This window comes from Boleophthalmus pectinirostris, unplaced genomic scaffold, assembly GCF_026225935.1.
Source record: "Boleophthalmus pectinirostris isolate CB_2022bp ecotype Guang Dong unplaced genomic scaffold, ASM2622593v1 HiC_scaffold_2, whole genome shotgun sequence".
Taxonomy (NCBI): domain Eukaryota; kingdom Metazoa; phylum Chordata; class Actinopteri; order Gobiiformes; family Gobiidae; genus Boleophthalmus; species Boleophthalmus pectinirostris.
In genome coordinates this window covers 22,013,289-22,157,467 of record NW_026571152.1, presented here as the reverse complement: position 1 = coordinate 22,157,467, position 144,179 = coordinate 22,013,289, and the positions used below count along the sequence as shown (strand labels likewise).

Here is a 144,179-nt window from a genome sequence, read left to right as displayed (position 1 = left end):
TGAGCTCCAACCTCACTGTGCTGGCCCTCTACTGTATGAAGTCCAACCTGATTAGCTCGGTCAGTAACATAGTGACTATGAACCTGCACGTGCTTGATGTCCTCATCTGCCTGTGCTGCATCCCACTGACCATTGTGGTGGTGCTGCTGTCTCTGGAGGGGGACACTGCCCTGGTCTGCTGCTTCCATGAGGCCTGTGTCTCCTTTGCTAGTGTTGCCACGGCTGCAAACGTGCTGGCCATTACACTGGACCGCTATGACATCTCAGTGAAACCGGCCAACCGGGTGCTGACTATGGGCCGGGCCCTGGCCTTGCTGGCTGCCATTTGGGTGCTATCTTTTGTTAGTTTCCTTGTTCCATTTATTGAGGTGGGCTTCTTTGCCCAGGGTCACGCTGAACTCAACCAGACGGTGGTGGAGAATGTAGTGCATACAAACCAGTACTACACTGAACTAGGACTCTATTACCACCTATTGGCTCAAATACCCATTTTCTTCTTCACTGCGGTGGTGATGCTCATCACCTATTCTAAGATCCTTCAGGCGCTTAATATCCGCATTGGCACACGCTTCCACAACTCACAGAAGAAGAAGGCGCGCAGGAAAAAGCGGCCCTCCATGACAGCCATGACGCCACAGCAGGAGGCCACAGACGGCTCCCAGAGCAGTGGGAGCCGTAACCCCACTCTGGGCATGCGGACATCGGTGTCTGTCATCATCGCTTTACGGCGCGCTGTGAAGAGGCACAGGGAGCGCAGGGAGCGGCAGAAGAGAGTTTTCAGGATGTCCCTGCTGATCGTGTCCACATTCCTGCTGTGCTGGACGCCCATTACAGTGCTTAACACAGTGATTCTGAGCATGGGGCCCAGTGACCTCATGGTCAAACTCAGACTAGGCTTCCTTGTCATGGCCTATGGGACTACGATCTTTCACCCACTACTGTATGCCTTTACCAGGCAGAAGTTCCAGAAAGTGTTGAAAAGCAAAATGAAGAAGCGCGTGGTATCCATCATTGAAGCAGACCCCACTCCAAACAATGCCATCATACATAACTCCTGGATAGATCCAAAGAGGAACAAAAAGGTGACTTTTGACGACAAAGACGCCAGACAGAAGTGTCTATCTTCTGAGGATGTGGAGTGAACTCATTCTCCCAATGCAGTATTCAGTCAATAAAGCAGCTACATTGACAATATGTCATGAAGAAAAAGGGAACATGTTAATCCAAAGCAGAAATGTAAATATTATGTGCAATAGGATGTATAGAATGAGGTGACGTTGGATAATTTATTACTATTTATTGAGATCAAAGTAGATTTCTTAGATGTACTATATACTGTAATGTAGATACTGCATGGCTTTTGTAACCGTAGCAACACCTAGGACATTGCGTACGTACTACTAGGAAGAGAGAGACAGAATTAGGAGTTGTTGCGTATCTGTATATATGGATATTTATAATACATTTTGTGTTCTCTCACCTAAGCAGCAAAAGGCTTCCTGTCCCCCCTCCCCCAAGTAAACTGTTTGTGATTTTGTAACAGCTGTGAGATTACTCCCATTCATCAATGTGCCCCTTGCTTTGACACCAGTCCCCAGTGACCACCGACCTTATTGCCTAAAGTCCAGCGGGGGATGACCCTCTGATCCCAATGTAACTGTAGATATGAGAGAGCAGACAGGTCAGACATGCAGGGTATAGGCAGGAGTACTGTACGCCATGTTGCTGTTTTATAAGCTTGAGTGCTGTTAACACTCATTTAGGGCTAACCTAAACACTCCACAGACACAACAGCACACATCAGTTTTCATCATTTTGTTTGACATAGGCCAGATGTAATCCAAACCCTCTCTGTTTTACTTTAGCAGTCACTTGTTTGAGCCAAATGGAAAATCTATGGCTGCTGTATTTCTGTTTTGGTTGATGGAAAATGAATTTACAGTGATGCACTGCAATGAGAGCTCTTACTTTAAAACAGTTTATACTTATAACTGAAAAAGTTAAGCTTTGTTTGGCTTTTTTTTTAGTTGATAAACGCTCCCATAGCAAAATGATGAAAACATTGTTTATCAAAGTTGTTTGACTTTAATAATGGTAGTCTAGCAACTATGTTCACACAATACGCAAATCAGTACTGCAATAAACAAGTGCAAACGTCTTAAGCCTAATAAAAGATTCTGTTTACAAGTCTAAACAGCAGATAATGACGTTTTTCTTTTGTGATTGTCTCAATATAATACATGTAGTGCAGTGTTTGTCAAATAAGGTGGGGAAATTACATTTTTCAAGCTCTCCTGCAGAGATATTATAATAAAGCCGACCTTATTTTACTTAATTTGAATATAGATTCCCCAAAACAGAGTAATATATTCATAAAACCATCACAAGATTCAACAGGGGGAAAAAAATTAAACTTTTTTCCTCGGAACGTGCTGGCGTAGAGCTCATCTAGATGGAGATGTATAGTCACATTAGCATATAAAGTCATTTCAGCTTTGGCTGTCAGCTCATTTCTACACTATGCATATACAGGTCAAGCATTACATTCTAGTATTCCTCGTGTAGGACTGCATATGTATGCCTTCACTATTGTCAGTAATGAGCTTACTCCAGAGTGCTGTCTCACAGTGAAGGACTGAAGAGCCCTTTAGATGGTGCGCTGCTACACAGATGAGACTGGGCTGTTCTTGGAGCTCACAGGACTGATATGGGAATATTGATGGAGCTCCTTTATGAGGCGCTGTAAACAGCAGCGTGCATGCTGCGTGCCTCCAGGGAAGAGCAGTGATTGAGAGCAGAGATGGGATCAGAGCCAGCAGCACATGGGTTGACAAGAGCGATGGACAGTGACCTATGAGGAGATGAAACTGTGAGCCAGGGGACATGTCTAATAAACAAACAGATCCAAGCTGCACAAATGCCAGGTGAGGCCGTTCAAAGCTTCATTAGGGTTCTGAACAGAAATCAGTGCTATTGATTGTGCTCTAAAATGAGCACTCAATGAGCTAAACAATTAGCACTAACCAGACTTTGAGGTCACTCTTTAGTTTCCATCAAGAGCTCAAACTAGAGCCAAAAAAACCTTTTAAGCACAGCCAACAGAGGCGCATGCTGGATGTATTGACCCTCTCAGCGACAGATACTCAATCTGCTCAGAGCCGACTTCTGGTGTACAGACTATCAATGCTCACTGAGGTCTGCCAGTAACACATCTCATTCCTGCATGACTTTATGAACAACAATACTTAAACAAAAAAACTATATACATAGAATAGCAGTCAATGAGCTTCTCTGTGGCCGTTTATGGTCTCATTATGTCTCACACATTAGAGAACAATGGCCTAGTTTCTATTGTGGACAAGAGGAAAAAAATCCCCCGGCGTAGAGTGGTGCTTTTCTCATCTGAGACTTGAACAGTGCAACAACAACCTTGTCTTCTCCTTCTGAAATGTCAGAAGTATTAAGAAAAGCCATACTATCAAAGCATACTTACTGTGTCAGTGCAGCACAAAATCAATGAGAGCACATAGTCTTTCCATTTTGTTTTGCTTTGATTTTTAAATTAGATTTGCTATTAACAACATCCTGATTTGCTTAGATCTTGTAATCTTGGTGCATTCATAAAATACTCTCCATTTGAAGCTGAATAGTAGATAATATGGAGGTAGCTGACAAGAGCAGCTGGGGTGCGCACCTCAAGGTCAGCACGTCTGCGTGGTTAGCCGTTAGCGCTGTGGACGTTAGTGGCTGGTCCCTCTAACCTCCAACTTGCACTGATGAGCGGGTCAATAGCAGGGCTTCATTGCGAGCCTTATTACAATCACTTGACCCATCTGTGTCCCCCCTCTCTCCCATCACTGGAGCCGGAGCCTGGGCGATCTCTATCACATCATACATTATAGGGCCCCCGCGCTCAATGGCCGTCCTTCCAATCGCCATGCAGTGTCCGTGGCTCGTCCCCCACTCTCTCACTCTTCTTTCTCCCTCTCTCGCTCTCTCCATCTCCTGCCACAGACACAGAATAAAAGCTGAGAAAATCACATTATTCTGTCTGTTTGGGGCCATTATTACATTAGGTCAGCGAACACTCAACTCTGATTCTGCTTGGGATGAGGAGAAGAAAGTGAATTAGGCTACAGCCAGCAACTCAATGACAAATCGCAACCCGTGATCATTATAAAAAAATCTCAACCAAGGTGTGTTTTCAGCAAGACACTTCATACAAGATTGCAGATTCATGGGTGCGATAAAAAAAATAAAATAATTCAATAGACTTATGAGAGCGAGGGCAAAGGGACACAGAGGTGGTGACTTGTGTTAAAATAGCTTCATTGTGTGTTGTTGAGGAAGTAAGCATCTGGCATCTGTTTTTAAAGGTCCTATATTATGCTAAATTACCTCTTGTGAACTTTAAGTCATTACACATGGTTGAGTAATCCTTTATTTGTAGTCTGTCTACAGCTCGAAAACTCAAAATGCTCTGTTCCATCTTGATCTCATGAAGCGGTCATTTTAAGTTAACAGCTACCTTTTACCCTTTGTTTATTAGAGATTGGCAGGTACAGAGTTGAAATGATGTAATTGATTCTAGTGAAGGCACATGGCATCACAAGGTGGAAATGAGTGTTTTCTGTTTGAGGAAAGAACAAGGCCTAAATATGCAGGGTTTGTGAGTTAAACATGTGTGAATGACACAAAACAAAACTCCAGGTATGTTTGTGATGAGGAAACATTACAACATAGGCCAGAAAATAGCGTAATACTTTAAATCAATGTGTTGTAAATTACTTTTGTGAATTATCAGAGAGAAACAGACATTTAATGGTACTCAAGAGGGCTCCCTGTTCATTATCCACATAGCATCTCTGGACAAATGCTTTAGCAAGAGCAAAATAGGCCAAGCAAAAAAAAAAAAACAACATAAAACATATTGTGTAAAAGCAAGTGCTGTTAGGTAAAGGTGATTTAAAACCTAAAGGGAAAATTCTCTGCGTTGAGTATAGAACTACATTATTAAACAAAAAAGCACTGAATTAGGATATTATGAACAAATACGTTTGTGAAGTAGGTATCACAGTATTTACTACTGAATGGTATATAGACGTTCAATAGTAAATACTGTGATACCTTACCCTTGACAATGGCCTATGCTCTAAAGATATGGCTTCATTTTGTCACTTGGCACAGTTTTGTGAATTGATAAATGTCAGCCTATTACATTGTTTCTTAAGAGGGCACAACTTCTTTGGTAGAGGATTACACTGCCTGGAATGTTTCAGTGTGTGATGTATCTCAGTGGAGACAATCCAGTGGCACAAAACAGATACAGGTAAGATCTGTGGAGAGGTGACCCTACTCACCTCTAATTGAATAACTGCAAAAGAGACATGTTAAAAGCCATACATTCCAGGCAATATGATTTTCCATGGAGAGGCTGGTAGAGACCTCAGAAATGTTGCATAGCGCACCTTTAAAAACTGACATTTGCTCAGTACTCTAGAAGCACTGTGAATTTATCAAAAGCACAATCTTTTGATGAAAAAAAAAAATCACATTAGCCAAGGTTACACACTCATCGGTAGTAGTACAATTTTACACCTAACAAGAAATGCAGTTCATTTGAAGATTTGGCTCCCACAAAAGAATCAAGCGTATTACCCACTAAACCAAAAATGAGCAATAGTGAAAGAGATGTGGTTGCGTGGCAGTTTGCCCAGACTTTGCTTATTGCGTATTTATGTGCACCTGCCCGTCTCCGTGTGGATACAAACAGCATGTGTCTACAGAGCCAAGTGTCAGCCCAATTGTTTTATGGGACAGTATATGAGTGTGTGTGTGTGTGTGTGTGTGTGTGTGTGTGTGTGTGTGCGTGCGTGCGTGTGTAGAGACTGGTGCCCTCTAGCTCTGATTATTCCGCTACACTGAGAGAGCGAGAGGGAAAGGGGGGTATCTGTCTGACAGTGCTCCAGTAGTATGTATTGGATCTAATGAACAACAAACTGAGTAGAATAGTATGTGGTGTCCTGGTCTGGCCTCATGTTAAACACTGATGGTGGTGAGTCACAGTCACAGATGTCCAAGTCCGCCTGGTTTCTAACGGAGAGGATAGGGACTTGAGCCAGAATATACCATCTCATAATACGCCTATAGGGTGAGAACATTAATAGAAATCAAATCAAACACAGAATGGTCACTAGAATCACAAAAGCTGCAGTTTTTAAGGCAATATTATGTCCTTTAAACAACAATATCCCAATGTAGAATTCTTGTGAAATCTGCTGACCAGTTTTGTTTTTGTTTGGTACTTACAAGCATGTTCTAAAATGCATCTAATAATTTAGCAGCTCATATTTCAATTAACATTAACGTTACGGGAATATTTTATGTCCATTGTAAAGTATCCTCTGAATCCTTAAAGGTGCAGAATGTAACTTTTTGGTTGGGAGTCCGTCACCTGTTTGTTTCTACTGATAGGTCATTGCTCTGCCTGGAATGTTCCACAGTGTGACATTAAACAGATCTACCTTAAATGTATTTAATTACAGGTGGGTTAAAAATACCCAAAAAAAACAGGCATTCTGACTGTGATCTGGCCTGTAACTTGGTCTCATTTGGTCTCCATTAAGATAGCAAGATTTAAAACTAAACTGTGAAACAATGCACCTTTAAATGAAATGCTTAAAGTAATATTTTTAACACAAAAATCTGTCTTAACTACAAAACAGAATGAAAATCACATACTAGTACAATATTACAAATTGCAATTACATGGCAATAACCAGTGACCAGAGAACTAGCGAAGAGAGAAAAAACAGACACACAAAAAGAACGGGTCCACAGTAGAATAAACCAACTGCTTTGATTCATATTAAGTAAACAACTGCTAAAGATTAACCTGAGTGGGAGAGTCCAGTCAAATGAATGGATTTTTTATTTTAACAAGTCCCACAGTGACTTCAAACTCACAGTGTTGCCTCCTCTTCTGTTTTCAGTTTAGCACCTCTCAAGTGTGGAGAGTGGAGACTGCAGCAAGATTGCAGTACAAATACAGCATAAAATACAAAAATGTACAGTAGGGAATGGAACATGACACAATTTCCACAGGATGAGACGAGACACGAGACTGGGTCCATGAGACAAGATGAGATTTTAATATAATTTCTAATATAGACATTTCGCAAATCAGTTTCCATTTTTGGTCTCACATTTTTTTAAATTTATTTTATTTCATCATTTTCATTCATATTTAAAGTACAGTACTGATTTTTGGAACTGTAAGAGATGTAACTCACCAACCCATCATGTTATCTTATCCTAAAGTAAACACCCCTCACAAGATAATTTTTTTTCATGTGTGCACAATCTTGTGGCACAAGATCTTGTCCCATCCCTAACGTACAACAGAGTTTAGGGTAGGCTGATGGATTTGCAATAATCCAATACAACATTATTGAGATATTAAGTATTGTCAATATCACCTGCTCGAAGGGCCCATATTTTTCAGATCTATGTTATAATGTTGTTTCCTCATCACAAAAATACCTACAGATGTTTTTTGTTTCATTCACACAAATTTAACACACACATCCTACATATTTAGACTGAGTTATTTTCTTAAACTGAAAACACTCACCCACCATGATATGATAACACCTGGTAAACAGGAAGTGCTCCATTGTGTTTTTAAACTCCATACACCTTGACTAGAATCATATGGATATTTGGATCATTTCGGCCCTGAAATTGACGATGTCCATTGAACGGGGAGCTGTTAACTTGTCCTTAACTATGACATCACAGGGTGGAACAGAGCATTTTGAGACAGACTAATAATAAACACATTCAATACTCAAACATGTGTGAATGAAACAAAGCACAACTCCAAGTATGTTTTTGAGGAGCTTGTGAGCTTTACATGGCGTAAAGCTCACAAGAGTCAGTTTTGTGTAGCATAGGACCCAAATGAATTCCCATTATTTTTACATATCTTTAAATCACATCAGGCACATAAAAAAACAAAAAAACTGAAGACTTAGAACCATCTATATCTCCTCATATGATACTATATATTCTAATGTCTTACGGGTCAGTGCTTATGGCAGTGAGTGTAGTAGTCCTGTGACAGCATGAGCATGAAAAATGAACAAGCCCTCTCAGGTTAGCGCACAGGGCCTGGCTTACAACCACCCCGGCCTGACCATCTGCTTATTGCGGGCATTTCGCTGTAATGACTGTCCCGGCCGGTCCCCCGAGCCGTGACCTCAGTGGCGGATGGCGTCGAGGAGCGGAGCAATCAAAGCGCATTCACTCCTCGTCCGTCATCTCCTCTTCCCTCTCTCCAAAAGCTATCACACTGACTGCAGCTGTAAACATTCCCCTCCCTGACACTCCTGAGACATGCTGTGAAAAGCGCAGGCAGATATCAGGTTCTTTTTTTTCAGAGGAAGTCAAGATGAATGGGCTGAATGCGACGAGGGGCAGAATCCACTAAAGTAACGGGGTTTGAAATTCAGATGTAACTTGGAGACTGAAATAGGAGAGGACCAGCAACAAGGTGACACGTGCTTCTGTGTGCTATTACAAATAAAGGCAACAGATCTATTTATATCCAGCTTCATGGGCAACCCCCTCATCCAAGCTATTTGTTGTCATTGCATTACTCAAAATAAACGCAGATTTGTGCATTTCAGTAATAAAGCTAAAGTCCACTGCAAACAAAGCCATATGCGCATTATTCAAGACTGTAGGAGGAGCCCCCTTCTCAATATCCAACATAGTCATAGTTAAACAATAGATTTTAGATTTTTAGCTTCTGAAGGTGCACTATGTAACTTTTGTCATGGAGGGTCCGCCACCTGCTTGCATCATCATCAACTTGCATTATAGCCAGGAATATTCCTCAGTATGGCATTAAACATATCTAACACCATGGAGACAGACAAGTACAAGCAGCAGTTACAGGTTTTAGATAAGTTTAATGCCCCACTGTACATTTTAGGCAAAGCAGTAACAACTCCATGAATGTGGATGGCTTTCTCCTCAACAGAAAAGTTGAAGGCATGACGGCAAAAGGGGGGGACCTCTCCACCAGAAAGGCTGCATAGTGCACCTTTAACATTGTCATATGTAACAGACTACAAAACAGACACATTAGAGTACTTTGCAATGGGGTACTCATCGTCCTCTAAAAGGTGCCACTATTATATACACTATATACAGTGCAAGTGAGGCGCTTCTAATTGAAAGGAAAGTTGCTTAAGTTATCGTTAGGTCTAATTTAAAATGAGAACCTATCGCCCTCTAGTGGCCTATCTACAAATGATCTCCATTTGCCACAACAATTATCACCTACATTAAAATACCACAGCTTTTCAAAACAGGCCCTGAGCCTTAATTCGCGTTAAATTGTTCAAATGTTTCAGTTGTTTTAACAGAGGCCTATAAATCAATGCAAAACATCACTCATTCGAAAACATGACACCTGGTTTAGCTAGTATTTGCACTAAGGTAAGCGTGTGTTTTAATTTTTGTGGGTTCATATTAAAATTGATTTTTATTTTATCCATGTAATTTTACCATGGGGACTTACCAGAGGAGTCAGATGGCGTTTTATTTCTGGCTGCAGGCGCGCACCGCAGCTGTTCAGCAGCGCGCACTTGTGTGGACTTCCCAACACTACTCTTCTGAACTAGCAGGTAAGCTAACAACTACATGTAGAGTCGCATTTGTAGCCCACGTGATTGCGTTTTATTCTTATTAATGTGTCTGTACTTTGTAGCCTGTATTTTATTTTGCAATCTTGCAGTGGAAGGTTGGATACTATAGGTGCTCTGTCTTGAGTGTTGTTTCTTTCTTGTTGTCTACTTTAAATCAGTTTGTAAGAATCCATCTCCAAGAATCTCTTAATACACACTGTTTACTTTGTTTTAAGGACTGCAATACATTAATAGTATTGTAGTAGGCCAAGTAGCTGTTGTTTTAAACCTACATTAACCTACATCATCTACTTCTGTACTGCAAAGTTAACTGAAACTTCATTTTCTATTCTACAGATACTACATAATTGCAACAACAATATGACTCTACAGTGGACCGCAGTGGCATTTTTTCTCTACGCAGAAATCGTGGTGAACGTCATATTATGCATACCATTCATATCAGCTAAAAGGTAAAACCAAATAAAACACTGTAATATGTATATATTTTCTGTTTCTACCATAAACTAGTCAAAGCAGATTGTGCATTTGTGTTATTTTGTAGTCTATTATATTTCAGAGTTGCTTTTTGTGTATTTTCCTCTTTTTAGGATACTTTTAATTTCACACTAACAACATTTAATATTTGTGCCAAAAAATAACGTCATAATATTTTGATTTAGTTAAATTTTTATGTCCAGGAGATGGCGCCCTCATCTTATCCTTTAGCAGATGCAGTGCTGTTAAATGGTAAGATGAACTGTGAATTAAGGTGCCCTTTTAACCTACTTTCAGGTGGAGGCGGGTGTTCAGCTGGGGAATCTGGAACTGGCTCAGCCCTTATTGGAACAAATGCTTCTTTACTATGATCATGGTCCTTATTGTTCTGTTTCTGGGTAAGTCGCACATAATCTCATCTGCTGCAGTTCAAAAGTGGTGTAACATTTTCCCAAGATTTAAAGGGCCACATTACGCTATTTTCTGATCTATGCTATAATGACGTTTCCTCACCAAAACATACCTGGAGTTATGCTGTTTTCATTAACACACAAACTGCATATTTTTATATATATATACAGGAAGTGCTCCACTGTGTTTTTAAACTTTGCACACCTTCACTAGAATCATTTACATAATTTCAGCCCTGGAATTGCCAATATTGACTGAACAAATGGTAAACAATAGCTGTTAAATTAAAAACTACAGCTTCATTAAATTAATTAGACAATAATAAACTTAAACATGTGTGAATGAAACAAAGCATAACTCCAGGTCTGTTTTTGAGGAGATAACAGCATTCTAACATGGCTTAAAGCTCACAAGAATCCATTTTGTGTAATATAGGACCTTTAAGCACATTATTTGTCTTTAGACGCAATCCGTGAAGTGCAGAAATACTCTGGCCCAGATCCTATGCAGGACGCCAAGGTCAATCCCAACGTGTATGACCACATTCATATGAAGCTGTTCCGAGCCCAAAGAAACCTCTACATCTCTGGCTTCTCTATCTTCCTCTGGCTGTTTGTGTTATTGATTTGCCTATATTTATCATTTAGAGTGCTGACACATACTGATTTGTACTTAATCTTATTCTTGTTTCCTCTTTCTGAAATGCATATCCCAGAATAATGCGTCGAGTTGTGACCTTGTTGAACCAAGTTGCGGTCAGTGCAGAGAGCAGTGCTGCCCTCCAAGCTCAAATGGACAATATGGCAAATGCAGTGAAACAGCATGAAGAGGACAACAAGAGGCTTCGACAAGTGAGGAGTGTATTTATGTGTAACAACCCAAATATGTTTAATTTAGGGGTGGGCAGTGGTAGAAGGTAACGAAGTACAAAAGTAAAAGTATAATACTTAAGTACCAACAATTTTTGATATCTGCCCTTTACCTAAGTCAATTTTACAGTGGGTATTTTTTACTTTTACTTCAGCACATTTGAGAATGTGGATCTATACTTTCTACGTGCCTACATTTTAGATCTGGACTGAAAATTAAAAAGTACTTTTCTTTATGCTTTGAGACCTGTTGAAATGGCGGAAACTTTACTTTTTTAGCACATTTATTGTGAGTTAGCATCCCAACAAACCAAATACACAAAAGCTGCTAGAAAAATTAAGAAATCAATTGAATCAATTAAAATCTGCTAAATTTATCTATTTCATCCATTAATTGCTTAAAAAATCTAAAAAATATGATATGATAGATATGAATATTGGTCCAATATTGTAAATTTAGTTTCTGTTTGGTTTCTGTGTACATGTGTCATTCCACACCTTGTCTTCATTTGACAGACCAGTGAGAAAAATTTTAATAGAAGATCAATCAGACTAAAACTAGTCCCAAATTAGTCCCAGTTATATACCTTTAGTTTTTATTCTTACAAAAGTGAAAAGTTAATTTGTGAATTTTACTATAACTAATACACTTTGGTGAGCCTTGCTTGCTATGGATTTTAAAATCTAATATTGATTATCGGTCACAATGGCAGCAAGTCAAATGTCAGGTATTGGAATCTGCTTAAAAAGTCCATCTCTAGTTTTATTTCAGAATCTTATGTGGAATATACTGTTAAAAATCGTATAATATTACTCTGATTCCTATGGTCCCCAGGCACTGCTTGATGAGGAAAAAACGGTGGTCGCCAAAAATCAGCAGCTTAAGTTGGAAATTCAGAAGCTTGAAAGTCAGCTAAAGACTTCTGAGTCAGGTGAGAACTACTTTTGAAGGTTGTTATTGTGAATTTTTGACCGCAATATATCTCTTGTACTTTGGGATTGCAATAGGATACCCTTCAACATATGGTATTCCTCTGGGCAGCCTACAGTCTCCCAGGCATATTATATAGTGCACAAGAAAGCCCTGTTCTCTTGTGTTGCATGCAGCTGTGCACAGGGCCCAGGCGGAGGTGGAGGCCATGAAGAAGCAGGCCAAAGGTCTGGCTCAGGAGTACGACAGACTTCTGAGTGAGCATCATCAGCTCCAGGTAAAAATAAACACAACCGCTGCCCCTGCCTGACAGAAAGGTTGTGATATATTTGTGTTTCCTCCACAGAATCAACCAAGTGCCTCAGACAAAAAGGACCAGTAATTTAGGATTATTTTGTTTTCTTAATTTTATTGTATTATTTTAGCAAGATTTTCAAAATTGTCTATCAGAAGTGTTTAAAATGCGGTGGTGAAATATAATATGATGTTCAATATGGTGTATCACTATAGCATTTTACCATGAATAAATAACTATGTATTTTCCTTGTGTTTAAATTATCCATATTGATTGAAATGCTCATGAATACAAAAACTTTCATGGACCTAAAGAACCCTTCACTCTAACTTGTGATCCTAAATATCTATTTTAAGTGCATATGGCAGTTTTTCATGTTTTTCTTGGTTTTGTGGGTTTGTAACTGGTTACATTTTTATCATAGTTTTATCATCAGTCAAGTGGCAAGGCAAGTTTGCGGGGGAATAAATTTCAAAAATACATAAAGTTTTAAAATTGAATACCTGTACTTATGTCTTTCCAAAAATTTGATCCAAATTACAAGGTCGATTTACATACAACATTTTCTGGCAGTTTATACCTTTATTTAACAAAATAAATATATAATTTATTAGTCTTATCCAACTAGTTTTGGACCCTGTTAGCCTCATGGTTGCTAGGTAACTGTTATAAAATTGTATCTACATGTCATATCTGCTGCCTGTGTCCAGCCAGGAATTAATTATTAATTATTGCAAAGAAATAGAAAAACAAACTAGTGACTTTTAGTAAAATCTTGAAAATAATAATGTAAATTTGTTGTAGTGAAATTAGTAATCTAACCTGTCATATGCACATTAAGGAGAACAAAAAAGGAGAATTATAAATGATTCATGGGATTATTAGAATAAAGAATATAAAAAAGAATAGAATAAGAATTATAAAACTAGACCAGGGATGTACCCTTAAGATTATTGTTCTTCTCCTTCTCTAGTCCCTTTATTTTTCTTGTGTTTTTCCCATTCACACAAATTCACAAGAGTCGAACCATTAAGTAAGAATTTAATCAATGTAAAAACAACCAACTATGTACAAACACATGTCACATGAATCTACAAACACATTACATTCTTGCCGCGGCGCATTTTGAAAAATCTTGGTTGTGAAAATTTGAAACCTCTGTACAAATATATAGCCTGTGCTTGAGCAAAAGTGTGCGTTGTTCCTTTACAGATTTGAGATGTTTTGCGTAGCTGAGAGGAGGTTTTTGTGCAACATTTAGTCACAATCGCGTTTCTCTGTCGGAGTTACAGTTCAAGGCCAAGATAAACTGCTCACACTGGCCGGAGCTGTTCTCGTCTTTCTTAAGAGTCTCCTGTTCTGCGTTCCCATTGGCCAGTGCACTTTTCTCTTCCATTTTAATATGTCTTTTGAGAATGACAAATCCCAAAATGCACAAGAAGAAAGACACAGTCCGTAAGCCCAACGTCAGACCGAGGTACACTATCCTGCAATTTGAAAAGAAGTGTCATCCATTATATACCAAGGATAGCACAGATAATGTATAGGAAATGTGTGTTAACCTGTACGCAGAAGTGTTGTAAATCCGGCATGCTCCTCTCCCTCCGCACGTCTTGTATCCCCATTTGAGACACGTCGAGTCAATGATGGCTCCAAAATAAATAGGAGCAGGTATTCCGGCTGTTTCAGTTTTAAAAGCATACGTTTGTAAAATAATCTATACATCTATACTAAAGATAATTAATCTCCTCAAAGTGCCCTGACACAATCTGCTGATAAAAGCGACTGGAAATGTGGAAATATTTCTACAGCTGAATTTTAATTTCCCCTGGGATCAATGAAGTTCATCTTTTATTTTCTGAGAAAACCTGAATTTGAAAAATATCAAAAAATATACACTTTTTTCATGTATAATCTTATGTGCAATTCAAATTGTTTTTACTTTTCAATATACAACTCTGTGTATCTAAGCCAAACTGCAATCATAAGACTACACTTGCAGGAGAAAACAACAACTCTTTATACTGAAAAGTACTAGAAAAATGCACATTTATGTGCCAAAGGCTGATAATAACCAAATCGTCATCTACCTGCTTCTAAAGCTTTTCCTTTCAGCTGTTGTCCCATATATATCTTTATAATCAAAAAATTTTAAAAAAGTAGACCAATAACAATTATGGTCGACTAAGACAAGGACCTACAGCCCTACCAAGAACAATAAACCTACAGTAACACCAGAAACATCAACAAAATAGATACATTAACCGCTATATTCCACTGTCAATCTTCAAACTCATTATCAAATCCAAGAATTGTACCTTGAAACTTCCCTCAACAACTATAACTCTGCTTATCTTCAAAATACTATCTACATGACACCCATTACTTTTCCTGTATGGCATTAACTAAACATACTTGTACATAACATAACTTAACATGCATAAGTAAAGATGCACAACAATTTAAAACTATTGAAAGCATAAGGTCAGTGTTTTACCCAGTGTTCGAGTGGCCAGTGTGTGGATTCCAAGTGCAAGCGATTTTAGTTCAGGTTTGATGCATCTACAAGAGCAAACAGAAGAAGTATGTGTTAGATATGTTGGATAGATTATGCCTGAACACATGTAACATATAACAGCCATAAAAGGACAACGCAACAGGAACAGCCTTGGTCTAAATCTGGTTCACATTACATAGGAACATTATTATAAATCTTACTGCGTTTTTCTGTATCTCTCTTTGTATGGTTAAGACTTAAATATCCCAGAACTAACAATATACAGTCAGCAATGTAATTTACTGATGCCAACCTGAAAAAGTCTAGCCAGTATTTAACATGTGAGTAAAAGAGTAAATGCAAACCTTAAATTTGGACAATGGAAATTTGTTGTTAAAGGGTCTTCTGCATACTTGTCTTGTTTTTAAACTTATCTATTATTTATAATTTTTTATTGATAAAAAGTACCTTGAAATTGCATTCTTGTTGTTCGTGGGTTTGGCTCTTCACATACCTCATCTGTAACTTGAACTGATATTTATGAGTTTTAGCTTCCTTTTATTGCCACATTCAGAGGACTGTTTCCCATTTTTTTAATGGTTAATCACTACAACAGCGTTTTTTGAAACTCATGGATATAAATATGTTCCTAATGAGACAAGCAGGTGGCAGAAATGTTCCATTGTGTGCCTTTGAACACGACATCTCCTTTTTGATCAATTTGCAAAGAATGTAATAAATGAATAAAAGATTACCAAATGTCAACACTATTTTATTGTAACATAACAACTTGTTAGTCATTTTAATGCTATGAATTAACAGCTCCACTCTGATTTGTTAACATTTTACATAACCTACTTTTCAAATTGTGTTTCAAATTACTCCCACATCCATTTTTAGTTCTTCTTAGCTGTTATGATTTGTTTATTGTTTGAGATTGTTGTCTAACCTGACGAGCAGCATGAATCCTGGCGTCCCCCCGAGAGATATGACAAAAGAGCTCAGCACCGACAAAGCCAGGAAGTACGGAAAAACGTGCTCACAGCTGTCTCCTCGCGGACACTGACCGAGAGAGGCTGTGAGGTTCACCGGGAGGGCATCTGGTACAGCAAGACATCTGCAGTTCTCAAACACCTATAGAAGGAAATAGCGAGAAAACCCTATAAAATATAAGGGGGTTGAGCACAGCAGGACAGAAGAGGCCTGGAGCCGTGTTCTCATTGTTGTTCAACTTAAATGTCATTTGACACAGTATAGGTATTCCATTTATCAATACAACACATCTTTAAGGCACACATTGATAAATACCGTGAAGAGCTTACCTTAATTTAGTTATCAAATACATAATAAAGCATTATGGACATAGCTATTGATAACACATTCAGAGAATCAAGACTTAACTGTAATTTGGTCAATGTCCAATTTAGATTAAAGGGCCTACAGTATATTACTTTATTTTCTGATTTTCTGATCTATGTTATAATGTTTCTTCATCACAAACATACCTAGAGAGTGTTTTGTTTCATTCACACATGTTTAACACACAAACCCTGCATATTCAGACTGTTCCACTTTGTGATATCCACTGTGTTTTAAACTTCTGTTCTACTACACCTTGAATCATTAGACTAGAATCATTTGGAGGATATCAACCCTGGAATTACTAATCTCTACTGATCTAAAGATAAAAGGTAGCTGTTACCTTGAAAATTACTGCTTCATGACATCACAAGGTGGAGCAGAGCATTTTAAGCTTTGGAGAGGCAGACAGACTAATAATAAAGGATTATTCAAACATGTCTGAACAAAACAAAACGTAACTCCGGGTGTGTTTTTGATGAGGTAACATTATAACATGCCTTGAAGCGCACACCATTTTGTGAAATATAGGGCCTTTAAGATTAATTTTTAACTGAATAAGTAAAGTTGTAGGTTACAGTTTTGAACAGTTAAACATCTGCGATTTAATAAATGCCATAGTACAGAACATTCTTGGCAGAGTAATAACATAAAAATAAGCAAGGAGACAACCCTTCACCAAAGTCGTTAGATAGAGCACAATTTAAGGAACTTCTCAAATATATTAATAAACCGGTAATTTAGACTTTGAATTAAATAAATCTTTAAAACGTACTGTGTTTTTGCCCGAGCCTGAGGTGGTGGTGCATCCGGCCAAACATGGAGAAACATAAGTGACTCCATTTCTGCCACAGACCGGGTCCCACTCTCTCCGTGAACATGAGCAGCCCAAGTTACACTCGGAGAAGAGCGAGTGATCCTGGAAGGACACACTTTCTGCACTACACAAAGCAAAATACAAATGCATATATTATTGACTGTCTATATGAAAAATACATCAAAAACAAGCTCCAAGCAGTGCATAAGAAATAAGTGTCAGCTAGCAATACAAAGGGAATTATAAGAAGAAATATGACTGTTGGCATAGATTATTAACGTAAAGAAATTCAGTATATGCTTGTTTGAGCAATGTATATGAGGTACATTATATGACACATTGTGTATTCTGGCACATTTCTACCAGATGGCCATCTTACACTAAATTAGCACGGTTCCTTCTGTTAAACACTCTTTGGTGTACTGGAGAGACTTTTATAATAACAATAATGACATGGATTTATTAGCTTCTCAAAGTTATATAGTAGTCCATAATTTATTAATTCAAGCCATGTTATAATGTTGTTACCTCTTCAAAAACATACCTAGAGTTATGTTTTGTTTCATTCATACATGTTTGAATAATCCAGTATTATTAGGTTGTCTCCATCTCCAAAGCTCAAAATGCTTTGTTCCACCTTGTGCTGTCAGGTAGTGGTGGTTTTCAAGTTAGCAGCTACTTTTTACCTTTTACCTGGATCGGAAATTCCAGAGCTGAAATTATTCAAATTATTCTCGTGAAAGTGTATGGAGTTTAAAAACACAGTGGAGCATTTCCTGATTTACCACATGATATCACAAGGTGGAACAGTGTTTTAACTTTGAGATAAGAACTCAGAGTCTAGAAAGCAAGATTTATGTCTTAAATGTGTGTAGGAACAAAACACAACTCCAGTATGTTTTTTTATGAGGAAACAAGATTCTAACATAGATCAGAAAATAGTGTAATATGGGCCCTTTTAAAATTCCCTTGTCTATATATGTCCCCATGCTTTCCGCTCATAATACTTATACAGACTAAAGGTTTATTTCCTGTCCAATACTTTCCACTCAGTAATAGGTACAATAATAAAGTTCACAACTCTGGGGTCTTAATATAAAGGTTAATTATCTGTGTTGTATTGTCATGTGACATTATTAATAGACTTACCCAGTGTAGGAAACCGTGACACCTGCCACCTTCGCGTTCTCACAGCCCATGGCAAAGAAGAACAGTGACAGGAAGTAGCCCAGCAGGGAGGTCCCAAAGGCAAACTTGGCTGCTCCCATAATGCCCAGCTTACAGTTCCTCATGAGGAGCCCTCCAGAGAACATCCCCAGGGCCACAGCTGGGATGTTGATGATGCCTGCGCCACACGACACAAGATCAGCAATCAATGTATAGACATACATAAAGGGCCCATATTATGTTATTTTCTGATCTGTTATAATGTTTCCTCATTACAAACATATCTGGTGTTGTGTTGTGTTTTATCTCATTCACACATGTTTAACACACAAAGCTGGTATATCAAGGTTAAGAACCAGAAAACTCTATTCCACATTTTGATGTCACGTGGTGTGCTCCACTCTTTACTGAACTAAAGGTAAGAGGTAGCTGTAGCTTCATGACATCACAAAATGGAACAGAGCATTTTGAGCTTTAGAAATATAGACGGACTAATAATAAAAGGTTACTTAAACATGCGTGCGTAAATGAAACAAAACACAACTATGGATATACCTTTGAGGAAGTAACAACATTACTGACTTAAATTTCAGACATTACTGACTTAAAAAAAAGAGTCAATTTTGCTTCATATAGTGCCCAATTTTTTCCCCATTTACCAAAATTTGTCTTTCCCCAGTAATGATATAATGTATAAGCAGCTCTTCTATATCTGCTGTGTACTGTCTGTGAGTAATTATAAAGTGTTTAATTGTTTGAATCAGGAAGTACACGTTAACATGCTGCTAGTTGTTTTCAGCTTCACCGTCACAGCAAAATTCCACTCTAAACTTTGCAAGTTGTGAAAAGAGCTTATAAAGTACATTATAAAGTGGTGTGGTGAATAATTAAGATGGTTGAAATGAACAAGGTAGGTATGGAATAGCTTGGACCACTGCAAACCTTTTAAAATGAATTAGTTCTGGTATAGCGCTTTTAATCGGAATGGATAGAAACATACTTTCTAACTCAATCCAAAACCTATTAACAGTAGTTTCCAATAAATACTTATAACAACAACATATAAAACCTTGCATTGCTCCCTCTCCTTGTCCAGTCTTGTTGAAATGTGAAAGACGTCTAAACTAGTTCATCCTGTCTTCTGAGTTTGGCTGGTCCTTGCTCAGTGCCAAATACATTTAATTGCCTTGGGTGTACCAACTACTGTTTGTGTCCGCACAGATGTTATGGTTTTGCCAGTAATGTTCGTTGGTATGACATAAACCTTCTCTCTTTCCATAGAGACAAACATGTGATGCTATGAGTCAGATTTATACAAAGGCAAACCCACACCCAGAATGCACGTTTTTCAAGGGCTTTTTCAGTAATCAACACATCTGTAATTTACAACTTGCAAGATAGATGAGTTTAATGTTATACTTTGGTATATTCCAGGCAAAGCAATAAAATCTCAATGGAGGCAAGCAAGTTGATGACCCTTCATTAGAAAGGTTACATGGTGCACCTTTAAGCAATATAATAATAATAAAAATGTATAACTTTTCAGTAAGCCCATTCTGTTCACCTTCACTAAAACCTCAATCAAATTTGGCCCACACTTAAGTTTTCTCTAATGACCAAAAGGTGTTTTTTCATATTATGTGTCGTCAATTTAAATTGTGTGACTTGGAGCTGAAAGCATTCATCAAACACCTGAAACACAGCCTATGTTCTGCATCTTTAAACAGGGAGAGCTCACTCACGGAGCCTACTCACCCATGAGGAAATTGGCCTTGGATGCCGACAGACCGTAGTGCTGCTCGATGTATTTGGGCTTGTACGTGACCATTCCAATCAGAGAATTGAATTGGATTATGGTCACACCGAGATAAAGGATGTAGATGGGGTTTCCAAGCAGACTTTTTAAAGTGGGGATGAAATCTGTGGAAATACATGGAGCATATGGAGGATTTCATTAGGTCAATATAAACCTTTTATTTGATTTATTTATTTATTTTTGTGTAATATTTCTCTGTGTATACAAGACTAAATTTATACATTGAAAAATGTGTATCACTGCACAAATGTTACCAGTAACCACCAACGTTATTCGTTATGTTCTTCTTTTTTTTTTATGGAATAAAGTACAATAAGTTTTGCCCCAGTACAGACATATTGTATAAACAGCTCTTAAGGTCTTGTCTGCATCTAGTGAGAAAGCATTTTAATCCATGAACCAGACCGTAATATTGGTGTGCTGTTAGCCTGCTAGTTGTTCTCTCTAGCTGTGAAAAGCACTTATAAACTCATTGAAATGAATAATTAGGAAGCTAGGAATAGGTCACAAAAGTGAGAAATGACTTTGATCCTCTACAAACCATTTTAAAAGAAAGTTCAGATTTTTATGTTTTTACAGACAGTAAAAATATGGTACAGTGCCTTTAAATCAACAATTTTGTGAAGCCCTTTGAGGCAGACTTCAATTTTGGGCTATACAAAAAATAAATTGAATGGGACTGAATATTTCTCTATACAATAACATCCAATAAATAATTAAATTGCAACACTGAATGAATCTAGATCAAGACTTGGGCTCACACCAGAACCAAACCAGGACACGTGTGATTGCTTGAATTACCTTTGGCCATCTGGTGCAGGTCGGCCGGCTCCTCCTGTTTGAACTTGTGTTGCATCCGCGGGGAGTCCTTGATGAAGCGCGCCTGCTCTGGACTGCTGCTCGAGTCCAGTTTCTCCAGAGGGATGGGCAGGGACTTGGGTAAGAACCAGAAGGGTACAGCGGACATGAGGGTAACCACACCGGTAATGATGTACCCGAGCCACCATGCCCCAACCCAGCGGGCATCTCCAGGGGTAATAGTCACCGTTTCTATGGAAAAAGATTAAAATAATACTCTCACATTCATGTTTTAGCAAGTCCAAACACTCTGATACTATTGCTATTTATTTGTGTTTTCTTACCCATGTCAACATTACCAACATCCACATAAATTTTGGCACATAATGAACCAAGAAGGTATCCAAACACAGGGCCAATCACAGCTATGGTTTGGACACAACCTGTACAGAAAAGATAACCTGATATTACTCATAACTTTGACACATTTTAACCCAGACATGTCAAACTCAGGCCCAGGGGCCAAATTTGGCCCACAATATAATTATATTTGGCACGCGAGATTTTATTATTTTTATTTAAACATTATTTATTTTAAATTTTGTTATTATTTTATATTACTCTTGTTCTGGATTCAATGTTTAAACAAAACTATTATTAAACATTTATTTTATTAAGAAAAGGTTTAACATTAAATATCTCAAAAGAAGAGAGAAGAGATGTTGTTGAAATTTTTCAATAAATATTTAGTTTGGCCCACGACTTAGTCCCAGTTTTTAATTTTGGCCCTCTGTGAATTTGAGTTTGACACCCCTGTTTTAACCAATACAATGTGCTTAGTGTTGTTTTTAATGTTTTGTGTGCAATTCTAATGTTTTTTTTGCAGAGGTCCACCAGTTGCTTGTCTCGATGTGGATGGTAATGTCTTGCCTGTATGGCATTAAAATGATCTACTCCTCCCCTCGGCGAATTCGCATCGTGTCTATCTCCTCGGAGATAAGCACGTAAAGCCCCAAGCCAAGAAACAGGTCAGCTGTATGGAGAGATAGCCCTGCTCTCATATTAAGTACATGTGAAGTAATTTGTTTTTTTTTTTTTCAATAAAACACCTGTAATTGAATAAAAGCAACATAATTTACTGGCACAGCATTAACATCTCCATGGAGACAAGTAGGTAACAGATCCACCACCAAAATCTTACATCTGCAAATACTGAAAACAAAATAAAGCAAAGAGGATGTGTATACCAATATAGAAAGCAGCATTCTCAGACCGAGCGTAGTCATCTATGTAAGATATTCCTAAAGGCTGAACCGGGGTCTCTCCAATTCCACGAAGGACATTTCCCAAAAACACATAGATCCACATGGACACACTGGATTCACGCTCACAACCTGCAAAATACAAGTGTTAAACTGAAAATGTCTAATGAAAGAATATCGTGTTCCCAGAAGGGCTAATTTTTGCATGCTCACCTGTCATGGCCGACTCAGGTGGGCCAGGAGAACATGGGGTTAGTACATTGGATGAATTCAGGGAGGGTCTGACTGCGGTGTGGATCTTGTAGCTGTGTACACAATGGAAAGAGTGTAGGCATTGTGTAGATTTAGATATGTTAAGGTGAAATACAACCAGCCACACACACAAGGAGAGACACTGCAGGTGAACAGGGAAAAATTTTAAAATCAATTTGTAGTTTACTGACAGATACATCAGAAATATGAATACAGCCAGGGTGCTTGACTCATTTTGTTGATACCTTAGATAGGAAAAAAATACCTATAATATTTGAATTAGGGGTGTCAAATTATCGCGTTAATTACGATTAATTAATTACAGTCATATTTAGCGCGTTATGTTTTTTAATCGCGTTAATCTCATTTTTAATCTCTAACTTTAGTGTTTCTGTATGTGAGTTTCTTTATTATAAAACCTGTTTTTATGTGTTGTTGGGACAACAACACACACACACACACAAACACATTTATAAATTTTTTTTATTTCGGTAATTCCACTCATTGCCGGAAAGCCACACAAAACGCGCGCAGTAAGAGCGATGTAAACGTCATGTTAACGTTGGCGGCGTCAGGCACAATGGACGAGGTCGAAGAGCCAGTAGAACAGAGGCAGCAGCGCACAGGTAAAAACACATTCGTGTCTTGGAAATTATTCTCCCGACGTGAAATATAAAAGAAAATAACAAATATAATATCGCCTGAAAACAACCTGCACATGAGGGGACACGCACACAAACACACACAAACACACACAACACAAACACACACAAACACAAACACACACCTTCATCATCGTCATTAACCTGAGAACGCGCGGACCATGTTTCCTTCCGTAGACACTGCGCGGACACCGACGTGCTCCCGTGAGCCGCGTGTGGATCGTGTTTTCTCGCGTACGCGGCGTAAACCGCGCTTCCTCCTGTGCGCCTCTAATCCAGAACTAACACCAAGACTAAAACCAGGACTAAACCAGGACTAAACCAGAACTAAAACCAGAACTAAAACCAGGTCTAAACCAGGTCTAAACCAGGACTAAACCAGGACTAAACCAGAACTAAAACCAGGTCTAAACCAGGTCTAAACCAGGACTAAACCAGGACTAAACCAGAACTAAAACCAGAACTAAAACCAGGTCTAAACCAGGACTAAACCAGGACTAAACCAGGACTAAACCAGGTCTAAACCAGGTCTAAACCAGGACTAACACCAGGACTAACACCAGGACTAAAACCAGGTCTAAACCAGGACTAAACCAGAACTAACACCAGGACTAAAACCAGGATTAATCCATTCCAGGACTAAACTAGGACTAAAGTAGGTCTAAACCAGGTCTAAACCAGGACTAAAACCAGTGATCTCATATATAAAGCATTTCTCTATCAATAATATTTTTAATATGGACTTTTTATTGTCTTTAAGTAGACAAAAGTTATTATGTTCAGATTTCCTCGTCTTTGCTACTTTACAACAAACAGTTTCTTATTCATGGAGACTTGGGCTCAACAGCCAAATTGGAGAGATTTGTTAAACAATAAATGACTTTATAAAGTCACTTTTTAAAATCTATATTAGTCTTTTGATCTGCCACAATAATGTAATAATGAATTTAAATGAAAATACCTCAAATTGAAGGCTTTTCTCAGCAATTTTTAGGTGAGATTAAAATGAGATTAATTAGATTAATTAATTACAGATCATAATTAATTAATCTCTCAATTTTTTTAATCGCATGACAGCACTAATATATATATAATAATGCATCTGCTGTGTACCAACCTGCCAATTAAAAAATGAGGCATAGCAATCAGGAAGGTCCCAAAGGACATGAGGACACAGCCCAGCGCAATGATCTTGGGTCGGTGCAGTTTGGCCCCGAAATAGCTCACAAAGGCGATCACCAATAGATTTCCTGTAAACAGGGCATGTTTTTAAAGAGGGTACATTATGAAAAATAGATTTTTCCTGAGCTTTCTACCATGTCTAAATTGTCAAAATCTACTTTTTTTTTTTGCGCACCCTGGACGATTAGTATTCAGAGAAGGGACAGCTAGTCTTTCAAATAGCGGAAGATCTTTACATTTTCATTCAACATATCCCATTCTATTATTTAAGAAAATGTAAACTTTCTTCAGTTACATTTGTATAGCTATTCTAATTTAAACTATCAACATTAGATTACATGAGATTTGCTAGTAAGAATGTCAGGAGTAAACTTGTTTCATAATAATTCTTAATTTCACGATTTTGCTATTTTTCTAAATCTTGATTATTAAAAACAAAAATTAATCAAATACATTTGATTAATTGCCCAATAGCTGTAAATTCTGTTCAATGCTGAGCTCACATTTTTATGTCACCCATGTTTCCACATGACAATTCTCCATACACAAAAATATAATACAATACAAATATAATACAAAACCGTACATAGCAGCTTAACAAACCTGATGCAATGTGCAGTAGTTTCATTAGCGGGATGCACACTGATTGTGTTGTGATAACAATGAATGTGTCAAAGCATATCATATTTAAAATGTATTTTCACAATGCCAACTACAACTCTACTCATTTGCTTTTATTTTATGTCTCTGAGGTAGACCTTGAATTCCTCTTCTTGTTGCTGTACTGTATAGGCATTATATTAGCTGTGGTATTGGAATGCAGATATTGTTTGGAGCAAGTTTTTTGCCTTATTGTTTTCTACAGTAATAATATTTTTTTTTACTAGCACACTGCACCTCTTCTCTCTGCTCATTAGATGACACATTCTCTGTATTCAATTACTCTGAGACATTGGAGACAGTAATAAAGACTTGCCAATTTCGAAACTTCCATCAATGATGCCGATCAGATAACTTGGGATGTCAAAGCGGCGCTCCAGCTGTGTGATGGTGCTCTTCATGTAGCTGCCTGACAACGCTTTGGCAAAATAGGCAAAAGACAGGGCAGCCAGAAACATCTGCAAGCACAGGGAGAGCCAGCACTTTAATGACTGGGATTAAAGGTGCTGTAGGCTGTGTTTGGACAACTAGCATGTGTACAATAAAACGCTTCAGAATTAGATGCAGATTGTACACAATGTACTTGTTTTGACTTCAGGAGCTGCTTATGCTGCATATATCTGAACTGGGGCAATACTTGATTTATGGTAATGTCACATTTTTATATAGCGCTTTTCCACCTTCAAGGCCCTCAAAGTGCTTTACAACAAGGAACCACTCACCCATTCACACACACATTCATATACCAGTGTAAGCAGACACTAGGGGTGAGGTACGTTAAGTGTCTTGCCCAAGGACACAATGACAGCATTCATCTGTGGGAGTTGGAATCACACCGCCAACCTGTCGGTCAGTGGATCTGTGGATTTTATTTTACTCTTAGAAGTCACTAATTACACATTTACTGGTTTTAGCAAAAGTAAAACTTAATTTTGCATGCAACCAAAAAAGTAAATATGAGAACAGTTCCCTTTCACCAGTGTGCATATGGTTGAGGTCTCTGTTTGAAACCCGTGTAGAGTACAGCAGCACTATAGAGGTCTTATATTGAGCGTGTCTTTTTTCTGTAGTCACCTATGGACATGATGGTTACTAACAAAGACAGGATTAGAGGCGACCTCTCAGTCAGACCCATGCACACACAGACCTGACGGAGCAGTGACAGGAGCAGTAATTGGATACACAGATGTGAAAAGAGGAAGCTCACCACCCTCCAAACTGTAATGTGTCATTACTATTGTGACTGACAGTTCACACATCTGTGTCTGTGCTAGAATCATACAAACATTAAGAACAGCTATAATCAAGTCAATCAGGTGCCATTCACTACAGAGAAATCATCTTAAGAGTGTTTCTTACCCACTTTAAGTGAATAAATGATAGCGACAGCAGAGTTTTGTGACTACTGTATGCTCAAAGGTGCATATATTGTCAAAGTGGTTGTAGATGAAGAGATCTTTTGCATATTTTTTGAGAAAAAAAATTGTAGTTTACTTTCATTATTTTTTCTGCCTGTGTTATCAGTGAAGCTAAAGAGTAACCTTGCACAACAAGATACTGCAGATATTTGTGAGTTCACAAACTCACTACGATCCATATAAAAGGACTCCCACTGTAAGGTTATTCAGGCGGACCAATCACAGAGCGGCACAGAGGTTCATGTGGAAGCCAAAAGCCAAGCGCCCAGATGAACCAAAACACACAATGAAGCTGACAGATGTACTTCAGCCTATTTTAGCAGAAATAAATGTGCAAGGTAAGCACTTTGTGCATTTGTGGACATGGAAGATGTCTGTACTTTTTTCTCAAGTGAATGTAACAAACGTTTTATGACACTTCGACCAATCAGATTCAAATAATCGTCACAATGTTCCACGTTTTCTGAATTAAATTCTTTCAACGAGAGTTCACAGTGGTACACATATCAGCCTGGCGTAAGCCGGGTTAAAAGTTGCGTGGTCTGGAAAAGAAACTGATGTTCTAGTTTTTCAGATAAACTGCTTCCATTCACAAATTGAATACAGTATGTTCCAACAGAGTAGCTAAAGACACATTGTTCTCCCGTTACTGTGCCTTTCTAAGAGCTTTGTACACCAGTGATTGTTAGCTAATGTACAGGTACACAATGTGTCAGCTGATAAGAATGAAGTGCTAGCAGCAGCCTGTGGAGATCAACTTGTATCTGCTCAGCTCAAACCTGTATCCGCACTGGCATATAAATGAGAAACAGGTTCACGCCACAAATGCAGCTATGGCAACCATCTGGGTGGTCTAAGATGGGTTAATACATGAGTTTGCATAAGCCTGAGCTTTGCATTAATGTTAGGAAAGTTTGGCTATTCATAAAACAGAATATTTCCATCTACAATTGAGGCTATAGAGCAGAGGCCAAGTGATCGTCTTTTTGAAAAAGGTAAATGTGTAACTTTTGTACTATTGTCTTGAAGAATTTCTCATGAAATGGTTAGTGTTTAGTGTCATTAAACAGATTTGAGCTGGATGGGGTTTTGGAGGTTTTCCTTGTTGTTCCCTGGGACAGTTATTCATTTGCTTGTTTCCTGTGAATGTTGGTTTATCTGTTTCCTGCCAATGCCTGTTTCAATATTTAACAGTTTCGGTTAAATCAACAGTTTTGTGAAGGCCTGCAAGGTGAGAGCTGCTATGATTTCAGGCTATACAGAAATCAACTGAATTGAAAATATGCAAGACCAATTCTATAGCCTATTCAAGTCCTCTACAAATGTGGTTTTGAATTGATATTGTACAGTGTGTTCTCTGCTCAGTGACCCCTTGTTACGGGTGTGGTCTCCAAATACTGTATCTGCAAAATCTATTCAATATTTTGAATTAGTTTAATGGAAACAATATTTAAGTCTATACATGTTTTGTTTATATTATGTATTTATTTTTTTAAGTAGTCCAACATCCCTGTTCCCTGTTCTTCACAGCACGTGCCCTGGTTTAGTGCACAACACAGCACTAATCCCAGCTAAAGCAGCATGATTAGAACACCTATGACCAACACATGTGCACATGGACACAACTGGGTCTTACTTAGAAAAACAAACCGATACTGTAAGTGTTTCAGTAAGACGCTGGATTACCAAGCACCAGACATGAAGTACACAAAACAATAGCATAAATGGCTTTCTCTATAAAGTTGCCCAAGTATTTTGCTAATCAGCTTTAGGAATAATTGTCCATTACTTCTTAATCTAATTCAGACCATGACCTTTTACAAAACCTCAGACTTTGCCAAAGACCATTTTATAAGACTGCTGTACACTCACTGACCAGGTGATTATGTAGGATACACTTCACTACATAATGAAATGCTGTTATCTTTTAGTTTAGCCATCCATAAAAAAAAAATAATAATAATCTGACAATTGACAAAGTTTGCACCCATGACATTTTGGGACATTACATTAACATACATTCAGTGAGAATTCAGGTCAGAGAGAGTTGTTTTAGGATTAAACCAACTGAATTTCAGCATTGAAACGGACAACCCAAATGAGAGACTCATGTGAGGCTCATTCTGCTTTCTGATTGGATAACTGAGTTAAGAACAAAAACATCAACCTATAACATAAACATCAAGTCCAATGTTGAATGAATCAGCACCACAATTGTTATCAATAAAAGCTAAGTCTGATTTGAACATATTTATCTCATATCTGGGGACACAGATAGGTCATGTTTATGAAATTCTAAACAACATGATGTATTTAACCAGGGTCACGATTTGCCTAAATGTAACCTGAATTTTAACTAATCTGAAATGTAAACTGTGTGAATGATTTAATAATAAAGAATTTATGTCATGTGGACCTTATTTCATTTTCAATAATGTGGGTGTGTATCAGTTCACAGTGCGATAAATACCCGTCCACACACACGAAATCTAAATTGCACTTTGAATAATGATGACCTGCACCTTCGGTCACAGCTGCTACTGAAGAGGCTCCAACTTCCCCCAGTTACTTTTGAATTCACTTTAACAATGTGTGTGTGCATGAGTGTGTGAGTGTGCGTGCGTGTGTGTGTGTGTAATTGTGTGTAATTGTGTGTGTGTGTTTTGGCTTTTGAACTGTCTGAGGAGGGCAGTCTGTTTACACTACGGCACTGTCTGTCCATGAAAGTGCATACAGTGATATATTGACCATCACATGTACAGCCTCAGTGCTCTGCTGCTCACTTTCATGTGATTTGTTTCACTTCAGGCCAGTCAGGTGACTTTGAACTGACAGATATGTGGATCCTGTGGCTGTCTCTGTGTGAAGACTGTCTGTCTATTCACTGTATATCTGAAAGTGAAAGGTACTGTATCATATATTATTTAGGCTTTTGTTCTGGCTTTGTACACTCCAACAACTGTTTTACAGAACCTTTAAATAATGTAGGGAACACAGGTAACTAGTGGACTTTAGAGGTGCTATGTCATTTTTCTGATGGAGGGTACTCCACCTGCTTGTTTCCACAGAGATGCAATTATTGCTTTGACTCTTATGTTCAACAGAATGGCATTCAACAAATTTATCAAGTACAATGGTTTCCAACATGTATCATCCGTATCACCTGCTTGTCTGGAGATAAATACATTTAATGCTATACTATAGAACATTCCAGGCAAAGCAGTAACATCTTAATGGAGACAACCAGTTTACAAATGCCCCACTGGAAAAGTTATGAACACCTCATATTATTCAGGTTATTCAAAACATGACAACAAACATACAGGACCTTTAACCTTTTAATCTTCAACCTGAGGAGACCCATCACAAGGACGTAATTTGCTTTTAAAATGATGGATGTAACGGGGCTGGTCAAAGGAAATCTACTGAAACATAGGGAGAATATGCAAACTCCACACATAAAGGCACCACTCAACTTGGGAGTCGAACCCACCACCAGGCCAACTTCCATGTAGTTTAAAATGTAGTACTTGCATAGTAAACATGGCATGTGTTAGGTGCTGTTGTAATTGGTGTAGTACCTTGAGGTTAGGGTGGCAGGAGCACTTCTCAGCTGAGGAGTGGAGGGGGTTGTCCAGCATCCAGTTGTTTGCTGTGGCTTTGTCTATAGGCTTCATGATTGATTTTTTTCTTTCTCTAGATTAAACTGTAAGTTGTATTCTTCCCTGTTGAAGATATTAAAACAGAAACATATTATTGATTCTAGTACATACATGGTACGTACATGTACTGTATATACAATATTATCCCTCCCCAGACTGAACAGCTCTTGATTCTCAATGGTACATGAGTCTCTTGCTCTGTTGCTTCCATAGTCTTTTATTGCAATGCTTTGTTAAAAAAAAAAAAGACTTTTTCCTTTTCAAGTAAAAGGTTTCTCTTTGTCTAAAGCACTTCTTATATTACAAACCTTTGTGCATTACAAGTGTGTTAAACCTATTTGACTTATTTTCTTTGTTCAAAATGTTAAATTGTATTCCAAATGGCATTGTGCTAATCTGGGGTATTTTATGTGTATTTCTGTGAAATGTGTATATTAAGGAGCTACATTCAGGAACACTAACAAGCCAGTCCACTTCCCATTTCAGTGGGCAGATAACAGATGTTAAGTGACCATGCACAATGTAAAGCTAAACAACAGTGAGCAGAAGTGACAGCCAGAGCTAATAGAGGCAGTATGAGTGCCAAATGGACAATAATCACTTATATTGCTTGACAGAGGCACACTGCTGTCTTTTCCAGGTGAATATTTTAAAAATGCGGGTTTAAAACATTCAAATTACATTGTGTGTGATTGAGGCGTTCTTAAACTTGATGTGGTGTGTACTTTATATGTGTGAGTTTTCTGTGTCTACAGTACATGATGTGACATAGACAGAGTGGTGCTGAAATCAGGGCAGAGCCCACACAAAGTCAGACTCCAAAAGCTGAGACGAGACAGCTCCCCAGACGGTCCTCGGGCTTTGAACTGCAGCGTAGACTGAGAACATGACAACAGTCCAACTCCTCTAACTGTAACATGCATCAACACCAGCAGGCTGTGAACAGTCCGTCAGTGTAAACAAGTGCAGCTCCCATTTAAATTAGTAAATATATCAAATACATTTTGCATGCAACCGAGTTGAATGCAATACATGTAAGATTTATGAGGAGAAACTTTGGCAGAGTAGTTAGCGTTCTGGCCTCGCAGCTTCAGCAAGATCTTCCCATAGACCTGTGACTGATTGTTATCCTTGTTCTACCGAGGGTGTGCCCTGCCTACGGCCCATAGTAACTGACAGTCCCCGTTATGAGCCGGATGCATGAGAATGCATTATTTCACTTTATAGTTGTCCCTTCTCTCTTTCAAAATACAGGCATCCTTATAAGTTTACACACGGATATGTTATTGTCTGACATCCTGACTGCTATAGATGGCTGAGATTTGCAGCACACTGAATATTTACAAAAAAAACCCCAAAACAAAACAAAATATAAACATTCTGTATCAATCTAAAACTAAACCCGCCCACTACACTTGAATACGAGCTCCACATCACTTCTCTCAAGTTCTTTCTTGTATGGTTGGTGTGAAGAACACTGTGTTATCCTGGAGAAGGTAACCGCTGACAGTGCGACGACCAGACTCCAGTCAAAACAAACCCAAATCTGGAGCACGCTCTAGTCACACAACGTGCTCTGCGACTTTCGATGCCACGTGCTCTTTGATTCAGGTCCATTCATCATCATTATTCCTTGTGTAAACTCATTTGTCTGCATCAAAACTCTACACTTCCTAATAATCTACATCATTTACGCCTCTTTAGTTGCACCGTGCGACAAATGAAAACGTATCTGCACTTACTGTAGCCTACCTTGTCCAGAATCCTGTTTGGTTTTGTTCCGAGGTGTTTCTAACTTCTTTTGGGAGACACAAAGACTTCTTGTCGCGTCTGGGTCGGTCGCTGTGTGCAGTGCATCCTCGCGCTCTGTGCGTGCCGTTGTGTGCAGGAGTAGAGGAGTTATGTAGTGGGGGTGCTGCAGGGTGGGTACGGGAGCAGGCAGCTGCGGCGTGCGCTCCCAGCGTGCGCTCTGACGTGAAGCTGTCCACACTGTACAGGCTCACAGCAGGACAGAGCCTGCGCTCTCATGCATTTGAAACAAGACGATCGTGGAAAACAATACGCTCTGTTAAGAGTACCACTCATTTAACGTATCTAGTTGCACACAAATTCTACAAAAGTCCCGGAACAACGTGTTCTACAATGAGGCGTACAGCTAAGAACATAATAAAGAATCGCACCCAGAGCGCAGTCTAACCCAAAACACGTAAAATGATACTTGACGCATCATAAACGGCTTGCTTACTACAACCAAGCTATTTCTTTTATGTACTATAATGAACTATATCTTAGTTCATTAAATAGAATAAACAGTAATGGAAAACTCAAATGCATTTAAAAACGCCACCTTAACAATGAATCAAACAAAGTGTATCGCAGGAAAACAGGTGTAAAGATGAATTAAAAAGTGGACTGGGATATTGCGCATGTAAAGTGATTGATAATACATTGATACTAGGCTTATAATATTAGGCTATTATGTTTTTAGCATAACACCACCATGGTTTGCTAATTTGTTTTTAATAGTGACTCAATTTTTCATTTGTGTAGGCTACTATAATTCTACTTTGTAGGCTTATTACTAGGCTACAGAAAAAGAGGCCGACTAAAAAGTGCCCATGCAGAGCTGTTTGGCTTAGGCCTGCCATAATGTACAGTAACCAATGCTTTGGGCAAATCTAATGAAATGTCAGCAGATAAGGTCATAATTGTGTGCCGTGTGTCGTTCAGGTGGCCACGGTGTATTTCTCATGTTTCTCTGTTGCCATGGGGACGACAGGGAAGCCTATATATACAGCAAGTCTCCTCTCTCCACATGTTAGCATAGACCCTGCAGGATCAGTCTCACGTGAGCAGCTCGGGTGGCTCCACTTTTAGAGGACTCAAGTTTGTTTGACACCTCCGTGATTTAAGAACATGCTAAGTCCACAGACCAGGCTGCGGCCATCTGCACTCTCACATCCAGTGCACTGACAACTTGAAACGTTCTTCTGAAAGACAAACGACACTTTGACGTGCACAGTTCACTGCAGGTCAAGATCAAACCACTAGAGGCGCAGGTCTGGAAGTGCTGTCCTGTCATCATTCTTGACTCTCTCAGATCCTTAAAGGTGCACTGTGTAACCTTTAGAGGGTCTCCCACCTGCTTGTTTCCTGGACATGTTTTTTGCGTTGCATTTATTAAATTACAGGGAATTTTATTGCAGTACCTTGAAAAAGATGCATTCTAATTTGGCCTGATGGCATCACCTGCTTGTCTTCATGGAGATATAGTACATATGTATAATGACATACTGTTGAATATTCAAGGCAAAGTAACAACATCTCAGTGGAGACAAGTGACAGACTCTTCTTTGGAAAAAAATGACATGATGCAATCTTATTCACAGCTAACAACCAATCTCTTCACTTCTACTGGCAATGTAAAAGAAAAGACAAGATTTTGGCACAAATAAAAAGAATGGAGACAACAGTACAACAGAAGTTATGTTTTGTAATTCAATGTATTCACATTACAACATCCACATAGTTAAGTTTGTGACAACTTCTACTGATCTGCAGATATATTCACTGTTATCATACATAATACCAATAGGCACTTCCAGTAAGTCTGGCAATATTGAAGCTACAGTATTGTGTCTAAATTACAAAATGGTAAAAATAAATAATGTATATTTCAAAGAGTTTTTGACGTTTTAACATTTCTTTACTGTACAGCATGTACAAAATGAACCTGCAAGAATCAATGCCGTTGGTTTCACAAATATTTGAACTTCATGTTGGAGCTTTTTCACGTGGTATAAGTGCAAAGTACGTAAGTGAAAAGATATAAGACAGCAATTCATTATTTAGGTGTCAGCTATAAAAATATTTCACTTTTTGTTTTCATAAAGCTTGTTTGGTTCCCATGATTACAGTTATGTTATAGGTGTGTGTGCACATGTATGGCTAATCAAATCAAGCCATAGATAAAATGTCACTATCAAAACACATAGTGCTGGGGTGAGAGTCGGGGTACATGGTCCATTGTCCTTCTGTCTGTCTGAGGAAAATCTCACATGAAAGAGGAAGCACTGACAAGAAAAAGCACACATTTAACATTAGCAAAGATTTCCCTGTTGTATTAAAGGCCCTGTAACCGATTTTCCCATGTATATGAGCAAACTTTGTCTTGCCGCGGCACACATTTATTGTCTACACAGCTCTTGAGGTCAAAATATGTCTGCTGTGTGCTGCCTGCATCTAATTGGAAAGAGTTTTATTGTTCGATAATCTGGAAGTGAGCGGTAAGCTTGCCAATTGTTGTTAGCTTTAGTGTCACAGGAAAACTCCACTCTAGCTTCTGAAAGTTGTGAAAAACACTTATGAACTCATTATGGCGGATAATTGGGACAGTCTGAATTCATAAGGTCATCGAGGGTTAAGTTTTGGACCACTGCAAACAGTTTAAAATGAACTATTTTTGTTTTTCACATTTTTAAGACAGTAAAAATCAGATACGGCATCTTTAATTCTCCCATTTGTTTAAAAACCAAGGAAAGAGCAGAGCAGAGTCACATTTAGGGAGCAATTTAAGATTAAACACGCACTATGTAACTTTTCTGATACATCATCTGCTTGTCTTCATGGTGATTTTTTATTTTTTATTTTTATTTTTCGCCCAGCCTGAAATACTTCACAGAATGGCATTACATGATCTCATGTTTACACCAGACCAAATTCTAGGTCAGAGCTGTGGAGAGGCAAGCTCGCTCACAGTTAGAATGCTTGGTTTCAAGATCATCTGTAATTAAAAAATATATATATATTAATATATGCAAGATTGATAAGGTCAATGCCATACTGTGGAATATTTCAGGCAAAATATCTCAATCGCAATGAGCAGGTGACGGATCACATAGTGCACCTTTAATACTGTTTATGTTCCCCAGTATTTTATTTAATTTTTTGTTTATTTTATATCAACTATCAGAAATTGGTGAAAGTGTGTGGAAGTGTAGATTTCAATACACACAAACAGAACTATACATTTTAGTTACTATTATTTCACCATTATTTAATTCGGTTTTCCTCGTCTTTCCATGTTTTTGCTTTCTTTTTGACTATCAACATGTTTTTGCTCACCTTGATTTTTTATTTTGTTTTTATATCTCTTATTTATCATTGAAATTCTTGACATATTGAAGTTGGCGTGCTCTGCCTGGCTACTCTTTCAATTCAATCCACTTTCCACTATTCTTCTATACAGTGTTACAGGATTGTGCAACAACATCCTTGAGCTGCAATAGCGGATACAGAGCAACGAAATGAAATGTCAGTCTACTGTGTATATGCCTTTAGAAAGCATTTTTACTGTAATGTTCTTGAAATATATGGAAATGTTTAAGGAGTGGCCATTTTGAAATCCCTATGACAATCACTATTATTGCTTTAAAGGTTAATTGATACATAAAACCAAAGTGGAGACATGACGTTCTTGTGATGCAAACCGTAGCTTGACAGATGTTGTTATAAAGATCGGTATAGGATTAGCCAACTCAATCAATTAGTGTTAGCTGCTGTGTGCTAAGTGGATTGCAGCATGAGCTACTCATGCGTATAGAAAGAACAGAGATCAATGCCTTTGTTATACAGTACTTTTGTTAACTGAAAGCCACATAAAACATAACATAATTTAGTACATTACTTGAAACATGGCTTCTCTGAGATTAGAAGAATGTATAAAGTTTCCATATTATTCTATTTTCAAATCTTTTTTTCTGTTATAACGTTGTTTCCTCATCAAAAACATACATGGAGTTGTGTTTTGTTTCATTCGCACGTTTAACACAGAAATTCTGCACATTTACACAGAGTTCTTCTCTCAAACAGAAAACACTCCATTTCCACTTTGTGATGTCATGGTGTAATACAGGAAGTGCTCCACTGTGTTTGGATGATTTCAGCCCTGGTGTGCTGCCACTACTCCATAGTGTCAGTATAATTTCATTTCATTTACATTAAGTTAATCACATTACACATAATTGAATTCCTTAATTTAGATTTATATTCTAATTTGAGTGCACACATTTTAGTTAATATAAGTCTGATTTACATACACTTTTTTTTTTCTTTTTTGAGAACCGGATGGAGGACCCTCGGGAGAGACCATCATAACTCATCAAGGGGGAGGGGGAGCCCTATTTAGTTAGTTTTATTAAGTTAGTTTGTTTAGTTTGCTTTAAGGTCACATTATTATCACTTATTATTTTCTGTATTATAATTATTTGCCTTCTTGTTACTTTGATTAAGTTAGTAGTTTAGTTAATTATTTAGTGTGATTCCTCCCTCTTTAAACACCCCTGTTCCTTTGTCTGGTTGGGTTAGTTTTGTTCTATTCAGTTTGATTTAAGTTACCTCAGTTGGGCCTGGATTTTTTGTTATTAGTTACGTAATTTGAGCCTTTGTTGAATTATATATATTTTTTTACTTTATTAAATTTAAACTTATTTTTATACCTTGTCTTTGCCTTTCTGTTTGGTCCACTACACCTGGAATATCCCATCTTTATTGAACGGGAAAAGGAGCTGTTAACCTAAAAACCACCACTACATGACATCACAAAGTGGGACAGAACATTTTGAGCTTTGGAGATATACACAGACTAATAATAAAGGATGTGTGAATGAAACAAAACAACTCCAGATATGTTTTTGAGAAAGAAGCAACATTATAACCTGTCTTAAAGTTCACAAGAGTCAACTATGTGTAATATAAGACCTTTAAGTCGTATCTACCAATCGTATTCAATGACTACCATACGAGATTATAACTCTGAATCAAAAATGATGAAAAGACTTGTCAATGGAAAGGACAGGAAGTGTATAGTAGTAACTGTTGCCATACGACTTGTGCTGCCCGAAGAAGGCAGCGTGTGTGCACAATGACATCTGAGTGGGTCAGAGTACCAGATTAGCTGGAGATGAGTCATTGCTTCACTGCTTCATACTTCTATATTACACAAAATTGGTTCTTGTGAGATTTAAGCCATGTCATATATAATGCTGTTACCTCCTCAAAAACATACCTGGAGTTGTGTTTTGTCTCATTGTGTTTTGCTTCACATGTTTGAGTAACGCTGCATTATTAGGCTGGCTAAATCTCTAAAGCTCAAAATGCTCTGTGCCACCTTGTGATGTCATGAAGTGGTAGTTTTCAAGTTCAAGTTTTACCCAAATGATTCTAGTGAAGGTGTGTGAAGTTTAAAAACACAGTGGAGCACTTCTTGTATTACCATATGATATCACAAGGTAGAGCAAAGTGTTTTCTGTTTGAGAGAAAAAATTCAGTGTAAATATGTAGGATTTGTGTGGAAGAAACAAAACAAAACTTCAGATATATTTTGATGAGGAAACAACATTATAAAATAGCTGAGAAAATAGCATAATATAGACCCTTTAATATTTTACAATGGGCGATGCAAAAGAGTGTAGATAGTGGACCGAATACCTATTTCAACTTGCTAACCTCAAAGGAAACTTTTTTTTTTTACTGCTCTTTAGTAACAAACTATTGCACATATATATCTTTGTTAATATTGATCTTAAATGACTCACTGGCTGCTGTTACATGCACACTCAAAATTACATTGTTAACAGATTTTTGGAGCTGAAAGATTATTAAAATGAAATGTAAACAGCAAAACCACCTGATTTCTTTCTGACAATGGTCCCTCTGAAAACTCACATCAAAGTGTGTGGTTTGCATGTCCTTTAAGTCATTTTAAAGGTCTCCAAATCAGATATTAATCAGATTTTAGTGAGCTTGTAATTGCAGTCAACGATAGAAACTAGATTAGTGACTAACTGAGTCTGGCCCCATCTCTTTTTAGTGACATTTTAAAATTAAGGTGTTTTTACTTTTGGAACAATGCACAGTTTTGAAATTCAAGTGACCCCGGGACTATATTATTACACAAGGAAGTAGAGAGTTGTTGGCAGGGATTGGCCATAGGTGATACGTGCCAACTTCTGAGCCTCAAATGCAGGACAATACAGGATTATGTGCATACGCAAAACACAACTCCATTGTAACTTGGTTAAAAGCTCATTAAATTGGTCTTACACAATATATTAACTGAGAGCAAGATAAATAAACACAATCTATAAGTGTGCTCCAAGTGTTATTCAACTGAAATTACATAAATTAGCTCGAGAGGTGCTCGCATATTCTGGATGAGTTACTACGAGTGAAATGATGCTCTCAGTTATGGTTTCTGTTCTTTAAGTTAAGTTTAATTTAAGTTCTTTGTTTAAGTTTCTGGATTAGTAATGGAACACGCTAACCACTGTCCCGCGTACACTTCCCTATGGCCTTAGTGGCGTGACTCCCAATGGAAATAAGAAGCACATATTACACTGATCCCTCATTGTGAGTGTCTCCCTGAGGTGTACCTGCCAGATGACTCAAGTTATATCTACAACAATGCTATAAAAACCAATAAACAAAGGTTAAGTCTGTTTTTAATTTTTTTTTGTTTTTACCATAGCTGTCTTTGTCATAACATGTTGACTATAATTAGAACAATGCAGGTCTAGTTTAATGGATTCCTGAGAATTTTTAAAGTCAATATTTAGGTGCATGTCTGAAACTTCGAAGAAAAGGAAGTTAATATTAGTATTTCTGAAGGACCACAACCTACTAGCTCTGTCTGCAGCTTAGTTTCAATGCATAATTTGGTCTGTATAAGTAATTTAGGATTGACATTGAAAATAAATTTAAAAAAAAGAAGACGACTGCTACCCACTGATCTGTCAAACATCCTCTGTAATGTAAATGTGCAATGGAATGAACCAAGATAAACAACCACATCATCTTTAGGAAAAGCATAGGAAATGAAAATGGAAGGAATGACATTTCTAGCTTAAATAAAATAGAATGACTAATGCTCCCTAGTTGCTCCCTTATCATCCATATATATAAAATAAGTATAGCGTGGTGCACGTGAGACCACAAAACCCGGTGAACTTGAAACACAAGTAAAAGTGTAGCGTGTTCATAATATAGTTGCATTCAGAAAATAATTAGGTATAAATTGGCAGCAAAACTCTGCAGTCCTGTATGTGTCTCCATATTGGATTGAGGTCCTTTGACAGTAGCAAAATAAGTCTTTATCCCAAATGAGTGTATTGCGATCTGGAAAGTTCCTTTAGGGTTTGGTGTTGCCAGAAATGGAATATAATAAAATTTGTCATATCAAAATGTACCACCCTGTTATTGTGAAATAGGCACACTTATCCCAAACATCTACAGTGTTGTGTCTAAGTGATGTGCTGGCAACAACAGGAGTCCCTTTATGAAAAATACTCCGTCTCCCATGATTCTCTGTCTCATTCTTCTACCTCCTCTTGTCTCGACCAGTCAGGTTCATCCTCAGTCACCTCTGGCTCCTCCCCCTCCACCAGCTCCTCCCTGCTGCCCGGTTCCTCGTCCTCTTCATGAATGGCCAGGATGGGTTCTGCTACATTGTTTAGGAGCACAGACTCAGTGCCCTGGCTTTGTTTAGGCGTCTCTTCTGCGATCACCTTCTTCCACATCTCATGGTTCTCCAGCAGGTGCTGTGTGATCTGACAAAACACTTTCCTTCGCTTTTTAGGGACAGCTTTCTCTGTAAGAGACAGACATAAAAGTATTCATTAATAGTTAAAATGTGACACAAAGTGAGGTGTTAGAAAGTAATGTAGGAAAATTAACTTCACTAAACAAAATGTTTTTCAAGTTGTGTGTAGTTATTAACTATACAAAATACAAGATTGTACAGCGATCAGTTTGATCCACTTGTACACATATCTGCAAGTGCACACTAAGTTAAGGCAAGGTATACTTGATTCATCCTTCTGGGGCATCCTGTCAGGAGCAGTGGGAGACTGCAGCTCCTATCTCGGATCTTGAGCTTTTTTGGTCTATTGTGTTTATATTGCACATGTTTTGGGTGTACATATATATGTGTCAAATATTGGCAATATAATTGGTGTAGTCTCTTACGTGATATCTCAGAGCTGGTAGATGTGTCTTCCTCTGCTGTGTCCTCCTCTTCCTCGTCTTCGTTCTCTGGCTCATCCTCCTCAGAGCAGGGCTCCACCCACCGCCCGGGCATGAGGCTGGCAGAGTCGTACGAGTGGCACAGAGGCCCTACGATGTGAGTGATGAAGGACTCCTGCAGTTTGGCCAGCTGTGGTTTGGCTCTGTCCATGAAGGGGCTGATGGGAAGGCCCAGGCTAGATTCCTCGTCACCCTGAGATGCAACACACAAGGTTTTAATACACATCATGTTTGTGAAAGAGGTTAATCCATTTTGTTCATTAAAAAGAGTGCATTATACTTCTGTGGGGTATTAATTATTAACGTATTATATATTTAGGTTGCCATGTTACCTTGTATTATTATTACGTATTCAAATGTTAAATTCATTTCAGTTTTTGATACTCTGAGTCCACCTCCCCTTGCTCCCTGTGCTATGTCACTCCCCCTTCAGATTACCAATACAATCAGGTTGCATTCCGCTAAGAAAATTACTGCACATGGCCTCAGATTTGTGGAGTTGTAGTATTTACTTGTTTTCCTGGTCTAGTATATGTATGAAAAATGGCAGTGCTGGAGCACAGGGCTTGTGAGTCTTGTGTAAGAAGCTCATACAGCTAACTGTAAAGAGGGTTCGATAGTCCCGGGAGAGATCACAAGATTACATCATGCATAGATGACATATAAAAGCACTTCAGGCATGTTTTTGATGAAGGGATTTTATGCCATGGTTGAGAGCTCTAATTGACTTTGCGTAATACCTCCTCTTTAACTAAATATTTTACTTTATTTTATTTCAAATGGTGGTCCTTATGGTACAATGATCTGTACAAGTAAGAACTAAATAAAACGATCTACGTCACATATAACCTGGCAGAAACCATGCTGATATGTGAAGACTCTGGCAATGGGTCAATTTAAAGGTAAAACACGCACATACACAATTCAAAATGAATACAGATATTATTAACTTTGGGGTCAAAGTACATAAGACGGCCAGGCACAGGAGTTCAACTTTATTATTATTTTTTTATATATCATATTTTTATTGGTGTACTTTGCCTGAATAAAGGTGAGTTTTGCTGATCTCAGTGAAGTGTACTCATTAGGACTCAGTAACAGGTGCATCAAAGCCCAGCGCATTAGAAAAGCACATGTCTACTGGGTTATACACACTTTCTTCTTCCTCATGACTACTTTGCTGCTAATCAATGGCCTCACACCTGCAGTGGGCATAAAGTTGCCGGCATCACTTTAAATCCCTCCAGACTAATCACACGGACGGTCCTGAATGTGCTCCTGCCATTGGTTACGGCGTCACACGGACACAGCAGGTCCTGATTAGCTGCTACTATCATATGTTTCTCATCAAAGGGCGCAGAGCCTAAATAAATAATATCAGTTGGACTGGGTCACGGGGTTCGTCCTGTTAACATTTACTGTACTTTTCAGAGGCACATACTGTACGCAGCCCAACGGGGGACCATCATATTTGTGTATTATAAGATTTGAGAGGGAAAATATTGGAAATCTCAGAGACAGCACTCCTGTGTATACAGGGCATATGCTGCGGATGAACAACATAGGGACTGTTACGAGGTTTAATGGTTGCCTTGGAAACTGACCCCCGAGTCATCCCATACACTTTAGAATAGATTAGCTTTCAACAATTCAGATTCAATCTAAAGCCCAAGGAAAGTTGTCCGAATACATCCAGGGAAAGATGTAAAAATATACATTTTCTTCTACCTAATTTACAATGTAATTGGAATATGGAATGAGACTATGCAATAGGTTATTTCAAATTATTAGGTTTATATAGTACATGTGTAGAAAATGTTGTACGTTAAAGGTCCTATGTTACACAAAACTTACTCTTGTGAGGTTTAAGCCATACCTCATCAAAAACACACCTGGAGTTAGGTTTTGCTTCATTCACACATGTTTGACTAAGCCTTTATTATTAGTCTGTCTACATCTCCAAAGCTCAAAATGCTCTTTTCTATCTTGTGATGTCATGAAGTGGTAGTTTTCAAGTTAACTGCTACATTTTACCTTTAGCACAGTAGAGATTGTCAATTCCAGCTCTGAAATTATCCAAATAATTCTAGTGAACCTTCACTGAATATGGAGTTGAAATACACAGTGGAGCACTTCCTGAATTAACATTTGACATCACAATGTGGAAAAGAGTGTTTTCTGCTTGAGAATTCAGCCTAAATATGCAGGATTTGTGTGTTAAACATCTGTGAACCAAACGAAACACAACTCTAGGCATGTTTTGTTTTTTATGGGTACTTTAACAGTCTAAAAAATTGTAGTTGTTTGTTCATTATCAAAATACATGTAGTTTGTTATAATATATTTATATTATAATGCGTTGTAACATTTTCTAACTAACTTTTGAATACATTTTATGAAATACCCTATTCAAAAATCAATCAAACCCACAATCTTCTAGTTGCGTGATGAAAGCACTAATACAAATGCTTTTCAGTGTTTATATTCCTTTTAGACAAGATAAAAAGCTAATACAATTCTACCTCTATACCCTGATGCAAACAAGAACCTTTCACAAAAGCCACTTGGCCTTCAATTGTATATCTTCATTGTATTTTTCACAATGTTGCTCTGAACAATGTATCATCTCTTCAATCTGCACATGCTCAGAGGAGAAGGTCTACGAGCTTGTTTCCAGCTCAAGGTCCTTGGGCTTGTGGTCATTGGCTGTCACTGTAATCATATGCAGCCTCTTATGTACCTGACAGTTGCCTAGGCTCCCTGCTTGCATCACATTGTTACCTGTTTTCCTTTTGTTTTCACACTTTCTTGTTGGATGTTACATTATGATCAGCAGGGGGCAGTGTGGAGGCCTACTGCACATGTAATTAGCAAAGATTAGACACACTTTTACAGCCATTTGATCTAATTGTGCCAGAGGTTACTGGGGTTAGCAGCAGTGTAAGTGTAACTGGGTCACAACAACAATACTATAAACAGCTAAGGATATAGGAGGTCAGATGCTGCCCTGATTCAATAGTAATCACATATCTTGTATATGTTCAGCTGTTGAACGTGATACAATGGCTGAAGTAGGTTTTTGTAGAGATGAGTGCATGGGTGCAGAGATGAAGATATGGAAATCCATGGTAATATTTTTCATGAGAGTCCTTGCAATGTACCTTATTTTTTATAAGATGCTCTGTTAGTGCTAGTTCAAGGTTCAACATTTGTCTCTTTATCTACAGAAAATGTTCTTCAAGATAATCAAACTGCATTGTGGTGATGTGAGGAGAAGTTTGGGCTCTTTTTGAAGTTCTCCTGGATGTTAATTTTGCACAGAGTTATACAGGAGAGACACTGGCCTGGTCTGGTAGGAATTCAGAGTGCTTTTTACAAAATGTCACTTATGGGAGGAAATGAGACATGTGCATTAGCATCCATTTTGGTTTTCTGCAGTTCAAGAGCTTTTAAAGTGCAGTTCTATTCTTCACTTCCTTGTTGCAATTCCTGCCTTATACAAGTGCATGTGTAAGTGCATTAAATAGATCCCATTTCCTTTTCTGTCACTGTTTTGTCACTGTTGGACACAGAGGATTGAGTTGGACACAGAGGATTGAGTGGTCTGTGGACAGCACCTGCTCATAGAACTCATTGACAATGCCCTCGGTCCACTGCAGGTGCAGGTCTTTACACTTGAGAGGCCCGTTGATGTCGGCCAGTTTGATGCACATCTGACACACGAGCAGACGGTCATTCTCATTGGACCAGTCAATCCCAGTGGAGGGGTCATCACCCACCTGAGGAGAGACAGAAAGACACAAAATCACTGTGGAGATAATGAAGTACATGGATCAGATCTCAGAAGCTACGCAGGCCTGGGCCTGGTTAGTACATGGATGAGAGACCACTGAGAATACCAAGTGCACAATGGGGCTCAAGTAGTGGCTCAGTAGCTCTAGTGCATATACTGTCATTGTGCTCTTAGGCAAGACATAGTTTGGAAAGATGTTTTTTATCAAATTTTATATGTGTATATGTTGCAATTATATTTCCTGTCTTGTTTTCTAAAAAGCAGCCATATTCATTGTTTATCCCTGATTGGCTAATTCATCTAATTCACCTAATTCAATACCAAAGATTAACATCTTTAGTATTGAAGTATATACTCTGGGCCCCAGACAGGATGGCTTAGTAGGGTTTGTCTAGCAGAGGAGCTGCTATTGCTCAAAAGTTACCAGTTGTCAGGCTTGTTAAGAAATAAATGCATTCATTATTTTATTAGTTATTGCTATCTTTTGTAATCTTTACCAAGTTAATTGATAGCACTCAAATCTGACATTATAGCATACAATAATATTATACATATTTCAATACAGTCACTTTCTCTTAATGTGCTTGGGGTCAGATAAATACACTGTAGATAAAAGACGTTTTACCTGGAAGTGCAGTCAGAACATGTGATAATGCTTCTAGGAAACTGGAGCAGTTTAGAGAACTGAGAGTCTTCTCTTGTATAGTTTGGCTGTCAACATTCTTCTGCTCTATTGCTCACAGGAGAACTATGTCTGTAGAGAACTTTGTGCATAGCTGAGCCTGGCAGATACTTTGTTCTCTGTATTTCGCAGTCTATACCTTTCACTAATCTCTTGCATATTTCATGACATTTCTCCCTCTTTTAAAATCAGTGATGTGAAATGAATTTATTCATTAATGTATATTATTATTATATTGCTATTTTAATTAGTTGCACTTTTCCCAGTGTGCCTTACACCAGGCAAAGAACAAGAGTTACTTGTTAGACAAACAAGAGTTGAAAACCAGTGAACCACTGAAAGCAAGTATAGCCTTTTTAAATGGTTTGAATGTAAATTTCTACTTACCACTTAGCAAAAAACAAAACAAAACAAAAAAAACATTTATGCACACATAGCTCTTTACCTTGGCATTGAACTCAGCAAGGAAGTCAAAGTGTTTCTTCAGGTCAGTGGCAAGGATGGCCTCAATAACCAAGAAGCGAAAGCGTTTGAACTCCACATGGTCCAGATTGACCAGGAAGTTGAACTCAGGCCGTGACAGGAACAGGTTCCAGGCTGAGGCGGCATGGTGGTTCTCCAGCACTGAGCGGTCATTATAGAGGACTGCCTAAAAAGACACACTTGAGCATTAGTCACCAGATACTATATATATATATATATATATATATATATATATATATATATATATATATATATATATATATATATATATATATATATATATATATATATAATACTTGAGTAATATTTAGTTTAGCCAAGCATGTTCCTCCTTCCTAAGTTTAATTGAAGGTGGCTTTCAATTTCTTAAATAAGCATATGATAAATAAAATCGTGCCTTCAAAAGACAAGCAGTCCCTGCTCTGACATACATGACAATCATCCAGCATATGCAAAGATATGCATAGCTTTTATTTTTTGGCCATATCACCCAGCCCTAATCTGGATGTCCTTAGGTTCCTATGCACATGCATGTCATGTGGGGTATACAGTTGACTATGGAGAGTCTGTGTGTGGATCATGAGCACACATCACACACAGGTCCTTATCTTACCAGTAATGCTCCCCCCTCCCTTTGATGGTCAAACATGTTGCCTGGTGTTAACAGCTGCAGTGTAACTACCTGAGGAGCACTGGTGGCCACCAGGAAAGCGTTGGTCCTCCCGGGGTGGTCGTAGTCGTGCATGGCGGCTGCCACATACAGAGCCATGAGCTCCAGAGCGGGGATGAGGCCGGACAGGCAGCCGTAACCGTCCTCTGACACAGTGTAGGTCTTAGACACCAGGAAGCCCATGTGACTGTGCGTTATCCCACTGTCAGAGTCTGCCCAAGGGCACAAGTCCAGAGGGTACAGGGTCAAGAGCTGTGTTACTCTTAGCTCAAGTGATCCTTTCAATAAACACAGTGGGTTTATAGCAACAGATTTTACTTCTACAAATATTGCTTTAAAGTAATGATCATTACACTCTTGTTTCCCTGTCAAGCAACATCCATTATGTGATAAGGTGTGAGATGTAAGTGTTTTGTTGTAGTGACAAAACTGCCTTATGCAGGTTATCACACGATGCTGCAAACTAACATAACTCTACTAGTATACATATAACATAATGCAAATATTATTTTTTGTCTTTATTTTCCAACATTTCTCCATAACAAAGGTTTACGAGACAAGAAACAAGAAATGTTTTATCTCGAATTGCAGCACTGACAGCTGCTTTCTCATAGACAGACACATGTCAACATACCTACCAGACAAGGGGTAAAATTTTACTTCTATACTCCAGCCTCTATATTTCAGTGTGTTACTACATTTTACATGAGAAATATTATTTTGAAGTATCAATAGTCTTGAGTACACATTTCTTCTCAGGCACCCTACTTTTTCTCCCCAAACCAAGTCTAAACACAAAAGACATCAATCCCCTTATATGTAGATCAAAGGGAGTAACGCACACAGACGAGGTTATGGAAATATGAAGGTCTAATCTGTCTGCAATTTCATGCTTTTCTACACTTCAAATGGTGAATGTTACCACCAAAGCCAAGGCCCAGATAAGAAGACACAGAGTAGGATAAGAACTTATACTTGAAGGCTACAATAACACAATTCTGGCCTACTTACACTGAAACACTCATAAAAGTCCCTGTTATTTTAGTTATCTGCAAATTAAGGTCAGATTATGTATACAATAGCACCCTCATGTGGACAACTGTGTATATTACCTGAGTCACTGGCTGATCCGTGGTCATTGAGGAGGCTGGGCAGACCAGGCACAGGCTGAGTGGTGAGGTACCAGACTGCATGAAGCACATCTGTGGCGTGCACCCTATTATGGTCTGAAAAAAAAAAAAAAAAAAAAAGACACCAGTATGTTAGAGTTCCGTTCATAACCACCGGGGGGCAGTGCAGGCTTCTATGTTTAAGTCTTCAGATCCATGATTCTTCCACAAGTTAGCCCAAATGTTACATATTTTGATTTAACCATACCTATCCATGGAAGCAGAATGATGAACATTTAGGACTGTTGCCATAGCAATTTAAATTATATCATTTGGATGATAAGAGGTCCTCAAAAGGAAACCCATGAATATGAGAAAAAAAAAAATACATATATATACGGTACATGTGGAATATCATCCAGATAGGCCTATAGGTATAACAACTATCAGGAAAAGTCTCAAAAGCTAAATTTAAAGGTAAATTATAAAACAGGTTTGCTTTTTGCCATGGTAATAACAGCATTAAAATTATTTATCTCTATACACAGGCAAATAATGCAAGAAGGCCAAGTTACATGTCTGATCTGTGGAGACCCAAGCCCTCTTATGGTAACAATAAACTTGTAATTGAATAAAAGAAGAACAGAATAATAGAATATAAGAAAGATTAATAAACCAGGCCTAAACCAGGTCTACACAAGTAGAACCCATTCCAAAACCTTTTGAGAACTAAAACCATGATTAAAGCATCAACATTTTCCCTGACTTGAAATTGCTGCCCTCTAGTGTTAAGTCTGAGTATTGCAAATGTGAGAGACCAATAGAAGGAGCTTACACGGTATGTCCCTGTACCCGTTCTCAAGGGCGTGGAAGTAGTTCATGAATTCTTTAACAGGGATCTTGAAAGTCTCGAACAGGCCCGTGTCTTCAAAGAGTCGGTACGAAACCTACAGCACAACAATCTTATGTTATTGATTTTTTATTTTTATTTTTTTGAAGGTTACCACGTTCTACATTTTATATACACTCAGAAGTCATCAAATATATGAAGCAAGATAAATAGAAATATGTAGCAAAGAAAAAAAGTAAAATAATTCTATTTAATTTTTTCTCTTATCAAAATCCTCAAAGCAGCCACCCCTTTGCTTTGTTAACAGTTTTGCAAACCCTTGGCCTTCTCTCAATAATTTTCTTGATGAATTCTCATGAAATGGTTTTCACTTCACAACTGTGCCTTGTCAAAAGCAGTGTGTGTGTGTGTGTTTTGTTTGTTTGTTTTGTTTTAAATCTATCTAAAATATAAAACAAGTTTGGAGTTTGTACTCATTCATAGTTTTGGTGCATTCAGAGAGAATCTACAATGGAAATAATCATGGAAATAAAGAAGAAACTGCTACTGTATAATATATACACCATATCAATGTCAATTCAGTGTGCTTCTCTAGTTCAAATTATTATGACAATTATGACGATTTGCAGCTACTTTAAAACAGAACCTCATTCTTTGTTCTGGGTGTGTTTTCATACCTGACTGAGAATCCTTCCACATTTCCCACTTGTTTGCTCCATCAGATCAAAAATGGGAAAGTTCCAATTATTTAGCTGGCTCATCATTGGCTCCAGACCCTCCATCAGCAAGGGTTCAGGGGCCAGAATGGGTTTGTCCTGTACACATATAGAAGCACCGAGTGAAATAGAGTTCAGATATTTCAGTTTAACCGTACACACAGTGGTAGACAGGCTGACCTCCGGAGGTATTAGCGGGTGCAGGATGACGTTTTGAGAGGTGCTCTTGCCCTCCTCGGCGTCCTCCTCTGTGGGTGCTACATCACTGCTGTCACTGTGGTTGGCCTCATGGATGCTCTCGTAGTCTGATGACGCAACCACTGGGTCCTCTCCTGCATGGGCACAGAAAGACAGCAGTAAACACTCACTGCAAGCCTAGCAACATAATATTTCTTTGGATGTCAAGTTTTCAAATGTTTTTTTTTTTTTTTTTTACCAGATTTTGTCAATAAACTGAAGTAATGTCCTTCCATTCACAGTAGCTTTGAATTATAAATCAGATCATCATTATTATTAAATCAGAAGTTGGATCCAGACATTTACTACTATGTGAGTAGCAGTTTCTCCAGATACTTTTATACTCTTACTTGAGTATTTTATTGCACCGCTAATTTGTATTTGTACTTGAGTAATATATATGAGCTACATTTAAGATATTTAATGTACAATTTTCAGCTACCCTACCCATGTAATCGATCTAATGAGGCTGTCATTGTGAAATTCAGGATGTAAAATATGTGCCACATCACAAATACATTTTCTTATTAAATTATGTTTCTCTCTCAAAGGTGTTTCAGGTAAAAACTTCCCTCCTTATGGTTGCATTTTTTAAACTTAGCAGTCTGGATGCCTTCAGAATTGAGACTCCCCCATATTGTAGCTACTTATGTCCAGTGTACATGTCATATGTCCCGGCAGGAGCTGGGGACATACCTGGTCGAGGTATCCTGTCTCCTTTGTCCAATGAACCTTCTCCATGACTCAGTTTAATGTATGGCCTCCCACAGCTGCAAACAGAGTGAATACAGTTTAGAATAAAAAATAAAAAATATCTACAACAGTGTTTATTTTTTCAAGTAAAATGTTTTTGCCATTGTTTTTGATGACTAAATAAAAAAAATAAAATAAAATAATAAAAAAAAATTATGACTAAAGCCAACAATAACAGATATAACATAGATTGTGTAGTTACATAGATTTTTGTTGCCTTTGGTCAGTTTTAGACACATGTTTTTAAGTGTAATAAAAACATCCAAAATAATTTAAAAACTTGCTTTTATTTTAGTCTATGTTTGATTAAAAAAAATAAAAAAAATTGACATGGTGTGGCTTTAAAATAAAGTTATGAATTAATTCTTTGACTAAATCTTGACCAAAACTAATAATCATTGTAGAGCAAAACTAAATTAACTACAAATATTCTTTGGAAAATAATATTACATGGGGAATTTGGTTTGCCAACTAAAAAATAAACAAAGAGGAATAAAAAACTTTTGAGGCACAAAAGCCTATGAGCCAAATAGAATATGGATCAGTGACTATGAGAATTTGAAGAGCTTGTGACTTTGATGTGTTGTGAGTTGGCAGAAGTTATTAAAAAGTCAAATCCTAATGGGATTCCTGCAGCTCGGTCTCCGTAGCAACAAAAAGACTTGTTAATGACCCTAATAGATGAACACATCAACATAAAACACAACATCAACTGAAATGTCTTAGTTGGTCTGTCATCTCAGATTTATGATGCACACAAAAAGCAGTTTCTCTAGTCAGATTATAACACTATGCATTTTTTTAGGCTATATTATGCTATATAGACTAATCAAGCTGAATTATGCAATAGTAAATATGTATGCATGTAATAACATTTTCGTATATTGCTAAAAAAATAAAATAAACTTTAACCCCTTGATGCCAACTGTCACAAATCTTTTGGATCAAGATATAAGCCAAGATAGCAGCTGCATTCTCTCAATGCTGGTTCGTGCATATGCAGGACCTTCCAGGAACCTCTGGCAAGCACTTGTTTCTAGTTGTCACAAATTTGCAACATACCCAATTTTTATTTTATTTTATTTTATTTTTTTTGCTGTTGTCAAATTAATGATCTCTGCTTAATTTACCATCTACTTAAAGGCAAAAACACAAACAAAACATTTTTTATATACATCTATATAAATTCAGGTGTTAAGGGGTTAAAGATGCACTTTGTAACTTTCTTGGTAGGGGGTACGACACTTTCTTGTCTCCATGGAGATCTTATTGCTTTATTTAGGATGTATTAGAATTATTAGAATGGCATTAAAATGACCTATCTTCATCTCTCTTGCATATATTCAATTCGATTATGTGTGTTTTTTTGTTTTTTGTTTTTTTAAAGAGAGGTAGGTTATTCCTACTGTGGAACATTCCAGGCAAATAACACTCTCCATCTCCATGGAGACAGACACATTGACACCTTTAAGAATGTTCTAAATCAACTTTTTAAAAATCCTTATTACATTTACGCCTCATTAGTAACTTTTAAACACCTCACTAAAAGTCGGTCATTGATGTGGTTTAGCAGAATAACATGATGATTTGAGAACAGCCCTGTTTGGTTCATCAATATCTTTGGGACCGTGTATAGCTTCCTCTCTCTGCGCTACACCACCATGCTTCCTTATATGACTGGAGGTGTTTCCAATTAAAATGCCTCCACTTAAATGTAGTTGGAGCAGCCGGAGCACAGGAAATGCCTGGAGTGCGCACGGTGGTGTCAGAGGGGGTACAAAGGGCTGTTGTGTGTCTATCAGCTTCTGTGTGATACATGGAGTGAACAGACCAAAGCCCGACCCACAGCACACTAACTCTAACGTTCCGCACTCAGCCTTAACAAAGAGCTGGTGTTTTCACAGCCAGCACTGACCACGCTGCCTCTAATGTGGAGCAGGTGTGGAATATCCAGCGGTTTGATGGTCGGGCCAATGAACACTTTGTACAGTATTGCTGAGGATTAAAAGGTAGCAGAGAGAAGCGACCACTCTTTTTGTGTAAGTCTTTTAAGGTGCTGATTCTGTATCTGATTTTTACAGTCTTAAAAACATGAAAAACTGAACTTTATTGCTCACACATTATGAGCATCCTAATTATTCAAGGTGCTGAGTTTATAAGTGCGTATCATAACTTTCAGAGGCCAGAGTGGAATTAGGTCCAGCCCACCAACATTACTTTGTGGTTCTTGTACAATTAAACACTTGGCAGTTTTATTTTGACCGTATACTGTTTAAAGAAGTGGACAAAGGAAGTGTGATGTCCTCTACAGCTTTCAGGGGCAAATTTGGAAGTTTCTACACTTTTCAATAACACTAGTCCTTGCTCCATATTAGGAAATGGGATTTATTACTGGACAAGGTGGCGAAATAAAGAAACTAGGATCATGTGAAGCGGGTTAATATCAACATTTTAAGACCAAAAAGATGAGGCTCACTGTAGCAGTTAACAGAGATGAGGATTTGCAAGTCGTGACTTGGACTCGAGTCAGACTTGAGTCACTATTTTTAGGACTTGAGACTTGACATGATAAAATGGACTAAGACGTGGGACTTGACTTGGACTTGAGGCCTGTGATTTGAGAAGACTTGAGAAGAACTTTTAAATCTGAATTCTTTCTATTTTGACTGAAATGATTTACTTTAAGATCTTGTCAAGAAATTTAAAAACAAAAAAAATGCATTTCTACAACTCTTAAATACTCACATGTAAATATACTATGACTTTATAAATACAATTAATCTTAAAAGTCATAAATTGCAAAAATCTAAGCTATATTTGGTACTTTGGTTTAAAGACTTGAAATGACTTGGACTTGACTTGGACTTATGGGCCAGTAACTCGAGACTTGACATGGACTTGGCTATATTTGACTTGGGACTTGAGGTCAAAGACTTGAGACTTCTTTGGGACTTGCAAAATGACTTGGTCCCACCTCTGGCAGTTACAGAGAGAGGTGTGACAATTTTTCAATGTAAAGTCAAGTGGACACAGAATTGAAGGAGCTCGCTGGCAGCTCAGCTATGTCCATTATACAGTCTTATGATTTTGACCCTAAGAGCTGCATTTTACAATATCTTTATTGGGACAAGATTTGCACAACTACATTGAAAATTTGAAGAAAACACAGTATTTTCTTTGTGGTAATAGACAGCAATAATGATCTGAAACAACTAAAAATAGAAATTGTCCCATTGACTTTCTGTTATGTACTACTGCTCTGCTCTTCATAGCGGCAAATTATGTAGCAATCTTGTGTATTTTAGCTCAAGTAATACTTGTCATTGTCTACTTACTGACTTTTCAACATAAGCAATGATATTTGAGGTAACTGTATTTTTACTCAAGTACATGTTTGGAAGACCCACATCTGAACAGGGTCTAGTGTTATTGAAAAGTGTAGAAACTGGCACACACTATGAGTCTAGCTGTTTTGCCAACGCAGCAGAATTCGCAGGCTGACTGACATTGAACCGTCAGAGCAGAATGTAAATAAGATCGTCTCATTTTCACTTCAGGAATCTGTCCATCATCTGCACAGGCATTCCAGTCTTACAGCATGAAAAACGTTACAGTAATAAGCACTGCACTTACGGCAATTTAAATGTCTAAAATGGCTTAGCCCATAATACAAGGATCAATGTACCACCCAGCGTGTTTTTGTCTGCGTTTTACAATGTTAGTAATGGAAGCCAGAGGTCAATCGTGGCTCATACTGTAACACTGCAGATGTTTTGATAGATGTAAAGCAGCCAGAGCAGCGCTGGACTACTCAAATAACAGTCTATGGAAGGAGTGTTTTGGCTCCGCTCATGTAAGTAAGCTTTTCCAGGTATGTACTGGATCAATGCCCATGACCACTAGCATTAGCCTGTTCCACTAACTGTGTAACATAGTGAACATCGAATTCTGCGTGTATGGAGTTTTGCTTTTTGAGTTTTGACTTGGACTTTTATTATGTTAAAAGGTCAAATATATAGTTGAAATTTTAAATTGATTACCCAACATCATGTTTCTCTTGACTATTAGATCAACTTCTTAATGAAATAATTAAAGGTTCAGTATCCAACTTTACTGATTCTCCATGGAAATGTCAGTGTGTTGCCTGGAATGTTCCACAATATAGCATTAAATTTATCTATCTCCATGAAGACAAGCCTTTGATGCTGCAAAAGTTGAGGTTACATGTAAAGCAATAACATCTCCATGGGGACAAGCAGGAGGATGACCTTTGACCAGAAAAGTTACATGGTGCACCTTTAAGAAATTATATAATGTAAGGTAGCAGAGTGGTTATTATTCTGTCTCTTAGCAAAGACATTTCAGTTTAGTTTTTATTTGGTACTTGTTCAAAGTGTATCCTGAAAAAACTATGAAAACATATCTTGAAGGGTAATAAGACATATTCGGCCCCATATCTTACTTAATATTACAAATGTGACATCTAGCTGCCGCCTTGTCTGAGACTTTGCTGTAATTCAGTCCATTTCTTTACTTAAGCTCTCAACTAGATGATAGATCACCTTTTGGTTCAAAGCCCAAGAGAACAGCAGTCGACCAAGTTTCGATAAACATAGACCCCATTATTTTAACTTCAAGGAATCCACCTACGCCAAGACGTGAAGACTTGAAGATACAAACATACTTTACATGTTAAAACTCTAATGCTAGGCCAGTTTGATAAGTGTGTGTTGTTCTTTCCTGACTGCGAGCTGACATGATGGAAAAACAGAGTGGAATCAAGAAGCCTAATGTCCTAATTAAGATTTTACTGATTTGATGGAGCAGCGCAGAGGAGACAATTGAAGCCATGTGTTGTTGTTTTTTCTACCGCTTTTTAATGCTTTCCTATTGAATTGAACTCTGCTGCACTGTACAAGTCTTACATATGAGCAAAAGGTTCCAAAAGGTTCATCAGTGAACTGTTAACATCTCTCTAAAGATGTAATGGATATTCCTTATATACAAAGCCACCGCTGTGATGATATTCCATTATCTGTCTTTTTATTGCTAAAAAATATCTCAAAACGATTTTTATCTGTGAAAAATCCTATATATATACAATTTCCTTCTTTAATTTAATTCTTGCTTTGAGCAGGCTTTCCTCTGATTCTGATATGACATCACGTTCCAATTTTACTTTCTGATGTGAAATCACAATATGATTGTGATATATAATATGAATATAGAGAATATGATTCTGATATGGTATCACGTTCTGATATGATCATGTTTTGATATGACACATTACAATATGACATCACATTCTGATTCATGAGAATTATTTGTCATTCAACTATAACTGAGTGAAAAGGTTATTTATCATTAACATGTGCACTAGTGACAAACCCAAACAGTACAAACCTATCACATTTTGTTTATAACATATTGTGCATCACAATATATTATTAGACTCCCAGCCAATATTTTATATACACTACACACTGTAAATAAGTGTGCTGCACAGTAATAATAAACATTATTACCGGGGTAGCAGCTTTAGGCCAATATGAAATCACAATACGAAGTAGTATTCTAATATGAAATCACATTCCGATTCGATAACACATTTTGATACGACGTCACATTCTGAAATGAGATCACATTCCAGTTCACACAATTATATGACATTCAACTATAACTAAATGAAAATGTCTTAACATTTATCAATGATGTGTGCATGTTTTATTTGCCACATTATGCATCACAGGTCATTATTAGATCCCTGGCCAATATTTTATATACAGCGCACACTGGCTGCGCAGTAACAATAAACAATGTTACAGCAGTAGCAGTTTGAAATATGAAATCATAATATGAGATAACATTCTGATATGAAATCACACTCTGATTAGTTATCACATTCTGATATGATCATATTCCAGTTTAACATCACACTGATATGATATGACGTCATGATGACATCAAACTCTGATATGGCCATTCATAAAAATGATCCACCATTCAACCACAACTGAATGAAAATTTCCTAACATTTAGTAACACGCACACGGATGACAGAATATACAAACAGTACAACCCTATCACGTTTTATTTGCCACATGTGCATCACAAGTAGTTATTAGATCCTGGCCAATATTTTATATACACTGCACACTGTAAACAATCAGATTTATGGTAATTTGAAGAATTGAACAGTAATAATAAACAATGTAATGTTAGCTGCTTTAAACCAAGGAAGTTCCTGAGTGAAACTAAAGTAGGCACAAGGAAAACATGCAAACTCATCACATTCCGATAGTATATCACATTCTGATATGATAACAAGGAGAACATGCAAACTCTGCACAGAACCCTGGACCTTCTTGTTGTAGCCACAAGTCTTAAACACTGCAACATGGATTACATGTTTTATTATTTTAGTTTTACAAGTTAGTATAAGGCATAAACTCAGAACTGGAAGGCTATTAGTCTGTAGAGAGTTGTTACCAAAATATTCTACAAAACCAATGAGAGTATCCCCTGTGATCAGCTGTAGCAGTATACTGTACATTAAGTAGTTATAAAAACTGCTTTGAAAATGTTACTCATACTTAGCAAACTCACCCAAACAAGTGAGAGAGCGTGGCCACAGCACAGGCCCCGACCCAGACACCAAACAAACAGGCCTATTCACTACTGTAAACAACATGGCAGCTGTGAATGAAGTCATACTGCACAGCTTGTTACTATAAGATCTATGTTTAATTACAAAGTTAACTAACTTAAACAGAACCACTACACTAGTCACTATTTAAAATATATTTAGTGGCTTTAAACCATAACAACCAAGATCTAAACAAAGATTAAATATATTTCTGTACATGCAAGTTTTGTTAGAAAGTTAATTTTGACTTCAGGGTGTAGAATGCAATACCAAATACAGTTTTGTGGGAAAGTCATTTGAAATTTTTTGATATCTAAATTTACCATAGCATTGCAAGCCTAAACAATAAATATTGTGTTTTTCCATCGGTATTTAGTATTAAACTATGACATGACACTATGATTTTTTCTTCACTGTAAACGGTAACGATCTAGAGGTACAGTGCTACGTTCAAAACTGCACAACTGAGAAGCCCTGCCTCTTCCTAATGCCATTTTAACATAGCATTGTTGAAAAATAGCTGAGTGACATTTTTGAAACCTACATGAATGACCCGCAGTATGACATTCTTGCATAATTGCCATGAAGTATAGGGATGTGGGGTTGCTGAAAACAGACTGAGCTAGTACTCACAAGAATTTCAGATTTTCAGTGCTAATACACTTTATTCGTAAATATTTTCTTAGAAGTCATCATGTTTTCGCCTTTATTTGATTAATATGTTTTTTTTTTAAAACTCATTATATAATAGAAATTATCATTTCATCTACTACTAAAACAACAATTAGTTGCAGTCCTAATCCTAATTATATTAGATTCAAAGTTTGAAATTTGATAAATGATTAACTTCATAAACCATATTTTTGAACCATGACATTTTTTTAAATAATTGCAAAAAGTATAGGGATATTATGGACAGGGACAGGAGTTAGGTGAAAATAGACATTTTCTGAGCCCTCAAGCCTCAAACATACAGCAGTAGGATTTACTTAAACATGCTGAATCAACTGAAATACAACTTTGAGTGATGTAATGATGAGGGAATACTGTAAGGTTAAAAGAGGATTTTAGAAATGTTCCCTTTAAATAATTCTTTAGTCTATGTATTTTAGTCCATATTGCAGTAATAATTCTTGCATTGGTCCCATTGTCTACTGGGCAGCTCAATACACAAACACGCCAGTGTATCTTTGCTCAAATGACCATAAATCTGATTGTTTACAGTGTGCAGTGTATATAAAATATTGGCCGCGGGCAGAGTGTGACTCATTAGCCTGCTTGGCCTCTCTCTGTCGGACTGGAGCCACATGTTTTTACTGGAACACTTGGACTGGGTTTGATAATTAGTGTTAGCATCAACACAACACTGACAGCCTGTGTTCTTTCACGCATGGACAGAGCTCATATCTGCACTGTACACAGTCAGTTTAATTAGTTATAACAATATAAACTTCTGCTTCTGTTCTGTATTAGACGGGCATGGAATATTCTTGAAAACATGGCATATTTTTTCATATTTTCATTCTGCACAGTCATATTAGGTCAATTGTCCATATCTCATTGAGTTATTTATTAAACACACATAGTGATAAATGAAGCTTTATACTATAAGACAGTTAGACAAGCTCCTCAAGGTGACGTCAAGGTATTCCCAGAATATTACCTAACTTATGGAACAATCATAAACTAATGATAGTGAGCTGTTCTAGTAAAGTCACTCACACGCAAACTGTGCTTAGATATAAGGCAACAGAAATGTGACAAAAAATTTCTCTGTAGAAATATTGTCGGCTATATATTTTTAAAATATATATATTTTGTTAGGAAGGCAAATGTGTTTATGTAAGCCAGTTTTGAAGTTTACACTGTTTGATATATCAAAGTATTTGTACATTTGAAGCTTTGTTAGATTTGAAAATCTGCACAAAATAATTTTACTTTTTACTCTTGAAGTAAAAATAATAAATAAAAAAATACTTTTGCTTAAGTAGATTTTATCATGTGATACTTTTATTTTTACTTGAGTATTTCTTTGGAGAGGACATCTGAAGTCTGGAAGTCCCTCCTTAGACTACTGCCCTCGTGACCTGGCCCCAGATAAGTGGAAGAAAATGGATGGAGAGTATTTCTTTGCTCTGGTATCTGTACTTTTAATATATCTTTTACTGTGTCAAAATTGAGTGCTTCTTCCACCACTCTAGCATGCTAACAGCGCACCAGCCTTACTTCCTGGTTCATGGATGACAAAAATACCTTATAATTAGACGCAGACAATACACAGTCATCTCATTTTGTAGTTTAGATATGGTTTTACAATATCTGTCTATCTATACTGGGGCAAAACAAATCTTACTGTATTTCATGAATAAAATGTATATGCAGTGTTTTTAAAGGTGCACTGCGTAACTTGTCCAGTGGAGTGTCTGTCATCTGCTTGTCTCCATGGAGATGTGCCTATAATGTTTTCCATGGAGTCTTGCAAGCCAAATTACAGGTTAGACTTGTGTAAAGGCCCCCTCACAGTGAGACTGAATGTATTTTAAGATATTTTGAGCTATAAATAACATCTGTAATTGAATAAATGCAAGACTACTGTGGACAATTTAAACCAAAGCATTAACATCTTACCATGAGACAAACAGGTTGCGGACCCTTTCCAGAAAAGTGACACAGTGCACCTTTAAGCATTCAGTCAGTAGACTAATTTGTTTTTTTTGGAAAGTAGCCCTTAAAACATTACTTACAGTATACAGTAGCAGCTCTGGCAGATTAAAAAAGCAGTTTTTGGGAGAGAGAAAACCAGTATGAAGGAGAAATCAAGTCAGGCTGTTTCAGATCTGGGTTAAACATTTTAGAATCAATTTGTGATGTCTGCCCACTGCTTTATTGCCCTCATATAAAAACATAAAAATTACAATAACTCATTTTCAAGTACACATGAACCAGAAATTGTCAAGCCAAAATTATGGAAATTTCTCAAAAACTATGAACTGTTTTAATAATACCCAAACACAGCATCATAGCAACCCCAAACTAATTGTGTGGAATGCTTGCATGCTTGATCACTGTAAATTACATTCAAATTGTCCACAATATAATCAGGTTATTAAATTAACAGTTGTGTTTATTCTAGATAGAAGACTTCACAGTGATTAAACGGTAAAACAAAGTAAACTTGGGTGTATTTGTAGTACAAGGATGCAATATATTTTGACTTGACATGCACTTCTGTACTTGTCCTTTTGAAGCCAAGACAGCAGCTTTGACCTCACATGACCACAGAGTTTAGTTAAAGGTGCATTATGTAACTTTCCTTTTTGTCCCCTTTTAGATTTTATTGCTTTGCGTAAATCGTTCACATATTATCTTAAATTTTTTTTATTATTGGTGCTTCGAGCGGGATCGCCTCTCCACAGATCTAACCTGTGGCTTGGCCTGGTATTCACCTGCCTGTTTCCATGGCAATAAGTTTGATAAGTTTGCTGCTATATTGTGGAACATTACAGGTAAAGCAATGGAAGCAAGCAAAGTTAATGTACTTGTGTAATTTGTATTATTTTGGACTTTCTAATGTGATTTGCATAAATATAACCCTATAAATAAATAAAAAAATAGCAAAGTTTTAGTACTGCAATTTAATACAGTAGAGCTCATTTGGCTTCAGTAACTTACAGAAAATTAAACAATGGATGACATTTTAATATTTGTATTTGATTAATCTATCTTCAAACTAATTGCAATTTGCAAAGAAACTGCCTCAAAGTTCCGACTATATATACAGCCAGTGTATAATGAAGCTAAAAATACAAAAGCCTACGTTTCCCATAGAGAAGATAGGCATCAGTGGTACTGTAATCCAGTGCTCTCTGCCACGATAATGCTCTGGGAGTGTGTCTTAGTTATTCAGGTTAATGCGTTTACCTCTGGGCAATATTTCCATTCTGGCTCCCATTGTACACACAGACATGCACAGAGTCTTTTCCCCACTTCTACCGCTCGCTTGCTCGCTCTCATGAGAAAAACCTGAGTACTCTGCTGAGAGAGGCCTCGTGAGCTCAGGATGGATGTTTAGAACTTAAGCAGGCATCAGAGGGGGATCTGCTTAGCTCCATTACAGTCAGGACAATAGACAATAGGATCTCGTATATTATCTTAAATTATAATCACAATGCAATGCTCCACAGCAGGACATTAGGGAGGCAGCAATACATTTTCACCCTTCCATTTTGCCAACTACAAAGCCATTTTCAAGCCACTGAGAGAAAGTGCATTGACTAGTTGGTTTGCATAAAGAGAAGGGATGGGTCGATATGGACATTTTGAGCAAATTTCGCTATCCGATATTTGGTCTATTTATCTTCAGAATCTTAACTTTAAGGAAAAATCACAAATTAACTTTTCCAAAAATTATAACAAAATGTATTTATCTGGGATGCTAAATAATGCGTCACATTTGTGTGAACAAAATATACAACCAGATAAAACTCTTTAATTTCCATTTTTACTCATTAGTCTGTTCATCTGCATTGAATATTGCATTGATTTGCACTGATATCGGCCGATACTGATCCATTGATGTGGCTGATACAGAAGCTGGAACTAATATACCATCTATGCCTAATGATATTAACACAATATGCATCTCACGGTACAATATTTATTGTGATATTTTGGATATAATATAAATGTAGATAGGAAACTTTTTTTGCTTTTAAAATACCTTGAAAAGATTTTGGTGTGAATTATTTCTTTCATAATCTCAAGAATTCAAGTAAAAAACATATCTCTTCATATTGTTTGCTGCGAAATGAATCATGGGATGTGTAGTTCCCAATGTTTATAAGCTGTTGCTACTGTAAAACCATGCATTTAAGCAAAGGAACTTGTAATTCGATATATTGTGACTGTCCATGATATTGTTGTGAGACTTTTGACCATATGATATCACGATATTTCAGGTATTGTTACTAATGAAGACTGAACATTTTACACAAATCAAACTATTTTATATAATAGTTTAGAGGTGAGACTTTCCTCTAGTTCTCCATTGAAGTGGAAATGCCATCATGATGAAGTGCAGGTTAGTGGCAGTAGCAGTAAAGGTGTGTGAGGAGGAGTAGGGGGAGTACCTGCATGTGAGTGTTTCGTGGTAGGGTTTGATACTAGCGCTGCGGTCCCTCCTGACTGGCCCTGGCTCGATGGTGGGCAGGCCTGTGGCTGAGGTGGTGGTGGTCCATGTGGACGAGATCCTCCTCAAGAGCCCCGGGTGCAGACTCCTCCTCAGACGCTGTTCAGCAAGACATGGAAGCAGATGTTTAATCAGGGCATATTATGTAAAATGTAACTTTTTAAATTTAAATTTAATCTTATAACGTGTTCCCTCATCATTAGGTCACTCAAAGTTGTATTTAGATTGACTAATGCATGTTTGAGGAATCCTGTATTGGCCTGTATCTGGGGCATGAGTGCTCAGAGAATTCCCATTTTTGCCAACTCGGCTCTTGACTGATACTAATTTGTGTTTATTTAAAAAAAATATATATATAAAGTCTCCAGGTCATAGGGTTCAAACATGTTGTCATCATACAAATACAGGAAAATTCACTGCAAATGTGAGAAGCAACTACTGTATGTATGAGGTGTGGAAGTCAATAGTCCCATTTCTTTTACTGTCCTGTTTTGCAGTTTACAAAAATAAAATGTAAAATGTTGACATACAGTAGGTATATAAGTGCTAGAAAAAGCTTTATATGTCTTCTTTAATAACTATGAGTACATCTGTGAGCATGACGGAGTATTGTACAGGGGTGAAGCAACGGTGCAGGGAGAGTGTTTGGATAAAAGTACTCAGCTCTCCACCTCCATGTTTATGGCCAAGTCATGTGTCAAATCCATCACTTAGATGAGACAGTTGTTTGGCTTCACCTGCCCAGAGAGAAAGAGAATGATGCAGGGGATGTCTCTGTCTGCATCTGTCTTGGTTTGATATCTGTTTTTCTCAGCTCTGAATCTTAGGAGTGCAGAGATTAAGCAGAAAGTTCATGACTACTGAAATAACCCTAAATGCATGATGATCATAATTGTATACTGGAGCATACAGACACTAAAACAGGTAAAGACCAAACAAAGACAGAGTCCTTATTACATTAAAGTGTTAAAAGACAGTAACGTTTTAGATTTTTTATTTTATTAATAAATATTCTCTATTTTTAAGCATTAAGTCATCAGATTCCCCACCTTTTTTGATTCATATGTATTTTCAAAATCTCAAATAATCATTCAACGAGTCACTAATAAAAAGTCGATTGCTAAAATAATTGGATGGAACGTATGGAAACTTGCCAACATGGTCACTTTAGGAGTTTTATGTTTTTGTTTTTATGTTTATGTTTAAATTGTTGTATATATGGATGAAACAATGGGATGGGGTGGGGGGTTGCTCTTGTTTTTAATTATTGTATTGTAATTTTTCTGTAGCAGGTGAAGCACTTTGTGCTACATTTCAAATGTATGAAAAGTGCTATACAAATAAAGTTTGATTGATTGATTGATTGGTGTGTTTACATTCATCATGTTTGTCCATTAACATAGTTTGTCCCAATCAAATAAATAAATAAGTCAAAAGCAGGTGTAATGAAATGTGATAAATTATTGATTTAATATTTCACATTTCCTTCGTGAACAACACTTTTCACCGGTTATCTCAACTGCCTCTGAGCAAGCCAGTAATCTTAGTAGTTGAGAAAACTTTCAGCAATTAGTTACCACTAAGAGAAAAATACATCCCAGGTCTTGGTCCAAACTGTTCTTTCCTAATATTAAAATCATGTTCTCCTGAATATCTGAATTTGTTTGGCCAGAGGAGTGTAACTACATGTTGACAGTTGTTGGGACAGTATGGGGCTTGTAAAATATTTGTTGTTGTTTCAGGTCAGATAGGAGTCAGCTCAGGCCTTTTTGACCTTCATACAGGAAGTGGTCTGCTGTGGACGCAGAGCCAAACAACCAAATCTACCAACAAGCTTCTACTCGGTGTAACTCAAATCATCCACAGGATTATGCAATACAGTCAGACATCATTCATAGATTTTAATCTCTGTTCACTCTCCTGATATTGCCTCTAGTCCAGTGGCTTTTAAACCTTTCACATCAAGTACCCTCTGGTTTCATGGATCTATAAGAACACTGTTCTGATTTGAACTGAAAAAACTGTCCCAAAGAGGTTTTAAATCACATTGCTCGTGTTCGGCTGACAGGACACCTACAGCTTTTCCAAAGGTTGGAATTTGTAAGAATTCTTCTCTATTTTTACAATACAAACTTTTTAAATTTATTCTGACAACCTCAAAGAGCCAAAAAGTAAACTTTAGAAGACCTAATCTAGCTGGCTGTAGGTCTACCTCAGCTCTAGCTGTTAGCTCTTAAACTATTACACTTCCAAGCCTCGGTCTAGGAAAATATTTGACTGTTTGAGCACCACCTGATCAACCAGGTTTAAAATGGGAGTATATTAGGTGTAAAATTGGGCTGAACCAGCAATTATCACAGTTCTAGATATAAAGAATTTACCCAAAGGAGGGCATACATGTGGATGCCATTTACTCTAAATGAAGCTAACACTAGCAGAGTACTGCGGAGGAGTCTGTGGACCCTCAGGCAGATTTCACTTACCACAGTGGTACCTGTATCTATGTTTGAGAAACACTACTCAAGACAAATTCTTTGTAATGGTACATCCTCTTAAACAGCAATAACCAGACAAATATTAACAATACTTTTCACATGTTAGGCAGTGAGACAGGCGTAATAGGCCCAGCAGACTGACCACTCCTTGGACAGTTTATTTAAGCTTCTCTTTCAAAGTCCCGACCGTGTACAAATACACCTGTCAGACATGTCATTTACTTAAAGGCCATGGACAGGCTTCTCTCAAATCCACAGAGGACCTTCTCCCAACTGAAGTGTCAGGCTAATTGGATCCATACAGGGACACAGCTCATATTTGTGTTCCTCCTTCAGATAGGGCACCATTTTGAGTGCGTCCCGTCTGCACATACACTCTGGTGGAGCACATCTGTCTTGTTGACACAGCTGCATGGGGCTATGAAAGAGAGGACAGGGCAGCAGGCAGTAGTCGCGTTCTATTTTTCTTCGTTCAGCGTTAGGAAAATACAGGCCTTCTTCAGAGGATGCTAAAAGCTTAGAGAGCAGGAAGCAGTCATTAGCCCAAACATGGCCTAAAAGATTAACATGTGTGTGTAAGCCCATGGAGTATAAATCGTTTGGCTCTGGATAAGTGGACGATACACGGCTCTATCTGTGCTTTCACTGGACCATTCTTGTGAGTTAGCATCCAGTTCTTGGCGTACTGAAGTGATTTGCAGTTATCATATCTCTGCAATGTTCAAATGGCAAAGTTATAGCCAAGTGGTTTTCATTGTTGCCTTACAGAAAACATGTCCATAATGGGAGTTTGCATGTTCTTTTGTTTCCAGACGAGTATTCTTGCATTACATTAAATACATGCTGCCAGTTCATTTAACTATAGAAACTGTGGACAGTATGCAGGCTCATTTGTGAGTGCTGAATTCCACTTTGTATTTTAAAAACAATGGCAATGGATCCATTTTTAGAATTTGAAATATCAGATAACCCAGTAATTAGATTTGATTTTGATTTGTGTTTCCATATACAAAATAATCAAAAGCAAATATTTTTGTCTTTGCTACTTTTTAAAACCTGCTGTGTGAAAAATCTGAGAGAAATAAGATTACTCACTAATCTGATCACTAATCTAATTCTAGAAATCAGATAATGATAAAATCTTTGGTGTGGATGTAAATACGGCCAACGTTATGGACACTAGAAGCTCTTCAAATGGATTCAGTGGTAGAAGCCAACCTAGACTCAACCTTCACCTGTTCCCAATTGGCCTACAAACCTTTCTTAGATAACATTTACCAGTGTTTTTTTTGTTGAAATCCTGAACAATTCTCCTTTCTCTTACAGTATATTATGTTGCATACCTTGTGTATGGAGGTCTTCTCACCCTTCTCGGGCACATCCTCTGAGTCAGAGCAGGTGTAGGCGTCGCTGGGGTTGAGCAGGGGTGCAGGGCGTGGCCGGTGCAGCGGTTGGAAGGTGAGTTGGGTGGTTAGCAAGTTGCTAACAGCTTTCAGAGACGTGCAGGTGTTTGGGGGCAGAGAAGGGTCTGCTAACAGATCTGTGATGAGTCCATGAGCTTCTCCCATCACCGCAATGTCCACCATGACAGTGGTGCCTGATGACTGTAGACAGAGAGAGAAAGAGAAGGAGATAAGTAAGTGACTGCAATCATAATTAGTTAAATGTTTTGCAGCAGTCCAAAGTTATTTTTCACTTTCCTTACACATCCTAGCATTCTAATTATTCACCACATTGAGTTTACAAGCACTTTCATAATTTCAGAGGCCAGAGTATAGTTTTGCTTGTCAAGCTTACAGTATACTTCCTGATTTATTTGCACAAATAATGCCAAGTTACTTTTTTTCATTCACAAAATGATATACTAATACAATCTTTTCCTGGATCATTCAGTTTATTACAAATTACAATCACATCAATGTAGACCTGAACTGAATGAAACCTGTGAAATGTGATAAAACAGAAATTGCAATCTGGCAAATAAATTCTAATATGATTTTTTTTTTTTTTAGCAACACCCAGTACTTCAATGAAAACCCTATTACACATCACAACAACATCTCGTGCCAGACTCCATTCAGGCAGCATGTGGTACTGGGCCTTAATGAATGGGCTCATTAGCAACATGTCTCCGGCAGACTTTGACCTCTGACCTCCTGACCCCTGACCCTCGGACCCACAGCTACCGTGTGTTTAGTGCCGTCTGCTCTGAGGTTTGAAGGAGCGTGTGTGAGAGCGGCTCATGTTTTCGCATAACCTGCTCTTAATCACTGCAGCCCAAAGCTTTTCACACCAGGCACATGTCAATATTTGGCTTTCCAAGTCCCATCTGTAATGAACTGAATGATCAACTTTCTGAATTTATGAGCCCAATGTAACTAAACAAGATCAACAGTAGGATTCAGGACTATAAGACTATATAGGACTATGAGGCCTACAGCTGAAATTAACCAGAACTAAACCAGGTCTAATGCACAACTTAATTGACCAAATCAGGACTCTAGACTCAAGAATCTAATGGCAATAAATGTTGCTGAATGTTGGTCCATGTTGAGCTCCACTCGTTTTAAATGCAGAATAAACTTAAAACATAGTCTTCCTTACATCATACCTTTGGAATAAAATGGACAGTGTATGTAAAATATAAAAACATATTCCTTAATGCAATATGATAAATGGAAACTGGCCATATACATATAAACTAAGCTTAATCTAGACCTCAAGATAGAAGTACCAGGAGCTGTACCATAGTTTGGCAACCACTGCCAGGATAAAAGTACCTGCTAATTTATAACAGGGGTTAGCCTGAGCAGCCAGTCTGTTTATCAAACACACTCACACTGCTCATACTCTGCCCTAAGAATGTTATCTGATTAGTTTTCTCCTCCATCCACGTCTCCCTGACAGCTCTGCCAGCTCGGAGAATGATGCTGTTTACACTGGCCTGTGGTGGCTTTCACTGCTCTCCACACAAGGGACCAGTAAGACCAGCACTTTTGTGTTTCCTGATCAAAGGAAAAATCTGCAGATTAGACTGGGAAATGTACTGAAAAAATAAATAAATAAAATAAATAAATACAATATTTTCCCCTGTAACTGCTGTTATAGAGGGATTATCAGACTATGTTACTTCAGGCTCTACTGTCCGGTTTGGTATCATGTGAGTGGCAGCGGGGCTAGTTGTGTTGATCAGGTATGAGTGGATGTCCGGCTATTGAAGTTTGAGCCATTTCTTCTCATCATTTACGCACTCACCTGCATTTAACACATACGGGTTATTAAGTCGTATCCCACTCACAAATGTTAATTTAGCATCATAACTTATTTTATCACATGTTGATAAACTTTTTTAATGTGCCGACAAAAGTACTAGCTAGAGTTGCAACTTCATGTTAACTACACAACCAGCAGCGCTTTCTGCACTCAGGCTGCGCGGGTATTCACTGTGCTGATGAACAAATAATCCATCTATAGGAGTTGTCAAAAAATCGATTCCCAGATACTAATTGATATAAACATTAGAAATGGGACAAAGTTGAACTCTTTCTGTATTGTTTGAAAATGCTCTTGATGCTCTTTTTTATTATCACTGAGGTATCAAGATTGTTATTGGGTATCAAGACTTTAACATAGTATCAATATCAAGTTCGAAATGTTAGTATTAATACTTTGCAGTGACATCACCCTGGGGCTGTTCTCCATGGAAGTCTATGGTGGAATGTTCAGGAATTACCATGGTGACACAATGCAAACATTAACAAACACTGCCAAAAATGTTTATAAATGAAAACTGAAAAAAAAAAAAAAAAAAACACACACACACACACACACAAAATGGACTTAACCAACACATTTTCAAGAGCTTGCAATCAGCATTCATGATCCTGTTTAGGTGATTTTCAACAAAAAGGTTGAGACAAAAAAATAAATAAATAAACGCTAGCTAGTTTGTGATTGTAATATTGACGGGACTTAACATGAAATCAGCTCACCGGTTGTCCCAACTACATCAGCTCTTTCTAGTCAGATGGAGTCAAATTAAAGGTCAGATTAAAGTCAAACTTGAGTAACAGAGCTACAGACAGAGAAGTGCCTACAGTTAGCTTCACACCCCCCGGGAATGTTGATAAAATAAGCTGCAGGGTATCACTGGCACTACTTGTTAGGCAGCTCTTTGCATAATTGAAATATCAAGTAGATCTCCTGTAGTAAAAATAAAACAAAACAAGTATTTAGTTATATTTTTCAAATTTTGTGGTTGATTACACAGTCCATTCACATCAGACACAGAAATAAGTGGAGTAACTATTTTCTGATAAGTTGCCATGATATCATCTAAATATTGTCAGCGGAATTGATGTATTATTTTTACATTCGCATTTTAGAATACGCACAATTTGGAAAAACAAAAGAACCTATTTTGCGAGACAATCTACCAACCATAACTTTACGCACAGGAGAACAGGTATTGATAAGTATGAAAGATGATCCGCAGTGGGACAGCCTAATCTCTTTAAAAGACTTCCTGATGGAGTCCCCCTCATTTCCTCTACACTGTTGACCTCTTCCTCTTTGTGTTCATGTATGCCTCACTAATGCATGCTGGGATGTAAACACATGCTCTGCAGCTCATTTACAACCTGATGTAGTGGACTGGACAGGCTCAAGCTGAGAGATATGTGGGACATCTGGACAGACTTCAACTCCTTACTCTTGGATGTAATCTTCAGTACACATTATATGATACAGGAAGCAGGTTTGACAATGGAAATAAGTTAAAGGTCTTATATTATACAAAAGTGACTCTTGTGAGCTTTTAGTCATGTTAAAATGGTGTTATCTCCCCACAGTCAGACCTGGAGTTGTGTTTTGTTTCATTCACACATGTTTGAGTAAGCCTTTATTATTAGTCTATCTATGTCTCCAGTTCAAAATGCTGGGTGGAACAAAATGTTTTCAATTTGAAGAACAACTCCAGGCATGTTTTTGATGAGGAAACAAGATTATAACATCAGAAAAGAGCGTAATATGGGTCCCATAGTATCATATTTGTCATAAGTTTGTACAATGTAGGATAGAGTGAATTATGAGTAAACCTAACACGTTGGCACCTATATACTTATACCTACATACACAAATATGACAGAACATGCAAATTCATACAGAAAGGCCAAAAATCTGGGACCTAACCTCTATGTCACAGTACTTGGTTGTGGTAATAATAGTGATAAAACCTGCACTGGATTGTGTGAGCTCTATACAGTCCAGTACCATCTTTGAGGAATCTTTTTTTTTTTTTTTATCATTTTTGGGCCCTAAGTTTCACCACATCAGGTCTATGTCAGGAAATTTTTAAAAGAAAAACTAGAACACACTTCAGTCAAATCAGGCGCTAATTTGTAGCATGTGTTTTTCAAATATTGAAGCCATCCCCTCTCATAAATTCTCTTAAAGTTCTGTACAAATATAGAACTTCTTCCATCTGTGTCTCGATTCTATTTTTCTCCTTTTTTTGACATGAACTGACCACGCGTTTCTCTGATTTCTCTGTTAATCTGTCAATAATGCCCTCTGGAAACAAGGAGACAAGATACAGTGCCAGATTCACATGTATTTGTCAAAGTAGTATTGTCAAAGTGTGTGGTTTTGGCTGGCCTGGCAACAACTAGGACTACTCAAAACCAGGACTAGTCAAAACATTTTTATTACCAACAGATGTGACGAAACAGTACTAACAACTTTCTGCCTATAACTTATACTTCTCAGAAAACTATCATAACGGAGTAAGAAAAATATGTCTCTTCAAATTATGTAGTAATCATGCATTTCAAAAGTGAAGCAATACATTTTCAAGTAGCAGATATGGTGTACTCCAAGACTGCATAGAGACATGTATCCATAAAATGCCCTTTAAAGGAAAAGCTAACCATGTTAAATATTCTTGTCATACATAGTGTATCTCATTGTCCAAAAACAATGGCCATACTTTTTAACCATTTACCTTTTCAGATATTATGATGCACAGTTGGAGGGTGAAGTGTTTTGCTAATGCATTAGAAAAGAACAGAATGAAACCACAGACCTGAGAAGTAGTGAGTGAACCTTATATCATGTATTAAGCCATGTTATAACGCTGTTACCTCCTCAAAAAGATACCTAGATTTTATGTTTAGTTTCATTCACACATTTTTGAGTAATACTGCATTATTAGTCTACATTTCTAAAGCTCAAAATGTGCTGTTCCACCTTGTGATGTTATGAAGTGGTAGTTTTCAAGTCAACAGCTATAACTTTCAACTTTTATTTAATAGCGAAGGGCAATCCCAGGGCTGAATTCGCCAAAATGATTCTAGTGACGGTGTTTTAAAACACTTTTCTGTTTTATGTTTGCAAACAGAAATTTAAATGAAGATGAGTCATGTATTTCAGATAAGATTAAAGCTAAAGAAATGTGCTCTGTAAAATATGTAAAACATTGAACTCTTTCTTTGATTTATAAGGGTTTTTGGTATAGTATCGTATAAACTTTGTGTTGAATAGTGTCCGTGTCCCTATTTGTGGCGGTGGTGATTGTTTAGTTTCAGTAAGGACAGTCCAAAATACCAAACTAAACAATTAAATCCACATGTGAATCCATGAACTGGAATCAGAAATGTTTTATCAAGACACGCCTGGCGATATCTTGTCCAGTTAAGGCCAAACTGATCAAGGCTGTGTCCCAGCAGCACTGAAGAATGGGTCAAATACATCTACCTACTGACGATAAGTTGTTAGTGTACCCTAACCTTAACACCTCAAGCGCACTAGTGTTCCCGAGCGCACTAGTCAGGGGCGTAGCATTCGGCGGCAAAGCGGGGCCCATAACAGTTTGGGGGGCCCATCGTGGCCCACCGCGGCCCACTGTTTTGCCTGTCCCCGTAGATAGTTAGAGTCACTAATTGGGCACCAAGACCTCTTCAAAACCCACTGTAATTATTTGTCATAGTAACACACGCTCATAGTTTTCCTGTCTGACTCCTAGCCACAATAAACAGTTTTTGCGACTGCTAACAAGCTAGCGCACACACTTAGCCGTGCGTGCATGATGTGTTATGACACTTCTCTGAGAATAACAAGAGCTAACGTGATCAATGCTCATAGCGGCCGTGTGAATGCAGCCTGAACACTGAGTCAATAGACATGTCATAGATTAACACAGAGTAGAGTTCATGTAAACGCTGTGTGAGCCAGGCCAAACAAAGAGGCCTTCAGCCGAACACTGAGGAGCTGTTCACACACATATGCCCCCTATATGTGGCTCCGAACAGGTGGATGTGTTATGCACCACTCATTAGAATGTACTTACTTTATACCATGTCACAGTATATACTTAAGACCATTTTTTAATTAGAGTAAATGTATTTTTCTCTTCTAACAGTAAACAAGTTGCATTACAATAAGGAAAAATCCTGCGTGTAAATGTTTTGGTTGAGGTCTTGCACAAAAGTTGTCTGGCAAACCTAGAATGATCTGTGTGTTTTTTATACAGTGATCTCAGGCCCTTTGTCACGTCTCCAGTGAGAACCAAACACAATCGTGTAATCAGTGACGCATGTGAAACAAAAAAGCTCAATGGCCACCTATCATTTACAAAGAAAATACAACTTCTCTCACCTCAGATTAACACGGTTTAGCACTTTGCTCATTGATTTTGCAGAAAGAGGCTATGTTTTTTAGTCCCTTGTGATATTTTTTTTCCTTCCTTGTAAGCAGACATATTTGGTTTGACGGGGATGGACCACGCCGATTGGCCAATCCAACCAGCCAATCAAGCCCATCTGAACTTGGGGAGATTTACATGCGTCTAGACCAGTGCTTCTCAAATAGTGGGGGGGCGCGAGGCTCCGTCAAGGGGGGCGCGTTTGACCTCGGGGAGCATGCTTTTTTATTTTTTTATTTTGATTTTTTTTACTGTCTTAAGGGCCGTTCACACCAAAGCGTCAAAAAACGCCTTGACGCCTCTATTTGGACGCCTTTGCATTTGAGTTTAGACGCCCCCGACGCGCATCTTTGACGCCGTGGACGAACGGGACAAAAATACTTGACGCGCGTCCGTTGCCCTGGAAACAAGAGCCCGGTCCCGCTCTTTTCCCGAAACAATGTCAGACCAGACTGAGAGAGTGTTTTTATGACATAAAACATCAGCGGAGGAGATCGGGTCGACGACTGGGGTGTATATATATTTCTACTCCGCTAATGACACTGGATCAGTCCCGGTCTAGTCCTGGTCTAATCACGGTCTAGTCCCGGTCTAGTCCTGGTCTAATCACGTCTAGTCCCGGTCTGGTCTAGTCCCGGTCTGTCTAATCACGGTCTAGTCCCGGTCTGGTCCCGGTCTAGTCCCGGTCTAGTCCTGGTCTAATCACGGTCTAGTCCCGGTCTAGTCCCGGTCTAGTCCTTGTTAGTCTCTAGTCTCGTCTAGTCTCGGTCTAGTCTCGGTCTAGTCCTGGTTTGGTCCTGGTCCGGTCCTGGTGTATTCCTCGCGATCGGCTCGGTGATTGTGGCGTATATATTTATTCTCCGTTCATGTTTGTGGTTCTCGTTCTGGTTCTCGGGTCTTTCTTCCTGATAATAACGTCGCTGCGTCTCTGGATACTCGTCCCTGATTGGTTGACGCGGCGCGTCTGACGCGAAAAGTTCAGCATTTTCAACTTCTTGACGCTGAAGACGCGCTGCGCTGACGCCAGATTCGCGCCGCGCTGACGCCGAAAACGCGCCGCAAAAACGCAGGACGCTCTAGTCGCGCGTCCACATAGACTTTACATAGAAAGTGGACGCTTTGACGCTTTGGTCTGAACGGGCCTTTAGAATAAAGTGCAATTGCACTTCCACTACATTAGGGGGCAGTGGCGCTCTCATTGGCAGAGTGTGCGCAGGGAGCATTCGCTCGGTGGTGTAGGAGTTTTGTTTGCACTGAGCATGCGCGCTTTGCACACAGCACAGTTTGAGTATGAAGTGTAGACACGAAGTGTAACAGACCCTCAAGTGACACCATGAAAAAATATTTAACAGGGATGAGAAGACAGGCGGAGAGAGACGGAGATAAAGAGACAAACGAAAATCTCCCGAAAGCTAAGACGAGGAAATATGACGAAGCGTATGTAGCGCTTGGCTTCACTGTGACTACGGTGGGAGACGAGGAAAGACCGGTGTGCTTACTGTGTCTAAAAATGTTGGCAGCCGACAGCATGAAGCCCAATAAATTTAGGCGTCACTTAAATACATTACACCCCAATCACTCTGATAAGCGCGAGCTGTTTTATTCGTCCTAGGGGGGGCATGACAGAAAATAATTGAGAAGCACTGGTCTAGACTCACATCTTCATGAAGTATTGAACCAAGCACAAAACATGAATGGACAGTATAAATCAGAGGTAGGGAAATGCAAGTTGTGACTTGGATTCGAGTCAGACTTGAGTCACTATTTTTGGGACTTCAGATTTGACTTGATAAAATGGACTAAGACTTGGGACTCGACTTGGGACTTGACTCAGACTTGAGGCCTGTGACTTGAGAAGACTTGAGAAGCACTTTTAAATCTGAATTCTTTCTATCCTGACTGTAATGATTCACTCTAAGATCTTGTCAAGACTTTTAAAAAGGACAAAATAGCATTTCTACAACTCTTATATACTCTATAAATACTCATATATATATATATACTATGACTTTAGTACAAGTAGGCAAGGCAAGTTCAAGTACAAGTATAATTTATCTTAAAAGTCATAGAAATTCCAGAAATCTACACTATATTTGGTACTTTGATTTAAAAACTTGAAATGACTTGAAGCTCAAAGCAGATGACTTGGACTTGATTTGGACTTATGGGACAGTGACTCGAGACTCGACTTGGACTTGCCTGTCTTGGGACCTGACTCAGACTTGAGGTCAACGGTCATCGACTTGGTTCCACCTCTTGTACAAATATAGATTCCATCTCTGTTAAAGCCACAGCTTAAACTCCACTGCATCGTCTTAGAAAACATAATAGCTGATGATTTATTATTTATTTATTTATTTGATTTATCCTTCAATATGATCTTTTTTTAACAGGCCTATGGAGCAGCCTCTTCATACTATCGTCTGTATGTCATGTCAGTCATGTCCCTCTTTCCTCATGTGGTGCTACTGTGGTTTCTTCATTTTTCCCATAGCTGTTCCCCTGGTCCTGAAAGAGTGTCTGAGGACATGAGGATGTTGTTTTGTGTAGTCTGATGCAATATCTGTTTGCCTGAATCAGTATGTGAACCCCTCTGAGGCAACTGCCATCATGATAATAAATGTTATCTACAAATGTTACAGACGGCTTATTAAAAAGCATTTGAGTTCTATCACGTCTGAAACAGTGAACAGAGTACTTTAAATATTTTTATGTATCAAAAAAGTATGTATGATTTTACTTAGAGTTACATAAGCAGACCGATTCGATATTTTACTTAGAGTTACATAAGCAGAACAGATTGATATTTGGTCGTGTATTTGTTTAAAGTGCATTATGTAACTTTTCTGGTGGAAAACAGAAAACAAATAACACCATATAAAATTACAGTTCAGATCTATGGAGAGGCGAGCCTGCTCACAGAAAGAATGCATAATTTTCTAGGTATTTCTGAGCAATAAAAACACCTGTAATTGAATAAATGTAAGGTAAGTTTAATGCCATATTATGGAAAACTCCAGGCAAATCAATAATATCTGCATGGGGACAAGCAAATAGAGGACAAGCCGCTAGAAAAGTTACACAGTGGACCTTTAATGTTCCGTTACGTGACATTTAGGTCCATAAAATATTACACTTATGCATCTGTCTCTTTAAAGTACCTTTATTAGGCTAAATTGATTCTTGTGAGCTTTAAGCCATGTTATAATTTATTTTCTCAGCCTAAATAAGCACGTATGTTTTTGATGAGGAAGCAACATTATAACATAGATCAGAAAATAGCATAATATGGGCCTTTTAATAATAATAATACAAATTTGGAGTCACAAACTGGTCTAAACAAGATCGCTAAAAACGCTGTTACATCTTGGGGCTTTCTCAAATTGTGCAATGTGGAAAATCTATTTGAAAGAAAACTACCCCAAAAAGTATGAAAACGCCCCAGAGGATTTACTGGAGAGAGAGTTATTTGATAGTCTTCGTAAACACTTTTTGATAATATAAGCAATAGGAGCTACATGTGGCGTGTGTGAGTTGACAGCCAGAAATAAGCTGAGTGAGAAGAATGGAGAGAACACATCCAAAGTGTGCAATATATTTCACTAATTTGACTTGATTGACGCAGCAGGCTTGAAAAATCATTACGCGGTAGTTTTGTGTTTCTGCAGTGAGTTTAAGGAAAGGGGATCAGGGGGAGTGCAGCCAGGGAGCTCAAGTTTATAATTCTACAAAATATGTGTTGACCCCATTTTACTCTGCATTCTTAAAACAAAAGATGCAGGTGGGGGGAGAAAACATTATTTGGTTTGGTTTGTACCTGTTTTCTTCAGATAAGTGGCAGATTGAGGAAGGAAAGTTGAGAAGAAAAGTATACATTTATCTAAAGATACATCTCTTCTATGGAGATGTTATAGCTGTGTTTGGAATCCTGAACAGTATGGCATTAAATTTATCCATCTTGTATTTATTTCATTAGGGTTTTATTACTCAAAAGTACCTTGAAAAACCTGCATTCTTACCAGGGCTGGGTATCATTAAGAAGTTGCCGATACGATACATTCCTCGATACGTAGGCCACGATACGATACATATCTCGATACAGTGCACTTTCGATTCGATATGATATATTTCAAATCGATTCAATACGGTTCAGTAAGAATAATGGTAAAATAATGACCATGATACTAAAAGTCTTGTTAAACCATTTCTTTTGCAAAGTTCATATGAAACACAAACATTTTAATCATCAAAACAGTGAAAATGTCAAATGTGTTGCATAAATTACTTTCTTTTCACTGAACAAGCAACAAAACTGTAGCACTGTAACAAAACAATTTAGTAAAATATAAAATAAAATATACTAAAGAATACTCTTGGCGATATATATCGATAAAGTAGCTCTCAATATCGATATGTATCATCACATTAAACAATACGATATATATGAATATTTTGAAATTTTTGCACACCCCTAATTCTTATTGTGACTGAGTTACCCTCTCCACAGATTTGACCAGTAAATTGGCCTGATGTAACTGCCTGCTTTCTCCAGATTAAAGCCCTACTGTGGAACATTCCAGGCGGTCTTCATAGAAACAAGCAGTTGGCATACCCTACTGAGAAGTTACGCAGTGCACCTGTATACCTCCATCTAACAAACTAAAGGTGTTTTGTTTTGCCTAACCATAACTATTGTGCAATTCAGACAGGTTTGAGCCATTGTTAATAATAACGTTGCTAGGTAACAGTTATGGAGTTACATCTACAGATGTCATATCTGCTCTCCATGTAAAATAAACTTCTTGAAAATAAATTTAAAGCAGCACAGGGCAAAAAAAAAAAAGAAAGAAAAATGCAGTTTAGCATCTAACCAGAAGTGGAATGAAGCAAAAAACTGAAGTATTTTTAGATCTAGATCACTGCAGTAATACTTTAGAGAAATCCCAGATCAGGAATAAAAAAACAAGAATCATTTCAACTGGCATGTCCTGGAAAAAAAAAAGTCCTAGTTTCCGAAAGTGTAATCTCTTTGGCACAGGTAGCAGAACATGGACAGTAAAAGCATCCCTCTAGTGTAAGATGAATATTATGATGCTGTGAAATAAATAAGATCTGACAAAATGATGTAAATGTTAAGCGTGGGTTCACAGTGGACTCCAAACATGAGCTGAACACAGATTGGTCATGAGCGCTGCAGAAGGGGCTCACACTGTGTAAAAATGGCATGTCTATAAATACAACCCAATCTAAATGTCAGATGTCTTCTAAGAAAAGGCTCCGTGGTAAGGTGGTTTATCTCTTCTCACAAATGTATGAATAAAATGTTACATAGACAAGATTACTGAGATAAAGGAACAAAGTTATTTTTTTTAGTCAAGACAATACATTTAAAGCAGCAGCTATACTGTGGAATATTACAGGCAAAGAAAGAACATTTCCATGGCAACAAGCAGGCCCACTCAGAGTGAGGATGCATGTTTATCTATGTTATCTATGTCTATTTCTTGTCTATTTTTGGCTGGAAGTTTACACAGTGGGAGTTAAAGTAAAGTAAAGTAAAGACACCTACTTTTTTTTTTTTTTTTTTTTTGCTTAAATGCAGTACTTTACTACTTTTACTTTGTTACATTCCAGCACTGGCATGGGCCAAACTAAAGTATCCACAGGTCTAGAGGAGATGCCAACATAAGCCCAGGCTTCTTGCATGTCTTGTCAGCCTGGGGATTATTACAGGATTCCACTGACGAATGCACAGCCCAAATGTAAATAAACTAAAGCTGACTGACCACTGGGGTCTAATGGAGGCTTAATCAATCACATATATAGGTCAGGTATTCAGATATTCACTACATAAGGCTACTTGTAGAGAAATTCTTTTAAAAAATTGAAATATTACAGGAATAACTGGTTAAAAATGTTGCTGTTGGAGCTTTTTTTCCAGTGAAGAAAAACCTGCTTCTCTCCATGGAAATGTTATTGCTTTGCCGATAATGTTCCACAGTATAGATTAAACCTGTCTCTTACAAGGGAGACAAGAAGGTTACAGCACTACGCTACATTACAGTCTAGATCTGTGGAGAGTCGCCCCTGTTCACAGAAGGAATTTTTGTATTTTTGAGCAATAGAAACAAACATAATGAATCAATGCTAGATGGATGGTAGATGTTTAATATCATACCATGGAACATTCCAGGGAAACCAAAAACATCTCCACGGATACAAGCAGGTAGCAGATCTTCCACCAGAAAAGTTGCATCTTTAAGTAAAAAAAAAAAAAGGGTATTTCTTCCACCACTGGCCCATGTTAACATTTAGAAGAGCTGCTATCCCTTCTGTAAGCTCAGACACCTCCTCTCCTCCCTACTCTTCTTCTGACAACATTTTTACGAACATGGACACATTAGCTGACCTATTTTCCAAAAGCGCATTTTTCTTCGCTCCCGTCCCATTCCAAAGCTGAGCCCTGGATGTTTTAGCTTAGCGATTGACAGTAAATTTAAGTATGGAAAGAGCTATTTCAATATTTGCATTTGACTTGGAAACACATTGGTTTTGGAGCATTAACGGGCTGGGAGATTAGCAAAGAAAAGGGCAATTGTAAGTAGAGGTTAGACGACAAAAAGTAGGTGAAAAAGAAAAGCTGAGCTCTTGTAAGCTTGTAGATTTTTTAAGCTGCACGGTGTAACATTTTACTGTAATAAGAACAACCTCAAATGCAGTGGTGGAACAAGTATTCAGTTTTGTTACTTAAGTAAAAGTAAAAGTATCACATGAAAAAAAATCTACTTAAGTTCAAGTATTAATTAAAGGACCTGTACTTACAGAGTAAAAAGAATTTTGCAGTGTTCTAATAAAGCTTCAAATATATAGAATTTGGAAAAAGTTTTTTTCCAACACAATTAAATTATATATATATTTTTTGTTTTTATTTGAATATTTTTGTTTGTTCAGACTATGAACATGTCAAAAACACCCCTCTCAGCTCATCTCTCATACAATAATAACAAAAAAAAAAACATTTCAGAAAAGAAGAGAAGAAATTGCGTAACTGGAATGTTAAATTGTTTCTCAACCATAATCCAAATTTCCACTAATCCCAGAGTAAAGTACACCTCTTAGCCTCCTTGATTTCTTACACAGTATCATTTGTGAAGCTGTCAGTGAACCAGCAGCATGTATTTTTATGTATTCTTTCAGAGGAAATCCTTTTGATAGCAGAGTAGTGCACAGTACAAATGAATGGTATTGTTAAGTTTACCAGCATCGATACATCAGCTCCTATACAGACCGCCCCAATCTTCCCACTATAGAACAGTACTCACAACAAATACTCGTAAGTACAGGTAAGTAGAAGTATCACTTGGCAATAGCATCTGAGGTGGTTCAAAAATGTGTGTTTTCACCTAACCTCTAGCCCCTCCCACAGGCTATACTGGCAGCTGGTGTTAGAGTGAATCTCAAAAATGACACACAAACTACCAATTACCTCAAACTGCTATGTCAATATTATGCAGTATTGTCCTGTAAACATGATTTTGAACACCATTTGAACCATAAAAAAGCAACGTGACCTGTCTGTTAAGTGGCAGTTGAATGCAATTTGAAGCCATAAATGCTCAAAATGAGTCTATGATCTAATAGTCTGGACAATCATTTATGGACTTAAAACTGTGCAGGATTTCTACCTGTGATGAAGCAATTCAAGTAAATTTGAAATGGAGTGATTTCTGAGACCAAGACTTCTTAAGAAAGACCGATTGTGCTTGTGTCTATTATATGGTTATAATCTATGAAACTCATAAGATCATTATGATCCCATGGAGAGCTGTAGATCATGCTAGCGTGTAGCAGATTTTTTTTCATTTGTACCAAAATGACTACGTGACACTGCCAAATCCCATTTGAAGAAGGAAGTAAGTAGAGAGCAGTGGGCGTATGCCGGTGGCAGTGAAAACAGGGGTTGATTGGTAATATGGCGTCTTGAAAATAAGCGATTAAAGATTGCTCAAACATGCACAAATCACTGCAGATACAACTTGGGTGAGTAAATGGTATGGGGAAACAACTACAACATGGTTTAAAGATGAAGAAATAAGGTACATTTTTGATGAGGGAACAGCATTATAACATGTTTAAAATCTCCAAATGGTCAATTTTACAAACAGGACTTGACCAGCCTCTTGACCAGCAATCATTTCTTGCACTCTGTCTCTGTTTTGTGTTATGCATACATCTCCTAGTCTGGGGGTTGTTTTGGAGGGAGTAGTTCTTATGTGAACGTGGCTAACCTGTGATCCTCGGGAGCCCCTCTTGTGGTCCCAGTCTGAGCGGGAAAGGATCTGTGGGAAGAGACACACACATGGTCAGACCACTTCCTGTTTCCATTCTACATTCTCTTCCATACACAGTCGGCACTATGAACCTGCATATAGCTTTATGATAGAGGAAGTCCACGCAAATAAAGGATAATCTGAAATGCTTTATTATTCCTATTTTATTATTCAATTTTCTAATCTCTGTTATAATGAAGTTTCCTCATCACAAACACACCTGGAGTTGTGTTTTGTTTCGTTCCGTTCACACATGTTTAACACACACACCCTGCACATTTAGACTGAGTTCTTATCTCAAAAAGCAAACATTGTAATTATGTGATGTCATGTGGTAAAACAGGAAGTGCTCCATTGTTTTTAAACTCCATACAGTTTCACTAGAATAATTGGGATGATTTCAGCAATGGAATAGCCAATCTCTACTGAATTAAAGGGTAAAAAGAGCTGTTAACTTGAAAACTACTACTTCATGACATCACAAGGTGGAACAGAGTATTTTGAGCCTTGGAGATGTAGACAGATTTATAAAGTGTTACTCAAACATGAACGAAACAAAATACAACTCCAGGTGATGAGGTAACAACATTATAAAATGGCTTAAAGCTCATAAGAGTCAATTTTGCATAATATTGGGCATTTTAACAACCCAATGCTGAAATGACTGAAACAATGTGTGAAAATCCCTCTCTCAACTCTGACAAAAAGAGAAATTAAAATGATCTAATCTTTTTAAAATTGTAAATACAGTTGAAAATAAATTCAGTATACTTCATCCTCATAGTTTGGGTTGCTTTACTTTCACTTTTCTTTAGTGGCTGTTGGCCTGGAGGCTGTGAGTTTTAACACTGTCTAATTACTGGCTGAGTGTTCCTCCCACATGCCTTGTAAAACCTTTTTCCTACTTTCCTGGAAGTCAGTGAATGCACCAGGAGTGTTCTGTCACTGTTTCTTGTACGGTACACTACAGCTGAGCCAAGTCAAGCCATAACTCCCCACACTGCCCCAGTCCTGCACAGGGCACATGACATCTCCACAGGGAAGAAGATAAGATAAGAAAGCAATGGATAATTCAGGTGTATTAGCTGTTAAAATAAGCAAATAACTATAAAAGCTATACTATGTAACTTGTTTCCATGGTGATGTTAATGTTTTATTCCATAGTAGAGTAGTATGGGCGGCAGTAGCTCAGTTGGTAGAGCATTCGCCCACTGATCCGAAGGCTGGCGGTTCGATTCCAGCTCTTGACATAAACATCACAGTTTGAGCGGTCAGATCCACTGACCCACAGGTTGGCTGGTGTGATTCCAGCTCCCACAGATGAATGCTGCTGTTGTGTCCTTGGGCAAGACACTTAACCCACCTTGCCCACAGTGTCTGCGTACACTGATGTGTGAATGTGTGTGTTGTAAAGTGCTTTGAGTGCCTTGAAGGTGGAAAAGCGCTATAGAAAAGACCATTTACAGCAAACCAGACCAGGTTACAGGACAGATCTGTGGAGAGGTGAGTCTGCTCATAGGAGGAAGAATGCCTAATTTCAAGGCATTTTTAAGCATGAGCAAGCACATTTGGAAGTTTAATGCGTTCACTCTGTGGAACATTCAAGGTAAAATAATCACAACTCCATGGAGACAAGCAGGTAGTGAACCCTCCACCAGGAAACTGCAATAATGTTCAATTATTATATTTCTTAAACATCTAGCATGACTTAAAGATGTTGTTTCTCAGAATTTACAGTTAGTCTATGTTAAACCAATGAAGACTTTAAGATGCTAAATACTAAACAAAAGTATTCTGAGTGTACTGTAATAAATACATTTACCAGGAAGTACACAGCAGTTACTTTGTAATATTGTTGCTAATGCATCTATGACGAATTTCCAATATAGTTTTTTGACATTTAATCCTGAGCTCTACTTAGTTAATTTGACCTTTTTGAATCGTGACCCAACTTTTTACCAAAAAGAACCACAACTCTATAGCATCCCTCGGTCAGTGGGTCAAAATGAAGCGACTTACTGGAAAGAATTTATCTTTAATCATGTTCAAAACAAACAAAAGGTACAGTTTCACTATTTCAACTTTGTAAAACCACAAACCTTTCAATTTGGACAATAAGGTGATTTTATTCAAGAACACCAGTGTTTATTGAGATGTAAACTGCAAATCAAGATCCTTAACGAGAAGTATGCTCCTGACCAGTTCACTAAAGCTATTGGCAGCAGGGAGCCTTCTAGTGCCAAACCCCATTTTACGTAAGCATCTGATATTCTTTGTATAACAACCTTTGGGAGACTTAAGAGTTCATTTGTACTGTTACAGAAAGATGTACAGATGTACCCCCTTAGAGTTTCAGACTATTTTCCTAAAATGCCTGACTAAGATGACTCTATTCAGACAGAATCTGTTTCACAGACAAATGGCTGGACTTTTTGTGAAGCTGAGGCTCTGGAGTTTTGGCCTCTGCTGTCCTCTAACTGTCTCTGTGCTCTCATTTGAATTGGGAACAAGCTCTACACACAGGAAGGTCAGATTTCAAATTCCACCTAAAATTTCTGGGGTGAATGTAAAAATAAGTATAGCTGGTGCTGGGGATGACCTGAGTGACAGCAGATTGAGCATCTGTTGAATCTTGACAATTCCCATGTCAAAGCTGAAGCAAATCTCACTAACAATTAGATTTAGGGGCTTGTAAATAGAAAAAAAAAGTTTGCATTATTTTTTTTTTTATTTGTGGGTTTGAGGTACAAATAGGTACAGATTCTTCACAGTATAAGTGGGTTACAGATCTCCATTAATGTTTTACATGTCCATGAGATTGAGAGTTCCCTTTTATCAGACACTGGACACACAGAAATTAATTCAGAAAAAGTAAGAGTGCCGCTTCAAGCTATTATAATCCTGTAACCTCTTCCAAAACATACCTGGAGATGTCTTTTGTTCAATTCAGTCTAATAAAAGTTACAGAGATGATTTGATCTGGCTGTTTATGTCACATCAACTTTACTTCATCATTCAGAAATCTGGTCACATACAAAAGGAATATAGGGATCAAATTATGACAAAACTAAAATGTGATATTGTAACATGTTCTACTTCCATCAGCCCCTACATTATCACAATTGAAATCTGTCTTGCAGCACACTCAAATTCCAATGAATAAACATTTTCCAAAACATGCCACACAGGATGATCTCACTGCAGCAGTCTGTGCCCTGAGTGCCCTTGTCATCTGTGTTGTATCCTGGGTTTTGTAGTTCTGAGCGGTGCTTCCTGACAGCCTGCTCATTGATACGCTTCATTCACTTGCACAGGACTGTCACTGTTCTTTCATGCACAAAACTTAGCTTCACTCTGCACTAAAAAAGTTATGGAGATCTGCGTCTTCACTTTGAGATGTAAACATATTGTAAATGATAGTATTTGCTGATTTTTATTGCACTTATGACAAATGACAGGAAGAATACTTGAAATACCTGCATTAAAGGTATACTATGTAACTTTTTTGTTGGGGGTCCATAACCTGCTTGTTCTTATGTATATGACCTGAAACGTTCCACAGTATGGCATTAAAGAGCTTTATCTTATAGGTGTTTCTACTGCTCAAAAATACATAAAAAAATAAAAATAAAAACGTAAAAAAACAGGCATTCTGATTGTGAGTGGGGTTCCCTCTCCACAGATCTGACCTGTAACTTTGTCTGGTTTGATCTTCAGGAAGAAAAAAATGTTTAATGCCATACTGTGAAAAATTCCAGACAAAGTAATAACCAGAAAAGTTAAACAATGCAATGATAATTACTATATCTTTGCACTGCTTCTCCTTACGACCTCTTGTACATAGCTGAGATATATTTATATTACTATATTTCTATATTTTATTTTTACTTATTTGGAACTTATTATTACATTTCTATTGTTGCTCATTGTTATTTGAATATATATTGTGATGTGTGAACTACTATGTCTAAATCATTTCTCTTGTAGAATATTAGAATTATATATGAAGGCTGACACAAAATATATTATGGGGATGAGTATTTATCGTGCGTACAGTTTCTTTGTAAAAGTGTGGAGATTTTTTTATATTTTTGTTGTAATACAGTAAGATTTGATGGTTGATTGGTAGAATAAATAACTTCTGGCTAATTATTGGTTCATCCTGCTATTTTGTAGCAGTGGGATAGAGTTGTTTCAATATTAACATTTATTGTAGTATATCTATGTAGCAATATATCATGCTTCAAAATGATCAAATTAGTGCAAGCAAGCAAGATTTATCACAGTGGAAGCCGCAATTTGAATGAACACAATAAGCAAATCTCAAAGCCTTCAGTTTTAAGTACCATAATTTCCTTCTTCAACAACAAAATATCCTGTCTTATTCTGCATAAACGTGTTCTAAAATTTAATTCTTGCATTCATTTGTCAGTTCTTATATCTTTTTTTTTTTTTTTTTTTTTTTGTAATTCTTCTGCACAAGTGAACTTTCAGCAGAATCCTATTAAATCACAAATCTGATCGCAAATGGAAAGATTGTCAGAAAAATCAAAATGAGATATTCGATAAGTCTTAAGCCCCAAATTGAAGTATTCTGTATTTGAATTTCTTTTGGGATCAATAAAGTATCTAACTACCAATCTATCTATACATTCACATTAAATTGTATTATACTATAGCGTAAAAACATAAAATAGGAGTGAGACATTTTGCAAAGCTTGTCAGAGAAGGAAAACTTGCAAATACACTCACCACATGAGCAGTGATTTGTGTTTTTCTTGCTAATACTAATAGTGTGGTTTCAAGCCTAAATTACATGATCAAATATCGTAATATGTATTTCTTAGACTTAAGTAAAGTAACTGTATGAATACCACCAAATATATCATTTATATAATTATGCCTTATTTGACAGCAGTCTCTTGTTATTTTTGCTACTTATTTTGAATGTATTATTACCATTTGTATTTTTGTTATATTATATGGTGATGTGGGGGCTGCTGTGTCCAAATAATTTCCCTTACGGATCAATAAAGTTTGTCTTAGTCTAAATAAAAGATTGAATATAGCTGTCTACAGTTACTCCATATTAGTACTCTGAATCTGAACACATGTTTTCAGTAGATGTATTTAGTAACTTCCCAACATTGCTGATGACAGCCTCTTGCATTCACAGCATAGGTTTTGGCAACAGCAGCAGGGCAGTGGTGCTAAACATGAGACAGCCGTAGTATAGTGAGGCTCTGCAGGCGCACTTATGTAACCCGGGCTTTCTTTCATCTGCATCTCTCACTCTCCACACAAACCTCTACGCCCCGCTTTGAAACTGTAACGAAAACAAGTCAAAACTGAAGCAGGAAAGGTGCCGATGAAGCCATTTTACATGCCAAAGTTGGGCTTAGAGCTACAGTTTGATTAGATGAAGCTCAAAGGCAAAGCATTTCAAGACACTGAACAATGAGTGTTGAAATATCATTAGACCAGTTCTAAGCTTGTATAAATGACCACGAGCTATGTCAAAAAATATTCAGTAACTATCTTGTTTTATAAAGGGCCCATATTACACTATTTTCTGATCTATGTTACAGTGTAGTTTCCTCATCAAAGACATACCCGGAGTTGTGTTTTGTTTCGTTTACACGTTTAACCCACAAATCCTGCATATCTTTCAGCCCTGGAACTACCCATTTCTACGGAACGAAAGCGTAATAAAGGATTACTCAAACATGTGTGAATAAAACAAACCATAACCCCAGGTATGTTTTTGAGGAGGTAGAAATGTTTGCCTCAAAACCTATTAAACTTAAACCATTATAAGACTTTTTGCATTTCCTTCCTCTGAATATTTATTCCTTTTGATGCATCCAAAAAGCTTATTTAGTTTTTTTCTGCAAATGGAAATCCCACTAAACAACACAATATCCGTACGGTTGTAGATTTTCCAAAGTAAATCGTGTTCATTTTCACCATAGAAGAGACTATACATGGAAAGTAGGCCATCGCTTAATGTATTGTTTGCTTTGATCTTGGATAACGCAGGCTATATGCTACAAGATGTCAGATTCAGGGCATTCAGCATAAGCACTGAAGCCAGCAACTTTAAAAGGCCCATATTAGGCTATTTTCATGATCATAATGTTGTTTATAATGTTGTTTCCTCATCACAAACATACCCAAAGTTGAGTTTTGTTTCTTTCACACATGTTTAACACACAATCCCTGCATATTTAAGCTGAGTTCTTGTTTCAAACAGAAAACGTTTTGTTCCACCATGTGATGTCATATGGTAATACAGGAAGTGCTCCACTGTGTTTTTAAACTCTATACGCCTTCACTAGACTCATTTGTAAGACCCGGGATTGCCAATCTCTATCGAACTGAAGGTAAAGAGTAGGTATTAACTTGAACGCTGTCACTACATCATATCACAAGGTGGAACAAGGAGTATTTTGAGCTTTGGACATGTAGACAGACATAAAAAACAAAGACAAAACACATCTCTGAGTGTGTTTTTGATGAAGTAACAGCATTATAACATGGCTAAAAGCTCACATGAGTCAATCTTGGGTAATATAGAACCTTTGAATAATGTTTTTCTATTGATCTGAGATGTGGTAATAATAACAAAATAAGGACAACATTTTCATTGCAATACAAATATTCTGATTTCAATTTCAAAGCCTGATAAAATACAAATTCTCTCATTTAAAAGACAGTTGAATGCAATGTTTATGTTCCACAAATAGTTCAAAAAAAGTTCAAAAACGTTCTGAAATTTGTCTGATTTTTTGCAGTAACCATACCTGCTCAAATTAATATCTAGTTTTGATTGTAGTTTTAGGATTTATCTGGGTATCTATGGTACTTTTTAACAGCCCAAGTCATAAATATGTCTTGCTGTAAATATACACTGCAGTATATTAACAGCTGGGACAATTGTTATTCATACCACTTCTTCTTAACAAAAAGAATCACTCTCAAATTGCTTCAGAGTGAACTTTTAACCCAGTTCAAATGGCAAAGTCCGTCATGGAGCTACATCAACAACAGAACCATGAATTGTGAGGGAAAGAGGAGGTTATCCAAGCTTGTTAATCCTTTCAAAACCGCATCAATAACCATAAAACTGTAAGAATAATAACAGAAAATGTCATGTTTGAGCATTTACGGCCTTGTTTTGATTCTTCTTAAAAACCCGTGACATCCCGCAAGCTGCCAGTACATTCGCAAGAGGTGTATGAGCTCCCAATTTTTCATGTATTTGTCCTAAAATTATAGCGCAACCTGGTGAGAAACATAACAGCTTGACACATGTACATGATGTCCTATGTTTCAACCCTTGCTACATTCATTACACTGCATATAACTCACAAAGAGCCTAGTATTAGCCTATCATATGTGCTCCATCACTCAGGACAATATGGCTGATTTATAGGTGACTAACGCATATCCTCTGTAGCGGAAAATGTTGTTAAAAACAGACCCGCATCTCTCAATCTCTACTACGAACATGACAAGCTCAACTAAGCATGTGTTGTCTTTGGATTTCAGCGTGAGCCTTTTTAGGTGATTTACGGTAGTTAGCAATCTGAAAAAGTAGTCCATCTGCGTAGAATATCTGAGGCAGTCTTTTGATACGCCTCCAGTGTATGGTAGCTCCCAGTTTGACCTGATGTTCGTACTCCCATTAGAGGACTTCAGTTGCAGAAACAACAAATTACAAGGCTACGAATGAATAATTCTGAGAAGGTTTTGTCCTAGAAAGAAAGTCAAAGCGGATTCCATTATACGTTACATTTTCAAATCAAATTACAAATCGAATACACAGGTTGAGAAATAATAAAATGAATAAAATCACAAACAACTAATTCAGATCGATGTAGCTGTCAGTCTGGATAAGCCTGGATAAATACTGGGAGTGTGTTTTTTCACAAATTTGGACATTACAAGTTCCAGCTCAGTGGATGCTCAGATACATACAATCGGACAAATTCTATTGGCTAAGATGTATGTACAATCCCTCAGTCGTCCAGGCAAAATCCACGGCAAAGGAGAAATTCAATTTGTCAACCGGACAAACGTTTATTTAGGTAAAAAAAAAAAAAAAAAAGCTCCATCCAAGCCACTTCTTCAGTTCTAGTCAGAAGCTGGTGGACACATCCTTATGTCTGCCAGCAGGGAGGAGCTAACTACACTGAAACTACTCTGAAACTAACACCTTACTTGTTTACAGTTTCTGCTATTGGCTAAAAATATAGGACATGTAAACAGATATAGTCAACAACAAAGGAAACAGGAAATGAACCCTAAGGAGTTTCCCCCCACAAAAAAAACATAACTTTTGTGAACTTGAACTGTAGATGTGACCTGTCAAATCTGAGCTCATTTTGACCAAACACCAGGGACTTGATTCTTTTTGCACACACGCAGTCAGCCAACAACAGTGGCCGATTTCCTTTTCATCATAGAGGCATGCTCCAATTCATCTTTTGGCATGTCTCATTGTTCTCTATCACTATCCCGAATTTCATTTGCTTGCGACAAACTTTGCTTGTCCTCACTCTCATCGAGGTCCAATTCTAGGTGGTGTCGTCGAGTCGGGTCACCTCGGGGATTGTTGCGATGCCCGGGCCAGTCGATCTGATACCTGGTTTGGGGACTTTTCGTTGTGATCGTTTGCAAGAAAAAATAATAAGTGTGTAAGAAACCCACAAAGAACAATAGCCAAATATTGTTTAGGTAGTCGATAAGTGAAAGGCACCATACCTGATTTTGTGAAGAAAAAAACTAAACAAAACAAAAACAAAAAACAACAACAACAAAACACAATAGTTCATTGTAAATAATTTGCTGCAGTCCAAAGTTATTCCTAATTACTAGTAATTATTCGCTAACATCAGTTTTCAATGCTAACAACAACTATACTGCTTATACTTGCCCACTTCCTGGTTCACGGAGGATAAAACGCTTTAGAATTAGATGCAGACAACACTCAGCAGCCTTACTTTGACTCTAAGAGCTGCTTTTATAACATATTTGTATACACTACAAAAAACAGTCAGCCCCATTAAAGTAGACTATTATTGTCAAAATACAGTGAAGTTGCGGTACTTTGAAGATCTCAAGGAATTTCAAGTTCAAGTGTCATTCAAAGCATATTTTCTAATCACAGGTTGGAAATCATTAGAAAGCACAAATGCCATTTCGAGAAGTAGCCTACATATGAAAACACGCTATAGGAGACAGACACAGATGTAAAAGCCAAATAGAGCAAGAGCCCACTGCACCCTCCCACAGCCTCAAACCTGAACTCTTACATTTTGTTTTATGTAAATCAACACAACCTTCTCTTTCCAGGAACAACATTTTGGCTACAGCGAAAACCACAAACCTTGCTGTCAACATACAGTATCATATTGGAGAGGTTGGCTTCAGAGTGATCCCTGTGCAGACCATAAGAACACTCTATTGATGTATTGCATTGCACAGGTTATTTTTCCATCTATAAAGAGATAAGCACATACAATATTTCCTCATTGAGCTGCTGTGGAAAAGTCAGTTGTGGTTCACTGGTTTTATGGCAGATGCACAACACTGACCACTGGCCCATAGATCTTACTAAGAGTGTAAAATAGCTGATTAAGGACTTTAAAGAGTACAACACACACTTTGCATTTTTATACATGCTCATTCAAATATATTTTTAAGTAGTTAAAGGTTGTATGGAGGATTTTTTTTTTTTGTTTCAAATGGTCAATGATAGCATTATAGAGATGCAGTAGCCTTGTAATTATGATGACCAAAAAAAAGAGAATAAAAATTCATCAACTCTGGACGTGGTGGGGCCAGCTAAACACTTGCCAATAGATAACGACACTGCCTCGTTATCTGTTAGCTGACAGGCTGTCAATCAATCTCCCTACGTTTCTAGCGTAACTGACCTGCCTGCGCGCCGCCGGTACGTGGTTTACGTACGCCTGTCACGCAGTCCACAGACGCAAGACGCTGTTTACTCCACCAACGCAACAGTTCTTAGCGGCTTTTTTTGACCTATATCTTCCTCGCAGTTAGCACAAAGTTTGTTGCAATGGCAGACAAGAATCCAGGAGCAGTTATCCGCAAAAGAAAGTCAGTTTTTGAGATTGCTGAAAGAAGAAGACAAGGGGAAAAGCAGCGAAGCCAAACTAAGGTGATTCTTGAAGATTCATTCCAGCGATGGCGCAACTGAAGCAGACGCAGGGTCTAAAGACTGACGCACTGGTCGCCAAATTACTCCTGGACAGGTCACTTCTGCTTATTATGAAAACGTACTTTATTTCCAAGAGCTAGTCAAACGTTTTTCAGGACACGAAAGCGATATCCTATGTCTGAAAACGTAATTTTCAAAGCAAAGAAAGAGTCCGCTTGCTGCTGCGTGTTGTGGCTAGTTCATTCGCACAGAATCTCCGCGCAACCTTCTCTGCACCCCTTTCCTGCTCCTCTCCCCGCTGCCCGATCCGCTCTTCCCCCTTCTCCTCACTTCTCTGGGCACGGAATCTCCGCGCACCGCTCCCCTCTCCTCTCTCCTCTCCTCTCTCCCTGCTCCGCTCTTCTCCCTGCTCCTCACTTCTCGTCCGCGCACGAAATATCCGCGCACCCGCTCCCCCCGCTCCTCACTTCTCCGTCTTGCCTAACCAACACTGTAGTTAGTTGTTTACAAGTCATGTGCAGCGCACCGGCTGTAAACAAACCTGTTTCTGGCGTAAAGAGGAGGCGGGAGGAGGCGTTTCTACGTAGGGAGCTGTAGGGGAGGGGGGGTGGTTTCACGCATGCGCAACATTTGAAAAAGGACAAACAGTCGCTGGATTTCTCATTCCTTGGAAAATCCTCTATACAACCTTTAATAGGGGTGAGATGAGACAGAATTTTCACATTAGATGGGGTCCACGAGAATGAGATGAGATTTTGAAATAATTTACAATAATCAGATTTATTTTGGTCACATGACTTTAATATATTGTGTGGTTAAAGTATTTTATGTATTGATATGGTTAGAAAAATGACCAAATTAAGTCATTTTCATATGTTTTTAATAATTGAGTTTTTTGGGTCACCTGACTTTAATATATTGTGTTGTAAGTGTAATTTATTTGTTGTTATAATTGGAAAAAAAAACTATCTCATCGAATTTCCAAAACCAGATTCAGAGTTTGCATGTTTCTCTCCGTGTCTGGGTGGGTTTCCTCTGGGCACTCTGGTTTCAACTCAGAACATGCACAATAAATAAAATCCTCAAGCTGAGGTAGTCCAAGCACAGGTCAAGATCTGGGAATGGGTCCTTGAGGGTGTAAGGCAGAAGCTCACTGCTCTTCACAGGTTCGTTTCAGGATGGGTCAAATGCACAGAATGAATGTATAGCATGTTAAGCACACTCGGTAGAGATTATGGAAACTAAATCTTATCTTCAAACATTCTTAATATCTTCTGTCAGTCTTCGGAAGGTGCAATGAAAGCAGAGTGTACCCATGTAACCCAAGATAAGCACCCTGTGGCCACTTCAGATGGTCGGCCCTCACATGGGCAGGGCTGCAGTGGGTCAGGGCCAGTCCCAGAGCGGCTGTGAGTGAGAGTGTTAAGAGGCACTGTGAGGGTGCCAGGGCCCACGTCTGCCCCGTCCAGAACTGAGGAGCTGTGGAGCGGAGCCAATGCCCAAGAACTTAGCCAGCCTCTGGGGCCCAATGCAAACAGTGTCAGAGTAAACAAACCGACGCAGAATATGGGAAAGACTGAAGGCTTCACCTGAGGAAGTTGCGAGAAATGCCACTACTTTTGTCCTGAGTGCTGTTACTCTCCTCAGACAGTCGAAACACAGGATCTACTGAACCTAGCTGACCAGTGTCTGTTAACATCAGAGACTGAATAATGAAGTGGACTAAGGCAGTGTGGCGTCACCCATAGTGTCTGAATTTAAGAACAAAACAATTAAAATAAAAACACCAGCATCATGTAGAGAGGGTTAATACAAACATTTTAAGACTAAAATGAGGAGCATGACTGCAGAAGTTACAGAGACAGGGGTTACAATTTTTTAGTCAATTGCAAACCGAGTCAATGGAGCCAGAAGCACCCCCATAAACACTTCCTATTTGGAGCGTGGAGGCTGGTGTGTTGGCTCTGTCCATTTATATATACAGTACAGTCTATGGTTAAGATGCATAAATAAATCTTCAGTTGCAGAAGTTATGAACTTCAGTTGCAGACAGAGTTACAGAGAGACAAGAAGGGACACAGCACTTCGATCGATAAAACAAAATGAGCACATTCACATTCATTAACACATATGACAAGGCTAATAATCAATACAAGAATAAAATACACAGAATACTGAATACCTGAATTAAAATGTATCTTGTAACATAGTCTGATTCTGAACGCCATGTATTCCTTTGAATACCGGGCATATTCTGAATGTCACCAAATGAAAAAGTAACTGTACCGGAATACAGGTACTCAAAATTAATATTCTGACCAGGTACTTATATGCAGTTACTTCCCAACACTGTCTATTTTATTCAAAAGTCTGAGTGAATTTGTCATGGAAGAGAGATGTACTTTATAAATGAATGATCCATTGGTAAGAAAAAGTATATTTGACATAAACTATGCATATTAAAAAAAAAACAAAAAAAAAACACACGCAGTGTTAACAGCATCAATGCAGACAACACCTTAACCTCAAACTTGTGTAAACTACTTGAAACTCCCTTGATCCCTTGATTCAGTTTATGGTTTCTCAGTAAGTGCCGCATAGACGTATTTTGTTATGCTGATTCCACACTATACACAGGTTAATGAAGCTACTGTAGGAGGCCAGAGATCAGTGCAGTCCTGACCCTGGGGTTTCTGCAGCACCTCTCCATCCAATTACAACCTCGCTCTCTCTCTTCTGCCAAGTCTGGAGCACGCACACACAAACAGCCCCTGGCCATAATGTTATTTCTTTATATATTCTCCTCTGTAGCGTTACTCGCACCGCTATGCCTTTAGCTTTGGTGGACAAAATGAAAGTAGGTCGCGTTGGACTAAAAAGAGTATTCGTCTGAAAGCTTAGGCACTGACAGCAGCTTAGCCCACAGTACGACACGGTAGCACAAATATTGGGATAAAGGGCTTTGTGATTCACTGTAATCTGGACTTAAACCTGGAGCTGGAGGTGTATCATTATCCCATAAAACTCAGTACTGTTTTAAGAACTGTAAGTCATTTTAAGGACTACTAATTTGGACATTTTTACGACTATTTGGAGTGGCCATTTTAACAATCGGAATTTCCCGTATTGTGACGCAAGTGTGTTAGCTAAAAGAGAATGGAGTGATTTATAATTATCTCATGAAGTCAAACTAAATATATGTAAACATAAACAACAACTAAGAAAGTTGTAATTTCTTAGTTGTAATTACCAAGTCTAATATAGCAAGTTTACCTAGCCATTTTTACAATCATTTTCATCATTCCCATAAGAACCTTCCGGGGCTGCATAATGTCAAAACAAAACAGCAATGTGAGCTGATGCAAATATTAAATTGCAAAGACTGTATTATTTATATTATAATGTTGGAGGAATAATGTAGTACCTGTAATTTAGAGCCCTCTACATACATGTTCTGCAATGCATGAGATTCTTATATTCAGTTATTATTAGTAGTATGATTTCTTCTCTTAAATGTTCTTGAAGTTGGTTACAATACAACAGAACACACATTTGAAACAGGTAACACAATTCTAATCGCAATGGCAATCACAATTAGATTTTTTAAAAATGGAAATATATGTTTCATAGTTGCCATAATAATTAGTAATTCAAAATAAAATCATATTTTCAATGGTAAAAAGTCCTCAAAATGTTGCCTAGAGGTAGCTGAAACCTAGGATGCTGAAGTGATTTTCCCATCACATATTAAAAACAATCATTTTTAATATAGTCATTGCAATTTCTAAGCAGCAAAAGTTTACTTGAGGCAACTATTTTACAATTTTAGTCTTCACATTTTTCTGTATGAGTGTATGGTCATTTTATCTATTTGGGAATCCCATCAGTTAAACTTCTATTACAGAAAGCAGCGGTCAAGGCTTTACTGTGGGAATGTTCCTGAACGCCTCATGCAGGTCCAGTATATTTCCAAGCAGAGCGTCCAGGTGAGTGTGCGTAAAAAGGCCCGCCACAGCTGTCCGCTTCAGGGATGTTATAAATCTATCCTTCAGCCTGCGTCTCCACTGGCTCCTATTCACCAGCGCTTAATGTTTTACAGGTTTTTAGCGTTGGGGGTCAGTCATTGTGGGTCATTTGCGTCATCACTGGTGGGAAGGGAGCCGTAGAGGTGGGCTGCCAAAGCGTGGAGGCCAAAGCGAGGAATGAGGAACTTGTGAGAATGTGTGTGAAGAGAAAAGCACTCTTAAAGCTGTTGTGCACATGGGCCACTTTTTCCAGACGCAAATGTAGAATGAATGAGAACAAATGGGGAAAAGTGATTCTAAACTGTTTATAAAAATGGCCAGCTCTGAAAATATTTGGGTTTCAAATACCAACAGAGTAAAATAAGTAGATTCAGCTATGCAGGGTTTGGAAATGCATGTCTTGCTGTATCAAAATAAGGAATGATCTAATGCGAACCAGTTTCAAACCATGCAGAACTTGATAATTTCTGAACAAATAATTAACAAAGACTAATCAGGGACTAAACCAAGACCAAGGCCTCAAAAACTAAACAAAATAAAACTAGACCACTGGTTCCCCTTGGATGGGTTCGGGGATCTCTGGGGGGGAGGGGCTCAAAAACATTGCAGTTTTTAAAGTTTTACATTAACTTTACAAGCTACTATATTTGTTTATACTTCTTTAAATGCCTATGAAATGCACAGGACTATATTGCTGTAACATATACATTTAAGGAGAAAACATTACATATTCATTTGTTTAGTAAAGTATTATTAGAGGGGTCCTGTGTGATCTTTGCATCAACAAGAAGAATCAAAACAGGACTAAACCAAATACTACAAGACTCAATCACTACATTGCCTCTATTATATGTTTTAAGTAAGGCTGGGGATCATTAAGAAGTTGCTAATACAATACATACCTTGATACCTCCATCCATAAGCCACGATACAATACATATCTCGATACAGTACACTTTCAGTTCGATACGATACATTTCCACTCAATTCGATACAGTTCAAAAGAAATAAAGGCTAAATCATGTCTGTGACACTAAAAGTCTTTGTTAAACCACTTCTTATGCAAAGTTAATATGAAACAAACCCATTTTAATCATCAAAACAGTGAAAATGTCAAATGTGTTGCATAAATGAGTTTCCTTCCTCTAAACAAGCAATAAAACTGTAGTGTGGTAACAAAATAATTTTGTAAAATATACAAAAAAAAAAAAAGTATTTTACAGGCTATTAGGTGCTCTGGATTATAAGACACACTGTCATTAAATGATCTATTTTCGAACGTTTTTCAGAAATAAACCACACCGGACTTTAAACAAAACACAACAGTTGGATGGGTCAGTCGGACTTTGTTTGGCGCGTTCACGGTGACTCTGGGCTTTGATCAATTGTGGAGCGTAGGGAGGATGGATTGTTGCCATGTTTGCAGTGACTCAGTTGTTCAGTTGTGGCTCAGAAAGGCACATTGGACTTGCTTTTTTGGTTCGTTCCTCCGTCCCGTTCCTTGTCCCCGTGGAATGATGAGTGTGGCTGCAGGTGTGTTTCGTTGCGCGGTCGCTGTCTGCTCCGTGTGTGTTTGCCTGTGCTGCAGGTGGTGCGGCTTTGTAGTTTACTGAAGTCGTGCGGGGACACCCGAGTGGATTCGTGTATAGGGTGCTCTGGATTGATGCGCGCGCGGTCATTTTTTGATGGGGTTAGAGGCTTAAGAGCATGCATAATAGCCCAGAAAATACGGTTCTCTAAGAGATATATCGATACAGCAGTCCCTGATATCGATACTGTATCATCACATTAAATAATACAATATAGTGATATTTTGATATTTTTTCACACCCCGTACTTTTCACCATTCAAATGATATAATATTTGATTTTAGATTGTTCATTGCCATGACAGCAGCCCTAAACTCTCATCACTTGGGAGCCCATGGATAAACTGATAAAGAGCCACAGTTTTCCTGTCCTGTACCATCTCTGTTTGGTCCACCGTTCCCCTAGTTTGCACACTTCCTCTTCCTCTCATTTGTGGAGTGTGACTAATGGGATTTATCCTCTTTAGGTTTCCTGGGAGAGACTTAGCTTTATCCTCAGAGGGTGTAAGGGCTGTAGAGGAGATAGAGGGAGAGAGTGGCCTGAAGGAGAGCTCACTGGGACTACTCCAATATTTTGACCTCGAAATCAGAAAGTATGCCACTGACAGAGCACTAATCAAGAGCTAGTTAGATGAATGCAAAATATTCATAGGTCAAATATTAGGGAAAATATAAATCTGAAAGTTGTATGTTTTCTCACATCTCCAACAGTAAAGGTGTTTTGGGATCTAATTGTAATTTTTCTGATGAGTACTGCAATTGTAATTTATGTTTTTATATCATATGATTTCTTTTTAAAGGTCTTACATTACACAGAATTGACTCTTCTGAGATTTAAGCCTTGTTATAATACCGTTACTTCATCACAAACATATTTGGAGTTGTGTTTTGTTTCAATCACACCTAGATACCTGCCTCAAATTACTTACGTATTCCAGCAATATTCTTAGATTGCATTCTAATTTGCACAGCCCTATCTCTGGACACGTTTCTCCTTAGCTGATGAGCCATGACTGACGGACATAATGATGTTGCCAGCTCCTCACTCTCCTTTGGGTGAGAAAGGGGGATGTGGCGAGTCCAACCTGGCAGCCCACCTCCAGTATTCTGCCAAAACCATTAGCGTATAATGGGCCAGTCAGGAGAGCCCAGGGACAAACACAGTGCCCACTTGTTTGTTTGTTTTACAAGGCTCAGCTCCGGACTGAAAAATGCCAGTATATATGCCAGTGTAGCTAAAATTCACTATTGAGGCACTGAGAAGGAGAACAATAGTGAGAGATAAGACTGAAAACACGTTATAATGTGTTGTGAATAAATTATCTGACAGACTTAAAAGAGTTAACAATAGCTGCAAGTGCTATTGGGGACATTAGACTGCAAAAAAATAATATCCATTGTAGATAATTTCATTTTAAAATATCTTGAATCCTAGAATATTTAAAATGATTGACGCTTCTGAATACATGGCTTTAGAATTGTCAAAGTGATAGAAAATCAAACAAATCAATAAAACTATTATCAAAACTAGATACTCATTTGAGTAAGTCATATTCAGAGGACAGACATTAACCTTTCCTGAAAAGCTTTAGTATCAGAACAAGTACAAAACCACATAAAATAATACACGCCCATGGACCACAATGGAACCTACCTGTATGACTGAGGGATTATAAAGGGATTAGATATAAAACCACTTGATAATATAAAAGAAAGTACTATGATTCAATGTTGAAAATGACATTCTATTGTGTTCTTAGTATAATTGTGGTATCAGAACTGGTATTGAGTTTGAAATTTTAGTATTGTGACAACACTGCATTGCTCACTACTTTATTTGTCGTAAACAGGATAAGGAAATTACATTTAGGATTTATTTCATTTTATTTTTATTTTAAACTAAACATCAAACTGTTGGCCTCCTTTTTTGTTTGTGCATTCATAAATCTTTCCTTTTGCAATAACCAGTGTAAGATTTCTGTAGAACTCTAACAATACCAACACATGAGCCACAATCATCATTATCCCCAAGTGCGGCGTGTTCATTTTGAGTCCATTGTTTTGTTATTTAGCTGTTGATTAACTTTGAAAGGCCCTTGTGACGTACATAGACTGGTCCAAATGAGTTACAGCCTCTCGTCGCAGCCAGACTTATGGCTTCATAAAACCTTTTACTGGAGAAGAGTGACACCAGGGCGCCTTTGTCCCACAATTATCGTCCAAATGAATCATTGCAAGGCCACAAACAACTACACTAAACACACTCACGTCTCAGTCCACTGGCAGAGCGCTGTTTTCATCTATAAATCTCATCTTTCATCTTCATCTAGGTCTAGTGGCTCTTTAAGGTAATGCCTCTTGTGTACACTATCTCATCTGACCTCTATTCTACCACACCAGCTCATTCCATAAGTTAAAATGACTTGAGTTCATGGTCATTTTGACTAGGGTAGACTTTCTTATATGACCTAGAATATATTATTTAAACGTGCACTAATATCTAAATGTATCTATTTCACACAAGAGAAGTCAGGCCAAGTTGCAGATCAGATTTGCGGACAGTAAAATTAAATTAATACATGATAGAAAGTTTAATATTGTCATTACAGGCTATGCAATATCTATATGGAGACACACTTGTGGCATGCCCAGATTAGTTTTAGTTCTGGGATAAAGGCAGTGAATGAGTGAAAAGATAATTGTGAATGGAGCATTAGGCCATTGTTTTGTGTGATACAACTGGAAACATAGATTCTACAGACGAATCCTCCAAAAATCAGGTCCCACAGGCTCCTCTGCTCTACTCTGAGGTTTGATAATGTTCACATTAAACACACGCAGGCCGCTGCTCACCAAAACTTGCCTGACCAGTTTGGAGTGAAAAAGCCTTTGCACACACACACACACCACATCAAAATTTTGATCATACTGGGACTAACCTGGAACTCAACCAGGACTACAACAGAACCAAATCAAGTCTTCATCAGGACTAAACTGGGATCAAGCCAGGACCAAAGGTAGTTAATGATGCCTTCAAATTGTGCTTACTTTCATTTCTTAATTTTAAATAATACATCAAAACATTTTTTTAGAACAGACATTAACAAATTGTAAATATTCTGCATGCACAGGGAGTCCAGCTAATACATTGTTTCATCTTTAATTCACAGGCTGACTCAGCACAGCCCTCTTGTGTTTGTGTCTGAGTGCATGTGTGTGTGTGTATGAATGTGTATGTGCATCCGTGTGTGTGTGTCTGTGGTCATTTGACAGCTTAGGCCCCCACCCACTCTCTCCTCTCCCCCCTGCAGCTGCACACAGAGCATTTACAATCCCATCAAGATTCCCACTGGAGTCCAGTCAACAAGCCCTCTCAAGCAAACAGCTCTAAATCACAGGCCTGTATAAATCACTTCAGTACAAGTGTGAACACAGAGTCACCCACTGTACCACCATGTGTACGTGCCCACACTGAGGTTTACAGACTGCAGAGGCGCATGGGGCATTGATGTCTGCTTCCTCAAACTGTAATCGGCAAAAGAAAGGTCTAAAACAAAGAAATATGTCAGTAATCTGGAGTCATACCTTTTCCCCCCTTCTAAGTCTAAGTCTAAGTCTAATATTAGTATCTGTGAGATCAGAGTTTTTACCGGGTTCTGGAAGATACTGAGAATTTAGATTAAAATTTGGACCCAATAATTTTTCTAACCTGTCCCAGTCTCTGTGTGCTCATGTGTGCAGCAAATGGGTGTACATTTGTGAGATATGTTTAAAGGCTCCATATTACACCATTTTTGAACTATGTTATAATGTTTCCTCATCACAAACATACCTGCAGTTGTGTTTTGTTTAATTCATGCACGCTTATCACACAAACCCTGCATGAGTTTTTCTCTCAACCTGAAAACACTTGTTCAGCTTGTAATGTCATGTGGGAATACTGGAAGTGCTCCACAGTGTTTTTAAACTTCATACACCTTCACTAGAATCATTTGGATACTTTCAGCTCTGGACTTGCCAATCTTTACTGACAAAGGTAAAAGGTAGCTATTAACATGAAAACTACTATCTAATGACTATTAAAAGGAGGAACAGAACATTTTAAACTTAACTAAGAATAAAGGGTTAATCAAACATGTGTGAATAAAACAAAACACAACTCCAGATACATTTTTGGGGCATTAACAACATTACAACATGGCTTAAAGCTCACAAGACTCAATTTTGTATAATATGGGCCCACTAAGAAATATAAAGCATTTATACCTGAACTAGAAGATAGCCGGGTCATATCCAGGTGGGCTCTCTATACCATTGTAAGTGGGACAGGACTCAGTGCTAACTCTTATTTGTCCAGGTGCTAGGCTTCCTGTCTCCCACCTGAGGACGCTAAGGTCAGCGCCTTGGGCATGTTTTCTGCCATTAGCTGCTAAAACGCTGGCTTGTTGAAATATTCCCAACGGAGCATGGGTACCCTCCACACGGAAGAGTGTAGCTTGCACAAAGAGTGAAGAGAAACAAAGCGTAGCACAGGGACAGTAATATGGGGACACTAATGGACAATATGACTAATGTCTTAGAATGACAAATACATACGTTAGTCTGCTATCATTCTTTCCCTACAACAACAAACAATAAAGAAACAACAAATGCTGTAAAATATGGCATGATTACAGAAAAAGCAGAACATGTCCAGATCATTTATAATCAACAATTTTCCTTCAGGCAAAAGACGATGTATGAATATATAGAAACATGGACCAAAATGACAGGAGCAATACAATCTAACAATATACTTACAATACATTTTTACTTGTACATATACTTTTAAATATTATGCCTTATTGAAAACCAGTCTCTTCTATGTTTGCTACTTATTTTTTATAATTTATTAATACCAATTATATTTTTGCTCTTTGTTATTATAATATATTCTGATGTGTGAGCTACTGTGTCCACATACAATAATTTCCCTTGTGGATCAATAAAATTTGTCTATGTCTGAGGGCCTGTTTACACGAGAACGCTTGCGGGTAAAAATGACAAAATATTTTATAGGAAGTGCCTTTTGTTCAGACGGTGACAGCATTTTGGGGGCTTAAAAATGCAAAAATCTGAAACCACCCCCCAGAGAGGAAAAGTTGAAGACGCTCTGCCATAGTGTTTCCGTCTACACTGCCCAAGACGCGAAACTCTGTTCAGATCTGCTCATGTCGTGTACGCATTTACATCACATACATCACCACCTAGAGTCACCACCTCACCGCCTGGTATGCATACCCAATTGAATTCCATGCACTATTGCGTCACTGTATGCACGCTCGTCTAAGCACGGAATAAAAAGTGTTCAGACCGTCATCATATAAACGTAGCCTAACACATACATTTGAGGGCTGGTTTAGAAATACTGCAAGATGTTTTGTAATATAACAGAATAAAGCATTTCTCCAAACTAGAATATTTTAAGATAAATTAATTCTAGGTTTGAGCATTACAAGACATATTGCTCTAAAACTTTATGGTTTTCAAATTGCCTAATTAAATTCACAAAGTAGTATTGTTACATAGTTGTAAAATGATTTCAGAGGCTTTGAAAGTACAACAGTTGACCTTAAGCTAGACCAGTTTAACCACAAACCTCCTGCTTAATTTCATTCTGGCAACTTTAAACAAAGCATGCAATCGAGTATAACAATTCCAGTCTCTGAAGATGTGGTGACCATATAAATCTTAACTATTGAGTGTCTGCATGGGGCCTGATGATGATTCATTTGAAACATGTGCAGTGAATTATAATTTCCCCTCAAATTACTATTAGAAAGTACAGTACATTAGATACAGTGTGTAAAGAAATAAAAATACACACACATTAAAAACATGTCAAAAAGTTAAAACTACTGCCAAATACAGAATAGAATTGTTTTAAAACATTTGGTGCACGTTTGTAGATTGTACGAATAATCATGCCAGTGTTGCATATTTGCCCAAGGATCAGGTCCAGTCCTAACCACAAGCTATGAAAACATTGTTCAAACTTTATTCAAACATGGCCTAAGTCCCAGTGAAAATACACACAGAAATTGTTACATTTTCACCCACAACAGAACAAAACAGGAGCACTTTGATCCTGACTTAGTTACACGCCCAAACCACCACTGCCATCTCCAGATACCACTATTGTTTACAGCTCTAAGAGACAGAGGGCAGCCTTTACTCCTATCCACGCACTGTTTTTGTTAATGCTGTCACATCAAGTTTATTTTAAGTTTTGAGCTAACTAACAATGATCAAAACAGCGAACACCAAAGTAAACTTCACAGGCCCTAAAACTAAACCATGAGGGACACCACAAAAAAGGACTGATGTGTACAGTTTTGTGTTACAGCGATTTTGGTAATTTAGAATAATGTTATAGAGCACAGTAAGTTTCCAGTAAAATAATAAAGATTTAACAATGTATAAATGCATGTATTTCACAACACGAACACCTTTAAGCTAATAATAAGAAACAGTAAATCACTACAAACAATGTATTACTTGGAAATTACGATATCTCGATTATAACTGTCCTTAGCTAAACTCTATGTTAAAATGGACTGCCAACTCTCACTCCCTAAAGCGGGCCAACTACTTCTGTCCATCACCACTGTGTGTTTACTGTGCATGAAGCAAGACCCCCGCACCGGCACATAGGTGTCCTACAAGCGCCTGCTCAAAACCGTTACACACATTTAGCGGAGTTTGTACAGCAGAGTTTTGCACTGTAGAAAGTATTTTGAGATTCAGATCAGTCCCTTGTGGCTTTGATCTGTCAGTGGCTCGTTATTTCACGGCTTGCACAATTATTCTTTCAATAATACAAGCTCTCACTGAAATGCGGGACAAATCAAAATCAGCCAAATAGCGTGACGTCCTGCCCAAATCAGGACTTTTGGCAACCGTAATCTTAAAATATGAGCTTCTTTATACATTACATTATAACACTACCAAATTGTCCCATTACGGAGTTGGTCCGTTGCTAGTTTACAACATTATTATCTAGTACCAGTGTCAGCCTTTTACAAAGTCTTGGTGATAAAATAAATAAGTGCAGCTTTGTTTTATAATCTGTTTTGTTAAGCTGCCGTGCTCATGAGCCCCTCTCCTGAAATAGTCTTCCTGTTCCATTTAAAACATACAATCCATAAATAATTACAGTGGTGCTGTCAGGAGAAAGATCCCGGGGAACAAACAACTCACTGCAGCATTAATATGGATGAAGGCTGACTTTTACACCACACTTCAGACTGGCTGCATATATCTGTATATTCTGTCATAGGATCACAATAATGCCATACTGCGTGATACTGCAAGCAGTGAGGACAAGTGTTTCTCCAGTTCAAACTGTGCTACATTATAAAGTCATGTATTATAGATTAAATGCACAGCTAAATGCATAAGCTTTGTAGTTGTATCAAAGATTTGAAACCTTTTCTGTCATGGATCACTGCTGGATGAGTCGAATGGTTTGAACAATTTAGTCTGAACAGGTTTGGAAATCAAGAAATTTCAAGAAGTCTTTTTTTTTATCTGCAGGTATAATTAGGACATAGAATTATTACTCCCCTTTTGGCATTGGATCTGTCACCTGTTGGTCTCCACGTACATGTTATTGCTTTGCCTAGAATGACAGGATGGGACTAAACCTCTCCAAGTCCATGGATACAAGCAGGTGACACTGCCAAGAGACATGTTAGATCTACAGAGAGGTGATCCCACTCGCCGTAAGAATGCATATTTCAAGGTTTTACTGATAGATAAGTTAAAGGCTCATTGTGTAACTTCTCTCCACGGAGATGTTATTACATTATTGCTTTGTCTGGAATGTTTCACAGTATGGCATTAAACTTCATGGAGACCAAACTAGACCAAGTTACACATCAGATCTATGAAGAGGCTACCCCACTCACAGTCTGAATGCCTATTTTACTATGCGTTTTTGAGCTATAAAACCACCTGTAATTGAATAAATGTTGGGTGGAGCTGTTTAATGTCATACTGTGATACATTTCAGACAGTAACATATCCGTAGAAACAAGCAGGTGACGAACCTCCAACCAAAAAGTTTCATAGTGCACCTTTAAATACCAAATTGAGTGATGAATTTGGCACAGTTTTCTTAGAGCGTCACAATTTCAATTTGATCACAATTGTAACACATAATAGCTTAATTTTTCTTTTTGGAGGAAACATTACAAATGATAATCACAATAGATCACATAGACTTACATTAAACAGAACAGCACTGAATCACATAATAACGATCTTTCCCACTCCCCATGTTGATTACCAAGTACATTAGCAAACCACTGTATTGCAAAATAATTGATTGCTTCCACAAAACTCATTGAGCTTTATACAAAACTTCCAATCAGTAACATTTTTTTGATGTATTTGTTCCTTTTTCATTACTCGCGGGACTAAATTGTGGCTTTTAGTTTACATTCTTGAGTTGCAGCCCGCCAGACCTCTCGCACTGTAGAAAGTTAAGACAACAGGAGGCCTTCGAAAGTTCCCAACCAGCCCCCTTTGGCCCACAGCTGAGGAAACAATTTCAGGGACCTTTGTCTTTTTATTAGCTTTGCACGCCACATGCACAAAAAATCGCTTTAACATCTTAAGAACTGGGGCTGGAAGATTAATCGCAATCAAATCAAAATCACAGTTTAAATGGACGCAATTAGCAAATTGCAAGGACTGCTGTTTTTGAAGCACCAGAATTTCCCCCACAAACAAATGGAAACAACATTATAACATAGAACGGAAAATAATAGAATATGAACAGAATATGGGCACTTTAAGCTTTTTGGATGCATAGGAGTTCATAGTCATTTTGAGAGTTTTTGCCAAGCCATCCTTTAAGTGGACAGGTAAAGACAATATAAAAGTATGAATATATTAATTTAATTCCTTAGCAATTACTCCCAAAAAAAAATTTGTTGAAAATAACAAAAAATAACAAATATATTTTTCTACATAAAAAACAAACGCTGTAGTTTAGATCTGTACAAACATGTTCTCAAACGTGATTTCAGTCTTTTTGTCAATTCTTCTGGACAAGTTTAACTCCTTAAAGCCTGAATTCATATTGATGTATATAAAAAAATGTTTTTTGTGTGTTTTTGCCTTTAAGTAGGTGGTAAATTAAGTTGAGATTATTAATTTGACTATAGCAAAAAATAAATAAATGGGTAGGTTACAAATTTGCGACAACTAGAAACAAATGTTTGCCAAAGGTTCCTAGGAAGGTCCTGCATACGCACAAACCAGCATTGGGGGAATGCAGCCACTATTTCGGCTTATATCTCGATCCAGACAGTTTGTTGAATATTTGTGACAGTCGGCGTTAAGGGGTTAAAGTCTGAACTTTGAATAGAATTTTATCATCAAAACATAAATCGCAAATTCTATCACAAGTGTAATACTTTGTCAGCAAAATCTAAATTAGCAATTTTTTTCAAAATCACTCAGCCCTGAAGAACCAAGAACACTGACCCAATCTGACACGGCGGTCATTTGAAGGTCAATGAATAAACAATGAAAATGAATCAGACATTCTCAGAACATTCTATTTAGTGCCAGCTTCTGTAATTGCCATCACTGAACTTTCCGTGGACCATGTAAAAAGCAAATAATAATAACAGTACAACTTTGGATAACAGACAAGCACTGTTTTCATGATCCTGGCTCTGAAAATGCCCGGTTGGAAAACATAATCTACTATAATGGGAAGTTGTTCAATTCATTAGTGCAGGAGAGGAGGGGAGAGGTCGTAAAGGCCTGCAATAAAAGGTAATACGGGCACTGCAGATAAGAGCCCACTGTAACACATGGCCACCCCGAAGTTAAAGACAATGAAAATGATGACTTTTCCATTCGCCGTATGTCTCTATGTGTGCATGTGTGCGTGAGTGTGTGTAAGAGTGTGTATAATGAGAAACAGGCCCAAGGAGTAATTAGTTCTCCCTTGTTAAAGAGATTAGCAGGGCAGCAAAATGTCAGTGGATGTGGAGCAACTGAACAACATTAGGGGAGTTAAGTACTGGGATCTTGGACGATGACATTATCGAACTATAACCTGAACTAAGAGTTTTAAATGGATGTGGCTGTTGTTATTGAATAGTGATTAAATTTAAGAGTGGCTTTAATTTGTGATTCAGCGTTTTTCAGTTTAATACAGTTTATTGCTCAAACACAGACATGCTTTCTAAGGCTGTACATTTTTAGTTGTTCAATAAATTAATTGGTAGCCCGAATTTTTATAAGTTATTATTTTATTAAGATTCAATGGATTTATATGCACGTCACAGCACTCATAGTGTTCAGCTCCAGTCAAACGAAGCTCACGAGGGTAGCAGTTATAGGGGAAAATGTGGAGTTGGGTCCCATATTAGGAGCAGGAATTGATTTAAGGGCAAAGGAGCAAAATAAAAACAGCAGGATCGTGCAGAGCAGGTTAATGCTAATATTTTTAAGACCAAAATGAGTAGCCTGAGAGCAGCAGTTAAAGAGAGAGGCCCTGATTTTTCAATATAAAGTGAACTGGAGCCAGTGTCAGTGAAGCCAGAAGCACACCCATGCTTACCTACTTGGAATACGGTGGCTAGTGGGTTAGCAATGTCCATTTATATATAGAGTCTATGATAGTGTCCACATTTTGGTTGAGGTTCTAGAACAAGAGAATATGATTTTTTTCTTTTCTTAGTGCTCACCCCTATGCAAAATTTTAGTTGCATCTTTAACACAAGCATGCTACTTCAGCTGAAATATAGTCATAAATTACAAATTTCACAGAATTTTGTGAAATCTTAAACTGTTTTATTTTCACTCAGTCTCTGTCAAACCCACATGTTTTTAAATTTGAAATTCTTTATCACAGCCCATTTACTCGTCCAAGTTACCACATCTCTTTGCCAGTATATCTGAATCTAGAAAGCAATTACAGAAAATAATGAGCACAAAAATAACACGTTAAAGTCAATTCAGTGGGGAGGGTTTTACAAAATAAGCGATAATTACATCTGTCAAATCACATCCCAATCACTTACGCACAGAGGCCAACCACTGCTGAGATAGCCACATTGAATACTGATGGAATTTGGAAATCTATATAACCTTTCCATTGTCCTTGAGTCATTGCACGCTGAGTTGGCGCTGCCCGACTGTTGGCAATGTTGGTAGAAGGTTGGCGCCCCGAGCACAGAATGAACGTTATGGTTGGGTAAAGCTGCCAGGGTACAACTCCAGCGATGTGCAACAGTGCTTTTATGTACACTGGAGTTCTGTTAGGGGAAGCCGGTCTCATCATAAGCTGCACTTTTAACACCTGCATCTGCTACAGCTGCTTTTCTGCCAAATGCTATAGGTTCAAATGCATTAAAATGTTAAAGAGCCTATGTCAGATTAGACAAGTGGTGGATGAAGTGCTAAATTTTGTTTTCGTTTGCTAGCGTAGGCCTATATTTAACTAAAAGCATGACACAAAATTGCATAGAATGTAAAAAAATGACCTGCTATATAACATTAAATACAACTTTTTGCACCTGGAATATCCAAAGAGAAAAGTTGATTTAATTTCACCTGGACAGCATCCCTAAAATCAAGTAAAGACAAGTCATGTTTTGTTGTATTTCACTGCACATTTATCTTACAACTTCACTTTATTCTTTATTCATGTTTTTTTTTCTCTCTGTCTCTTTTCCCCCTTTTTAAAAATAAACTCAACACGCTAAATACCATTCAAATATTCATAAGGTGTTTTAACATTTTTGGCGAACCACAGATGACAATACCATCTCTTACTGTGATATCATTTTCTCTCACAGTCACGGAAAAAGTCCATTTGCTGCTTTGGGCCTGAGCTCCGAGCGCAGTGACAGCAGACATAATACAGACCCATTATCTGTGAGAGCCAGTGCACCCAGCCAACTGAACAAGTCCTCCAGACAGACACTCGGACAGACAGGCAGGGCATCTGGAGGGATTCTGCCATTTTTCTCAACCACCTTATTTCATACAGAATAAAAGGAGAGCAGTATATAGGCTAAATGGTAAACGTATAGTGCTTTTCTACCTTCAAGGCACTCAAAGCGCTTTACATCAAAGAATCACTCACCCATTCACACACACATTCATTCAACGGTGTATGCAGACGTTAAGGGCAAGGAGGTTAAGTGTCTTGCCCAAGGACACAATGACAGCATTCATGTGTGGGAGCTGGAATCGCATTGCTAACCTGTGGTTCAATAGATCTGACAGATGCACCAGTGATGTGTATGTCGAGAGCAGGATTTGAACCTTCAGATCAGAAAGATTCAGGCCATTTCTGAAGGCCTGAACTTGAAGCTAGGAGTTTTTATTTATTTATTACAGGGTTTCAGATGATATGATAATATTTGTAACTATTTATTTTTGTTTTAATGCAGTAAGTCTAGTCACAAAAAGAAATTCTCAGATTGAAGAACACTTAGTTTGTTAATTTACCGTTTGGATATTTCATGGCAAAATACAATATTATCGGGGGAAAACTGCTCTTGTCTCCGTCTGGGAGCATGACATCATTATATTCTCTAGAATCTGAAAATCACCAGTAAAAAAACTGTTCCAAGAAGCAGGATTCAAACCATCAATCTTTGGATCAGAGGAAAAATGCTATGCACAAAGCAATATCTAGGTAATTTAAAATGATGTAAATTAAGAATATTTTATTTTAGTTGAGTAGATTCAACTTGACAAATAAAATGTCCAATGGAACAAGTGTGTTTTTTCTTAATTTAAGCAACATTAGATTTAGTTTCTTATTTTGAGTGAAAATTGTATGATAGTATAGTATCATGTAGTATGTGTAGTAGTGTCATGTTTTAAGTACAAAATGTCTTGTTCCACTGGTAGATCATTTCATTTGTCATTTCAAATCCAGTCAAGTTAAAAGTCATTTTAACTTGACTGGATTTTATTTTTTCAGTGATAGCTATTATTGCCCATGGCCTCCCTAAAGCCAGCATTAAAAGGGCCAAAGAAAAGAAACTAAAATTGAATGAATTAAGTAAGGAAGAAGATAACTTTTGAAAATAGGATATTGTTAAAATTAAATAAATAACTAAATAAAGTATTACATTTTGTATTATTGTATTATTATCTTGACAAGCGGATTTAAATGGGAAAAAACAATGAGTAGAAAACTGTTTAATAATGCTGTTTAATGATAAAAGCAGCCCCTACAGAAAGCTCAATCAGTAACCTAAACCTGAAAGCGAGCAAACTTTGTTCAGTGTAGCGGTGGCTAGACTGATTGTACCAGAGCATTGTACGGTAAGACCAGGGGGAAGTGGCTCTTAAAACTCCAGTCATGTCTCCATCCCGAGCTGGAGCACCCCTCAGCACGCATAGGTTAAGATGTAAGGGAAAAAAACGTACTACACCTCCCTGGAGTGGGGATAATGTTACCATGGAAACGCGGCTGACGTCAGAGCAGGCATTTTGTGATTACTCATAGACTGTGCAGAGGAGCGGGCCAATAAAACAAGGGCCATTACTCACAGAGGGGGAGTTGGGCCGGGCTCAGGTTCCCAGCCGCACAAAGGCACAAGGATACACTGTAATACTGTATATGCACAAAAAACACAAGACAGGGCCTAATGGAAGCAAGCTGTGGTGTGAACATTTTTACAGCCCCAGACGCAATAAAATAGTCACTTTTTACTCGAGCTGCTCATTTGGAATATCTGACATGATAACGTTAGCTACGAGGAATGTCTGAATTACTGGAAAGGAAGAAACTGGATACTTTGTACTCAAATGAACAAAAGAAATTTCAAATGAATACAAAGGAGTACATTTTACAGAAAAAATAGCATAGAGAGTAAAGAGCATGGAGAATCATTTAGAATACAGTTTTATGATTTAAGGAAATAGTAACAATATTAGTGGAAGTATGTGTCAAAGTAGCAGTAGTAGGAATACTCTTTGCAAATTAGTTGCAGAAATGGTAAAAGTTACAGCAGTAGTAATAGTAATTAACAAAGTAGTAGAGATATCAGAAGATTTCGGATGTGATGTGATGATTTCATACACCTATTTGGCCTGTATGGGAAGTTTTTACATTAATTACATAGTAGTTATATAGTATTCATTTAATTGATTACACAATATTTACTTCAGGAAAATACCAAAGAAAGGTACACTACACCATTAAAGCTAAACTATGTCACTTTTCTAACTTTTATGTTATTGTTTTGTCTGGAACATTCCACAGTATGGCATTAAACTTATGAATTACCATAGAGACCAGCAGGTGACACCACCAGGTCAAGTTTTAGGTCAGATCTGTGGAGAGGGAGAAAATGCAGTAAGAATGCATGATTTCAAGGCACCTGTAATAAATGCAGGACAGAGCAAAAGCTAAAACATCTCCAAACAGAAAAGTTACATATTGTACCTTTAATTTCACCTGGATAGCATGTTTATTATTTTATAGGTCTATGAGGTGTTAACCAGATTCATCAAATCTTCTTGATAAAGTAGACTACTTTTCCATCTAAAATTTCTGGTATTTCCCTCCTCCCCGATCATAGAAACTTGACCACTCATTGCTCAACAAACAGCAAACCCCAATGAATCTATGCCACAAAAAAGCCACAAGTCAGACCAGACGTGAACGCTCCAAACCCCAAAACATATACCTCATCAAGACAACCACAGAGAGGCTATCAGAACACTCTATCTGCATGTTCTGCATACCACGCCGCCTCGTCCAATCAGAACAGTTCCCATCCAAAACACGGACCTGAGGAGTGTACACAGGCGTACTTCCTCTGGCCCTCTCCCTCACATTCTCCACTGGGAGTTAAAACACTTAGGGCTGATAAGGATCCAGGGCAAACAGTGTGGATAAACAATCGCCGTAGTAATTAGGAGTGACTGACCAATCAGAACGCAGTACCAGCCGACAAATATGTGATACAGACACGATTACAAGTTTCCGAACGCATTCCCACCAGCGCAGTCTAGACCCAGCCCAAAATCACCACGCTGAAGCGGGAAGTGGCAACGTGCAAGGGTCAACGCGCCACATGAGGGGCACAATATTTAAGAAGAAATTAAATATTGTTAATTTATATCATTTCACACAGTGCAGTGTTTTTAATATTTCTGAGCTTGGTTGTAACAGGTAAGACACGAAGATTTCAAAATTCATTATAAAAATTTCAGAAACCTTCTGTAAAAGATCATCAGGAAAGTCAGATGTATAGCCAAAATATGTAAAGTGAGCCAACAAGTACGTCTGCCCTGCCTGATAAAATAGTTTTAGATTATTGTCAGGAAACTGCTCTAAAATTGTTTGCAGTGGTCCAAACTTCTTTATATTGCTAATGCATTCCTAGCATCCTGATTATTCAGTTTAGATTTATAAGCGTCATAGTAATGCTAACAAGAACTAGCATGCTAACAGTCTACCACCCTGGTTCACAGACAATAAAAATGTTTTATATAGAATCTAACAACACAGGTTTCACTTTGACCCTCAGAGCTGCTTTTACAATATGTCTGTCATAATAATAATGCCCTACATTTGTAATATTACATACTAGGGAAATGTGTTACGCCTAAACACACAGCTACAACTTCAGGTTGGCAAAGCTTTCGAGTTACCTGTTAAGCTACATTCGTACCCTCACCTATGGTCATGAGCTTTGGGTAATGACTGACAGGACAAGATCCCAGATACAATCGACCAAAAAAGAGTTTCCTCCTCAGGGTGGCTGGACGCTCCCTTAGAGATAGGTTGAGGAGCTCAGCCATACGGGAGGAACTCAAGAGTAGAGCCACTGCTCCTCCTCGTCAAGAGGATCCAGCTGAGGTGGCTCAGGCATCTGCTCCTGGGTGCCTCCTGTCATGTCCTGGCAAGAAGGCCCCAAGGAAGACCCAGGACATGTTGGAGGGACTCTGTCTCTCGGCTGGCCTGCTTAGACTGCTGCCCCCATGCCCCGGCCCCAGATAAGCAAAAGAAAATGGATGGATGGATCTTGGGGTTGGTGCACAAGCGCTTTCGTGCTATTGTACTTTTACTGTATTGAGACTAGAGTAAGAAAATCACTTTTATCTGTTCTGCAAAATCCATTTAGAGCCTCCTTAGTGTACTCTTGTAATATTTCAGTATGGTGTGACATGGGTCCATTGCTCTCCCACTATTTTAAACTGTCCTCCTTAATGGGCCATGACGCAAGTTCTTTTATTGCATTTGGGACGAGCGCTGCATGTCACATCTCTGCTACAAATGTGACTGCACGCTAGCTAAAACTTGATATACTATAGTGTGCCTCATCGCTAATGAGGTTAGCGCGATACAGTGATCAGAGCTGATGAAATTAGCAGCTAACCAGCGCTAGTCCTCTGTCCCCGTCGCGTGCTTTGTGTGAACATGTTTGTGTACCCATTAGCGGCCATCACGTGAACTATATGTGCTGGAGAGAGAGAGAAAGACGGAGAGAGAGAGGAGGCCTGCTGTCCACCTGGTCCAGTCGACTTAATGAGCCAGGTGCAATGCCCTAAACCTAAAACAGGACCATGCTTCTCGTAAGACCACTGGGGGACGATACCACCCAGAAGCTGAACTGTAAAACCTACGCTAATGACTTTTTACTACATGGGGCTCACAAATGTTTTTCGTAACGGAAGGAAGGTAGTCACAAAAAATCTGGTAGTGGTTTCAAAAATGGATTGAGAAATGATGGACTCAAGCAGCTCTTCTATGGAAAGTGCTCCAAGTTTGCATACCTCAAATTGAGAAAAAAAAAAAAGGTTGTTAGATTTTTCCATGTGATTTACGTTTTTTGGGTTTTTTTCTGTATAAAGTGTTATCTTTAAACCTTCAAAAACATGAATTCTTACCATGTGCAGGCTTGCTTCTCCATAGATCTGACCATTAACTTTGCCCCATTGTGATTACCAAGTTTATTTCCATACTGTGGAATAATCAAAGCATAACCGCAATATCTCCATGGAGACAAGAAGGTGTCAGACTCTTCTTCATAAAAGTTACACGGCGCACCTTTACATTTAAATTGTTTTATTACTGTTCTGTGAAGCATCTTTGAGGGTCCATAAAGTTATTATTTTAAATTTTTTGTTATTATTAGTCATTATTTTTGTGAAAAATGTAATTAAAAGCTACACTATGTCACTTTTCTGGTGGAGATCAGCATGGAGACTGTATTGTTTTGCCTATAATGTTCCAAATTATGGCATTAATCTTATCTCGGGGGTTAAGCAAAAAATTTAATTACATTGTTTGCATTTGTTTCATGAATCTGGTATACAAATGACTTGTCACGATTATTTTAGCGCAGTATTCAACCATGATAAATATATGAAAGGTAGAGTTAATTATGATTTGCTTAACCGACCGCTGAGGAGAAAAGGCCCAAAGGAAAAACTAGTATGTGTGTAACTCATGTGCGTGAAAAGTGTTTGACAAAACCTCAGGGCAATGGAACAGCAAATAAATATGACATAAGAAAGAACAAACAGCCTTTACTTCCTGGTTTAATTTTCATGCATTCTTCTTGCCTTAAAGCACTTCCTCCCCGTGGTCATCAAAACATGTACTTTCTAGTGTGCATGGATTTGCATATATTTAAGTATTAAGTACAATTTGAAACAATGTCATGACGCATTTCCTGCAAAATGTTCAATTCCCCAAAGAAATAGATTATTGCGTAACATTAAGCAATGAGACGTATTCACAGCAAAATTCTGAATAGTCGAAAGGTCCCAACTGGTTTCTTGTTCTTGCGGCCAGTCATTTGGAGCTGACAACACAAATATATTAATGAATCACAGCTGCAGAGTCTGAAAGGGCAGCTTCCTCCTCCAACCAGTGTTTCTCAAAGAAGTAATTTTCAGATTTCACTCCAGCAAGGTGGTCGTTACTCATTGTAAAGTTAAAGGTCCTATATTACACGTAATTGACTACTGTGAGCTTTTAGCCATGTTAGAACATTGTTAAACGATCAAAAACGTACCTGGAGTTCTGTTTTGCTTCATTCACACATGTCTGAGTAATCTTGTGTTATTAGTCTGTCTACATCTCCAAAGCTCAAAATGCTCTGTTACACCTTATGATGTCATGAAGCAGTAGTTTTCAAATTAACAGCTACCTTTCACCTTTTGTTCAGCAAAAAGAGGCAATTCCAGGGCTGCAATTATCCAAACGATGCGAGGTGAAGGTGTATGGAGTATAAAAACACAGTGACAAGGTGGAACAAGGTTTGAGAGAAAATCTCAGCCTAAATTTGCAGGATTATTGTGTTAAACATGTGTGAATGAAACAAAACAAAACTCCAGGTATGTCTTGAAAGAGAAAACATTATAACATAGAACACAGAACTCCTCTGCTAAAGAACTGCGGTCAGTGCAGGTGTGAAAACCATTGAAGTGTTAGGGCAGGTCAAGCAGGTTAGTAGCTGAACGTCAAAGCACATATGTTGACATTTGTGCAACCAGCTCTGAACTGCAGTTATCTCTTCCTGTATGTGCACCTTTCAAATGTGACCCCAGTCTTTAGGTTCCGATCCAGCAGATGACCACCATATGTAAGACGGCCCCACAGGTCTCCAGCATCCACAGCTAATGCACTGCACAGATGCCACTTTCCTGGAACCGATCCTGGAATGTGTCTCAAAATGTGTGTGTATGTGTGTGTTTGTGTGTGCATGTGTGTCACTGCTTTCAACTGTCCATGTGAGCAGATGTTATGGCTACAAGTGTAGAGACAGAGGATGTGCAGGTGTGCTAGGAAGCAAAACGCAGGTATTGGTAAAAGCACCATCTAAAGACACACAATTTTAAAAGAGATTCAATCATTTCTATAAGTCAATGAATTTTAAATCGAGAGATAAACAGTGGTGTGCCAAGCTGGACAATACCTGGAGGACATGAAAGAGTAATGGAGGAGGAGGGGCAAGGTCTGGACATATGAGGAACAGTGTGATTGGTAGGAATGCATCGACCCAGCTTTTTCTGTTCCAATACCAATGTCGACACCTTTGCGTTAGTATGTAAACACAAAAAGCATATGGTTAAATATGACCTAAAAGTGTTTTGTTTACAGGTATTTATCATTTAAAGTGAGACGAGACAGAAAATTACAAGTTCAATAGTATAATGTGTTTTGGGTCAACATCGACCAGTAAAATGTCTTATTACACCAATTTATAAACCAAAATGAGATACTGACTGAAACTATATCTTGGGACCGATATCCAATCCATCTAAAAGGTCGGTATCAGTGTAATATCGGTTGAATCGGTGCAACCCTAGTGATTGGTCTAAAAGGTATGCACTCTTCAAACTCTGCTTCTGCAGCCAGGTTTAAGCAGAAACAAACAAAGAAACAGGGCAGTCCTGCGTGATGTCCCATAGTACTTGAAATTGCAGTGGCCACATTTAGTTTTTGAGTTAGTTTGCACTAATATTACCAAAAATTACTAGGCACAAGGCTAGCAAAACACCATGTGCACAGTTTAGTAGTCAAAAAGTATGTTTAGTGTTTGGTTCCACTTTAAAGCTGTACTATGTAACGTTTTGGTTGGGGGTCCTTCACCTGCCTGTTTCTATGACTATCATTGTTCTACCTTGAATGTTCCACAGTATGACATTAAACAGCTCTACCTTACATTTATTCGATTACAGGTGGTTTTATAGCTCAAAAATATCTAGAAAAACAGGCATTCTGACTGTAATCAAGGCTCCCTCTCCACAGATCTGACCTGTAACTTGAGTTGGTCTAAAGATAGAAAGGCTTAACACCATACTGTGAAACTTTCCAGGCAATGTCTCCATGAAGAAAAGCATTTGATGGACTCTCCAGCAGAAAAGTTACACAATGCACCTTTAACACTGAGGGAAAAAAAATTGAATAATGATTGATGTTTCTGTTTAGGTGTTTGTTGAGTGCAAATAAAATGGCTTTTCCACAGTGATGGCTGTGAAGAAGGAACACAGGGCCAGATCTTGACCTAAATGCAGACCGTAGCTGTCAGAGGTTTCATAGACAGAGTTTGTGTGGTTAGGAGCAGGTCTGGTGTGAGTGTGCGTCGTGATGATGGAAATCTTACACTCACTCAAAACAAGCCGACATGCTAACTTTTCATGTGCCGACCGTGAATTAGTCCAAACATTCAGGCGTCCAGTTTGTAAATAAAAGAGCGCTCACTGACGCTACTGTGTGAGAGTGTGTGAAAGTGTATGAATGTTTGTATTTCCTTCAATAGCCCAGCGCATTCCCCTGTCAATCATCAAACATGTTATGGGGAACATGTAAAAAGCCAATGCTAATGAGAGGTAAATTAAAGGCACTGTACCAGGTTTGTGTTTTTTGTTTTGTTTTTTTCATTTAAAGTGCCCATTTTATGCTATTTTCTGATCTGTTTTAATGTTGTTTCATCATCAAAAACATACCTGGAGTTTTGTTTTGTTCCATTCATACATTGTCAGTACACAAGTGCACACAAGTGTATTTAGGCTGTGTTCTTCTTTCAAACGAAAAACACTCTGTTCATGTGGTAATACAGGAAGTGCTCCACTGTATTTTTAAACTCCATACACTTTCACCTCCTAGAAACATTTAGATGATTTCAGCCCTAGAATTGTCAACAAAAGGTAGGTGTTAACTGGAAAACTAACACTTCATGACATCACAAGGTGGAACAGAGCATTTTAAGTTCTAGAGATGCAGAATTACTCAAACGTGTGTGAACAAAATAAAACGCAACTTCAGGTATGTTTTTGAGGAGGTAACTAGCATTCTAACATGGCTCAAAACTCATAAGAGTCAATTTTGAGTACTAAAGGACCTTTAAAGAAACAGCTATCTATGTTACAAAATGAGATCGGTATTAAGTGTCTGGATATAATTATTCATGTTTTTATTAATCATAGACTCAGGAATAGACTTTAACACTGTAGTAGGCTTGTTCACAGTGCAGTGATGCTGAAATTGTGCATGCCACGTGAAAGCTGTGAAATGTACTTATAAACTCATTTGTATGTAAAGAATGCCTAGGGAAAGTGAGAAATTATTTTGGACTGCTTTAAATACATAACCTGTTTTCCACTATTTGAAAATCGTCAAAATTACAAAGTGGTACAAAGCCTTAAAACTACCAAGTTATACACACAAGAGGAGGTCCCAATAGCCATAATGTATCAATAGCTGAGCCCATTAGACAAAACTTTCTAACCTGTGTTTACACAATTACAGCTTTGGTAATCAACATAAGGAATGGGCATTCATCTCTAATTTTAGTTCTAATTCTAGTTTTATGTTTAGGTGCAATATTGGAAAGAGAGAAACAGTCATTTTGTTCTCTTCGTTTTCCAGAAATTTGGAATATTCCAGTTGAAAAGATATTCAATCCAGCTAACAAAATGCATAATTCATTAAGAAAAGTTACAGATTCTCCACACTAAAATAAACACTGACGGGCCTCTGTTCACTAGATTGAATGAAATGAAATTACCCAAATGCTTGATCTTGTGGCTGTCATTACCTTGCTGATGTACAGGATCACTTACAACACAAACCCTCGTGTCTGGATCAGGTTTGGTGTAAAGCAGATTAGACGAAACAATATCAGCTCCACCAAATGAGGCTGAATTAAACTGGCACCAACAAAGCCACAGTTCAGCACACAGCCACTACACCCTCATAAAAACTGGATTTGAGTTCATGGAGCTTCAGGTTGTGTTCGGTGATCCTTTTATAAGAGGCTGGTCAGGGTGAAGAAGCGTTTTCAATAAACTGCATATCTTGTACCACGTAACTGTACTCTTACATTCACAGCCTGACTAAGTAAGCTAGTGAAGAAGGGCTGTACTTGTGCTCAAATCAGAATTGCAATTTGGCTGCAGCAGTTTTACACATTTTACTTTGCAAAGGGCGATGCACTGATCCAGCTTTTTCAACTCTGATACCGATTCTGACACTATAGCTTTAAGTATCTGCTGATATCAACCAATACCGGTGCAGAGACAGCATTTATTTCCTTAAAACAAAAATATAATAACAGAAAACTGATCCTTTTTTTTTTTATCCTTCAAGTAACTACAGAATAGCTTTGTATGAATAAAAGTTCTGAGACTGTCTGAGCCAACTACAATCAGTAAATAAATAGTAAAAAAAAAAAGTATCCTATACAAATGTATTCTGAAATGCATAGGATTTTAGTTTAACACAAATTTCACTCTTCAAATATTTATGCTTCTGATGTATTTGTGCAGAATTCATATTATAAAAACATGAAACCCAGTCTGCTTTGCAATGCTTATCAGGGAAACCACAACTAGACAAAGTTCACTGTTCCACTGTACAATTAAGTTCAAGTTAATTAAACGGAAAAGAGTTGCAGCAAAGTATTGGAAGGCCATTTACAATTCCATCACAGTTTTCTATGACCTTATTGATAAAACACATAAAAGTAGTAATTGGTGAAGGGACTATTTAGGCTACTATTTGACTTTGCTCGTCCAGGCCATGATTGAATGCCCTTAAACCTGCATGTGAACTTTGTGAGGGATTAACACTGACAGAATACAAAGCCAGTGCAGCAGACAGTGATGTGCCCATTAAAAGCAGTGTCCCGGGCTGCCGTTCCAACAGCCTCACCTCACCTCACTCTGGGCCTTACATAACAGCACACAGGAGCTCCATCAGCACCAGAACAAACGCTCCCATAAAGTGCCTTCTGACGCACTGCCCCCTCTGTGCGGGAGTGACCAGCGCATCACTCCTGACCCACATGAAAAGGGTCCATCGCAACTGCACTGGTTCTTCTGCTGTGACTGATGCAACGGAAAATAAAGGGTGGGTAAAGATAAAGTAATGGCTAGACTTCTTAGAGTAATATTATTTTTAAAAAGAAGTCAAAATGTTGTAATCCAATCCATCATGTTATTGCCTAGAATATTTCACAGTATGGCATTAAACCTTTGTATTTCCTTTAAGAAAATAGACTCTTGCAAACAGTGTTTTGTTTCATTCACACTTGAATAGTCCTTTATTATTAGTCTACATCTACAAATCTCAAAATGCTCTGTTCCACATTGTGATCTCATGCAGTGGTAGTTTTCATGTTAACAGCTACCTTTTACTTTTAGTCCAAAAGAGATCTGCAATTCCAGAGGTGAAATGATCCTAATGATTTTAGTCAAGGTGTATGGAGTTTAAAAACACAGTGAAACACTCCCAGTATTTCCACATGACATCACAAAGTGAGTGTTTTGAGAGAAGAACTCAGCCTAAATATGCAGGAAGTGTGTGTTAAACATGCATTAATTAAACAAAACACAACTCCAGGTAGGTTTGTGATGAGGAAACAACATTATAACATAGATCAGAAAATAGTGTACTACAAACCCTTTAATGTATTCCTAAGTAATAAAAAAAAAAAAACTGTAATTGATCAAATGCAAGATAGATATGTTTGTTGTATATAGTCACTTTCTGCATGGCATACCATCATTGTGTCCTTGAGCAAAACACTTCAGCCTATATTTGCCCATTTGTGTTGCGTGTCTGTGGCGTTATCTAGTTGTTGCAGATCATCAGCTTATGCAGAGAGTGAATTAATAACATAACGTAAATGTGCCTGGAAACGCGTCATACAACTGATCTATAATCATTACGAAGAGTTTTAGGTAGCCACATTATATTATCCATGTATGTGTGTATATGCATAAAGGCTCATCTGTGCAACATCTGCTGGATTGGCCCAAGGCTCCTGGCTCCAGAGAAGTGGGTCACGTTTCCTGATGACGTCAAAAGTCCTTCTGCCTCTGCCGTTTGTGGAGTGGGGCCAAACCCACCACCACAGCACTCCATTCCTCATGCCTACAATGGAAATACTCTGTCCAAACCTAGGAGGATCATGTGAGAGTATTTTTTTTGGCGTAATACTGATACTGGGCACAAAGTAGTAACGCGTCATCTCATAGTGTAAACATTGAAATAATTATCACGGAGCTACAGTAGAAGCCCTGAGTGGAGAACACAAAGCACAGTATATATTGAGAATGTCCAGTCACGTCTGATGGAAGACCACATCGAAAGCCAAATGTAGGGCTGCAAAAAAATATCAAATAGCAATTTTTCTGACAAGCGTTGTGGTTCCAAGTACGATTTATGATTTATGTTTTTTAAAATTAAGACAAATCTCACATTTTAATCATGACCAGAAAATTAACAAAAGCACTGAAATATGAACTGACAAACTAACGCAAAAATCACATTTCAAAACACGTTTGTACCATACACTGTATGTATAAATGGACATAGCTAACCTACTAGGTGCTGTGTTCCAAATAAAAAGTAAGCATGGCCACGATTCTGGTTTCATCGACTCAAGTTCCAATTCACTTTGTACTGAAAAAATGTTGTCCCTCTCTTCATATCCGCTGTGGACCGGCTGGTCATTTTGGTCTTGAAATGTTTGTATTAAACTGCTCTACATGATCCCGATGTTTTATGTTGCTATTTTGTCCGTAAATCAGTTCCTATTCCTAAATTCAACTCACAAGCGCCAGCCTCGGTGAGCTTGATTTGACTGAATGCTATGGGTGACATCACACTCCCTTAATCCACTTCTTTATACAATCATGGTTTGCACAGATCTAAACTAAATGGTTATTTTTATTTTTATGCAGAATAAGAAAAGATATTTTGTTGCTTGTGGAGGAAATTATGGTAGTCCAAACCCTGCAGCCATTGCTATTTGCTAATTGTGCCCATTCAAACTGCAATTTCAATTTGACAGCCCCAGCCAAATACTAGATTGCTGGCCTTTACCCATCTTATTAAACAGTTTTACAAAGACACAATTTAATCATCATCATTTAGCTGATGTAAAAGAATATACAATAATAAGAAATAAAACACAATAAAAGAGTAACACCTCATATGTGAAAAGTCAATATGCCAAAAATCGAAATAGATCCAAAAAGAAATCTATATTTAGTAACCCTCAGTATCTTAACTTGTCTTTTCGAGGAGCTGAGAGTTCACACTTTGCTGTGATTGTTTAAGTCCATCTGTCACTCATGAACAGTGTGACTGAGACTGAACAATAGGAGAAGCAAGTCCAGAAACAGAGAAGCCCTAAACGACAAAATCACTACAGTATCTGATCACTATTGGATTTTTATTCATATTGCCCAGCCCTAAATCAAGACCAGAGGAAGTTTAAACTGATGTGTAGATAATATGAAAGAGGAGGTGTGTGCAGTATGGGGATTACAATGAGCTTTTCCAGCCCTCAGACTCAGATCTGCACCTGGATGAATGCAACCCCAGCAGCAGCTAATGGGAAACATTATAACGATATATGTGTAACCTGAACTAGCCTGCAGACCATGACCATTAAAAACATGACCCGCTCTGTCCCCATCATATGGTTTAAAGTCATTATTCATTAGCAGCCATACATTCCCAGGCCCAGGTTAGTACTTGGATAGGAAACCACTGAGGATGTGACGTGCTGTAGTAGGACATACTGTTGTTGTGTCCATATGCAAGACATTTTACCCATCTTGTTTCCAGTGTCCATGTATGATGGTGTGTGAATGGAATGAGGGAGTTTGTATTATGTGTCTTCATTAAAACACGGGTATTATGCAAAATCACGTTTTTTTGTGTGGTTTTTTTTTAGTTTTCTACCAGATGTTATCCATGCATGTTTCAGTAATTTAGTGATCTCTCCCGGGCCCTATTCAAACCCTCCCACACTTAGCTGCAAGATTCTGTCCAATGCTCAGCCCTTTGTCACCACGCTCCCACACGACAATTCTCCATAAATATACAAAAGCATGATACAAAACTGTAATTGTGTAGTAATTGTGTTGTGATAAACATGATAAAGCATGTTAATACATTGTTTGTGGCAAATATAGCACTTTCAAAACAATAAAAGATAATATGGCGATCTAAATATGTTATGTGTTAGCAGTGAATAGTCCACAGAAGTAAAATACCCCCACCCATTATTATGAATCTTTATTTCTCTCCCAGAAATTCACTTTGAACCTTTAGGCCATCAAAATATGCTTTATTTTTTAGCCTGTAAAGTTGTTGGCCATGTCTTCAGTTACTTCACCTTTCCTAGAGTTAAACCACCTGCATGCCATGTAAAAGCGTATATAAACAAATACGCTAATGCTTACTAAAACATTGAAGGCACATTGGCACAAAGGTTAGCTAGCTTGCCTCATAAGAAAAAAGTCCCTGCATCTCCCAGTCTCACTTTTTAAGATATTTTATGAAAACTATATTCGTTGAAGCACTTCTTTCTAAGTACACTGCAAAAACTTGAATTAACAAAGTTTTATCATGATTTGAGTAAATCTTATTTGACAAGTTAATGATCTACCAATGGAACAAGACTTTTTGTACTTAAAATGTGAAAATACTACACTTAAGATAAGAAAAACAAACAACTCTTAAAATAAGAAACAAAATGTAATGTTGCTTTAATTAAGAAAAACAAAATTTTTTATAATTTCATGTCAAGTTGACTCACTACCCAAAATGTTTTAATTTAAAGCTGCACTGCACAACTTTTCTGTTGTAGGGTCAGTCACCTGCTCATCTCCATGGAGATGTTAATGCCTGGAATGATCCATGGTATGACTTTAAACATTTCCATCAAGCATTTATTAATTATGGGTGTTTTTATTGCTCAAAAATGCAATAATTTTCTTTGTAAATAGGGGCGACTCTCCACAGATCTGAACTGTAATTAATGTAGTGCTATAACCTGCTTGTCTCCCGTGTGATCGGTAGGTTTAATCTACACTATGGAACATTCTAGACAAAGCAATAACATTTCCATGGAGACAGCAGGTGGTGAACCCTCCACTAGAAATGTTACACAGTGCACCTTTAAGTCATTTTAACTTACATAGATATAGCTTTGTGTATGGTTGTTTACTGTAGACTCAAGATGCATGGAGTTTGGAGTAATGAGTTCTCTCACTCACTCACACACACACACACACACACACACACACACACACACACACACACACACACACACACACATACACACATATGCATGGAGGATTGGCTGTTCTTTCTTATTGATTGTGAACCAGGACAAACGGATGTCACCTCCACAAGTCCACGTCAGCCCATAGACTGTTCAGTGTCTCCAGGCAATGCGCAGCATAGGAGCAACAAATCAATGGAGCAGGCCTGTGTGCTCAAGCATGAGGTACAGTGCAGAGAAAACACTGAGACATACAGGGTTCCAGTACGGCTCACAGAATGGGTTACCTAGACTTAGACAAACTTCATCAATCCACAAGGCAAATCATTTGGGCACAGTAACTTGCACATTACAATATAATATAATGACAAAGAGCAAAAATACAAATGGTAAAAATTAATTCAGCCATATACAAGAGGTCTTAAGGAGAAACAATGCAAAGATGAAATAATAAGTGGCATGACATAGGGTTATTACATAAGGGTGAGTTCAGTTGTTGGAGTATGGTATGAATTTACAAACAGCAGTCCTGTATGATATAGATTTGGTTTGGTTCTCTTTTAGTTCAGGTTTAGTTCTGAGTTGAGTCCACATTTTGATGTAGTCTGTGTGCAATTGTGAACATTCTCAAAAGATACTCACTAATTTTGAATCAATTGGTAAATTTTATTGGTTTGAAGGGGTTTTGAAGGTGAAAAAAAATCCACACACACAATCACAATTTTTGATTCCCTTATATTTTTGTCTTATTAAAACAAATCAAAATGGCTTGCAGTATTAATTTCCTGAGCTTAAACAATACACACTTTTTAACACAAAAAAATTGTAAAATGTCACTGTTACTAAACTTATACTGACTGAGGATTGGCTGTGAACCTTTGAATAAAAAGACTAAGCATATCATAAATAATTAGAAATAACTAAATATAACTTAATCTACACTTACTTTTCACAATTTTACAACACAAAGCTGATAATAATACGAAGACTAGTAGAGCTACACAAATGTACCCTAAAATGCACACACTCACACACTTTACATGATTAATTATATTATAAAGAGACAAGTATAAGGGTCGGTAAATGAGTACCATACAATTCAAAGATACTTTTAGATAGATTATTCAATTGCAACAGCAATTCAACTGAAGTAAATATTACATGTAACTTATTACTACCAACCACTTAATTTAAAAATGCTGAGGACAGGCCCCAGCTGCCTTTTCCGACATTTTTCCGAAAGCAAGCACCCTCCTCCAAGCCAAAAAACATGCCACGAAATTCACAGAAATCTAGGAATATCCTCTCCCTCTCTCCCTCTGGCATCTTGTCCTCTCACCTAACAAGTCAAAGTCAACATTAAGTTTGAAAATAAAATCTATTATTTACAGCACTCAGCACATAAACGCGAGGAGAAACAGTCCTTCCCACCCATTTGAACAGTCCAACATAAATAAGTTACCACGCAATAACTTTCACACTGCTGCTCTGCATGTCAAATCAGGCTTTACATGGCGCGAGGCTTATAAATAAAATGATTGTGAAACCAGGCCGCTGACGTCAAGAAATGTCATTTAAATGCATAAAGTTGAGATGTTGCAGCCATGTGTTTTGATGCATGGATAATACTGGTACTGTGTTGTTATTTGTGACTCAAAGGAGCACTGAGTAACATTACCAGTGGAGGGTCTGCTACCTGCTCGTCTCCATGGAAATGTTATTGCTTTGTCTAGAATGTTCCACAATATAGATTAAACCAATCTATCACAAGGGAGACAAGCAGGTTACAGCACGACACTACATTACAAGTCAGATCTGTGGAGAGTCGCGCCTTTTAACAGGAGGTAATTATTGTATTTTTGAGCATTAAAGACCCCTGTAATGAATAAATGTCATACCATGAAACATTCCAGGCAAAGTAATGACATCTCTATAGTTACGTGAAGTAGGTAGCGGACCCTGCACCAGAAAAGTTGCACGGTGCACCTTTAATGTGCATTTGACAGGTTTTTCTAATTACTTGGTTTGGTGAGATAGTACCTGTGGTAAACATTTATCATAGTTTTATAGCAATCAAGTGGCAGTTTGTGGAAAAATACAGGAAGAAGCTATCATCAACATTGAAAATTCCATCCAAAATTCAGTTTATATCTTAAATCATAGCTATTGTGCAATTTAGACCAGTTCTGGCGCTTGTTAAAGGTTATATATTACGCAAAATTGACTCTTGTGAGCTTTAAGACATTTTATAATGCTGTTACCTCCTCAAAAACATAACTGGAGTTGTGTACATTTCCAAAACTCAAAATGCTCTGTTCCACCTTGTAAAGTCATGAAGCTTTTTAAGTTAAGAGCCTTCTGTTCAGTAAAGATTAGCAATTCCAGCACTGAAATTCCTCAAATGATTCTAGTGAAAGTGTTTGGAGTTTAGAAACACAGTGGAGCAATTCCTGTATTACCAAATGGCATCATGAGGTGGAACAAAGCATTTTCTGTTTGAGAGTAGAACTCAACCTAAATATGCAAAGTTTGTGGGTTAAACATGTGAATAAAATAAAATAAAACACAACACAACTCCTGGTATGTTTGTGATGAGGAAACATAACAGAGATTGGGACCTTTAAATATAATTGTTTGCTTTGTTTTAGTGAAATGAATAGTCTAACATGTCATATACACTTTAATTACATCTGACAGCAAGAAAATACAGCTAAATCATAGGACCATAGCATTGCAAGTGGTGAAATGACTCCACTGACAGATGTACAGTTGTTGTTTTTTTTTATTTCAGGGCAAAACATATTTAGCGAGTAAAACATAGCGTTGAATGGGGAACAGCGCAGGCCTTGTTGGCTGTAGCTGGGACAGACAGACCCATGGAGAGGCAGCAGGGCAGTGGGAAGGGATGGGAGGAGAGGGGAGGAGAGGAGAGGAGAGGGGGGTGCACTAGGTAGTTTGTAATAACATAAGTCTTTGCAGCAACAACTGACATAATGTTAGCAACAGCGTAATTCCACTTTGTTTGTTTGATATTAAAATAACATCGCGATACTGAGCTCCTTACCTTGTCATTTGCTAGGTGAAGAAAAATAAAGGAACGAACTTAACCAACACAAAATAGGGTTAAAGTTGCACTATGTAACTGGACTTGTTCTGGCTGGAAGGTTCCACAGTTCAGCATTAGAGATCCTATATTATGCAAAAATTTACTTTATAAGTTTTAAGACATGTTAGATCCATTAGAGCCATGTGGTTACCTCTTCAAAAATATATCTGAAAGGTTGTATGGAGGATTTTGTTTTATTTTCAAGTTGTCAATGAAAGTTTAAAATACCATTACAGAGATGCAGCAGCCTTGTAATTATGATGACCAAAAAAAAAGAATGAAAATCTATCAACTGTGAACGTAGTGAGGCCAGATAAACATCAGCCAATAGAAAACAAGGCTACCTCATTTTCTATTGGCTGTTAGGTTGACAAGCAAACTCCCTAGTGTAACTGACTCGCAGGCGTGCGGGGATTACGTGGTTTATGCAGCGGTTCTTAGAGGCTTTTTCAAACTGTAGCTTCATCACATTTCACACAAAGTTTGCTGCGATGGAGGACGAGAAGCCACGACCAGTTCCCCCGCCAAAGAAAGTCTGTTTTTGAGGTCGCTGAAAGAAGAAGAGAAGGGGAAATAGAGCAAAGCTAAACTGAGGTGATTCTTGGAGATTCCTTCCAGCGATGATGCACCTGAAGCAGACAAAGGGTCTAAAAACTGATGCATCGGCCACTAAATTATTTCTAGACAGGTCACTTCAGCAGTAATTCTGAACGCGCACTGGCTGTAAGCATGCATGATTTCTAGAGTAAGGAGGCGGGAGGAGATGTTTCTACTGAGGGAGCTGTGGAGGAGGAAGGTGGTGTCATGCATGCACAAGGATGGTCGCTGTATTTCTCTTCCCTTAAAAAATCCTCTATACAACCTTGAAGCTCTGTTTTGTTTTGTTTCATTCACATATGTTTGAGTAATCCTGAGCTACCGGTCTCCATACAGCTCTTTTATTACGCTGTGTTCCACCTTGTGATGTCATGCAGTGGTACTTTTCAAGTTAACAGCTCTTTTACCTTTCTATCAGTAGAGTTTGGTGATTCTGAGTCTGAAATCCTCTGAAATGATTCTAGTGAAAGTGTACGGAGTTTAAAAACACAGTGGAAAACTTCAAGTATTACCACATGACATCACAAGGTGGAACAGAAAATGAACTAAACATGGACTAAACCAGAACTACAACATTACAGAAAGTGGTCTCCCCCATATCTGAGCTTGCCATTACATCAGGACTGAACATAGCTCTAAGGCAGGATTTGTGCTGAACTAAAATAACTCTACTGTTCTGGATCAGGAGAGTTAGAGAAGCACTAACAGATATTTGAAGACGCAGCTCCTTTTAACCAAAATAACTCATGAATAAAAATCTGACCATACATGGATCGATTGGACATGCTCTTTTGTGGAAGTTCCAAATGTTCCTGAATGTTAAATGATTCAGAACCAAGGCCTGCACTGCCTCTAATTGAGCTCAGGAATCACAATCAAAACTCTGGTAATGGGAATCATATCTAATACCAACAGCTTCAATATGTGTGAAACCAGAGAGTACATAGAGAAAACAATACAGTCGTCCACTAAGGCACTAGCCATATCTCCTGACTGCGCCTGGACATGAGCTGCTTGATAACTAGAAAAAAAAAAAAAAAGAACAAGTAACTTTAAGAACGCACTATGCAATTTTTCAAGTGAAGGGTCCGCCACCTGTTTGTCTCAATGGAGTCCTAGAATGTTCCACAGTATGGTATTAAAAAGACTATATTATGCTGTTTTCTGATCTATGTTATTTTTTTTTTTCTTAATTAAAAGCATACCTAGAGTTGTGTTTTGTTTCATTCACACACAAGCCCTACATATTTAGGCTGAGTTCTTCTCTCACATACAGGAAGTGCTCCACTATGTTTTTAAACTCCATACATCTTCAATAGAATAAGTTGGATAATTTCAAGCCTGGAATTGCAAATCTCTGCTGAACAAAAGGTAAAAGGTAGCTGTTAACTTGAAAAATACAGTTACATGACATCACAAGGAGCATTTTGAGCTTTAGAGATATAGACAAACTAATAATAAAGGGTTACAGCATTATAGCGAACAGCATTATAATATGACTTAAAACTCACAAGAGTCAATTTTGCATAATACAAGGCCTTTAAACATATCTATCCACAGAGACAAGAAAGTGGCAGCACCAGGCCGAGTTAAGTCAGATCTGTGGAGAAGAATTCATGCTCACAGTAACAATGCATGCTTTTCAAGGTGTTTCTTTTAGCAATAAAAACACCTGTAAATGAATAAATGTGTGACAGATTATGCCCATAGACTGTATATACAAGTGACCATGGGTACTCTCCGGCTCCATTGACTCTGACTCCAGTTCACTTTGTATTAAAAAAGTCGACCCTCACTCCATTAGTGTTGTTGTCTGGCTCATCATTTTGATTTTAAAATGTTCATATTAACCTGTTCTACTTGATCCTGGTGTTTTTATTTCGCTATTTTGCCTGTAAATCAATTCCTGTTTCTAATATGGAACTCGGCTCCCAATTCACCCTATAACTGCTGGCCTTGTGAGCTTCATTTGACTGGAGCTGAACACTATGGGTGATGTCACACACCCTTGTTTATACAGTCTAAAATTGTGCCCTAGCTTTAATGTCCTACTGTGGAACATATCAAAAAGTAAAAAGCAATAACAAGCAGTTGAACAGATCCTCCACCACAAAAATTACACCATCGTTTAAATAGTAAAATAAAAAATATGAACACACAACTTTTTTGGATCTATGACACATAGTTTGTTTTTATAATACCTCGAATGTTCAAAATTAGAGTAAAAGAGACAACAATTTGGGCAACAATTCTCATTCTCCACTCAAGACTGTCATTAAAGTTACTACGCCAATTAACCCAGGTCACTTAGTTGTTTGTCTCAATAACTTTCACACATTCTCCTGTCCTGACTGCAGACATTTACAGCCTGGAGGACCTCTCTCTCCCCCCTCCTGTGCACTTTTAGCTCACCCTCTCAAACATGCACAAATACACATGTCCCGGAGGCCAGTCAGAGTGCCCATTCATGACCTGCACACCTGGTGACAGCCTGGGACCACGCTGCGGGCTGGGGGCTGCCTTTGGAGGGGGTTGGGGGGGATGAGGGAGGGAGAGAGGAGCCATGGCTTTACCTGTAGCTGCATTCCTGTTCATTTAGCAGCATGGCCGACGCAGGAATGTGCCGTCATGTAAGGGAAGTCTGTGTGGAGGCGTGCTCCCGGTGTGATTGAAAAGCCCCTTGAGCAGGATAAATAAAGATGAAAGGCCGACTTGTTGCGTTCGGTTCCTCAAAGTGATGTGCTGCCATTCCACAGAACATGCTTGGGACTATTAAGCTGCCTGTCTGATCAAAAAGTTCATGGTAAAATTTGAGACATTGGGAATTGAAAATTACATTATTTTGGTAGCCAGTTTGGTCATCAAAATCAGATACTAATCAGTAGACACTGAGAAGTACACACTGAGATACTTGAGAATGCTTCAATACTGAAAAAAATCCTTGACTGGGATCTAGAATACACACTTCTTCAATACTTTACGAAAATATGAGTCTAGGCACCGGAGAACCGGCCCTTTTTAAATGGCCATGATTGACAGATGGATTAGCCAATCAGGGACATGTACTGGCTGTTGTATTAGAAAAATAAAGCAAAGAAATACCACAGGGAATTAATCGCCGATTACTGCAGAATTAATGAGCAACGCACAAAACTCTGTTAATCTGAGGAGAAAGAAATTAGATGAGCTCCTTTGTTTCATATGAGTCACTGAAAAAAGACACATCTGATTGTACAATCACATTTGACCAGGCTTGAGACATGACGGAGGGCATGGGGACCAGACTGATCTCAATCTGTATGAAAAATACACAAAGATGTAATTCTGGATTTTCCAGGAAAAAAAAATCTCATAAATAGGGCAAGATATGACTTTTCCTGTAAGACTTTAGAATGGTCTTGAGCTCTGTGAAAACTAGTGAAAGACCACATGGTAATGTTTAAAAATATATATTATTTTGTGTTGAAAATTATATCTATTGCCTAAAATAGGTGTGTTTTAAAAAACTGAGTATCAGGCATCTTCCTTAGTATTGAAAATAAGTTTAAAATTTTAGTATGATAACACTACCACTGACAGCTACTTCAAAAAATTGATAATTTTGAATTTGCTGTTTTGGAAAAATGCAGTGTAATCTCCAGGCAAGGATAACCCCTGAACCCCAACAAAATCATTTGCAGGTCCTTTTTAGTATATTTCCAATGAATCTCTAAAATATATTGTTCTCAGTATTGAGTTAATAAAAATGACATTAAAAAAAAAAAAAAAAAAGTTAAACTGATGCTTTCACAGCTAGTTTCAAAATCTCTCAAAATGTAGTGACGCAATGCCAATTAACCAAAAACAAGAGTCTCTTAAAAATATTTGATTTTGTTGTAAGGGTAAAACTATTTCTGAAACACAGAAAAGCCCTACTGTAGCTCAGATCTACAGTAACGTCATTCACTTGCTCAACAGACAAAAACTGCACAATCAACTTATGTGAAGCCAAGAACATTCTGTCCACCTCCATCACTCAACACCTCTTAACACCCAAATCTGAGACACACCATTTTTCACTTTTCATCATGAGAACATCCCTCCAGTAGAACAGCATGTCTGGAGCGGATGTTAAGGTGTTACTAATTCTTTGTATGTGGGGCCCGGGCAGAGGTTCCAGCTGTGTTCTGTGTGTAACTGCTTTAGAGGCCCCTGGGTTCCACTCTCCTGGTGCAGCTGGCAGTCATCACAGTCCTGACTCAATCACTTACAATCGTCTGTCCATAATTTCCATGGTAATAGTGAAAGGAGCCAGGGAGAAAGTCATTATGCTGGGTTTGGGGAAAAGAGAAAAGAGACGTTACAGTTTTAACTTTACAGGGCCCATATTACACAATATTTTCTGATTTATAATATTGTTCCCTCCTCACAAGCATACCTAGAGTTGTGCTTTGTTTCATTCACACACAAACCCTGCATATTTAGGCTGAGTTCTTCTCTCAAATAGAAAACACTGTTCCACTTTGTGATGTCATGAGATAGTACAGGTAGTGGTATACTGTGTTTCACTAGAATCATTTGGATCATTTCACATCTGTAATTGTTCATCTTTATTGAACTAATGATAAAATGGAGCTGTTCACGTGAAAACCACTGCTTCATAACATCACAAGGTGGAAAAGAGCATTTTGAACAACTCCAGGTGTCTTTGAGGATTTAACAGCATTATAGCAGGGCTAAAAACTAACAATTCTGCATGATATAGGGCCTTTAAACATGGATGCATGGATATTTCTTTTCAAAATACAGTGCTGGTACCTCTGACATAAGACCTGGTTTATCCCAAAAATATGTGGAGTTGGTTGTATATTCTTTCACAGTCTTTTTTTGAGTTTTTTATAACACTGTTTACACTTTAATCCTGTTTACTAGGTCATCTTGCTCTGAGCCTCAGAAATCACTCAGTTTTAATTTTCCCCAAACTGTTACGTCACAGGTAGAAAACTCATCCATAAATCAGCCTCTGCTTGCACAACAGAGCAGCAGACACCTGAGCACTTTAAGGCCCTACTAAAAACTCACTTTTATACTGTGGCGTTTGTCATAAATTAAGTAAGCACCTTTCTTAGTAATACTGACTGTTTCTATTGATTGATGTTGTTTTAACTTTTCATATTTTTACTGAAATGTTTTCATTTATGGTTGTTTTTAAATATGTTCTTGAAATAAAGTCTGACTTGACTTGACTTTATAAATAATAAGTGCTGTCCAATTGTGTCTGTTGCAATATGTGCTTATATTAGTCTAAGCAAAGGAGAGCAGCTGATGCTAAATTAATGCAATGCAATTTAATTATAGGGATGATTTTAAATTCTAAAATGAAATGTCACAGCAAAGATACTCAAGGTCATGTTAAAAGGCCAATAATACAAATAGTGCTTACAACAGATGAGATGATTTATGCTATTAAACAAGTCTCTCAAATAGAGATGTAACAATAACCGAAATATCGTGATATCGTATCATCAAAGTTCTGACAATAATATAGTGGACCATCACAATATATAGAATTATAAGTGTCTTTGCTTAAATTAAGAGTTATGGTGCAGCAATAGCTAAAAAAAAAGACAGAGTGAACTACACAGACCATGATCCTTTGCTCCATTTCAGTGCAGACTACATGAAGAAATAGGCTTTTAAAGAGGAAAAAGTAGCATAATAACAGTTTTGTTTGCCTCCACAAAATATTCCAATAAATATACCATGAGATGTATATCGTGAAAATATCGTACCGAGAGATCTGGATATTGTTACATCCCCAATTGTGAGCCTCCCCACCATATTGTGAGCTTTCCCACGATTTTGCTATAAATATCGTACTGAGAGGTTCATACCATGACAATATCATATCGTGAGACATAAAACATAAACATAAAAATACAGTCACAAGCCAAGTAGTATTAGCCAACAGTTTTTTTTAGTCAGTCACTCTCATCTTTTTATCGAAAATTAAACACTTAAACAGGACCGATCAAATATCTAAACAGGACATTCACAACATATTGATCACAGGCTCCTGAAAATGTGTTTTATTTTTTACTGAGTTTTCAGACTTCTTCAAACTATTTTTGACAGTGTTTGCTAAGGTGTACATTGTGTGTACATGGTAACTACTGAACATCCCACCATAGAGATACAAGCAGAACTCCCCAGCGTGATGTGACCACAATGTATCAGTTAGGATTGTAACAGAAACCTTCTCATACTTCTATAACCTTGATACAACAGCTAATTCAAGTCTCCTTTGAGTGGCTTATAACAGACTGTATTTTGTCCCATAATAATTCTACACAATAGACTGTTTGATGATTTCCTCCTTCACATTACAAACACCACTCCGGTTTGACTTTGTTATGCGTTAGTAAGTGATAGCAGCCTCTAATCTTGACCATAATAGATGACCAGGCTGCACAGTGCATCCATCACGCGGCCAGTTGTGTTTTATCTCTGAAATGTAATTAGGTAATGTGGAAAGAGGCGCGCATGAGTGTCTGAGAGGTGTACTCCTGCCACTTTGTTTATTTTAACTACGTCACCATGTTTCCAGAAGTCTGCCATGGTTTTTCTGAGAAGCACCAAGCAGCACAGGACACAGGCTAGTGAGCTAGTGAGCGGGACTATTGGAGCCTGCTCAGACTATGTAACAGTTTGGGAATGATTGTGTTACTTTGTGAGGTAAAAGTCGTACTGTTAAGATTGAAAATATTAAAGTGTGATTCAAATAGCATAAACAGTAATGTCATCTTAAGTGTGCGCTCCTTTTGCTGTAATAAAGCACAATCTGTGTCTTAAATACATGCATATGCACATTCAAAGGTCTTCAGTCTTTCCAGTGAGTAAAACCTGTGTGTATCTTATAATTTACGGGGCCAGACAGAACCACACGCTTTGACAAAATTCACAAAGGCAAATGAATGTGGAGCCATATTATGTCTCCCCAATTTCAGAGGGCATGATTGACAGGTGGATTAACCAATCAGAGAGATGCACGCTCAGTTTGCATCAAAAACAAACATGCTGCTTAAAAAGGGGGAGAAAAAAACAACAACATAAGGACTGAGACTTTTCTCAAAATCAACAACTGAAGCACCAAACTTATCTCTATCTTTAACCTATCTTTAACTTCTATCTTATCTTTAAAAGTGCTATAAATGAGTGACTGTAGTTGGACTGTCACAAGTTTGGACCATGGTTTTTCACGCTCTATAGTCCGATTCCAGATTCCAATTTCCTTCTGGAAATATAGAAGGGACTGGCTGGAGAGGCAAAAGACAATAGTGTTAAATTTATAAAGCTTTTCTTCTTCTTCTTCTTCTTTTTTTTATTTAAATGTGCACTCAAAACTCTTTACATCAATAAACTACTATACCATTCATTAGATGCCAATGCTAAAGGCAAAGTGTGAGTGTCTTGCCTCAGTACACAACAACATTATGCACTGGTAGAAGCTGAGATTGAACTCAATGAGTCAGGACATCTCAAAAAATATTTTAAAAATGTATTTTGTTAATGAGTGAAATACATACTTCAAATTTATACAGATTTTTCCAAATTTCATAATGTATTTCAATCCAATCTTTGTTTAAATTCAGCCAAAAAGGAAAAAAACTAAATCCATTTATGGTATTCAGGAATTTTTCCCTTGACTACACAGCTTTGTACTCTGTTTATGATATGACAAATAAGCCGTATTTCGGAACATTAAGCTAACAGAGAATTACAAAATCTCCCACAATGCATCAGCCCAAACCACGGTGAGGTTGAAAAGGGGGTAAGAGCAGGCCTGCTGTTGTGCCTGGCTACCAAACAAAACCTCCAATGACCTACTTTCATCCCTACCCCAATTTATCCACACGCTGCACAGCTAACACAGAAACACAGGGGCTGAGCAGAGCATAACGCGGATCGGCCAATTAGATCGCAGCTTACATGTGCTGATATTATGAGGCCTTTCCTAGCGATAAGTGCTCTAACAGATCATATCCGGTGCGCTTGTGTGTTTACAATACAAACAAGGCGAAGAGGAGAGGAGCGTGTAGGTAAAACATTGTCCAAGAGACTGTCAACAGCCTCCCAGACCCAAACGCCTCAATTATAAACCATAGGGGGAAAAATAGAGGAGCAGGAAACAATTACAACAGTAAGTGTAATTGAGTTTAGATGACAGTCCACAGGAAGCCATTAGGATACAGTGAATATCTTTATCATCCACGTTAAGGAAGTGTTTAGGGCTGTACCTGGGCTGTTTGTGTTGAAGTTGTGGTAGAAGACAGAGGCGGGGGCACAGGACAAAATGGGAGGGGCTTTTGAATGAGAAAACTGCATGTCCTGGTTCAAGTGCAAAATCTGAGAAACTGTGTGACCTACTGCATGTGTAGAAGCAATTTAAGTCAGATGCACTTCCTGTAGCAACCTGAACACTATACTGCAGAAGGTAATATGGAGTAATGAAGTCAGTACGTGTGGATGGACTAGAACAGGCTACTCTCTGTTGGGGGGTAAACTTAACTCAGTGATACCTCAATGAAAAAGTATGCTAAAATGGTAAAAAAAAAAAAAAAAAAAAAAAAAACTATTGTGTTGTGATTTGTGATTTATCATTTCATTCAAGTAGCCTGATTCATCATCTCACTTCATGAAAACCACCTGACTGCATTAGGTTTCGTTCGCTCGACAGTAGGCGTGTACTTTTTTATTTAACCAGTCACTGCTATTTGGTCGTGACGTATATAATGCGCCAAATCCCATAGGAAGAAGGGCAATAACGTCTTTCCCTTTCATAAAATTCACCAAACATTCTCTTTGTTCTGGCTTTAAATCCTTGATCTCCGGAATCATTGCAAACACAGAATGTCTGTCTTCGTCTACATCCATCTCGACCGCTTTGTTTACTGTTGTGCTGTACCACAAAAGGGACCAGACAGGCGCTTGAGTCTGATGTTATGGCTTCACAGCTCTTCGCTGATTGGCCGTTGCGTGGTCTACTACTTCAAGAGTTCTTGCAAACAGTCTAGTGTATTCCGATTCCTGACCTAGTCGCTGGAGAGAAATGAAATAGAGTGGAGACACTAGGTTGCGCTAGCCTGGCTATCATTCAAGTACTGACATTTGGGAAAAAAAAGAATATAATATGAACAACTAAACTGATATAGGAATCATAAATACAGGACGTTACTGCTATACTGTAGATTATCCTAGGACACAGTATTGTATGTGTGGCTAAAATGATAAATGCTATTGTGCAGGCTTGTGGACACTCAAATCTCTTCAGACAGTAAAGTGTGAGGGTTAGGATGTCCTGAGACAGAGCAGCAAAACAGACTCACTCAAATTTCCACGCGCTGTGAAAAGTGATCTCTACACATCTTCCTCCTCTTCCTTTTCCTCAGTTAGTCTAACCCCAGTCTCAAAGGCATCTCTCTGAGCACCAAAGATCAGCTGATAATGACTTTCTTTATTGCACCCCGATGAGGCGGACATTGTCGCTAGGGGAGCCGATACACGCCGGCCAAACAATAAAAGGGATGACTGGGAGAATGTGTTGATTTAAAATGGGAACTTTGTCATGTTTTAATTGTATTATTTGAACATTTTAGGGTATCGCTCAGAAGACTAGCTCTCCTAATCTAGAGTCAAAGATTTTCCTCAGACTTTCAATTTTCCCTGACCAAACACTAATAAACAGAGCCTGGATCTGGAGTTTGATCCCACTGCTGCTAACATGTTACCCCAATTTGAAACATGGGGCAAATGCAGAGGACAAATTTACCTATGGGGGCAATAAAGTCCACCTTAAAGGGCCCATATTACATGATTATCTGTTACAATGTTGTTTCCTCATCATAAACATACATGGACTTGTGTTTTGTTTCATTCACACACACGTTTAACACACAAATCTACAACACAAATGTTCTTCCCTCAAATGGAAAAAAACTTTGCTCCACTGTATTTTTAAACTCTATAAACTGTCACTAGTATCATTTGGTTAATTGGTATATTTTTGATGAGGTAAAAACATTCTAACATAGTTCAATTTTGTGTATTATATGACCTTTAACCTCAAGTCCTATCTTATCTAAGAGAATGTAGATAGTATTGTATTATATCAAGTATTGTTGCATCGCTAAATAAATAAGTAGATACAGAGAGAGAGAGGGGGAAAGAGAGAGAGAGAGGAGATAGAGAAATTGTGAAAAGAAGAGGCAGATCTTAAAATAAAAACATCAACATGAAAAGACAAATGATATCTCTTTGCGTTATTTACTTTGTGAGTAAACAGAGTTAAAGTTGGAGGATTCGTGTGAAGAGCTCTTGAGGATGGAGAGAGATAAAGTGAAATGGTAAACCTGCACTACTCCTCTGACACTTGAGATCCGCCCTGACACAGACTGCACTAGGCCTTCAAACTTCACTATTACACATACACACTACCAGGCAAAAGTTTGGGCACACCTTCTCATTCAGAGTTTGTTCTCAGGGTCAAGAAATGCCAAAAGTGCAAAACCAGGGTTCTGTTTTGTTTTTTTGCATTTACTGTATCCTATGTGTCATAGCTTTGATGCCGTTAATGAGAATTTGCAATGCAAATAATGGAAATAAAGAAGAAAAATAACGTGTCCAAACTATTCAGTGGTAGAGTACACATTTCCTGTTTCAGTGTGCAGGGCAGGAGGATAGGTCAGAATTTCATGGTAATATTTGCCTTTTAACTGTCAGATTGCAGATTGTTTGACCTGCTTTGAGGTTAATATCTCTGTAATTGGCCTGTCCACATGAAACAAAAACTGACACGTCTTTCAATATCTTCTCGTCAGCACCATGGAAGTAAGATTACTTTTTTCACCTTTTTAAATGTATTTTATTTTTATTCATTCACAAAAAGAAAATTGTTATTTAAAAAACTTAAAGCCATATGTGGCAAGTTTAAAAAGAATCAACATTTGTGAATTTCCAGTTTGGGGATTTCCTTTAAAAATAGTAAATCGTATATGTAGATGTATATGCATATGCTCCATGATTTTAAAATAAAAACACAATAACACAAAATAACACAATGAAGTATTCAAATAAACAATATTCAACCAGATTTAAGACATTTCCCCACTTGAAATCATTACCTCCATTAACTTAATTTTCCAGTGACCGCTGACCTGGGATATTGTGCGTCACCCCCTGAGGGACATCGGCGCCCCCTGTGTATGAGGTGATGATTGCGTGTGTCACATTCAGCTTGTTTATATTTTACAGTCCACAGACTAGACACAAGACTCAGTTAAGATCAAACATATGTTCCCCATGTGTCTCTACCACAGCCCGCCGGTCAACTCTGCAACTGTGCCACTAAGGATGGGAAAATTTACTTCCTAACAAACACATTTACATGCCCAATTTTCTCCAAAAGCTACTAAATAAGTGGATTAAGGTTGTAATCGTGTCAATGGATTTGTGGTTTAAGTGTCATGGTTATAGCTGTCCTCCTGTGGGTTAGTCTACTTCAGCAACTGTGTAAGCTCAGACCTGGTTTAGTTCTAGTTTAGGCCTGTAATAGTCCTGTTATAGACTTGGTTGAGATTTGGTGGTACTCGGAAATCCATATATATTCTTAGCACGTAATCACATATAAACTGCAATTTGAGCTGGAGCACTATCAAATCTCAAAAGGCTAAAATTATTTATTTAGAAAGTCCTCTGAAAAGAACAAAATATCCTGTCTTTTTACCGATTTTTTTATAAACATGCAATGGAAGGCATAGTATTCTTGAATTAATTTATTATTATATTAGATTTCAGCCTTCTCTCAATTATTAATACGCCTGAAGTAGTTTATAATGTGCACTCTCAAGAGAATCCTACTTTTTAAAAAAATTATTGCAAATCTAATATCAATTGATTTTATTATTATTATTTTTTTTTTTTCAGAATCGTGCAGCCCTAATAAATGGTGGTGCATTTGAAAAACACTAGCTGTATCTCAACGGGATGCAACGCAAATGTTATGTAATTTGTTTTTGGAACAATCATATCATATTTTAGTCAGTGTGCCATTTTGTCTACTCTTTCAAATATGATCTACGAGCATGAGATCTACTTAAAGGTGCACTGCGTAACATTTGTATGGGAGCCACCTGCTTGTCTCCATGGAAATGTTATTGCTTTGTTTAGAATGTTCCACACTATAGATGAAACCTAAATCTAACACAAGGGAGACAAGCAGGTTACAGCACTACGCTACATTACAATTCAGATCTGTGGAGAGTCGTCACTATTCACAAGAGGAAATACTGTATTATTTTTGAGCATCTGGAGTGAATAAACATTAAATTGATATGTTTAATGTCATACCACGAAAGCAATGACAGGCAAAGCAATGACATCTCCATGGAGACACACAGGTAGTGGATGCTCCACCAGAAAACTTGCAGTGCCCCTTTAAGAAGACACAGCAAAACCATCTCAAAATCATGCATTAAGAAAGTATTGCAGCACCCAAAGCAACTGCTTATGTTGACTAAGAATACACACAGCTTAATCCTTAAACCACCTTATCTATACAAACATATTTATAATGAATGACCTATACGTCAACAACACATTTGCGAGGCACGACTGATAAATCTTTTACACCATTACCACTTCTGTGTGCGAGATGTCGTCAGCGCACTGTAAAAAACATGAATATTTAAAAGACCACATCCTATCCACTTCCAGGCTAAATCTAATCTGCAATAAGAATGTTTACATGTGACTTAAACTGAACCTAAATCTCAAATTTCCAGTTACCAAAGTCACAAATTAAATCAAACAATCTATTTTTTTTTTTTATCCATCATCCCTCTTACCATTCAAGTGGTTGGACTTACTCACTTAAAATGGTTCACAATAACTTGATTTGATTATTTTTAACCTGATGCCCATTCACACATTTAGCTCTACCATTGATCCACCAGTCCGTAATAGTTGTGAGATCATGGGGTCCTTTTTATAAGGGACACCCTATAAACCCTAAACACACATATTACGCACTGGTCCCATGCAGCCTTAAGAGAGTATTGGCAATATATGGCATAATCAACAGTGAAACTCAGGCCCTGTATGTGATAAGATAAGCAGAGATCATAAAGCATATTAGCGCACAGTGCATCAGAAAGAATCAAATAGTAATGAGCTGAATCACTCTGTCCCCAGCTTCCCCTTGCTCCGAACTGGACTGGAACAGAAATGTGTTTGAAATCATGTTTCTGTGCGTTCCAACAATTTGTGGTGTTAACTGATTTGTTTTTATTTACACGCATGTTTGTTTTGTTATAAAATGTATAAAGAGGATATATTTGATTTTCAGATTTTTCCTAAAAGGACTATTCATGCAATGTTTGTTTGTGACATGTGAAAAAGATCATAAAAAACACTTTCGAAATTCAATATTGACAGCAAGAACAAAATGTTAAAACCAAACCACCAGAATCCAGCCATAACAGCATCATCCCTGTCTGGGACACAAACTGTCCCGTGCTTTCCCTTCATAAACACAGAGGAGTGCGGGCTGGTCCTACCTGGTCCCGCTGGATGCAGGGCAGAGACGTCCTCCGGTGGGACTTGCTGTTGTTGTGACTGTGGGCCATGTCTGTGGAGATCACAGAGCTGGACCTTCTGCGCCTTTTAAACACAGGCACCTCTTGAGTGGCGCTCGCGGGGGTGCAGCCCTCCTCGTGCAGTGTCCCGGGCTGAGGCAGTAGCCTGTCAGCATACCTCGCGAGCAGGATGCCCAACACTCCCAGCAGGTACGCCACGTATGGTCTCCAAGCAGCGCGCACTTTGTGGAGCGAAAACACAGATAAAGTCCTGGCCACACTAAGGAACAAGATCACGGAAATGCGCTGGTTCAGACGCACTACCATCAGTGCGCCTGCGGCCACGCACGCGAGCACGACCACGGCCGTGCTGGGGACCGACAAAAGTGGTTCATGTGTCCCGTCCAGAAGAGAGCACGCCGCCCCTTCGGCCAGGTGCCACAGGGTGAGCAACGCGAGCGCAGTGTGGAGCAGGACCCCTCCACGGAACAGGAACACCCCCAGCCAAAAGAAGGCACATAGGAGGCTGAAGAGCGGCGAGAGCGCGCTCCAGCAAGTTTGGACCAGCTCCGCCACGCAGCTCCACACCAAGTGAAGGACAGAGTGAGAGCGCGTGCTGTGCTCAGCCCTCCACTCTGCACATCTGACCAGAAGCGCGAGGCACGCAGAGAGCGACCCAACGCACAGTGCCACTTTGTGGGAACTCCATATTCGGGACAATGGCAGCCTGAGCCAAGGCTCGTGTGGATCTGGGCTCAATGGGACAGCACGTGCTTTAACGTAACCGTTAAGGCTTTTGTCGTGAGCGTCCCTACAGTCACAGTCAGCGGGCATAGCCATCACTCATGACACAAAAGAACCAGAAGGAAGTATTTAATGTGGTCAAAGCAGGTTATAGACCGAAAAAACATGTTTGACTGGACTCTGAAAAGTCGCATCTCCGTTTACGCGCGGCCACGCGTCCCGTCACTGGGATTCTTTTGTTGTTCCAGGTGCAGCCTGTCGGAAATAACATGAAGGAAAGTCAGATGTTACAGATCTAGGACACCGATCCTTCGCACGCGCACACACACGCGCGCGTCCTCCTTTGCCCCTCTTTATTGCGCGTCTCTTTGATTCCTGTCATGTTCTTTTCTTGCGGCAGCGGTAGCTGTAAAGGCTGGAGTCCCCGCAGGACGTCAGCGTGCTCCTAGTAAGGTCCTCCTGCTTCATGCGCCCATTGTTTCACTTCTCCTGTCCTCCTGCCGTTACTTTCCAGGATAACGATGCCAAACCAAGTGCGCGTGAGTGGCACTGGCGAGGTTTTCCTCTTGTTTGTTAAAAAGAGTAATCCCAAAGTGTCTGCCTCTCCACGCGCTCCAAATGTCCGCTGTCTCTGAGCTCATTCACACCCTGAGTCCCGAATCTAACACGGAGCACAAATTGCAGCAGCTTCAGATGCCTGCTCTGCCAGCCCAGCAGGCGTTGTCCTCTCAAAATGAGACAGATTTGGATTGGTCCCGAAATTTTCCAAATACCTTAAATTTATTCATATGTCAAACCGAAACATTGTGCCTCTAGTCTCAGATACGTACGTGTAAACTCAGTGATATGCATGAATTTAAGCTATTCCCGTCTTTAATTTCAAACCTGATGGGGCCTTTGCCTTAAAGGGCCTATGTTAGACTATTTTCTAATCTTTGTTATTATGTCGTTTACTCATCATAAACATACGTGGAGTTCTGTTTTGTTTCATTCACACTTTTAATACGCAAATCTTGCATATTTTTAGGTTTTGTTCTTCTCTCAAACAAAAAATGTCTTGTAGTAATACAGGACGTTTTCCACTGTGTTTTTAAACTTCACACACCTTCACTAAAATCATTTGAATAATTTCCCTGGAATACCAATTGCGACTGAAAAAAAACCAAAAAACATTTTGAGCTTTGGAGATGTAGACAGACAAATAATAAAGGCTTACTCAAATGTGAATTAAACTGAAAGAAACACCTCTGGGTATATTTTTGAGGAAGTTACAGCATAATAACATGTCTTAAAGCTAATAAGAGTTCATTATACATAATATAGGACCTTTAAATGGAGGGAATCATATAGAAAACCTGAAAAAGATGGTATATTGATAGAAGGATGACATGCACCCACTTCTCATCACATTTGTTCACAGCTCATGTAACATCCCTGTCCTCTTCCTCTGGGACCACACATCTGACGCACAACTGTCTTCTGTCATGTTTACTGAAACACAAAGTCATTACAACACATACAACATCTGGTCCTTTCAGATAAATACATTTTTAATCTCACGCTTTCTTAAAAATACGAGACGACTGAAAATTGACTTAAAAGGTGCACTATGTGACTTTTTAGGTTGACAGTACACCACGTGGTGTGTTATTGATTTGTTTGAATGTTCCACAGTATGGCAAAAAACTTATAATAAGAAGTTGACCCCACCAGGCTGAGTTACAGGTCAGATCTGTAGAGAGGAGATCCATCTTAATAGAATGTGTGTTGTTTCCAGCCAGGTAATTTCAGACTTGTAACCTGAATAAATGCAAGATGGATAAGTTTAAAGATCTTTTTTTTCTTTTTTTTTTTTTTTTTTTTTTTAAGATTAAAGGTGCATTATGTCACTTTTCTGGTGGAGGGTCTGTCAAATGCTTTTCTCCATGGAGATGTTATCGCTTTGTCTGGAATGATTCACAGACCAGACAAACCAGACAAATTTGCAGGTCAGGTCTGTTGAGAGGCAACCCTGCTCACAGTCAGAATACCTGTTTTTATTTGATTTTATTTTGTTTGTTTGCTTGTTTTTAAAGATATTTTTGAGCTATAAAACCACCTGTAATTGAATAAATGTACATTTCAGGCAGTGCATATGATAAGACGGACTCTCAACCAAAAGTTACTTTAAACTGAGATACTTATTTTACATCGAAAACTGCAAAACTGCTTTATAAACGGCTTAATCATTTCCTGTTTCCTGAAGTGTAGAACTTAAAAGTGTAGCCTCTTCATAGTGATTTTAAATGTAGCAAGCAGCACATTTACAATTACATGTTTTTATCACTGGCTATGTGACATTTTTTGACCATGTTTGCCCCAGAATTAGATTTTGTTAGATAATCACAAGTTAGCACAGAGAAGTGGGTGGAGATAGGGGGTAGGTGAAAACAGACATTTTCAGGACAACAGAGGATTACTTAAACATACATCAAAATAAAACTGCAAGCTTATAATGACAGAACATTTTTATCACACATGTTTGCATTTCCCATTTCCTTTAACACCATACTGTGACACATACCAGGCACTGCTAGACATTTCCACAGAGACAAGAAAAGTGACATGACTCTCCTTTAAAGAGTGATGTTGTAATGTCTCCCCATTGTTTCGTGTTCACTTGTTACCCTGTGAGGGCATGTTGACAGGGCTCTTCCCATGTAGCGTGTGCTGTCTGCAGAGTTTAGCGGTGGCCTGAGGGAGTGGGGCTAACACACAGCGATAGGAGCAAGAGGAGGCCAGGCCAGTGTCCATCATAGCACACAGCTACACTCACATCTCATCACAGGGCACCAGACAGCTGTCTCCACTGTTTACAGCACAGGGTTTTACAGTTACACTAGAGCGGGTATTGTTTTACTGAGTACAACTTTGTCCAACAGTTTATTTGAATGCGATAGATACCGTCTTTTAAGTGAAGATAAAAGCAGAGGAACTAGTTGGGCCATAAAAGTGCATTATGCAACTTATTTGGTGAAGGGTCTCTGTGGAAATATTGCTTAATATCAGTGTTTCCCAAGCTTTTTTTCTGGGGACCCATATTTTTAAAAGTCACTAATCTTAGCGACTCAAGTCAATAGACAATAATTGTAAGTCACAAACTAAAGGTGGATTTGAAGATTATTGATTGATTGAGATTATTGAAAATTAATGAGGATATTTTTTAGTTGACAGAGTGATAGTGATTGTCTCTCTGGACAATTAGTTTTGCTCAAATATTAA

At 38.1% G+C, this 144,179-nt stretch overlaps 4 protein-coding genes across 4 annotated transcripts in view; 2 read left to right on the top strand and 2 right to left on the bottom strand.

Annotated features, from left to right (window-relative positions):
* gpr22a (G protein-coupled receptor 22a) overlaps positions 1-1,142 on the top strand; it is a 2,063-nt gene extending 921 nt beyond the window's left edge. The window contains exon 2 of the mRNA XM_020934807.2: positions 1-1,142. This exon is cut by the window's left edge and continues 179 nt beyond it. Coding sequence (XP_020790466.2) covers positions 1-1,142 — 1,142 coding nt within the window.
* Positions 1,143-10,062: 8,920 nt separating this feature from the next.
* bcap29 (B cell receptor associated protein 29) lies at positions 10,063-12,870 on the top strand. The gene is made up of 7 exons (XM_020934986.2): positions 10,063-10,168; positions 10,491-10,591; positions 11,068-11,215; positions 11,320-11,455; positions 12,309-12,405; positions 12,581-12,681; positions 12,751-12,870. The coding sequence occupies exons 1-7, from the start codon at positions 10,077-10,079 to the stop codon at positions 12,784-12,786; spliced, it is 711 nt and encodes a 236-aa protein (XP_020790645.2). The 5' UTR covers positions 10,063-10,076; the 3' UTR covers positions 12,787-12,870.
* A 907-nt stretch (positions 12,871-13,777) lies between these two features.
* LOC110169542 (solute carrier organic anion transporter family member 1C1-like) lies at positions 13,778-32,109 on the bottom strand. Its single transcript, XM_020935081.2, has 15 exons — positions 32,004-32,109; positions 30,171-30,314; positions 25,488-25,629; positions 24,447-24,579; positions 22,629-22,720; positions 22,401-22,547; positions 21,498-21,596; positions 21,157-21,405; positions 20,295-20,459; positions 18,522-18,717; positions 17,331-17,496; positions 16,146-16,330; positions 15,197-15,261; positions 14,262-14,379; positions 13,778-14,186 (listed from the first exon to the last, which is right to left on the bottom strand). Exons 2-15 carry the CDS (start codon positions 30,264-30,266, stop codon positions 13,961-13,963), a joined length of 2,079 nt encoding a protein of 692 aa, XP_020790740.1. The 5' UTR covers positions 30,267-30,314; positions 32,004-32,109; the 3' UTR covers positions 13,778-13,960.
* Positions 32,110-39,619: 7,510 nt separating this feature from the next.
* Positions 39,620-143,711, bottom strand: LOC110169444 (cGMP-inhibited 3',5'-cyclic phosphodiesterase 3A-like). Its single transcript, XM_055155874.1, has 16 exons — positions 143,585-143,711; positions 141,123-141,173; positions 140,157-141,016; positions 79,941-79,991; positions 65,297-65,557; positions 61,400-61,557; positions 49,568-49,641; positions 48,815-48,966; positions 48,596-48,733; positions 47,904-48,015; positions 47,072-47,185; positions 45,972-46,171; positions 45,252-45,455; positions 43,949-44,110; positions 40,275-40,524; positions 39,620-39,897 (listed from the first exon to the last, which is right to left on the bottom strand). The coding sequence occupies exons 1-16, from the start codon at positions 143,709-143,711 to the stop codon at positions 39,620-39,622; spliced, it is 3,192 nt and encodes a 1,063-aa protein (XP_055011849.1).
* Between the last annotated feature and the right edge of the window lie 468 nt (positions 143,712-144,179).

Bases quoted from the DNA above. Each gene is read 5' to 3' on its own strand.
- LOC110169444 (XM_055155874.1), bottom strand. From the start codon at position 143,711: ATGGACACTGGCCTGGCCTCCTCTTGCTCCTATCGCTGTGTGTTAGCC. The intron at 141,017-141,122 runs GTAAACGGAGAT...TTGTGTCATGAG, and splicing joins GACGGGACGCGTGGCCGCGC to TGATGGCTATGCCCGCTGAC. The intron at 48,016-48,595 runs GTATGAAAACAC...GTTGTGCTGTAG, and splicing joins GTGGAAGGATTCTCAGTCAG to GTTTCGTACCGACTCTTTGA.
- bcap29 (XM_020934986.2), top strand. From the start codon at position 10,077: ATGACTCTACAGTGGACCGCAGTGGCATTTTTTCTCTACGCAGAAATC. The intron at 10,169-10,490 runs GTAAAACCAAAT...ACCTACTTTCAG, and splicing joins CCATTCATATCAGCTAAAAG to GTGGAGGCGGGTGTTCAGCT. The intron at 10,592-11,067 runs GTAAGTCGCACA...ATTTGTCTTTAG, and splicing joins CCTTATTGTTCTGTTTCTGG to ACGCAATCCGTGAAGTGCAG.
- LOC110169542 (XM_020935081.2), bottom strand. From the start codon at position 30,266: ATGAAGCCTATAGACAAAGCCACAGCAAACAACTGGATGCTGGACAAC. The intron at 16,331-17,330 runs GTACGTTTTAAA...TTCCTTCTATAG, and splicing joins CAGGCTCGGGCAAAAACACA to GTGTTTGAGAACTGCAGATG. The intron at 15,262-16,145 runs GTTAGACAACAA...TTGCTCTTGTAG, and splicing joins GGATTCATGCTGCTCGTCAG to ATGCATCAAACCTGAACTAA.